Source organism: Sphaerodactylus townsendi, linkage group LG06 (genome assembly GCF_021028975.2).
Source record: "Sphaerodactylus townsendi isolate TG3544 linkage group LG06, MPM_Stown_v2.3, whole genome shotgun sequence".
Classification (NCBI taxonomy): domain Eukaryota; kingdom Metazoa; phylum Chordata; class Lepidosauria; order Squamata; family Sphaerodactylidae; genus Sphaerodactylus; species Sphaerodactylus townsendi.
In genome coordinates this window covers 124,140,707-124,280,527 of record NC_059430.1, presented here as the reverse complement: position 1 = coordinate 124,280,527, position 139,821 = coordinate 124,140,707, and the positions used below count along the sequence as shown (strand labels likewise).

At 53.0% G+C, this 139,821-nt stretch overlaps 4 protein-coding genes across 10 annotated transcripts in view; 1 reads left to right on the top strand and 3 right to left on the bottom strand.

Annotated features, from left to right (window-relative positions):
- Window positions 1-3,399, bottom strand: part of ERF (ETS2 repressor factor) — a 15,687-nt gene extending 12,288 nt beyond the window's left edge. The window contains exon 1 of the mRNA XM_048500695.1: window positions 3,311-3,399. Coding sequence (XP_048356652.1) covers window positions 3,311-3,332 — 22 coding nt within the window. The 5' untranslated portion in view covers window positions 3,333-3,399. The remainder of the gene's footprint in view (window positions 1-3,310) is intronic.
- Window positions 3,400-35,804: 32,405 nt separating this feature from the next.
- On the top strand, window positions 35,805-93,352 carry CIC (capicua transcriptional repressor). 2 transcript variants are annotated; one of them, XM_048500027.1, is made up of 21 exons: window positions 35,805-35,825; window positions 39,795-42,383; window positions 63,097-63,246; window positions 64,074-64,290; window positions 66,251-66,380; window positions 66,692-66,874; window positions 68,339-68,498; window positions 68,584-68,774; window positions 70,293-70,512; window positions 75,021-75,121; window positions 76,494-77,757; window positions 79,228-79,448; window positions 82,424-82,590; window positions 82,707-82,900; window positions 83,102-83,371; window positions 85,124-85,587; window positions 86,957-87,216; window positions 89,085-89,239; window positions 90,918-91,049; window positions 91,380-91,511; window positions 92,153-93,352. In XM_048500027.1, exons 2-21 carry the CDS (start codon window positions 39,827-39,829, stop codon window positions 92,476-92,478), a joined length of 7,494 nt encoding a protein of 2,497 aa, XP_048355984.1. In that variant the 5' UTR covers window positions 35,805-35,825; window positions 39,795-39,826; the 3' UTR covers window positions 92,479-93,352. The 2 variants fall into 2 exon arrangements, with proteins under 2 accessions (XP_048355984.1, XP_048355983.1); XM_048500026.1 differs by lacking the exon at window positions 35,805-35,825 and adding an exon at window positions 36,183-36,292 and having other exon boundaries at window positions 66,689-66,874.
- A 1,468-nt stretch (window positions 93,353-94,820) lies between these two features.
- PAFAH1B3 (platelet activating factor acetylhydrolase 1b catalytic subunit 3) lies at window positions 94,821-100,531 on the bottom strand. Of its 6 annotated transcripts, none has more exons than XM_048501990.1 (6): window positions 100,318-100,531; window positions 99,156-99,254; window positions 97,782-97,871; window positions 97,554-97,670; window positions 95,437-95,559; window positions 94,821-95,344 (listed from the first exon to the last, which is right to left on the bottom strand). In XM_048501990.1, exons 2-6 carry the CDS (start codon window positions 99,234-99,236, stop codon window positions 95,078-95,080), a joined length of 678 nt encoding a protein of 225 aa, XP_048357947.1. In that variant the 5' UTR covers window positions 99,237-99,254; window positions 100,318-100,531; the 3' UTR covers window positions 94,821-95,077. The 6 variants fall into 6 exon arrangements, with proteins under 6 accessions (XP_048357947.1, XP_048357948.1, XP_048357952.1 ...); XM_048501991.1 differs by lacking the exon at window positions 100,318-100,531 and adding an exon at window positions 100,153-100,277; XM_048501995.1 differs by lacking the exon at window positions 100,318-100,531 and adding an exon at window positions 100,070-100,091.
- A 5,063-nt stretch (window positions 100,532-105,594) lies between these two features.
- Window positions 105,595-112,707, bottom strand: LOC125434136. Its single transcript, XM_048499131.1, has 3 exons — window positions 112,657-112,707; window positions 109,214-110,210; window positions 105,595-106,018 (listed from the first exon to the last, which is right to left on the bottom strand). The coding sequence occupies exons 1-3, from the start codon at window positions 112,699-112,701 to the stop codon at window positions 105,861-105,863; spliced, it is 1,200 nt and encodes a 399-aa protein (XP_048355088.1). The 5' UTR covers window positions 112,702-112,707; the 3' UTR covers window positions 105,595-105,860.
- Window positions 112,708-139,821: the final 27,114 nt, after the last annotated feature.

Below are 139,821 nucleotides of genomic sequence, written 5' to 3'. Positions count from 1 at the left end.
CCCTGGCCAGGAGACATGGAGAACAACCAGAGGCCTAGGTTTGGAGAGCGCCAACGGCCGGCGCACAATGCACGGAGTGTTTCCTACCCGAGCTCTGGCTTCCCACTTTCTGTGGATCAGGCTGCTCCAGCCAAGCCCGGCCCTCCACGACCCCCCCCCCCCCCCCGTATTTTCCACTCTTTCCTAAGAAAGAGAGAGCAACCGCTTGTGTGTGCGCGTCTGGGGGCCTGAAACTGGCCCGACTTTGCCAACTTTTTTTTAAAAAAAAAATTCAAAGTGCAGCTGAATGGGACTCCATCTTAAAAACACTGCAGCGTCTTTTGTCTGGTTTAGCAACTGTAGGGCCGTCTCTACAGAGAGCTCCCCCCCCCACCCCCCTTCAAGGAACTATGTTCTATTTTGGAAGAGGATGTTCTATGATTATTTGCTGAGGGATTTCCTGGAAGACAGCTAAAAGAGGGAGGGGGGAGAGAGAGAAAAAGAAACTGGAAATTAAGTTGATATCTCTTTAAGTCACCCCCCCCCTTTTCTCTTTACACACTCCAAACCACATCACCCCTGTGACTAATCCCAAGAGCCAGAAGCTAAAAGGGCTGGAATTCAATCCAAAGCTTCAGAAGAGAGAAGGGGGGGAGGGAATAAAACCCTTAATATTACATCACTCCCCATTGCCAACAGCTCCTTAAAGCCACACGCACAACCATACTATTCTCTGGCTTTCAGAGCGCAAGTGGTGGTGGGGGGGATGGGGGGCGTGCATGAACACACACTGATGGAAGCCACATCAGAGAGTCTCTGCCTGCACCATGCCAGCAGAGGGTGGCAAGGAAGTCTGAACCAGACATTTCTCTCCCCCCCCCTTCCTCCCCCGCCGCCGCCACACACAGAAGCCATGGCTGGAAAAAAAAAAAACGAGTGGAAAAATTAAGCGCGGCTATGCCGGGATCTCGGTGCATGCGTGTGGCAGATCCCGAGCAGGAGAGCGAACACTGCAAAGATTTTTATTTTGTCAGTGGCTTGGGCGAGGCCCAGGAATTATTATTAGGGCGGTTATGTGTGTGCGTGTGTGTGTTTCTGAAACAGACGCCCAAAGTAAAGAACTTTCCCAGAGTTTCAGGAGGAAACCGAACAAGAAGTTTGCCCGTGCGCTGGGGCGGCTGCAGGGAAGAGGTGGCCTGTGTGGGGGGGGGGGGGGAGGACAAGTCTGAACAGAAGCAAAAGAGGCACTTGAAAAAAAAAAGACAAGATTCCAGGAGACAGACAAGGGGGGGGGGGAGAGGGTGGCGCCAGTGGGTTGGTGTGCGAGCCCTGAACAAAACCAGAGAGTGAGAGGCAGGGGGAGGGGGTGGGGAAACGGGGTGGGTGGGGGGCGGGAGGAGGAAAGAATCTGACCCTTCCCCAGAGCCCACGGGAAAAAAATAAAAAAGGCAGACCTGGTGTCTTTGCAGCACCCCCCCCCCCCAATCTTAAGACAACTTTTTTCAGGGGGAGGGGAAAGAACCATTCCCAAGCAAATGTATTTGTCCCCCTCGGCCTGCAAACTCCGCTTTGTCCCTCTCCTTTCCCGCCCCCCCTTTCTTCCCAAGTCCACCGGGACCCTTCCCACCTATTCTCAAATGGAAACACCCCCACAGCCATTTTTAAAGCCCCCCCCCTTTAAAAAGAAGGGAAAAGTTAAATACAAGAAAAGTTGGCTCTCTCCCACCCCCGCCCCCCCTTCCATTAAAGTTCTTCCCGGTTAAAAGCCCCATTACTCCCCCTCTGGCCCAGGAATGGAAGGCAAGACCTGTTTGGAGGGGGGGGGAGGGGATGAGTGGGAAGGACCCCTCCCCTTTTTCAAGGAAGGGGGTTAGAGTCCAGGGTTAAAGTCCAGAGCTTGAAGGTTGGAGATTAACCTTCCCCCACACACACACCCCCAAGACAAGATCGGAGGGGCCAGATTTAAGGTGGCTTCAAGGGGGGAAAGGGGCAGAGGGAAACTTAACGCTGAGATCTGCGTTGATGGTTTTGTTATTCGGGGTACCTGGATAAGACTTTGACGCGTTGCCAACCGCCAAAGTCCAGGGAGGGCGGGCAAAACACCTGTCCCCCCCCCCTCCCGCAAGAGGAGACCTCTCCCCGGGGCCACCTTAACACCACGTTGTTGGTCGGAAACAAAAGTTCCTTTTTCGAACGTCGAATTTCCAGTTCGGAACAGCCTCGGCAACTTTCATCTCCCCACCCCCCACCCCAGGCGCGCGCGCACGGCGATCTGGTGGGATCGATTTTGCAACCCACTCCCCCTCCCCACCCACCCAGGCCGATCACATTCTCTTCGGGGGAGGGAACAAGGACCCGAACCCTCGCTTGCCTGCTGCTTTTCAAGTTGCTTGCAAGTGGGACTGAACTCTTCCCCCCCCCCTCCCCGCAAATCCCGGTCGCATCATCCGCCACCATCAAACCGCCCCCCCCCGGACTTTTCCTCTGCCGCGTGCATCGGCAACGTGGCGCCTCAGAACCCCTGCGAGGCTCTCTCAACCAAACACAAGAATCCGGATTGAATCCCGATTCGCTTTCTGGACCGAAAGGCTTCTCCGCTTTCCAGAACTGCCCCCACGGCTCTCCCCCCGCCCCCAGTTCATTCTCAACTCGGCGGCCCCCCACGTTAGACACTGCGGGAGGCGGGAAGCCCCGCCAGAGAAATCACACATGCACACACCCGACATGCAGCCCTCCCCTTCTCCAAAAGCCGCCCCCGTCGCTCCCCACCCCCCCCCCAATACAATGCGGAGCAACAGCACTCGGAGGCCAGCCACTCGGGCAGCGGCGCGCAACAAGTCCCGCGGCTCCTTCCAAACTCCAGCGGAGCCGGGAATTGAGGGGAGGGGGCGCCTGCTCTCCTGGCCCCCTCCCGTGCAAAGGATCTCCCCCACCGAGGTCTGACGGATAGGAAACAAGAGTTCGGGAGCAGCCAAGGATGGACTCGGGGGGAAAAGGGGGCATTAAAAAAAAAACTTCCCTTTCTAAACCCCCCCCCCCCCCGCGTCTCCTCCTCTGCAAGGAGCCTCCATTGCAGCGTCTTCCTTGGAAGCACCGGGGAAAGGGGGTGCAGAGAGGCCGGCGGAGGAATCCCGCAAAAGACCTCCCCCGCCCCCCAAAAAAATTCCGGTGTAATACCTCACTCCCCCCCACCCTTCCAAGATTTCCCCCCTCCCTCGACCCCCCGGAAAAGCAACTTCCGCGCAGATTTCTAACTTTCCAGCCCACGTGTCGCCCCCCACCCCCAGCACGACCGACTCTCCCTGTAGGGTGGGCCCCGCTCGGTCCCCACCTGAGTCCGACGGGGTCTTCATGGCTCCGGGCGCGCGCAGCAGCCTCCAGCCGCCGGGTCGGTCTCGGGCTCTGGCCCCCCTCGCTCTCCCCCCCTCGGCCTCATATGGAGCCGGGACGCCCACGCCCCCCGGCTTACGTCACCGCCGCGTCGCCATGGACACGCCGGGCCCGCCCCTCCCTCCTTCCCGGCCCCGCCCACAGAGATCGGCAGCGGGGCCTCGTGGAGAGGGCGCCGAGGGAAGCAAGTTTTTATTTATACACGCGCGAACACGAGTCGGGGGGGCCGCGCACGTGGGAAGGCAGGCAGGGAGGGGGCGCACACCTACGGGCTCCGTCCCCGTCGCGCGCAGCCATTGGCTGCACCCTTTGCAAAAATAAATAAATAAGTAGGAAATAAATAACGCTTCTTCACCAAGGTAACGCGAACCAGCGCCAAGGAAAAAAAAAAAGGCGAGTTCCGCAACCTGTCTCCGTTATGTAAAAATTCACCCAAATGGGCACATGTTCGTATTGACTTCAGGAGGCACTGATGGGACTCGCTGCCACAAGATGGGGGGGGGGGGGGGGAGTCGGTGCACCAAATTAGTCGGCCTTTTCCAAAAGGGAGAGTTAGATGAATCTGCAGAAGATAAATCTATCCACAGCTAGCTTGACTGGGCAAGGTAGCGGCTGACAGAGTTCTCTTCTGAGAGTTTTGAGTCTCTGACCCCAAAGAGCTTACAATAGAAAATCAGGTTCCACCACTGACAGCCAAGGGAGGGAAGGGGAAGGGGGAAGGGAATGCAAGTCTGCTGAAGCATATAGGGAAGGGGTCTTTAGATTGTTGGTCAAGAATGGGGAAGTTAAGCCAGTGGTGTTAGGCTACATCAGAAAACACTTCTATATAGGCCACTAGTGCTGAGTCATTCAATGGGGCTGAGAGCCCTTTGGATTGAAGATGTAGTGAAGGGTGTTTGACTGGGGGTATGTCGGTGGAAAACACAGCGGCATGCAAGACGATAGTGATCAGTTGGCCAAGACTAAGAAGGTCCTGCCACAAAGGCTCGCTGGTCCTACCCCCTTAATAAACAGCACCCAGGACATAGCCTATTTTGCTGGTCTCAGAGATTGAAGGATTTAGGCCAGAAGTGGGATTCAGCCAGTTCGCACCGGTTCTACCAAACCGGTAGCGAATTGGCTGAAACCCATCATGGCACCACCCCAGGGCGGCCGCAGATTAGCCACTGGCCAAGAAGCACATGGCCCAATCGGCAGCCACCCTGGGGTGGTGCCATGCCGCACGGCTTTTGGGGGAGAGCCGGGAGGTCTGCTGGCACTCCAGCAGGCCTCCCTGCCCTCCCCCGAAGGCCACGGCATAGCTGACCCCCCCAAAGCCACCGCCCTCCCTCGCTTCCCCCCCAACATCGAAAAGGGGAGCAGAGGCACAGCAGTCAGGTAAGTGGGTGGCGGAGGGGGGGGGGCGCGAACCGGTGGTTGATCCAGTTTGATTCTACCACTGATTTAGGCTGCTTTTGCTATTCCCAAAAAGAGCTGCACGGAAGCACTTACTGCAAATACTGCCACCACAACCACAAATTTCGTTTGTTGCTCCCAAGTGTATCTTCATAGCCTTGAGGACTAGAAACCTGCTTAAAACCTGCAGCTAAGAGTTCTCAGGATACTGACAAGCGAGGCTAACTTCTAATGCCTTTTTCATACTGCGATTGAAAGATACCTCACAAAGGTCAGATAAATACCACAGCCTTCCATGGTGGGGAGGGGTACCAACCTTCAGTTGGGGCCCAGAGACCTCCCAGAATTACAACTGATCTCCAGACTACAGAGACCATTCCATAGGAGTAAATGGCTGTTTTGGGGGTGTGGGGGTGGAGTCTCTTTTTTCCAAATCCCGCCCTTCCCAGACTCCACCCCTAAACCTCCAGAAATTTCCTGATCCATAGTTAGCAACTGTAATGGTAGGTAAGAATGACAGATCAATAAACAACCAAGAAGGAAGAGACTCTGAGAATTAACAAAACTTGGCTACCAGTAATTAAAAACACCAGAATCAAAGGCCAAGGTTCATGGACAATGGACTCCACCCAGACACAGGGTTTGCATTTACTAAGACTGTTGCTGCTGCAGGGCGATGCAAATGTGAATCACTCCCTGGACTGAAAACCCCCACCCGCAATACAATATTATCAACCACACCTTTGCAAAGCAAGTTCCACCCAAACACTTACTGATTGGTTCTCCACCCTGGGACATGGACAATATATACCCCACTAAAACATTCCCTTCTCACTGGACACGGTATGGGGTAGAAAATGTTGACAGAGAGAAATTCTTCTCTCTTTCTCACAATACTAGAACCAGGGGGCATTCATTGAAAATGCTGGGGGGAAGAATTAGGACTAATAAAAGGAAACACTTCTTCACGCAACGGGTGATTGGTGTTTGGAATATGCTACCACAGGAGGTGGTGATGGCCACTAACCTGGATAGCTTTAAAAGGGGCTTGGACAGATTTATGGAGGAGAAGTCGATTTATGGCTACCAATCTTGATCCTCTTTGATCTGAGATTGCAAATGCCTTAACAGTCCAGGTGCTTGGGAGCAACAGTCGCAGAAGGCCATTGCTTTCACATCCTGCATGTGAGCTCCCAAAGGCACCTGGTGGGCCACTGCGAGTAGCAGAGAGCTGGACTAGATGGACTCTGGTCTGATCCAGCTGGCTTGTTCTTATGTAACAGACTTCCCTCTGTGATACACCTCTGAAGATGCCGGTCACAGATGCAGGTGAAACGTTAGGAACAAGATCTACCAGACCACGGCCGCACAGCCCGAAAACCCACCACCACCAAACTACCAAGTTAATTGCAGAACATCATGGCTGACCAGGATTTTAAAGCGGCTTCCATATGTTTTCTGAATTACATATGGAGGGAATGAACTACCTGGGAATCAGAAATGAAGAGGATCAAAACTTTTTCCCTGGCAAAAATGGAGCGATGTATATGAGGATAGGTGCCTGGGGAAAAGCTTGCAAGAAAAGATTTATGGCTTAGTATGAATATTTTTAAAACAACTCCCAATCCAAAACAAAGACACAAGTGACTCAGGGGAAGAGGAAAGAACCCAAAAATTCTGGGAGTAGCCTAGAGGAATAAAGAGAGGATGCAATACAGATAAGATAAAAGGCCAAACAATGGTCTGAGGCCGTGGTAGCGAACCTTTGGCACTCCAGATGTTATGGGCTACAATTCTCATCAGCCCCTGCCAGCATGGCCAATTGGCCCAATTGGTCATGCTGGCAGGGGCTGATGGGAATTGTAGTCCATAACATCTGGAGAGCCGCAGGTTGCAGACCCCTGATCTAGGTAGACTATGTCATTGCCTAGGGTGGCACAGTACAAGGGGGCCACTGTATGGTAAAAGCGGCAGCAGCTATGACTGGCTCCCAACACAACTGGGGGTGGGGTACCTCAATATTCCTCTGTCTCACAAGAAAGAGGTTCATACTTGGTTCCTACTGGAATACTCACCCCGCTTGGAGTTCTAAAATATCATGTAAGTGGGGGCTGCAAAAATCCCATGTGAGGACGGCATTATTAGTTGGGGTTTTTTTTAAGGATCCCCCCGTCCCCGTGTATGTTTCTAAGTTTTTAGAATTTTCTGCAAATATGAAGAGGAAATTCCCCCCAACTCTGAGGAACTCCGATCCATAGTCACCGTAGCCCCAATCTGTGATTTTAGTTATCCGCAGACGGTCCCACCGTTGACTATTAGAACATAAGACAGACCTGTGTGAGTCACTCGAAAACGTGGAATACAGCCGGCCAAAACAGGTTAGGTGTCGCCTGGTTAATTGTTGTCTCTGGGTAACGCAGGAATATTAATTAATTAATTAGAGTAGCGGGCAAAACTTGAGGTGTTGTTGTGCCTCAGTTGAGAGGGGGGGGAAGGGGAGAGAGTTCAGCTAGAACTGAGGAGGCACAAAGGAAAAAAATAGGGATGGGAAAAGCAGAAGTTGGTTGTTCTTAAGCCACAGGGCATGCAACAGGTACTGGCAGATCCGCAGGAATGCGAAAATGGGGAGGGATCCCTGCCCGGGCAAGTTAAGAGAACATGGAAGATTCTATCTCCTGTGCAGACAGAGAGGAGACACGACGACCAAGAGCTGCTGAAAGCAGGGAGAAGAAGGTACCAGCGGGCACGGCCTGTGGGAAGGGAAGAATCTTTCCACGTTCCCATAAATGTGGAGTTCCGTCCAGAGCTCCGATCTTCCGCTCTCTGGTGAAAAGAAGGCCAAGTTCACAGTGCTCGGGTTACAGATTTGGGGAGTCGAGGAGGGGCTCAGAAGGGGCATACAACTGCTTGTTCCTTGTATGAGTGGCGCACCACGAAGTTGACTCCTATAGGCAACAGTGGATGGACAGTGGATTGTCAAAAGCTTTCACGGCCAGAATCAACGGGTTGGTGTGGGTTTTCCAGGCCATGCGGCTGTGGTCTGGTAGTTCTTGTTCCAACTGTTTTGCCCATATCTAGAGCATCCTAGAGCCAGTCACATACACAGGCAAAATGTTAGAAACAAAAACTACTGGATCATGGCCCAGAAAACCCACAACTGGAAACTGGATGAACACGTGTGCAAAACCAGAGGGGCTCTATGAACTTCTGTCCTCAACATGTGCTTGAAAGAGACACTAGTGGACCTATTCATTCATTTATTTATTTATTATTTACTTACTTCATTTATACATCGCCTTTCTCCCCAGTGGGGACTTCAAGGTGACTTACATAATTCTCCTCCACTTTATCCTCACAACAACCCTCCGGGAAGCAAGTTAGGCTGGGAGCATGGGACTGGTCTCATGGGACTCCATGGCAGAGTGGGGATTCAAACCTAGCTCTCTCAGATCCAGGTTCCAGGGGCCTCCAACCTTTTTGAGTCGATGAGCACCTTTGAAATTCCGACACAGTGTTGGGGGAGGGGAAAAGCGCAGCCACAAAATGGGTATTGCAGGTGGTGGAGTTGCATACCTCCTATCACACAGCTAGGTGAAAAGTTGCTGCCAAAAACATCTATCTATATTAAGGGCAAGGCTTAGAGCGATTACTCACTTTTTAAAGAGCCGCGCAGGCGCACGAGAGGAGAGGGTAGGCTGCGCAGACACAAGCGCGTGCAAGGCGTATCAGCGACTCACAGTTTTCTAGAGCCCGTTGCATTTCGTCACGCAACGGGCTTTATTGCTATTTTTAATATATTTGTGCAACCAACTAGGTCCGTGGTGGCGAACCTTTGGCCCCCAGATGTTATGGACTACAATTCCCATCAGCCCCTTCCAGCATGGCCAATTGGGCTGATGGGAATTGTAGTCCATAACATCTGGAGTGCCAAAGGTTCGCCATCACTGAACTAGGTCTTCCCCATCAAAAGACTTACTGGGCAAATGCCCCATCTGGTCCACCAACTTTATATATCTACTTGGTGGGCTGAAGGAAAGGTGTATATGGTCACCTCGATGCCCTTGCGCCCCACATTGGAGACCCCAGTTCTCATCTGAGGCTCTAACCACACTGGCTCTCTTACAGGTCATAGATTTTCTCCAATCTGACTGGTTCGAACTCTATGTTCTAAAGCACAGTGATATGAAACAGCTTCTTGTCACACAAAAAGGACAACATCTAAACATTCAGGTCCATGAAACAAGGTATAGGTGCCTGAGAAAACAAGGCCATACATGTCCAAAGACATATTCCAAAGCATAAATAACGGGAATGGGTATAGATTCAGGACAAGCACCCAACAGGGATATAAACTCAGGTTAGACCTGGATAAATCTTCCCGCTGTTCCAGTGACTGTCGTCAAATCAATGACAGGCTTCGGTAAGCCACAGAATTAAGCATCTTGAAAGTTGCAGTTTTCTTCAAGGAAAAAAAGAGGAAGTTCTTGTGGTTAAAGATAGGCTTGAAATATTTATTTTTATTTTTAAAAAAATAAATCCATTTTTCAACCCAATAACGTGCACGAGGTCTGGTAAAATCTCAGCTGCCAGCGGGAAACAACGCGGCCCTAAGGCTTCAATTATACGGTTTTTTTAACTTACATTTTTTCCACTCCACCCCATGAAAGCAAATAATAATGGTACATAATAGTAGTCTTGGGAGGGGTTTACCTGGAAAACTATATCACGTAGAGCTTAAAAGGGGCCCATGGAGGCCACTGGGGGGAAGCGTCGGGGGGGGTGGGGGGCAAGGTAGACAGACAGGCTAGCTACAAAAAGGGTCAGAAAGACTCAAGAAACACACCAGTAGGTAAGAAAAGATGGGGGCTTGCAGGCTCCCTGATTCAAGATTCCTTTACTGTTCTAGCGCTGAATGTCCGGAGTGAATGGTGGGAAACTGAGCACAATATGCACACCACATGGGGTTAGAACTTCCTCAGATATTTAGATCTGGCTACAGACAGGAAATTGCACCAGATGGAAAGAAGGGGCTGTGCTTCTCTGGCCACAACTCGCACATAAAACGACCCCTCACTCGGTCTGTGCAACGGAATTAGGCCAGAAGCAGCAAGTGTTTCCCATATGTACTTGGGGCAGAGCAGATCCAGTTGGGCAGGTAGAACCCTTGTCCAGGATGCTGGCTTCCGCAGGCAAGTTTGCCACACGGCCCAGCAGACGGTCCGAAGTACTATTGCTAAGAAGTAAGCAGGTTCGGTTCTGTAAACTGAATAGAGAACTGTAGAATGATACCCAAGCGGCTGGGTTCCTCAGAGGGAGTGCACAATCTCAGTGGTGAAATAAGGAATATCTTACAGGAGCCTGGAGGCTGTATGGCGACAGCTCTAGCAGCATTCTCTCCTGACGTTTCGCCTGCATCTGTGGCTGGCATCTTCAGAGGATCTGTGGCTGGCATCTTCATCAGATCCTCTGAAGATGCCAGCCACAGATGCAGGCAAAACGTCAGGAGAGAATGCTGCTAGAACACGGCCATACAGCCCGGAAACCACACAGCACCCCAGTGATTCCGGCCGTGAAAGCCTTCGACAATACAGTATCATCCTAGTATCCAATTTTGGTAAGTTGCACCAATAGTATAGAATCCTCATTCTTAGGGAAGGCTCATGCAAATTCATTTTTGGCAGCATTTGGCCTTTATTCAAACAGCACTTTTTCGATAAAATTTTTCAGGCTAATCGGCTATCCAGTTTTAAGCAAGGAGCTACCTTGCAAAAAAATTTTCAATTTTATTCTTGGGTTATTCCTGTTGGGAGTCAGTGGTTCTGATGTTTTATGTCAAGTTGTAACTTCCCGACGCATTGTACTGGACGATGCCTCTTGGAGCAAAGGAGCAGCAGTGGTGTAGGAGGTTAAGAGCTCGTGTATCTAATCTGGAGGAACCAGGTTTGATTCCCAGCTCTACCGCCTGAGCTGTGGAGGCTGATCTGGGGAATTCAGATTAGCCTGGGCACTCCCCCACACGCCAGCTGGGTGACCTTGGGCTAGTCACAGCTTCTCGGAGCTCTCTCAGCCCTACCCACCTCACAGGGTGTTTGTTGTGAGGTGGGAAGGGCAAAGAGATTGTAAACCCCTTTGAGTCTCCTGCAGGAGAGAAAGTGGAGATATAAATCCAAACTCCTCCTCCTCCTCCTCCTCCTCCTCCTCCTCCTCTTCTTCTTCTTCTTCTTCTTCATTCACTTCACTGAAATGTACATAGGATTAACTAAACCTACAGCTAAGAAAAAATGGTATTTCAGCCTGAGAGACAATACGTCAAGATTATAAATTCTGCCTCAAACAAGCATCTAAAAAAAACCATGGTTTGTTTATCATCTGTGTTTGTGCAACAAACTCTAGTTGATCTATTAGCTGGATGGAACCAATCCTGGATGCCAAGTCTTCCTTGTGTCTTTCTCATCTACCAGAAAGGAAGATAATCACACGATCTGGGTGTCTCTGAGGCAAGGTTGCTGCAAAGGGTCTCACAGCACCGCCAGCTGCAGTTTGTGAACTCAGACAACAAAGCAAACCGCACATAACAGGTAACAACCCAGCCACAAAACCCTCATTAGAAATGCAGGTTTGGTGCTGACCCAACTCCCTCCCTCCCCAATTTTTTTGCACTTTTTGCATTCAGACATCCAACGTAACTGGAGTCAAATCAAACTGTCATTTACAAACCGTGGTTTTGTTACAATGGATGACGGTGGGCCAAGTCTAGAGAATCCTCTTTATTGTAAGTCAGATTTAATGTTCCTGTTCAGTAGTTTTCCAACTGTGCTTTACAGAATACTTGGAAGCTTTAGGACAGTGGTGGCGAACCTATGGCACGGGTGCCAGAGGTGGCACTCAGAGCCCTCTCTGTGGGCACATACGTAAACAAAGTGCGTCCCCCCCCCCCCACAGCTTTTGTGGCTGGTCTGGGTGCTGTGCCTCGGATTATTACAGTGCATTTAAAACCTAAGACCTTAGTTTTGGGGAAGCAGTGTAGGTAACCCTGTTGGCAACTGTTTAAACCCCACTGATTTTCATGCGAAGAACTAAAGCACGATCCTTTACCTGGGAGTAAGCTCGGGTGCTGGCAATGGGGCTTGCTTCTGAGTAAACCTTCCTAGGGTCGTGATTCACCCGTTGGAAGAGTTGCACGGTTGCTTCAAAGCAAAGCCACCGACTAACACCAAGTTTACTCCCAAGTAACGCACGGCTCGGAGCCAACCATTTTTTCTAAACTAAAACCTCAGTATTCAGGTTAAATTGCCGTGTTGGCACTTTGCGATAAATAAGTGGGTTTTGGGTTGCAATTTGGGCACTTGGTCTCAAAAAGGTTCGCCATCACTGCTTTGGGGGTTCCTTAGTGAGAAGGCAGGCAAGTTTTTCCGCAGTGCAGCTTGCCCCTGCTCTCCCAATACCGATCATCCCTTGATCTTAAAAGTCACAACACTGTCTTACTAGGAATGGAGAAATCCCCAGGGCATGGTCGTCTAGGTACTAGAAAGCAGCTCCTGGTGCCTGGGGATCTGAGCTTCATATGAGGCTGGCTCCCTTTTTGAAACATCTTTTCCAGCTCCTTCTGACCATCTCAGGATTGCTCCTTCAACTTTCTCCCAAGTTGTAGCATCTGCTGACTCAACGTTAAAGTTGAGATATTTAGTCCCAGATTTGCATTTTCCACTTGTGTCTGCGCAACTTTCTGGCATGGAAAACAAACGGCCGTCGCTTTCGTGAGTGGCTTGTGATCTTTTAGGGGTATTAGGCCTATCGTGGGTGGAAAGCGGGCAAGAGAAACTTCAGTTCCGTCCAGGAAAAGTTATTTTTCTAGCCTGCAGAGTTCATACGGAGAAGATCTGTGCGTCCATATATCCAACTTCTTCCTTATTAGGAATGGACACATCATGCTACATCTGCAGCTACATATCCACGAACTCTTTTCGAAGCATGGTAAATAACTCGCAGTCCTCCAGATGGCCATTATTAGCTCAGTTCACCTATCATCCCCTGCCAGCATCATGCTGGCAGGGGATGATGGGAACTGTAGTCCATAACATCTGGAGGGCCACGAGTTTGACACTTATGGTCTAGGACAGCAGTTCTCAACCTGTGGGTCACGACCCCTTTTGGGGGTCTAACGACCCTTTCACAGGGGTCGCCTAAGACCATTGGAAAACACATATTTCCAATGGTCTTAGGGAATAATTTTATAGTTGAGGGTCACCACAACATGAGGAACTGTATTAAAGGGTCGCAGCATTAGGAGAGGTTGAGAACCGCTGGTCTAGGGCTACCCGACAACAGTAAACTGTCCAGAACTGAGGCAGACTCACACGGAATAGAGGCTCAACCGGCATGTTGAAACAACTGAGCAAAAGGCTCCCTCCAGAAACCATAGAGGAACCAGGTTGGCATGAGATGGCCCATGGTCATAGATATGGGAAAGTATGCAGAGATCTGGGATTGCTTATGAAAGGCAGTGGAGAAAATAGGAAGGTTGTTTCTGCTCATTGTAGGATATTTCTCTTTAGGATCATTCACAAGTGGATCTTTCTTTGCAGACCACAGCCCAGTTGCGAACGATTGCCATTATGCCACAGTAGCAAAATATTCAGCAATGGTTAGATGCAGCTTGAGTTTTGGGATTGCTTTGTGAGACAAACTGGGACCAGGGGCCAGTGGCGTAGCGCCAAGGGGACCGAGTGTGAGAATACGTCTTATTTTCAGGGTATGTCTTACATTCGGGGAAACAGGCTAGTAAAGCAAGTGGAGTATGTATATCTGTGGAATGTCCTGGGTGGGAGAAAGAACCATTTGCCTGTTAACAAGTGTAAAGGGTGCAATTAGCAGGCTTGATTTGCACGTGTTGGGTGGGATCCACCCATTTAGCATGTGAGTAACCATGAAGATAGCATAATCAATTAGTGAGGGCATCTGCATTGTAGTAGCCTGGCCTTTTGATCCCTTTGATTGCTTACTACCTGGAGACATCCTTTGTCTGGGTGGTGTTCATTAGTCACTGTCTTGATTCTAACGTTTTTCTGTACCGGTAGCCCAATTTTGTTCATTTTCATGGTTTCTTCCTTTCTGTTGAAATTGTCCATGTGCTTGTGGATTTCAATGGCTTCTCTGTGTAGCCTGACACAGTGGCTGTCAGTGTGGTCCAGAATTGCCTGCGTTTTCAAATAGTATAAGAAAGGATGCTAATTGCACCCTTTACACTTGTTAACAGGCAAATGGTTTTTTCTCCCACCCTGGACATTCCACAGGTATATACACTCCACTTGCTTTACTACCATCAGATCCTCTGAAGATGCCAGCCACAGTTGCAGGCAAACGTCAGGAGAAAATGCTACTGGAACACGGCCATACAGCCTGGAAAACCCACAACACTCCAGTGATTCTGGCTGTGAAAGCCTTCAGCAATATATAAAAGAGAATTGTTGTTCAGCAATATATAAAAGAGAATTGTTGGTTGGGCTCAGGTGGATGGAGGCATGCTCTTCAAAGCTGAGGCATTATTTGGGGAGGACGGGGCACCCCCGCTTCCCATTCCATGATTCGTATCCTAACAGTCTTCTTTGTTTGCACAGCACCCAGCTCTGGGATGTTCTGCCGATGCCGGTCTCCGGTGAGCAAACGGGATGGAGCAGCGGACTGGAGGCAAGGTGTGGTAGGCCTGGCGGATTTTCCTCTGTCTTTGGCACCTGGCTGTTAGTAGTAGTTAGGCCCCACTACCGTGTGGCTGGATGCTTGCAACCTGACAGCGCGCATGTGCAAACTTGTGGCAGCCCCAGGTGGTGCGAATGCCATAATTAATAAAGGCAAGAGTAATTTGGGCCTGTTCCCCTGCTGCGAAGCTCTCCCTTCCCTCCACCCAGAGTTAACAGTGTTTCTAATTTTAGGCCCGGCTGCCTCAAAAGAGTCAGTCTCGGGGGTTACACAGACCTCTGTTTGACGCAGCCATTCTGGAGATGTAGGGGTTGTGGGGTACATGTTGAGATGCCCCATAAATATTTGTGGCTCAAAGGGTTTATCCCCCCCCCCCCGCCCCATTCTTGGGTCACCCCTCTGTGTAATCAATAGTGGAAGCACAATTTCTGCTTTTTATGAGTGGAGGGAGGAGTATCTTTCACTGTCTGAGTGTTGGGATATTGCATCAGCTGTGCATAAGTGTGTACGTACACACACACACATGCGCGCACACAGAGGCGAGGCGGTTTTGCGCTGGACCAAAATCGCTTGCGTCTAAATGAGGCAATCGAAAACAAACACTTTTATAATTACCCCTTTGGGCCTTGGCCTATCAGCCCAGAGACCCAGAGAAGAAAAGGAGGGAGGTCCTCACGGGAATCAGGTTGCGGGAGATGTTTGTGTTTGCACATGTACACACGCTGGCTGTAATGCATCAAAGGGAACCGGGTTCAAATTCTACCTGAGCTATGGCCACCCGTGGAATAACCTGGGGCTGACAACGATCTCTCGGTTGTAGCTCTCCAGTGAATGATCCTTGAGCGATTTGGGGAGCGCACCCAGAGAGCAAGCATTCGTACAGTTTATAATTAACGTATGGAATCCACTGCTGTAAGATGTGATCTCTGACTTTAGATGGCTTTCAAAAAGAATAACGGAGAGCAATAATTGATCTGTCAACAGCTGCTAACCGTGATAGCTCAGTAGATAACTCAGAGCTTGGAGAGTGTTCAATACACTTCCTAGTGGTGCCTAGCTTTCTACTGTCGGCAACAGGATCTTAGCCTAGATGGACCTTTGGCAGAGGCGTAGCTACAAGGGGGCTAGGGGGTGCGTGTCGCACTGGGCTCGCGTCTATGGGGGGGGGAGCAGCAAAAATTTCAGGTTTGTTTTTTGTATTTTTTAGTGTTTTTCAGATTTTTGCCTGCAGGGGGCACAGTTTGTAGGCTAGCAGCACCAAAATTTCAGGGAGTTTTTGGGGGACTCTCCTGATGATACCACCCAAGGTAGGTGAGGTTTGGTTCAGAGGGTCTAAAGTTATGGACTCCCAAAGGGGGTGCCCCCATTCCCCATTGTTTCCAATGGGAGCTAATAGGAGATGGGGGCTACACCTTTGATGGTACATAACTTTGGACCCCCTGAACCAAACTTTACCAAACCTGGCTAGTATCATTAGGAGAGTCTCCTAAAGATACCTTGAAACTTTGATGCTGCTAGCTTAAAAACTGTACCTCCTGCATGCCGAAAACTGAAAAAACACTAAAAAATACGAAAAAAAACACAAACGAACATGGGGCGGGCAGCAAAACTCAGATTTTGCAGCAGGCTCCATTTTCCCTAGCTACGCCTCTGACCTTTGGTCTGGTCTGTTAGCATGATATCCCAAATTGTATTACACCACCTTGTGAGGTTAGGTGTTTCTTTCATCTCCCCTTTTCTTACCACTGTGCGATGTTGGAGATTGATTAGTTAAATGATGTAAGTTGTAACCTATCAGGAGTTCCGTATCATCTTGTGTATACTTTAAGGACCTTTGATCTTAATCTAGCTGGGTTTTTAATTTTTTTTTAGGTTATTGCAAGGGTGAATAACCTTAGAAATGTTCGAGCAGAAAGCGCTTGAGATGGTAAAATGGCTTTAGGTAATTAGGGATAATAATATGGTGTCCTCATGCTGTCTATACAGCATGCATCGCCTGTGTGAATTGTGTGTGCCAACACAACAAAAGTGTATACTAACCTTACTTCTTGCTTTTCTGTACATAAAGTACTTCCTTGTGTTGAGATATATCTGTGTCGGTCAGTGCCAACGAATCCAACAGATAGTTCCTCTCTGAGATCGCAGATAGCTTTGCTGGTGGAGATCCTTGAACTCAGGGCCCTACTTAGTGTATTTATAGCGTGCCTCAAGTCTTCAGAAAGACCTTTGTGCTCAGTGTTTTGCTGCTGTTGGGAACAAACACCAGGAAGCTATAGCCTCATCTGACAACTTATTCAATTAGATCCCTTACAGGTACCAATGGCTCCTTTTGTTGCCTCATGAGATAAGCTTGTGACTCACCCGAAACCCTAGGAACTTTGTGACTGAGATTTGAACTCAAATCTCTCAGAGCGAACGGAGTGTTCTGTCTTCTTCCTCACCTCAAGTCCTGAAATACTGAAAGTTAACTGTCCTGTTACCATCTCTGGGGCTACCTAAACAGGACTACAAGAAATTTGGTAGAGTAAAAGGTGTGATCGTAGCCACACTGTTGGGAATGTCAATCGTCTTCAACTCAGTAGATCTTTTCAGGGCATATATACTTAATCTGTAGACCGCTTTTCAGCTAAAAAGTCCCCAAAGTGGTTTACAAAGTAAATAGGAACTAGGAAATAAAGATGCTTCCCAGTATAATATTTAGTCTGCTGAAATGTGAATAACCCGTTCTTGTCAAAACATTACGATTCTCTCTGCTTTTCCTCAAAACATTCTAGCCCTGTCTGGGGTGATCGACTTTTCCATCAGCTGCTCATTTGCACAGATTTAATTTGTTTTCTGGTATGCAGTTCTTCCTTTTTTCCTTCTCAAACTGTTTGTAACTTCAAGTTGTAGCTAAAATAAACACCTGAGGCCTCAACCTGCCATTGTTGGGCAGGTTGGGAACTTCTCATATTGCAACCTGAATCCCACCTTCCCAGCCTCTTGTTCAAACAGACCGAGTCACGCATATGCTGGATGCCTTAAAGCACAGGTGTTGGGTGGGGGGGGGGGGGGGGGGGGGGGGGGGGGGGTGGGGGGGGGGGGGGGTGGGGGGGGGGGGGGGTGGGGGGGGGGGGGGGGGGGGGGGGGGGGGGGTGGGGGGGGGGGGGGGTGGGGGGGGGGGGGGGTGGGGGGGGGGGGGGGTGGGGGGGGGGGGGGGTGGGGGGGGGGGGGGGTGGGGGGGGGGGGGGGTGGGGGGGGGGGGGGGTGGGGGGGGGGGGGGGTGGGGGGGGGGGGGGGTGGGGGGGGGGGGGGGTGGGGGGGGGGGGGGGTGGGGGGGGGGGGGGGTGGGGGGGGGGGGGGGTGGGGGGGGGGGGGGGTGGGGGGGGGGGGGGGTGGGGGGGGGGGGGGGTGGGGGGGGGGGGGGGTGGGGGGGGGGGGGGGTGGGGGGGGGGGGGGGTGGGGGGGGGGGGGGGTGGGGGGGGGGGGGGGTGGGGGGGGGGGGGGGTGGGGGGGGGGGGGGGTGGGGGGGGGGGGGGGTGGGGGGGGGGGGGGGTGGGGGGGGGGGGGGGTGGGGGGGGGGGGGGGTGGGGGGGGGGGGGGGTGGGGGGGGGGGGGGGTGGGGGGGGGGGGGGGTGGGGGGGGGGGGGGGTGGGGGGGGGGGGGGGTGGGGGGGGGGGGGGGTGGGGGGGGGGGGGGGTGGGGGGGGGGGGGGGTGGGGGGGGGGGGGGGTGGGGGGGGGGGGGGGTGGGGGGGGGGGGGGGTGGGGGGGGGGGGGGGTGGGGGGGGGGGGGGGTGGGGGGGGGGGGGGGTGGGGGGGGGGGGGGGTGGGGGGGGGGGGGGGTGGGGGGGGGGGGGGGTGGGGGGGGGGGGGGGTGGGGGGGGGGGGGGGTGGGGGGGGGGGGGGGTGGGGGGGGGGGGGGGTGGGGGGGGGGGGGGGTGGGGGGGGGGGGGGGTGGGGGGGGGGGGGGGTGGGGGGGGGGGGGGGTGGGGGGGGGGGGGGGTGGGGGGGGGGGGGGGTGGGGGGGGGGGGGGGTGGGGGGGGGGGGGGGTGGGGGGGGGGGGGGGTGGGGGGGGGGGGGGGTGGGGGGGGGGGGGGGTGGGGGGGGGGGGGGGTGGGGGGGGGGGGGGGTGGGGGGGGGGGGGGGTGGGGGGGGGGGGGGGTGGGGGGGGGGGGGGGTGGGGGGGGGGGGGGGTGGGGGGGGGGGGGGGTGGGGGGGGGGGGGGGTGGGGGGGGGGGGGGGTGGGGGGGGGGGGGGGTGGGGGGGGGGGGGGGTGGGGGGGGGGGGGGGTGGGGGGGGGGGGGGGTGGGGGGGGGGGGGGGTGGGGGGGGGGGGGGGTGGGGGGGGGGGGGGGTGGGGGGGGGGGGGGGTGGGGGGGGGGGGGGGTGGGGGGGGGGGGGGGTGGGGGGGGGGGGGGGTGGGGGGGGGGGGGGGTGGGGGGGGGGGGGGGTGGGGGGGGGGGGGGGTGGGGGGGGGGGGGGGTGGGGGGGGGGGGGGGTGGGGGGGGGGGGGGGTGGGGGGGGGGGGGGGTGGGGGGGGGGGGGGGTGGGGGGGGGGGGGGGTGGGGGGGGGGGGGGGTGGGGGGGGGGGGGGGTGGGGGGGGGGGGGGGTGGGGGGGGGGGGGGGTGGGGGGGGGGGGGGGTGGGGGGGGGGGGGGGTGGGGGGGGGGGGGGGTGGGGGGGGGGGGGGGTGGGGGGGGGGGGGGGTGGGGGGGGGGGGGGGTGGGGGGGGGGGGGGGTGGGGGGGGGGGGGGGTGGGGGGGGGGGGGGGTGGGGGGGGGGGGGGGTGGGGGGGGGGGGGGGTGGGGGGGGGGGGGGGTGGGGGGGGGGGGGGGTGGGGGGGGGGGGGGGTGGGGGGGGGGGGGGGTGGGGGGGGGGGGGGGTGGGGGGGGGGGGGGGTGGGGGGGGGGGGGGGTGGGGGGGGGGGGGGGTGGGGGGGGGGGGGGGTGGGGGGGGGGGGGGGTGGGGGGGGGGGGGGGTGGGGGGGGGGGGGGGTGGGGGGGGGGGGGGGTGGGGGGGGGGGGGGGTGGGGGGGGGGGGGGGTGGGGGGGGGGGGGGGTGGGGGGGGGGGGGGGTGGGGGGGGGGGGGGGTGGGGGGGGGGGGGGGTGGGGGGGGGGGGGGGTGGGGGGGGGGGGGGGTGGGGGGGGGGGGGGGTGGGGGGGGGGGGGGGTGGGGGGGGGGGGGGGTGGGGGGGGGGGGGGGTGGGGGGGGGGGGGGGTGGGGGGGGGGGGGGGTGGGGGGGGGGGGGGGTGGGGGGGGGGGGGGGTGGGGGGGGGGGGGGGTGGGGGGGGGGGGGGGTGGGGGGGGGGGGGGGTGGGGGGGGGGGGGGGTGGGGGGGGGGGGGGGTGGGGGGGGGGGGGGGTGGGGGGGGGGGGGGGTGGGGGGGGGGGGGGGTGGGGGGGGGGGGGGGTGGGGGGGGGGGGGGGTGGGGGGGGGGGGGGGTGGGGGGGGGGGGGGGTGGGGGGGGGGGGGGGTGGGGGGGGGGGGGGGTGGGGGGGGGGGGGGGTGGGGGGGGGGGGGGGTGGGGGGGGGGGGGGGTGGGGGGGGGGGGGGGTGGGGGGGGGGGGGGGTGGGGGGGGGGGGGGGTGGGGGGGGGGGGGGGTGGGGGGGGGGGGGGGTGGGGGGGGGGGGGGGTGGGGGGGGGGGGGGGTGGGGGGGGGGGGGGGTGGGGGGGGGGGGGGGTGGGGGGGGGGGGGGGTGGGGGGGGGGGGGGGTGGGGGGGGGGGGGGGTGGGGGGGGGGGGGGGTGGGGGGGGGGGGGGGTGGGGGGGGGGGGGGGTGGGGGGGGGGGGGGGTGGGGGGGGGGGGGGGTGGGGGGGGGGGGGGGTGGGGGGGGGGGGGGGTGGGGGGGGGGGGGGGTGGGGGGGGGGGGGGGTGGGGGGGGGGGGGGGTGGGGGGGGGGGGGGGTGGGGGGGGGGGGGGGTGGGGGGGGGGGGGGGTGGGGGGGGGGGGGGGTGGGGGGGGGGGGGGGTGGGGGGGGGGGGGGGTGGGGGGGGGGGGGGGTGGGGGGGGGGGGGGGTGGGGGGGGGGGGGGGTGGGGGGGGGGGGGGGTGGGGGGGGGGGGGGGTGGGGGGGGGGGGGGGTGGGGGGGGGGGGGGGTGGGGGGGGGGGGGGGTGGGGGGGGGGGGGGGTGGGGGGGGGGGGGGGTGGGGGGGGGGGGGGGTGGGGGGGGGGGGGGGTGGGGGGGGGGGGGGGTGGGGGGGGGGGGGGGTGGGGGGGGGGGGGGGTGGGGGGGGGGGGGGGTGGGGGGGGGGGGGGGTGGGGGGGGGGGGGGGTGGGGGGGGGGGGGGGTGGGGGGGGGGGGGGGTGGGGGGGGGGGGGGGTGGGGGGGGGGGGGGGTGGGGGGGGGGGGGGGTGGGGGGGGGGGGGGGTGGGGGGGGGGGGGGGTGGGGGGGGGGGGGGGTGGGGGGGGGGGGGGGTGGGGGGGGGGGGGGGTGGGGGGGGGGGGGGGTGGGGGGGGGGGGGGGTGGGGGGGGGGGGGGGTGGGGGGGGGGGGGGGTGGGGGGGGGGGGGGGTGGGGGGGGGGGGGGGTGGGGGGGGGGGGGGGTGGGGGGGGGGGGGGGTGGGGGGGGGGGGGGGTGGGGGGGGGGGGGGGTGGGGGGGGGGGGGGGTGGGGGGGGGGGGGGGTGGGGGGGGGGGGGGGTGGGGGGGGGGGGGGGTGGGGGGGGGGGGGGGTGGGGGGGGGGGGGGGTGGGGGGGGGGGGGGGTGGGGGGGGGGGGGGGTGGGGGGGGGGGGGGGTGGGGGGGGGGGGGGGTGGGGGGGGGGGGGGGTGGGGGGGGGGGGGGGTGGGGGGGGGGGGGGGTGGGGGGGGGGGGGGGTGGGGGGGGGGGGGGGTGGGGGGGGGGGGGGGTGGGGGGGGGGGGGGGTGGGGGGGGGGGGGGGTGGGGGGGGGGGGGGGTGGGGGGGGGGGGGGGTGGGGGGGGGGGGGGGTGGGGGGGGGGGGGGGTGGGGGGGGGGGGGGGTGGGGGGGGGGGGGGGTGGGGGGGGGGGGGGGTGGGGGGGGGGGGGGGTGGGGGGGGGGGGGGGTGGGGGGGGGGGGGGGTGGGGGGGGGGGGGGGTGGGGGGGGGGGGGGGTGGGGGGGGGGGGGGGTGGGGGGGGGGGGGGGTGGGGGGGGGGGGGGGTGGGGGGGGGGGGGGGTGGGGGGGGGGGGGGGTGGGGGGGGGGGGGGGTGGGGGGGGGGGGGGGTGGGGGGGGGGGGGGGTGGGGGGGGGGGGGGGTGGGGGGGGGGGGGGGTGGGGGGGGGGGGGGGTGGGGGGGGGGGGGGGTGGGGGGGGGGGGGGGTGGGGGGGGGGGGGGGTGGGGGGGGGGGGGGGTGGGGGGGGGGGGGGGTGGGGGGGGGGGGGGGTGGGGGGGGGGGGGGGTGGGGGGGGGGGGGGGTGGGGGGGGGGGGGGGTGGGGGGGGGGGGGGGTGGGGGGGGGGGGGGGTGGGGGGGGGGGGGGGTGGGGGGGGGGGGGGGTGGGGGGGGGGGGGGGTGGGGGGGGGGGGGGGTGGGGGGGGGGGGGGGTGGGGGGGGGGGGGGGTGGGGGGGGGGGGGGGTGGGGGGGGGGGGGGGTGGGGGGGGGGGGGGGTGGGGGGGGGGGGGGGTGGGGGGGGGGGGGGGTGGGGGGGGGGGGGGGTGGGGGGGGGGGGGGGTGGGGGGGGGGGGGGGTGGGGGGGGGGGGGGGTGGGGGGGGGGGGGGGTGGGGGGGGGGGGGGGTGGGGGGGGGGGGGGGTGGGGGGGGGGGGGGGTGGGGGGGGGGGGGGGTGGGGGGGGGGGGGGGTGGGGGGGGGGGGGGGTGGGGGGGGGGGGGGGTGGGGGGGGGGGGGGGTGGGGGGGGGGGGGGGTGGGGGGGGGGGGGGGTGGGGGGGGGGGGGGGTGGGGGGGGGGGGGGGTGGGGGGGGGGGGGGGTGGGGGGGGGGGGGGGTGGGGGGGGGGGGGGGTGGGGGGGGGGGGGGGTGGGGGGGGGGGGGGGTGGGGGGGGGGGGGGGTGGGGGGGGGGGGGGGTGGGGGGGGGGGGGGGTGGGGGGGGGGGGGGGTGGGGGGGGGGGGGGGTGGGGGGGGGGGGGGGTGGGGGGGGGGGGGGGTGGGGGGGGGGGGGGGTGGGGGGGGGGGGGGGTGGGGGGGGGGGGGGGTGGGGGGGGGGGGGGGTGGGGGGGGGGGGGGGTGGGGGGGGGGGGGGGTGGGGGGGGGGGGGGGTGGGGGGGGGGGGGGGTGGGGGGGGGGGGGGGTGGGGGGGGGGGGGGGTGGGGGGGGGGGGGGGTGGGGGGGGGGGGGGGTGGGGGGGGGGGGGGGTGGGGGGGGGGGGGGGTGGGGGGGGGGGGGGGTGGGGGGGGGGGGGGGTGGGGGGGGGGGGGGGTGGGGGGGGGGGGGGGTGGGGGGGGGGGGGGGTGGGGGGGGGGGGGGGTGGGGGGGGGGGGGGGTGGGGGGGGGGGGGGGTGGGGGGGGGGGGGGGTGGGGGGGGGGGGGGGTGGGGGGGGGGGGGGGTGGGGGGGGGGGGGGGTGGGGGGGGGGGGGGGTGGGGGGGGGGGGGGGTGGGGGGGGGGGGGGGTGGGGGGGGGGGGGGGTGGGGGGGGGGGGGGGTGGGGGGGGGGGGGGGTGGGGGGGGGGGGGGGTGGGGGGGGGGGGGGGTGGGGGGGGGGGGGGGTGGGGGGGGGGGGGGGTGGGGGGGGGGGGGGGTGGGGGGGGGGGGGGGTGGGGGGGGGGGGGGGTGGGGGGGGGGGGGGGTGGGGGGGGGGGGGGGTGGGGGGGGGGGGGGGTGGGGGGGGGGGGGGGTGGGGGGGGGGGGGGGTGGGGGGGGGGGGGGGTGGGGGGGGGGGGGGGTGGGGGGGGGGGGGGGTGGGGGGGGGGGGGGGTGGGGGGGGGGGGGGGTGGGGGGGGGGGGGGGTGGGGGGGGGGGGGGGTGGGGGGGGGGGGGGGTGGGGGGGGGGGGGGGTGGGGGGGGGGGGGGGTGGGGGGGGGGGGGGGTGGGGGGGGGGGGGGGTGGGGGGGGGGGGGGGTGGGGGGGGGGGGGGGTGGGGGGGGGGGGGGGTGGGGGGGGGGGGGGGTGGGGGGGGGGGGGGGTGGGGGGGGGGGGGGGTGGGGGGGGGGGGGGGTGGGGGGGGGGGGGGGTGGGGGGGGGGGGGGGTGGGGGGGGGGGGGGGTGGGGGGGGGGGGGGGTGGGGGGGGGGGGGGGTGGGGGGGGGGGGGGGTGGGGGGGGGGGGGGGTGGGGGGGGGGGGGGGTGGGGGGGGGGGGGGGTGGGGGGGGGGGGGGGTGGGGGGGGGGGGGGGTGGGGGGGGGGGGGGGTGGGGGGGGGGGGGGGTGGGGGGGGGGGGGGGTGGGGGGGGGGGGGGGTGGGGGGGGGGGGGGGTGGGGGGGGGGGGGGGTGGGGGGGGGGGGGGGTGGGGGGGGGGGGGGGTGGGGGGGGGGGGGGGTGGGGGGGGGGGGGGGTGGGGGGGGGGGGGGGTGGGGGGGGGGGGGGGTGGGGGGGGGGGGGGGTGGGGGGGGGGGGGGGTGGGGGGGGGGGGGGGTGGGGGGGGGGGGGGGTGGGGGGGGGGGGGGGTGGGGGGGGGGGGGGGTGGGGGGGGGGGGGGGTGGGGGGGGGGGGGGGTGGGGGGGGGGGGGGGTGGGGGGGGGGGGGGGTGGGGGGGGGGGGGGGTGGGGGGGGGGGGGGGTGGGGGGGGGGGGGGGTGGGGGGGGGGGGGGGTGGGGGGGGGGGGGGGTGGGGGGGGGGGGGGGTGGGGGGGGGGGGGGGTGGGGGGGGGGGGGGGTGGGGGGGGGGGGGGGTGGGGGGGGGGGGGGGTGGGGGGGGGGGGGGGTGGGGGGGGGGGGGGGTGGGGGGGGGGGGGGGTGGGGGGGGGGGGGGGTGGGGGGGGGGGGGGGTGGGGGGGGGGGGGGGTGGGGGGGGGGGGGGGTGGGGGGGGGGGGGGGTGGGGGGGGGGGGGGGTGGGGGGGGGGGGGGGTGGGGGGGGGGGGGGGTGGGGGGGGGGGGGGGTGGGGGGGGGGGGGGGTGGGGGGGGGGGGGGGTGGGGGGGGGGGGGGGTGGGGGGGGGGGGGGGTGGGGGGGGGGGGGGGTGGGGGGGGGGGGGGGTGGGGGGGGGGGGGGGTGGGGGGGGGGGGGGGTGGGGGGGGGGGGGGGTGGGGGGGGGGGGGGGTGGGGGGGGGGGGGGGTGGGGGGGGGGGGGGGTGGGGGGGGGGGGGGGTGGGGGGGGGGGGGGGTGGGGGGGGGGGGGGGTGGGGGGGGGGGGGGGTGGGGGGGGGGGGGGGTGGGGGGGGGGGGGGGTGGGGGGGGGGGGGGGTGGGGGGGGGGGGGGGTGGGGGGGGGGGGGGGTGGGGGGGGGGGGGGGTGGGGGGGGGGGGGGGTGGGGGGGGGGGGGGGTGGGGGGGGGGGGGGGTGGGGGGGGGGGGGGGTGGGGGGGGGGGGGGGTGGGGGGGGGGGGGGGTGGGGGGGGGGGGGGGTGGGGGGGGGGGGGGGTGGGGGGGGGGGGGGGTGGGGGGGGGGGGGGGTGGGGGGGGGGGGGGGTGGGGGGGGGGGGGGGTGGGGGGGGGGGGGGGTGGGGGGGGGGGGGGGTGGGGGGGGGGGGGGGTGGGGGGGGGGGGGGGTGGGGGGGGGGGGGGGTGGGGGGGGGGGGGGGTGGGGGGGGGGGGGGGTGGGGGGGGGGGGGGGTGGGGGGGGGGGGGGGTGGGGGGGGGGGGGGGTGGGGGGGGGGGGGGGTGGGGGGGGGGGGGGGTGGGGGGGGGGGGGGGTGGGGGGGGGGGGGGGTGGGGGGGGGGGGGGGTGGGGGGGGGGGGGGGTGGGGGGGGGGGGGGGTGGGGGGGGGGGGGGGTGGGGGGGGGGGGGGGTGGGGGGGGGGGGGGGTGGGGGGGGGGGGGGGTGGGGGGGGGGGGGGGTGGGGGGGGGGGGGGGTGGGGGGGGGGGGGGGTGGGGGGGGGGGGGGGTGGGGGGGGGGGGGGGTGGGGGGGGGGGGGGGTGGGGGGGGGGGGGGGTGGGGGGGGGGGGGGGTGGGGGGGGGGGGGGGTGGGGGGGGGGGGGGGTGGGGGGGGGGGGGGGTGGGGGGGGGGGGGGGTGGGGGGGGGGGGGGGTGGGGGGGGGGGGGGGTGGGGGGGGGGGGGGGTGGGGGGGGGGGGGGGTGGGGGGGGGGGGGGGTGGGGGGGGGGGGGGGTGGGGGGGGGGGGGGGTGGGGGGGGGGGGGGGTGGGGGGGGGGGGGGGTGGGGGGGGGGGGGGGTGGGGGGGGGGGGGGGTGGGGGGGGGGGGGGGTGGGGGGGGGGGGGGGTGGGGGGGGGGGGGGGTGGGGGGGGGGGGGGGTGGGGGGGGGGGGGGGTGGGGGGGGGGGGGGGTGGGGGGGGGGGGGGGTGGGGGGGGGGGGGGGTGGGGGGGGGGGGGGGTGGGGGGGGGGGGGGGTGGGGGGGGGGGGGGGTGGGGGGGGGGGGGGGTGGGGGGGGGGGGGGGTGGGGGGGGGGGGGGGTGGGGGGGGGGGGGGGTGGGGGGGGGGGGGGGTGGGGGGGGGGGGGGGTGGGGGGGGGGGGGGGTGGGGGGGGGGGGGGGTGGGGGGGGGGGGGGGTGGGGGGGGGGGGGGGTGGGGGGGGGGGGGGGTGGGGGGGGGGGGGGGTGGGGGGGGGGGGGGGTGGGGGGGGGGGGGGGTGGGGGGGGGGGGGGGTGGGGGGGGGGGGGGGTGGGGGGGGGGGGGGGTGGGGGGGGGGGGGGGTGGGGGGGGGGGGGGGTGGGGGGGGGGGGGGGTGGGGGGGGGGGGGGGTGGGGGGGGGGGGGGGTGGGGGGGGGGGGGGGTGGGGGGGGGGGGGGGTGGGGGGGGGGGGGGGTGGGGGGGGGGGGGGGTGGGGGGGGGGGGGGGTGGGGGGGGGGGGGGGTGGGGGGGGGGGGGGGTGGGGGGGGGGGGGGGTGGGGGGGGGGGGGGGTGGGGGGGGGGGGGGGTGGGGGGGGGGGGGGGTGGGGGGGGGGGGGGGTGGGGGGGGGGGGGGGTGGGGGGGGGGGGGGGTGGGGGGGGGGGGGGGTGGGGGGGGGGGGGGGTGGGGGGGGGGGGGGGTGGGGGGGGGGGGGGGTGGGGGGGGGGGGGGGTGGGGGGGGGGGGGGGTGGGGGGGGGGGGGGGTGGGGGGGGGGGGGGGTGGGGGGGGGGGGGGGTGGGGGGGGGGGGGGGTGGGGGGGGGGGGGGGTGGGGGGGGGGGGGGGTGGGGGGGGGGGGGGGTGGGGGGGGGGGGGGGTGGGGGGGGGGGGGGGTGGGGGGGGGGGGGGGTGGGGGGGGGGGGGGGTGGGGGGGGGGGGGGGTGGGGGGGGGGGGGGGTGGGGGGGGGGGGGGGTGGGGGGGGGGGGGGGTGGGGGGGGGGGGGGGTGGGGGGGGGGGGGGGTGGGGGGGGGGGGGGGTGGGGGGGGGGGGGGGTGGGGGGGGGGGGGGGTGGGGGGGGGGGGGGGTGGGGGGGGGGGGGGGTGGGGGGGGGGGGGGGTGGGGGGGGGGGGGGGTGGGGGGGGGGGGGGGTGGGGGGGGGGGGGGGTGGGGGGGGGGGGGGGTGGGGGGGGGGGGGGGTGGGGGGGGGGGGGGGTGGGGGGGGGGGGGGGTGGGGGGGGGGGGGGGTGGGGGGGGGGGGGGGTGGGGGGGGGGGGGGGTGGGGGGGGGGGGGGGTGGGGGGGGGGGGGGGTGGGGGGGGGGGGGGGTGGGGGGGGGGGGGGGTGGGGGGGGGGGGGGGTGGGGGGGGGGGGGGGTGGGGGGGGGGGGGGGTGGGGGGGGGGGGGGGTGGGGGGGGGGGGGGGTGGGGGGGGGGGGGGGTGGGGGGGGGGGGGGGTGGGGGGGGGGGGGGGTGGGGGGGGGGGGGGGTGGGGGGGGGGGGGGGTGGGGGGGGGGGGGGGTGGGGGGGGGGGGGGGTGGGGGGGGGGGGGGGTGGGGGGGGGGGGGGGTGGGGGGGGGGGGGGGTGGGGGGGGGGGGGGGTGGGGGGGGGGGGGGGTGGGGGGGGGGGGGGGTGGGGGGGGGGGGGGGTGGGGGGGGGGGGGGGTGGGGGGGGGGGGGGGTGGGGGGGGGGGGGGGTGGGGGGGGGGGGGGGTGGGGGGGGGGGGGGGTGGGGGGGGGGGGGGGTGGGGGGGGGGGACAATTGGCCATGCTGGAAGGGGCTGATGGGAATTGTAGTCCATAACATCTGGAGTGCCAAAGGCTTGCCACCACGGCTCTACCGCTAAGCCATGAATCCCTTTTTTTCCTGACCTTTCCTAAAGCCGACACTCCTCCTCCAATTCCAGTCCCATGTTGACTGGTGTGGAATTTTCCACAGCTGTCTGTACACACGAACAACTGGGTGGACATGACAGGTTGTTCCAATACTATTATCTATCTTGGATATCAGCATCAGTTTTTATTTCGATAAAAGATCAATAAACAAAACAGCAGAACAGTTGAACAAGACTAATTATCGTTACACAGTGGTTCATTTAAAATATAGCAGTTTAGATTTTTTTAAAAAAAAGAATAGTAAAATTATTTGGGGTGCCGTGTGGTTTCCGGGCTGTATGGCCGTGTTCTAGCAGCATTCTCTCCTCACGTTTTGCCTGCATCTGTGGCTGGCATCTTCAGAGGATCTGATGGTAGGAATGGAAAGCAAGTGGAGTATATATATATGGAAAGCAAGTGGAGTATATCTGAATAGAGTAGCCTGGTATGTGAGTCACAGAGAAGTCTGTAGCATGGGAGTAACAATGAAGATAACACAGCCATACAGCCCCGGAAACCACACAGCACCCCAGTGATTCCGGCCATGAAAGCCTTCGACAATACAGTAACATTATTTGTTGAACCTAGCCCTGTTTCACTGTCCCATCGACCAAGCAATCATTCCATGATAACAAATCCTGTTCAGCTGATCGGATACTGATATGTATCTATCCTGGGACAACCTGTTTTCCTACGTCCATTCACAGCTGTGCCTTCACTGCTGCAGAAATGGATCAGCCCAGAGTACCAAATGACATAACCTACACACTGCTTGCATTTCTTCTTTTCCTTACTGCATTGGTTCTAAGTTTAGAAGTGTGAGAACATGAGCCTCTTGCCCCACACAAAGGTTTTCCCTTCTCTGACCAAAGTTCCACAGCCTGAGAAGAGAGAGGCATCAGTACCTCTCCTCGGTTTTACAGCCAGTGGCATAACTAGGGAGGGACTGAGGGGCTGTAGCCCCAGGTGCCAGAGGAGCAGGTCATGATGCAGGTGCTAGACGCAGCAGGCCATCCCTTTTGAGTTCTGGGGGCAGATACACAGTTGAACACTGATCCAGCCAGTGTTTGTTTGGGTTTGCCCCTCCCCAAACTCCACCTGAAATTCAGGAGTGGGGCGGATCTGTTTGATTCTGGACTCACCTTGGCTGGGCCCAGCTTTAAACTACAGGCTTCAAGTCACACTGAACCTAGCATCAAACTGTGCAGTTGGGCTCACTGACTCCAGCTTATTATTATTATTATTATTATTATTATTATTATTATTATTATTATTATTATTATTATTATTATTATTATTATTATTTCAATTTGGTATACAACATGGTATACAATTTTGGTGTACAACATTAACATAAAATACAATAACAAGAGGGGCGAGTAAATAACAACCAATAAATGCCTAACATTAAGAACTCAACCCTATAAACTCTAAAATACTAATTTAATTTAAAACAGTCATTGCTACATTAAATTGGCAAAACCCTTACTTAAAAATCCTCCTAACGAGGGAAGAGGGAAGAGGGGAGCACGGTGGGTCCCAAAGATGTAAAGGGACCCTCACAGGAGAACAGAGGGGGCACAATTCAGCGACTGGTCTCTCCAAAGGCCTGGTGGAACAACTCAGTCTTACAGGCCCTGCGCAAATCGCCGTGATCCCGCAGGGCCAAGACAGCTGGAGGGAGAGTGCTGATGGCTCCGCCATTGTGCTTGACCTGAGCCCTGTTATGGGCAGCTGCATTGATGTTCATAGCAATTTCAGAGTTGTTTTTTTTTTCAGGGTACCTGCAGTTAACTGGGCTTGGTATCATGGTTCTACATAGTTGACTACCCCTGCGGAGCCCCAGGGTGGCAACTTCAGGTTGGAATTGATGGGTAAATCTCTGGTTTCCTAATAGAAATAGTCAGAGGTGGGATCCAGCAGGTTCTCACAGGTTCCGAGAGTAGGTTACTAATTATTTGTGTGTGCCGAGAGGGGGTTACTAATGGGTGATTTTGCCACGTGATTTTTGCCTTAGTTACGCCCCTCCTCTCAGCAGTAGCGCGCAGAACTTGAAGCAGTCTAGCGGGAGGAATCAAGCGCAGTGCGTGGCAGCTCAAGCGCCTGCGCAGCACTCGCTTCCCACTAAGGAATGCCACAGCCCACTTCAGGAATGCTCCTGCCTCTTGATTTCGTCGTTAATGCCCCGCCATGCCCCTACCAGTCTCTATTTGGCGCTACGCCACAGTTTGAATCCCACCACCATGGGAACCTGTTACTAAAATTTTTGGATCCCACCACTGGAAATAGTGGCAAGGGCAAGGAGTACCAAGGGCAAGGAGTACCAAAGATCACATTGTTCTGCTTACTCCAGAATGGGCATTGAGGACTCTAATGACACAAAGGTGATTTTTTTCTCGCTCCTTTTCCACCTGGTAGAGTTGCTGGAACTACAAAAACATGGAAGAAAGTCCCCTTCTGGTCCTTCCAATGCAGATGCAGCTCATCTAGGTGGACCTCAATGCTCTAGCTCAGTATAATTGCTTAACATGTTCGTATGACGAGTATCATTGGAGGGAATGTGGATTTGGTACACAGCGATGGCGCACCATAGCGGTCAGCCCATTCGTCTGCAGATATACTGTGTGCAATACACTTTGATAACAGGAAAGCGGACTCTAGCGAACAACAAGGTAATGTTTGAAGCTTTTTCTCTGTGGGGGAAAAGGGAGGAAGATTTGTCCTCACCAAACTACAGCTCCCAGAGTTATTTGCAGGAAGCCATGACCGTGGTAAAAATATTTTGAATTCATTCAGGAAAAGGGTTCTGCAAAGTAAACTCATCCCCACCAAGGGCGGTTTTGGGAGTGCTACTGGATTAGTCACCAGTATTCCGGGACCAGATTCCAACCCTCTTCCTTTAAATGTTTTTTTAAGATTAGCTAAATGGGGGCAGATTGGATTGCAACCTCCCCATAAGAGTGGAGGTCGACAACTTTTTTGAGCCTGTGGGCATCTTTGAAATTTGGGCACGATGTGTTGGGCGCCGCCGCAAAATGACGGCAACAAGAGGCGGCCCCGGCGACAAAATGGCTGCTACAAAAGGTGGACTCGGTTACAAAATGGCTGCCACTGTGCCACAGCATAAATATAGTCACCTAGGCTGATTCCGCATGGGCCAAAAACAGCAGTGTGAAAATGCACCGTTTTAAACCCTTTTACACCATTTTCACACTGTTTTCACACTGCTGTTTTTGGCCCATGTGGAATCAGCCCTAGTGAAGATCCGTGCACTATGGTGGCGGCTGCCTCCAAACCAATGTTTTTACAAATTGACACAGCCAATAAAATTCCCAACGGCAAACCAAAAGCTATGGGCAGCAAAAGCCCCACCAGGTCCCATGCACTTTCTACAAATACTTGGTGGGCGCTGAGAAATGCGTCAGTGTGCCCCACTGTGCCCCGGGACACCCCACTCATTGAGCCTGCATCATCTTGCTGTGCAGGTTGGACACATTTTTGTTTCATGCAAACACAAATGTATCAAAAGGGAGTGGGAATGTGGTGTGTGCGTGCGTGCCCAATCCACTATTATTATTATTATTATTATTATTATTATTATTATTATTATTATTATTATTATTATTATTATTATTATTATTATTATTTCAATTTAATAGACCGCCCTACCCCCAAAGGGCTCAGGGCGGTTTATAAAACAATCAATATTTAAATACATCAAATAGTTTCATAAGAACATAAGAACAAGCCAGATGGATCAGACCAGAGTCCATCTAGTCCAGCTCTCTGCTACTCGCAGTGGCCCACCAGGTGCCTTTGGGAGCTCACGTGCAGGAAGTGAAAGCAATGGCCATCTGCGGCTGTTGCTCCCGAGCACCTGGACTGTTAAGGCATTTGCAGTCTCAGATCAATTAAAACAATAAATAAATTAAACATTAAAACACTAGCAGCAGTGATCTTCCACAATTAAAATAAGTAGATGATGTCCGGCATTAACCCCCCGGGAGGGGACTGGCCAATATTCAGTCAGCAGATGACAAAGCTGTAAAGAGCAACAAAGAATGTAAAGAGCTGTAAAGAGCAGCAATGGGGGTTATCTATTGTATACACTATACCAGAGCAATCTTTTCCCACCTCTTGTGTTTATATAAGATGGTTTAGCCCAGGGCTGTCCAACTCTGGCACTTCAGATGTTCATGGACTACAATTCCCATCAGCCCCTGCTGGCACCCCTGGTTCAGCTTCTTGGGGTGGAGTTCTGCTCAGTTGGTTCTATTTGGTAATTAGAATGGCCGGAGCTCCATTTGTGTATCTCCTTGCTAATAAAGGAATGTTGTTTGGAATACATGATCCGCCTCTGCTGTGTGAATCTTAAACCGGGGACTGGAACTAGTATCCTATTCCTGATTTGCACGCTAAAGGGTACGTCACATGCACAGTGAACTCTGGAACACAAGCAGATGATCAGGATAGCGGCAAGAGAAAATTTGAAGTGGCTTCATATCTGTCTGAAGCGGGTTGTGACTCATGGAAACTCATGCTGAAATAAACATCCATCTTTATGGTACTGTCAGACTTTGGCTTTTATTTTGCTACGGCAGACTAACACGGTCACCCCCTTGGCATTCCATGCAGCAACCACGAGACGTGCCCTGTTTCTCATTTGTAGTAGAATAACTTCTCGTACCAGTTTTATTTATTGCTCTCCTTTCTTGGGAGTTTCCAGAGGGGGGGGGGGGGGGCTGGCCATACTGGAAACAGCATGCGAGTCTAGATGGATCTTGCCTCCATTTCTCCTTTGCCTGCACATGCAAGAACCTCTCAGGACGGGAAGAGAAAGGGGACATTTGAACCACTACCAACAGCTCCCTTAAAATATGGTGAAGTTTTTTCTCTCTCCAGAGCTCATTCTCTGCCGGCAAGGAAGCCAAAGAAAACTGAAAATTAAGTGGAATCTGTTTGGACATGTCCAGGTGAAGCCGCCAGTCATTAGGAACAAACAGCTCTTGCCAGATCAGCTACGTGCAATTACGCTCTTCCAAAACCGTTGAAATCAATATACTAAGAAGGGTGTGACTGTGTAGAATTGCAGTTGTACACTGCAGTGATTCAGATGCTTGTGTGTCGTGGTGGGGAAGGCTGAAAGGAGGCCACGTGACTAAAATCGGGCGAAGGGTCGTGGCTCAGTGGCAAAGCATTGGTCTGGTATGCAAAAGATGCCCAGTTTAATCCTGCTGTTTCCAGTTTCACGTATGTTTATGTAGGTACTCACAAACATGCAAAGATGTTTTTCTCTGTTTTACTGATTTCATACCTGAAATCTGCCTTGGTATAGAAAACAGGCCGATTCACTGTCCGAAGGAAGATTGCTGTTGGTCCAGGCCCACTGAATTGCATTATTGCATTTTTTTTTTCAGGTGAGTTGTGAGAACGGAAGAAAAGCTGCGGGAAAATGAAGAAAGGGAGCAAATGGAAAGGCAAGCAGAAAGTAGCCAAGCCACAAAAGAAATGCCTGGGTTCGGTTTTTAATTTTGTTATTTCTGCAAGATGCCGTCAAAAGAAAGAAAAAGAGAGAGAAGGTTCTTTGCAGATGCTCAAAGTATTTTGGTAGTGCAGTCATTTCTAGCCAGAATGGAAAGGCTTTCTGTGCATGCTCAGAATCCCTTTGCCATAAAGTCACGGAACAGCAAACAAACAAACCGGCTCTGTTCCACAGGGAAATGGCTCTATAGCAGTGATGGCTCTATAGCAGTGAACCTTTTCGAGACTGAGTGCCCAAATTGCAACCCAAAACCCACTTACCGGTATTTATCGCAAAGTGCCAACACAGTAATTTAACCGGAATACTGAGGTTTTCGTTTAGAAAAAACGGTTGGCTCCGAGGCGTGCATTACTCAGGAGTAAGCTTGGTGGTAGTTGATGGCTTTGCTTTGAAGCAACTGTGCAACTCTTCCAAGGGGTGAATCACGACCCTAAGAGGGTTTACTCAGAAGCAAGCCCCATTCCCACTGCTTTAGTTTAACTGCACTTGACAGGGTTACCTACACTGCTTCCCCAAAGCTAAGTCTTAGGTTTAATGCTAATAATCGAGCCCAGTGACCCAGGCCAGCCTAGATGTGTGTGTGTAGGGGGGCACTCTGCATGTGCCCATAGAGAGGGCTCTGAGTGTAGGTTCGCCATCACTGCTCTATAGCATAAGCTCAGAACTACTCTGCCAGAAATGTGGAAAAGTGCTAGGAGCAGTGTAGAGCACAGAAGAGACAATTGCAGTTAAAATTCCAATAGTGTTCCGAACCTAACCCCCTAGGAGTACCCACAAGCCATTTCAGGTGTCAACCACCTTTAGTACAAATCAGAATAGACCCCCACACCACCCTGAATTCAATACTGGGCACCAGTGCGCAAAGAGTGCACATTTATGGAACAATCTGGGAAGTTTATCCAGGGTTCTTCACTGGGCAGATCAGGTTGCAGGTTTCTGATGGCTGAAGACCCTTCACCCTTATTCTCGAGGCCACTCTCAGTTTGTGTGGGGTCACCGGGAGACTTAATAAGGCTAAGAGGAAGACCACCAGCCCTCCATCTGGCCCCAGTATTCTTTGCAACAAAAAAAATAGGGGGTTGCTTAGCAGATGAGTCAGTAGTAAGGAAGGGAATTTCCCAAAGGGAAAGAACTCAAGAACTATTTCCATAGTACCATGGTCAGCATCTTGTTTGGCTCTTGCTGGAAAGGAAAAGGGGGGGGGGGCAGGAGGAGACAAGGCCAAATGGGGGGAGGGCATATGCTCTTAAGAGCGTGAAGGTAGCCAGAACCCCACATGTGAGATGTGGAGTGCAATTCATATGCATGCCCCCCCCCCCCCATTGCAATTCATTTGCGTGTTTCCCTCCCATTGCACACACTGGTTGGGCTGTTAGCGGGGGTGAACCGAACCACATTCGGGATTGTGCGTTTTAGGTAAAAAAAGATTCACTTGATGACTTTCCATGACATTTGAGTTGCACTCGCTGGCTGATGGCGCCAGTCCGTGTTGCATTGAATGTGACATAAGGGGAGGACATACTGACATGCGCACTCGGAAAAGTCCCAAATCCTAGTACGCGCTGCTTCGTCCTCACGTTCTTAAAGCCCCAACTCGTAGACACCCCAGTCTTCCAGGCTTGTGCCTGTCCCGCGGAACGCGCCTTCCCATTGGCTCCGAGCACTGCAAGTCTCCTCCAATGTGGACTAGCCTGAATGACCTCATTCCTCGGCCACCCCGGGCGAGGATTGGCGGCCGCTGGCTCCGCCTTTTCGGCCCCACGTGGGGAGGAGATCCCGGTCCGGCCGCTGATTGGCCGCGGCGCTGTCGGCGGCGGCTCCGCTGTTGCTGAGAGGAAGCGAGAGGGGCCCGGCCAGGGCAAGAGAGGCCAGGAGCGGACCGCGGGTGAGTGGATGAATATGCTAATGACATGCAAATTACATTCAAATGATCCACTCCGGAGGGGACCCGAGAGGGGAACGAAGTCCACCCGCCCCCACTCACACACCTCAGGAGTTCTACTTTGCAGCTCCGAGGGGGGAGGGGAGGGGATTGAAGAGTCACCCGAAGGGCGGATGGGAGTTGTAGTCTTTCCTCAGTATAGCCTACAGGGTGGGTAGCCTCTGTGGACCACCAATCCCATAAGGCCTTGTGCGGCCCTGTTAAAAAATGCCCTGGCGCCGAAAAGCATGATGGGTGACATAGTCCTCTTACTTTTGCGCCCCCCCCCCTTGGGAAGGAAGTGCTGGTCTTTAATACTATTGTTCCCATGAGGCACCCCGGCGTCCTCACCGTCTTGAAAAAACTGGCGCGCGGTGCTTCACGGGAGTTGTAGTTTCTTGCGTGAAAATGCCCAGCGACCTCGATGACAGCCTGGACTACAAGGGCAGCGGGGTCTTCTGCGCCGACAGCTCCCAGTGGGTGACGGCTTCACCGCAAAGCAAGATGGGAATTGGCGTCTTTGCCTGGCTACGGTTTGGCCATATTGAGTAGGGAGAACAGTCTTAAGAAGTAGATGTCCCATGAGGCACCGTGTCTTCTTTTTTCCTCCGCTCCTTGTCTTGAGGCATCCTGGGAATGAAAGTTTTTTTGTCAGCATTGAACGGATTGATTAGCCTATAGGGGGTCTTGGAGAACTACATATCCCATGAGCCTGGACGGAGCCAAGTCTTCCTGTTCTCCTAGCGCCAGGTAAACAAGTTCTGTATTCTTGGCTCCACCCCATTTTTCCTATTGGATACTGTATGTGGAGCTTCGCCTACTTCTTCTCTCCTTCAATTCGCCATAGGCTACTGTAACCGCTCTTCTCAGGCGAGTGGCAGGCATATTTTAAAGAGGTAACCTCCCCATCTCGGCACTGATAGGCTACACTGGATGGCCGTCTTGAGAGGTGGGCTAATGCGCAAGCCCTGCCGACTTGCTATTGGCGGACGTGAAAATCTGTCACTTAGTTGTGGGCGCTGATTGGACGGCCGTTCCAGCTGGTCCAGATTCATTCACCATTTTGTCTGCTGGAGTAAAAGGGGCTCGGAGGGGCCGAGAGGGGCTCGGGCTGGACCATCGCAGGCAGGGGGGAGGGGAGGATTGGACTGTACCAAGGCTCCTTGGATAGGGGTGGGTTCCGGCGTTCCGAACTCCACGGAAAGGGGAACATTCAGGTAAGGGGGTTTGGGAAGTGCCAACTGTAGTGCCCCCCATGGAGGAGGCAATGGGGAGAGCCACGAAGGGCAACATCTGCAAAGAACCCTGCAAAGAGGGGGCAGGGTGCATCAACTTTGCTCCCCCAGTTAGATTCTGGGCGGCACCAACTCTAATATCAAAAAATGGGGAGGGGGTCCAGGGGTCTCTTAACCACTTTCTATGCATCATAACTTTGTTCGGCTCTCCCCTGCACAGGGAGCTTGCATGCAGCGAGATGCCTATTTCGGGGGTCCAGAAACGGTGGTAGGGACTTTGCCCCCTACCTGAAGACCCCTGGTCCCAGGAAAGCAGGCATGGAGGTAGGGGCTTTGGGTGGGTGGGGGGGAATGAATAATATGGCCTGAAGATGAGAACGGGAGGGGGCATTCAGCGATCCCAGCACAGGTTCTGACGAGATCGCTAAGAAGGCCAGGCAAGTACGTGTGCAAGGAAGAAGGGAAGGAATTGCATAAGAGGGGAGGGTCTTAGGGAAGTGCTGGAGGAAGGAGAGTATGGAGGGGGTGAGAACGCTTGGCAAGGACACCTGGCTGCAGGTGGTCCGGTATCCAGGCTTGGGAGATGGGAGCTGTTTGTACCTCCTTGACTTTAGGCAAGGGAGAGGGGTGGGCAGCACTGGATGACTCTGGAGGGGGGAGGGGTGGGAGGTGGAAAAAAATCCTTCCAAACATTTCCTGCATGGAGGGGGGAGGGATCAGGCTAAAATGAACAAGGAAGGTCTGGCCATGCAGAATTTTTACCAGGTGGTGATTTTTACACTGCAGATGTCAAGCTTCAGGCCCGAGGATCAGGAAAGCCATCAGCAAGGAAGAGTGCCCTTAAGCATGCACAGAGTACCGCTCCCCTTGGAGAAACTGGGGTCTGTGCCTGTGCACATGCAGTTAGAGAGGACTTTGGAGGCCTTTTCTTTCAGAAGGGAAAGGAAGGGGCATGTTCCAGGAATCCGGAAACTCCGTGGCTGTGGAGAATTGGGGATGACCCTCTCTTGAAGTAGCTGCCATTTGCAGAATGGCGCCCCATCTCTGTGTGTGGCGGGTTGGGGTGGGGGGTGGGGGTGGGAGGCTGGAATGATAAAACTCAATTTGTTCTGCAGCCAGACCTTGAGACTGTTCAGCTGCCCTCTGTGTTTTTCCAAGAAACCTCTTGTCCCTCCCTTTTTTCGAGGGGGGGGGGCAGGAAGAGTAGAATGGAAGATTGCTGGATTTGATCCTGCTTGACTAAGTTAGTGGAAGGGTTTGTGATCATTTAAACATTCCTGTGTGAGTAAGATTTGTGTGTGGGGGGGAATTCCTTAGGAGAGTTTCCAGCAAATGCCTGTTTCTATTTTGGAGAAGACGATAACCTTCCACATAAGGTTGCCCCCGTTTATTCCTGCAGAACTTGAGGTGCTAGATTCTGTTGCAGCAAGAACAGAACCTGCTCTAAGCCTAGTTTGTGCATGAGCTGAGCTTGAAAAATCAAACTATTTGCATGCAGTCTCTTGGGGAGATTTGATTTTTAATTTTTAATTGGCTACTTGATGTCAGGATGGGAATTAGTAGCCTGTGGTCTTCACAAAGCTGGGGAGGGGAGAAACTGGCTTGCAATCTGGCCCTATCCTAACACCCAGTTGCAAGGGATTCACCCTCCCTATTCTAGATGTGGGATTCTTTGTGTGTGAGCAAAACCACGGGCAGATGACTCTTTAACCCCTTCTCCCCTCTGGCGTTAACAGCAAGGGCAATTCAACCAGGGCTCCTTCCTTGTGCAGTGTCTCTGTCCCTTCTGCCTTGGGTGGTGCACAGGGAAGGTTCCCTCAGGACTTCTGTGGGTGTCGACCTTGTGAAGGGGAGAAACTGAATTGGCTGGCCTCAACTCTTGCTCCATTTAAAATACAACTCCTGGCTGAATTAAAATCACCAACCAAGGCCCTAACTCAGGGGTGTCCAACTCTGGCACTTCCGATGTTCATGGAGTACAATTCCCATCAGCCCCAATTGGCCATGCCAGAAGGGGCTGATGGGAATTGTAGTCCATGAACATCTGAAGCACCAGAGTTGGACACTTCTGCCCTAACTAAAAAAAATGGCTGCAAATGAGTTTCAGATACCTGTTTTGTTGGGGTTTTATTTGGTATGTAGGACTTTTGGTCTAGTCTCAATCAAGGGTCGCTCTGCACATGCTGAGCATTGGTTGATGTTTCTTAAGAGCAGGGGTCTTCAAACTATGGCCAGGTGTTCATGGACTACAATTCCCATCAGCCCCTGCCAGCATGGCCAAGTGGTAGGACTCGTGGGAATTGTAGTCTATGAACATCTGGAGGGCCATAGTTTGAAGACCCCTGCTTAAGAGGGACGTACAGACAAAAGAATCTTTCCCCTAGAATGCACAGGTTTTCCTACCTGTGTTTTCCTACCTGTGATCATACACTTGACATGAGGATGAAGGGACGGGGTGGCAAGGGAATGTAATTCAGGGCTGTTGGTCTCCTGTGTTTCTTAGCAGAGGGGTCGTGGCTCCGTGGTTGAGCACCTGCTTGCCACGCACAAGGTCCCAGGTCCAATCTTTCTCAAAAGGTCAGGCAGTGGGTGATACGAAAGAGATTTCCCAGAGATGCCAACTGGAGTGGACAATATTAACCGTGACAGCTCGTTGATCCAATTTGGTGCAACTTGGGGTTTTTGTATGCACAACTGAGAAATTGTGCGTGTACGAGGGGGATTCTCTTTCAGGGATGCATGCGGCTGCTGTACGCTAAATTAGATCATTGGCCCATCAGAGTCAGTGCGGGCTACTCAGACTGGCAGGGTCTCTCCAGGGGCTCAGGAGGAGGTCTTTCACGTCACCTACTGACTGAGCCCTTTTAACTGGAGCGGCTGGGGATTGAACCCTGGATCTTCTGCGTGACAAGCGATGATCTACGGATGAGCCACAGCCCTCCTCCCTTCATGGGGAGGGCACTGGTAGCGCCCAAGAAAAGGAGGAGAAATGGAAACAACATTGGCAGAGGTGGGAGGGCAAAAAACAAGAGGCCGACTAGGATGGAGGGCGGGGTGGTATTGTTGGTGGAGAACTGAGATTTGGGCTGCCATATGGTTGTAGTGAACACACATGAAGCGGCCTTATAGTGGACCAGAGCCAGGGGTCTGCAGCCCGCGGCTCTCCAGATGTTCATGGACTACAAATCCCATCAGCCTCTGGCCATGCTGGCAGGGGCTGATAGGATTTGTAGTCCATGAACATCTGGAGAGCCGTGGGCTGCAGACCCCTGGACCAGACCCTTGGTTCCTCAAGGTCGGTATTGTCTGCTGAAACGGGCAGCTGTTCTCCAGGGTCTCAGGTGGTGGGCTGCAGATGGTGGGGATAGAACCTGGCACCTTTGGCATGCCAAGCAGATGCTCTACCACCGAGCCACAGGCCCTCCCTATGAGCACTGAGCTCTGGCAAGTCCTTTAACCCTTCATTCTGCATTTCTCTCCTTAGCTCCCCGAGTCCAAACCCAGACTGAGGGGAAGATGAAACCGGTGAAGAAGGTGGCCTGCTCCTCCTCTTCGAGCACCAGCGCCAGCAGCAGCCGCTCTCCGCCCTCCACCCGCGCCAAAGCCCAGAAGCGCAAGACAGCCCTCGAGGAGGGGCCTAAACCCGACGAGGGGGGAGGGGAGGAGGCTCCCGATCAGCCCTCCGTGTTTGCGGGGGCCCGGTGCCTGCAAGTGAAGATGGACCCTAGCCTGCGTGAGTTGGTGGGCGCGCACAATGACCCCTACAAGCTGCCCGAAGGCGACGGAGAGCCTGGGGTGGAGGCCTGTCTGCTGGAGGCCTCGCCGAACCGCAAAACGGCTGCTTTCAAAGGGCGCGCGCCCTGCAGGAAGTATCCAGGGGGCGAGGAATCCAATGGCAGCGAGGGTTTGGCAGTTCCAGCGGAGGATGAACCCCAGCGCTGTCCCTCCTCCAGCACGGATACGGCCAGCGAGCACTCTGCCGACGAGAACGACAAAGGGATGGGAGACTTGTGGTCAGTGCCCCCGAACGAGTACGACTTGCGGCAGTTGCGCTCCCAGAGAGTGTTAGCTCAGCGGGACGGGATCTTTCAACCGGCTATAGTGAAGCAGATCCGTCGGGGGCAGGACTTGGGGGTGCAGTTTATCTCCGACCGTGCCATGGCATACTACGAAGGGGCACTGGGTTCCGGCACTGTGGATGTGGTCCTTGATGCCACGCCCCCACAGGCTGCTTTGACAGTGGGCACGGCGGTCTGCGCTTGTGTGGACTCTGAGGAGACGGCGTATCGGGAAGGCGCCGTGGTCGAAGTGAGCGCGAAACCGCCCTCGTACAAAGTACTCTTTGCACGTCCTGTGGTCCTTCCTGGCACCACTGTTGCCCGTAAAGACTCCTCATGGGTACCACGCTCCGCCCTGCGACTTCTGCGGCCGCCTTGGTGGTCCGGATCCCTCCCTGATGATAACAAACAACCCGAGAAGCCCCCTCCCTTGCCGGAAGAGGAAGAGGTGGCTTTGGCTCTTCCGTGCCCGGAGCCAAAGCAGCCGGAAGACGCGGAGGTCTCTAAGATCAGTGCTGGGGTGCGGGGGGAGGAGAAGTCCGTGGTTGTACCCCCGCAGATTCTGTCGCCTCCCAAGTCGCCCGCGTTCCCTCGCCTCCCCGAGCAGCCGTCACCTCTGCTGAGCCCGGAAGCGAGCGGGAGCCGCAGCAGCAGCGTGATGTCCGTAGACAAGTGCAGCACTCCGGGCTCCTCTCGCTCCCGCACGCCCCTCACGGCCGCCCAGCAGAAGTACAAGAAAGGGGACGTGGTGTGCACCCCGAACGGCATCCGTAAGAAGTTCAATGGCAAGCAGTGGCGGCGGCTGTGCTCGCGGGAGGGCTGCATGAAAGAGTCACAGAGGCGCGGCTACTGTTCCCGCCACCTCTCCATGCGCACCAAGGAGATGGAGAGCCTTTCCGAGGGACGGGCCAGTGGGCTGCGAGAGGGTAGCGCTGAATTCGACTGGGACGAGACCTCTCGGGACAGTGAGACCAGCAGCGCTCGAGGGGACTCGCGGCCCCGCCTGGTGGCCCCGGCTGACTTGTCACGGTTTGAGTTTGACGAGTGCGAGGCGGCTGTCATGCTGGTCTCCCTGGGGAGCTCTCGCTCCGGCACCCCCTCCTTCTCTCCCGTCTCCAACCAGTCCCCCTTCTCGCCTGCGCCGTCGCCATCTCCCTCCCCGCTCTTCGGCTTCCGTCCGGCCAGTTTCAGCCCCATCAACGCATCGCCTGTGATCCAGCGGGCAGCCGCACGCAGTCGCCACGTCAGCGCCAGCACCCCCAAGGGGGTAGGGGGTGCGGTGCTGAGCCCGGAGATGCTGCACCATGCTGCTCCCCGGGAGCGCCACCATTCCGGGATCTTGTCCACTTTCCAGACCAACCTGACTTTCACGGTCCCGATGAGCCCCAGCAAACGGAAAGCCGACTCCCACCACAGCAGTACCGGATCGGCGGCCGACTTCCATAAGACTGACAGCCTTGACTCGGGGGTGGAGTCTGTCTCGCATACGCCTACCCCCTCCACACCTGCCGGCTTCCGGGCTGTGTCACCTGCGGGCGCAGGGTCTTTCTCCTCCCGCTCCCAGCAGGCTTCTCCGCTCCTGCTGGTGCCGCCGCTGGCTGGGTTGACCTCTGACCCCAGCCCCTCTGTGCGTCGTGTCCCGGCTGTGCAGAGGGACTCCCCTGTCATTGTGCGCAACCCGGATGTTCCGTTGCCCTCCAAGTTCACCGAGAAACCTCTGGAAGGACGGGTGGGCAGCCCCCGAATGGTCAAGGCCGGCTCCAAGGAGCACCTGGCAGGCAAAGGACAACTGCAGGTGCCGGTGCCCATTAATGTGGGTCGGACTCTGCCTTCTAGCCAGCCTAGTGCAACCTCTGCCCCTGAACAGGTCCCGCCCATTTTCAGTGTCTCCTCCCCCTTCCAACCAGTTGCTTTCCATCCTTCTCCAGCCGCCCTGTTACCTGTCATCGTCCCTGGCGAGTACACCAGCCACCCCGCTCCCAAGAAGGAGATTATTATGGGAAGACCCGGCACAGGTAAGGGATCTCCTGTTACTACTAGTAGCGACTTGTATCTCTGCTTCCTTGCGTGGATCACTTTGGAATCAGTTCTGATCAAAGTGACCGTAAACATTCCAACACCTGGCGGACGTGCAGCTTCGTAAGAAGCGCTTTCTTATCTCGGATCTACCTGAAGAAGCTGGAGTCTCTGTCTTGATGAAGAAAGTATGTCTTGTGTTGTGGTCACCCAGCCGTCAAGCAGTTTGTTGTGGATTTTCAGGGCTTGATTTCAGGGTGGATTTTCAGGGCTCGAGGTTTTCATGCTTACACTGTTGCGTACATTTTATATTGCAGTGGTGGCGAACCTATGGCACGGGGGCCAGAGGTGGCACTCAGATCCCTTTTTGTGGGCACACGTGCCCAGAGTTCGTCATGTAAGGGGGGCAGAAAATCACCCCCCCCACACACACACATCTATGCTGGCCTGGGCACGATCCTTTACCTGGGAGTAAGCTCGGTTGCTGGCAATGGGGCTTGCTTCTGAGTAAACCCTCCAAGGGTAGTAATTCACCCATTCAAAGTGTTGCATGGTTGCTTCACCAAGCTTACTGCCTCGAAGCCAACTGTTTTTTCTAAACTAAAGCCTCAGTATTCGGGTTAAATTGCCGTATTGGCACTGCGATAAATAAGTGGGTTTTGGGTTGCAATTTGGGCACTCGGTCTCGAAAAGGTTCTCCATCACTGTTATATTGTATTGATATGACATGAGCAGCCCCAGGCCCGAAAGAGAGGGGTGATATAGAAAACTAATCGACCAATCGATTGGGTTGTGTGCTGTCTGGCAAGTCTTTTTCCCCCTCGATCGGCGCGGGGAGAAAGGGGCCTGCTTCGCAGGGGATGGTGGTCTGGCAGACGCATTAAAGGCTTTGCAAATCAGAAGTGCTGAGAAAACAAAGTAGGAATGGAGATTTCACGTTTCTGTTTTTCTTGAGGCAGCAACACACAACAGTGCAGTTTGGGTGGGGGGGTTTGCCTTCCGCCAGTCCTTCCCCAACAGTCTGGGCGGAAAAACAGCTGCCACAGCTAAGGAGATTTCAGAAGGGAGTGTAAAAAGTCCTTTTTTGTTTTGGTTTGTAGCCCAGCTTCCCCCTAAGGCTAAAGGCACGTGATGGTGTTTTCTTAGGCAATCCTGGGGAAGTTCTCTCTCAGCTTCACTCTCTTGCGTTTTGCTTGTAACTTCTCTGCCCATCTTATTTTCCTGCATCTCGTTCTGCCCCCGATCTCTCTTGCTGAACCTCCTTCCTTAACGGCCACTTCCTCCCTGGATCTATTCCGGTTATTTTTTGTTTTTTGTTTTAACATTGCTTCATACCCCACTTCTCTTTGGAACTCTGTGCTGCTTAGGATCTTAAACCAGGGTTCTCCAACCTACGGCCCTTCAGATGTTCATGGAGTACGATTCCCATCAGCCCCTGCTAGCATGGCCCTGGTTTGGCGGAGCTGATGGAAATCATAGTCCATGAACATCTGGAGGGCGGTAGGTTGGAGACTCCTGATCAAAACAGAGCTCAGAAGTGTATTTATTTATTACAGTATTTATACCTTGCCTTTTCTCTTGGTTCAAGGTGGCAAAAATGTAATCCTTCTCTCCTGCAGCTTCGGCCTCCAGTCTTTGCTTCTCTGTCACCTTTCTCCTTGCATTCTTCCCGTTTATCTTCATAAACGGTATCTGGTCTTAGCTTGCAAATCAGGTAGCATCATCCCATTTTTTTAGTTTATTTTTTTGTACAACTTATTTTAAAGGCACTTTTCTACATATTACTGGGAGCCAGCCCTGAAGTTTAAGCAGTTTCAGTGGGAGAGATTTAAGCATGTGGAGCAGCAGTGGCGTAGTGGTTAAGAGCAGGTGTACTGTAATCTGGAGGAACCAGGTTTGATTCCCCGCTCTGCCGCTTGAGCTGTGGAGTCTTATCTGGGGAATTCAGATTACCCTGTGCACTCCAACAAATGCCAGCTGGGTGACCTTGGGCTAGTCACAGTTCTTCGGAGCTCTCTCAGCCCCACCTACCTCACAGGGTGTTTGTTGTGGGGGGGGGGAGGGAAAGGAGTTTGTTAGCCCCTTTGAGTCTCCTTACAGGAGAGAAAGGGGGGATATGAATCCAACCTTCTTCTTCTTCATGTGCATAATCCCTCCATTGAATTCGAAGGCTGAATCTTGCCCAATCTAGTCCCAGTTAATAGGTGCCCAATCTAGTCCCAGTTAATAGGTGCCCAATGTAGTCCCAGTTAATAGGTGCCCAATCTAGTCCCAGTTAATAGGTGTAAAGTGTGTGGATAAGGCAGAGTAACATGCCCAAAGCTACCTGTGTTTGCCCAAGGTGGCTTTGGGCATGTTAGAAGAGAAGAGGAGGAGTTTGGATTTATACCCCGCCTTTCTCTCCTGGAAGGAAACTCAAGGCAGCTTACAAACACGCCTTTCTTTTCCTCTTCGCCCAACAGACAACTCGGGAGGTAGGTGTGGCTGAGACAGTTTGGAGAGAACTGTGACCAGCCCAAGAACATTCATGTGGAGGAGTGGAGAAACAAATCTGTCTCAACAGATAAGAGTCCGCCGGAGCAGAGGGGAATCAAACCCGATTCTCCAGATTAGAGTCCATCACTCTCAACCACTACCCCACACTGGCTCGGTGTAAAAATATGTCACTCCATGTTTTAACTCTGAATTCTTAGGCCCTCATTAAAAACTTCCCTATTTTATTTATTTGCTTCATTTGTGCCCCACCTTTCTCCCTAACGGGGGACCCGAAATAGCGTACGTCTCTCTCCTTTGTTTTATCTGCACAACAAACCTGTGAGATAGACAGACTGTGAGTCTGTGACTGACCCGCGGTCACTTTGCAGTTGTCCTTGGCCCAGCGGGGATTTGAACCCAGCTCTTCTGGATCCTCGTCTGACACTTTGACTGCTGCACCACGCTTGGCAGCATCAGACTGGTTCGCCCTTTGTTTTTAAAGATGCAATAGTCCAGGGATCTAGTCCAGGGATCTACAACCTGTGGTTCTCCAGATGTTCATAGGCTACAAATCCCATCAGCCCCTGCCAGCATGGCCAATTGGCAGGGGCTGGTGGGAATTGTAGTCCATAAACATCTGGAGAACCTCAGGTTGCAGATCCCTGCTCTAGTCCCAGCCCCAGCAAGAGGCAGGCGCAAGGATCTGGTATTCTGGGATTCTTGCTAATTTGGGGTATGTTACAGGTGACCTGCCATGCCGAAGGTAGCCCCATCAATCACGACCTGTCAGGGTGCCAGTTCAAGCCCTTCCTGTTTTCTGCAGATCAGGGCAGGCGACCACCAGGAGGGTAATCAAGTTCTCCGCCCGCCGCCAGCCCTGTGTGCGTACACGGCCAGTGGGTTTCTTTTGGCTCAGTCGGGTCACAAGTTGGGCATGCCCAGTCTGGAATTGCCAGCTCACTGGGGAAAAAAACAAACAATCTAGCTGTTGTTGAAAGGAGCCCTTGTTTCTGCAGAGCAACTGCTAACCGGTTTCCTGTCTGAATCTGTCAAGCGCCCGAAGCAGTCGTTCAGGTCTTGTCGCCCTTACAGCAGCTGGAGGGTTTTGAAGGTAGGGCGAGACCTGGCACCCGAGCCAGTCTGGTTACGCCACTGCTGTTCGGTCCACGCGAGCAGGCCTGCTTTTTGTTTGTTTTGCTTAGGTTGGCTGGTCGGCTCCGGGTTTTTTATTTTGCCTGTGGCCCACAGTGGTGGTAGCGGTGAGTGGCGAAGAGCCGCTTTGAGGCATGGAAAATCGCTGCTCCTTGGTGGCTGGTTGGCGAGTAACAATCGCCTCGAGTTGACCCAGGCTGCAAAGTTTTTCTGAACAGGAAGAGCATCAGTTCCTGCGGCATAACGCACAGGGAACGGGGTTGGCAAGAGCCCTGTTTACAAGTTACAGTGAACACAAGGACAGCCACATACACTTAATTTTTAAATTGCAGACATTGATTCATTCTCACATTGCCCTCAGTGCACAGACCGCTGAGCAGGGGATAAAATCCCCATGTTTAGCCAGGTTCTAGCCCCAGTTTCAGTGACAAAGCGACCCCATATCGGTTGTCCTTACAAATTGTTGTATGTGCACGCAGGCAGGCTGTGTTCACTGCAACAAATGACCTAGGCCAGGCGTGTCCATCTCTGGTGCTTCAGATGCTCGTGGACTACAATTCCCATCAGTCCTTGCTGTCTTGGCCAATTGGCCATGCCAGCAGGGGCTGATGGGAATTGTAGTCCGCAAACATCTGAAGCACCAGAGTTGGACACCCAAGAGCTAGGCCAGTGGTGGCAAACCTATGGCACTCCATAGGTTGGCCGTGCTGGCAGGGGCTGATGGGAATTGTAGTCCATGAACATCTGGAGCGCCATAGCTTCGCCACCAGGGAGCTAGGCTAAAGCATCTTTGTGGGCTAGTAGCTTGCTCTTAAGATTGCCACCTTGCACCTAATGTCGAGATAGGCCATCCCCTGGCGCACAAGCGTGCAGTGACTCACTGGATGCTTTTGGTTGGTGCCCACTGCCAGATCTTCACCCAAGCCACTGAGACACAGGTATGATGCTGGGTACAGCAACGTGGGGAGGAGGCAACAGACCTGGCTGACACCTGTCACTGCCTCATGGAGCCAGACGGCACCAGGTGAGTCCAGAGTGCATCTCTGAGTTGCCGGCACAATCCTGAGGTTTCCCCCAAGCTTGTCTGGACCAAGTCCATCATTCGTCTCCTCCCAGTTTTGTTTGCTGGCACGCTGACACTTTCACAGGTAGATGTAGATGTTCCATTTTTTTTCCTTTTGGCACCTGGGCCAGAAAGGTTGCCTTTCTCCTGGTCTGGTGGTTACACCCTGGATCGGTCCTGCTGCAAGAGTTTGTTCCAAAGAACTGGCATTTAAGAAGGTGGCGTTTGGCTTGGGCTGTTCTGGGTACAGAGTAAGCCAGGGGTGGGCAATTATTTTTTCCATGGGGCCGCATAAGAAACAGAAAATATTGTGGCGGGCCGGGCCAAAAGGCAGGGGGGCGAGGCGCTTTTGAAAGCCCTGCAGAAGCCAGCAGCCAAGGCAACCGGCTTCTGCAGGTCTTTCAAAGATGCCTCGCTCCCCAGCATGGCAGGGGGGCCAGTCAGGGTCATCCGGCAGGCCGCATGTGGCCCGCTGGCCGTATAATGCCCAGGTCTGGAGTAAACACTGACAGGGCGCCAACGTGAACTCCTTCCCCACTGGAGTTTATCTTCCTATTCTTGTCCCTCCTATTCTTGTCCCCAGCTGTATCGTTCTAAGATCTACTGCTTCTGAGCATGGAAGTTTTATTCAGTCATGGTGGCTAATTGCCATCGAGGGACCCTTCATCCCTGAATTTTGTGAGCTGCCTTTTAAAGCCATCTGCGTTTATCTATTTTGCTATTTTAAATTTTTCATTTGCTTCCTTTACGGTCCACCTGTCTCAATGAGACTACAGGTGGATTACATAGACCAAGTAGATTCAGTCAATAGGATGAGATTGCTAAGAAGCGACATATTAGGCCTAGAATTACATAGGAAACAAAGCATTCAGAAAATGGTATTAGGAAACAAGGTAGTATGGGTAATACATGCAGCTGAAAGATAATGCATATGCAGTACGCAGCTGTATTGTCTGCAGTTCCGTTCTCTTTACATAAGCACCTTTCTGAACCTTTCCCTTATGATATCACCCTACATTTTTTCTTGGTTTGTTTTGCCAAGTTGCAGGTGACTTACGGCGGTCCCATAGGGCAGCGGTGTCCAACTCTGGTGCTTCAGATGTTCGTGGACTACATTTCCCATCAGCCCCTATTGGCATGGCCAATTGGCTGGTGGGAATTGTAGGCTGTGAAGAAGAAGAAGAAGAGTTTGGATTTATATCCCCCCTTTCTCTCCTGTAGGAGACTCAAAGGGGCTTACAATCTCCTTGCCCTTCCCCCCTCACAACAAACACCCTGTGAGGTGGGTGGGGCTGAGAGAGCTCCGAGAAGCTGTGACTAGCCCAAGGTCACCCAGCTGGTGTATGTGGGAGTGCACAGGCTAATCTGAATTCCCCAGATCAGCCTCCACAGCTCAGGCGGCAGAGCGGGGAATCAAACCCGGTTCCTCCAGATTAGAATGCACCTGCTCTTCACCACTACGCCACTGCTGCTCCTCTGAACATCTGAAGCGCCAGAGTCGGACATCCCGGCTTTCAAGGCAAGGGATCTTCAGAGGTGGTTTGCCATCGCCTGCCTCTGCTTCATAATCCTGGCACTCCTTGGTGGTCTCCCATCCAAATGCTGAACTAGGGTCCAAACTGCTTAGCTTCCCAGATCAGACAGAAGTGGGGTTGGCCTGGGCAGTCCAGAGCACGCTGATACAAACTTTGCACCCTGCAGTAGCGAATTTCCTCCCCAGCATCGAGAAGGGGGTTGTTGTTTTTAAAACCGGATGTTGGTGTCACTTGTAGATTGCCAAAAGCTCTGCGAGAGATTGGCTGCGCAGGGAGATTGTGTGGGCAGGTCTGCGTTGCCAGGTGTTGCTGGAGCATGCAGTCACCAGGAGGATCCCATGGCTGGACAACGAGGAGGAGGAGGAGGAGGAGAGTTTGGATTTATATCCCCCCTTTCTCTCCTGCAGGAGACTTAACGGGGCTTACAATCTCCTTTCCCTTCCCCCCCCCACAACAAACACCCTGTGAGGTCGGTGGGGCTGAGAGAGCTCCGAAGAACGGTGACTCGCCCAAGGTCACCCAGCTGGCGTGTGTGGGAGTGCCCAGGCTAATCTGAATTCCCCAGAGAAGCCTCCACAGCTCAAGCGGCAGAGCGGGGAATCAAACCCGGTTCTTCCAGATTAGAATGCACCTGCTCTTAACCACTACGCCACTGCTGCTCCTCAGTGTCCCTGCAAGTGGCCGTCAGTGTCCCTGCGGGTATCCAGGTGGACCAAGTGATCACATCCTAGACCAGGGGTGTCAAACTAATTTGTTTACATTCATGACATAAATGTGACTTGGTTAGGCTGGCCCTGTGGGTGGCTGCCTTGGCCGGCCTCAGAACAGCACCAAGAAGTTGCCTGGATTGCCTTGTGGGCCTGGCAAACCACCTCAAGGGCCAGATCCTGCTCCCGGGCTGCATGTGACACCCTTACCCTCAGGGAAGGAGCGAGGGGGAACTGTGCCCAGGGCACGCTACACCCCGCCCATGCCCTCACTGTAGCACGCACCCGGGGCATCGTTCCCCCCGCCCCTTTGGCGCTATGCCACCGCTTGCCCTAGATTGTCTACCCACTCTGATCTCTCGTCTTTACACACCAATGTTCATGCGCCAGAGCAGCTGATCATGTTTCCATCTGGAGCACTGAACGGAGAGGGGCATCGGGGAGAACACTGTTTTCTCTCTGTTTTTGTAAGCCCCAGAGTCCCCAGAGCGAGGCAAGATGAGTAATCCCCATGGGGGTGGGGGTGTACATGCCTCTTATTCCGGGGTCACCTCGCCAAGTGGTCCGATCGATGGGTATTAGCTCACCCCTTGCGCCGCTTCCTGAAAACTGGCAGCCGTGTGGGAAAAGACGGTTGGTGAAACTGACACCAGATTCCAGCACTGACAAAAGGCCCGAGCCACGCGGCCCCAGAGACTCTAGAACAGGGGTCTGCAACCTGTGGCTCTCCAGTTGTTCATGGACTACAAATCCCACCAGCCCCTGCCAGCATGGCAATTGCTGATGGGAACTGTAGTCCATGAACATCTGGAGAGCCGCAGTCTAGAACTTGGTTCCGCTGGCTTCTGGCCCGCAGCCACCCTCTGGGCCGGCAGATTTCTCTGTAAGCCGAACGGCCAATCTGCCCGCCCATCAGCTGCAAGACCTTGAAAGCTGCTGTCGCCAAAAGTCACAAATCTGATTCATAGTGCTGGTTGTGACCTGGCCGACCGTAAATAGTTCAGATGCCGTGCAGATGGTCTGCTCCAACGTGAACTTGCCCATATGTTGAGATTCTTCCTCAAAGCAGGAGCAGCAGTGGCGTGGTGATTAAGAGCAGGTCCACTCTAATCTGGAGGAACCGGGTTTGATTCCCTGCTCTGCCACCTGAGCTGTTGAGGCTTTTCTGGGGAATTCAGATTAGCCTGTGCACCAACACACGCCAGCTGGGTGACCTTGGGCTAGTCCCAGTTCTTCAGAGCTCTCTCACCCCCACCTACTTCACAGGGTGTTTGTTGGGGGGGGGGGAGGGAAAGGAGATTGAAAGCCCTTTCAGTCTCCGACAGGAAAGGGGGGGGATTATAAATCCAAACTCCTCCTCCTCCTCCTCCTCCTTCTTCTTCTTCATCATCATTAGCCTGTGGACTCCCAGACACACGCCAGCTAGGTGACCTTGGGCTAGTCACAGTTCTTCGGAGCTCTCTCAGCCCCACCTATCCCTTCCCATGTGATCCAGCAGGTCTGACCTACAGAGGCCAGGGTCTTTTCAACAGCAGCATTGGAATTGTGGAAGGGGGTCTCTCTCGTCTCTTTCCTGCTAGCATTCAGGTGTCAGGCAGAGGTTAATCCCTTCTTGCTTTGAACTATTGATCCTTTTTTTTAAAAGGATGGGATGTTCTGGTGTTTTGCACAATATTTTCGTGTGTCTTTCAGTACTCGGCTGGTTGGTTGCCTTGAAAAAAATTTTAGTTGGTAGGTGGGGGTGTAAATGTTTTAATTCATTAAGATCAAATCAATTATTGCGGGGCCCGGATCCACTCCACTGGGCCCCCTGGCTTGCCGTGTCTCTCTCAACTGTTACGCAGGGGCTGGTAGACATGTTTTGAGTTTTGCCCCGTTTCTCCACCCATTGGGCACACTTGGGCACACTGCGATCCCTCTCTGCGATCCCTCTCTGGCACACTTGTTTGGTCATGAACGGTGGGCGTCTGCAAAACATCGTGTCCCGAGCATGTACATGCCTGGTCTTGCCCAAGTCTGGACATGCTCTGTCCCGAAAAGCTGTGATTTCTAAAGGGACGGGAATGCCCCAGATTTGGGGGGAAATGCCCACACATGCGACGTAAGGAGCGTGGCATAGTTCTCCTGTTCCCAAAGCTCTCGTTCCCTGCAGCATCACGAATGCAGCTTGCTGTCTCTTGGCAACGGGTAACCAAGACTACCATTTCCCTGCCGCTCGCTTGGAGCCCTGTCTCTATTTTTATCAGCATAGGAGGGACCAGATCCAGAGAAATGTTTTGTTTTGGAGGGGTTTTTTTTTTCTCTCTCGCAACTTCAGCGTGTGCGGCTTGGGACCATGTGCGCGTTTGGCTCCGAGGGTGTCGTTGCCGCGCCAGCTCTCCGCACCCACACGCTCGATTGTGCTGGGCTTGTTGCTTGCATAAGGGCACCATGTGAACAGAGATGTACTTCTTGCGCATTCCATATCAGGGCGCAAGTGTGGGTATCTTTTGTATGTGTGGCTAAGCTCTGCAGTGGCACTGTGTCTGCGTTCTTGTCCAGCACCTTGTTTTTGAAATGGGATTGCTGACCTTAGATGTCCTCCTGCCCCTCGTGAGCTTTGCTAGTACTGGGGTCACGCTCCACCTTGTGCTTCAGAAGTATAAATGGTCGTTTTTGGAAGGGGTACAGTTGCCTTGCTCCAGCAAGCGGGAGCTAGATAGGCGCTTCCTGCTTCGTTTGGCAGCCCAGGTCCAACAGTGTTCACCATGGTAAATATGTGAAACATGAAAGGGAGACGTGTGTCGCTCAACATGGAATAGAAGAAGAAGAAGAAGAAGAAGAAGAAGAAGAAGAAGAAGAAGAAGAGTTGGATTTATATCCCTCCTTTTTCTCCTGTGAGGAGACTCAAAGGGGCTTACAAACTCCTTTCCCTTCCCCCCCACTCACAACAAACACCCTGTGAGGCAAGTGGGGCTGAGAGACCTCAGAAGAACAGTGACTAGCCCAAGGTAGACATGCATGCACAAAGATACCATAGCTCTCTGGCACGTGTCCAACTAATTTTCTGGAGTGCAAGATGTTTGGGTTTGGGGTTTTTTTTTGGTTTTCGTTATGGAAGAAGCACCTCTTTCCTTTGCCCTCTTCGGCAGGGTAGCAGGCTCTACTTCAGCGGTGTCAAACTCTGGCCCTCCAGATGTTCGTGGACCACAATTCCCAGTGGGCCATGCCTGCAGGGGCTGATGGGAGACGTGGTCCATGAACATCTGGAGGGCCAGAGTTTGACACCCCTGCACTAGTGTATTACCAATATGTCGGGGCTGTTGCTTAAAGCGAATCAGTGGTACCTCTAGACATAGAACTGAGCAGGTGAGGACCTTTATATTCTCCAGATAGCATGGATTACATCTCCCATCAGCCCCTGCATGGTCAATTGGCCATGCTGGCAGGGGCTGATGGGAATTGTAGTCCATAACATCTGGAGTGCCAAAGGTTCACCACCACTGGCCTAGAACATATATGTGGTTCTCTCTCTGAATCTGCTCCTTGCAAGGGCATACCATGTGAACCATTTGGTAGATATCCAATTTATGAATGGGCTTCTGAGTTGCGGAGTAAAGCGCAGGGGTCCCCACTGCATTGGGGACCTCGGATTATAATCTGTTTAAAAGGAGGCCTTTTAAATCAGCACAGCCAATGAGAAACCCTGCTGGGCAAAAGTCCCTTGAGCCTCTTGCCCAGTAGGGCTTCTCATTGGCTGTGCTGATTAAAAGGCCTCCTTTTAAACAGAGCTTCCTCCTGAAAGGTTGAAGGCTTACTATGAGAGCCGCGTGTAAGTTCTCTCCCTGAATTTTGTGCTTGCCTCTGCCTCCTGCAAAAGCCATTTCGTGATGGTGCTCGTTACCCTTTGTTTGGATTCCAGAGGTGCCCATGGGCTCAAAAAGGCTGGAGATCCAACTATCATGTAGAGCAGCGATGGCGAACCTTTTCAAGACCGAGTGCCCAAATTGCAACCCAAAACCTACGTATTTATCGCAAAGTGCCAACACGGCAATTCAACCTGAACACTGAGGGTTTAGCTTAGAAAAAATGGTTGGCTCCGAGGCGCGCGTTGCTCGTGAGTAAGCTTGTGGGTAGTCAGTGGCTTTGCTTTGAAGCAACCCTGCAACTCTTCGAACGGGTGAATCATGACCCTAGGAGAGTTTACTCAGAAGCAAGCCCCATTGCCAGCAACTGAGCTTACTCTCGGGTAAAGGATCACGCTTTAGTTCTTCCCATGAAAATCAGTGGGGTTTAACAGTGCTTCCCCCTCTCCCCCACATGATGCACTCTGTGTGCACGTGCCCACAGAGAGGGCTCTGAGTGCCACCTCTGGCACCTGTGCCATAGGTTCGCCACCACTGATGTAGAGGGAATACCAGCAGGTGAATCGCACAGCCTACGCTTGTGGCTGTAGCCACAGTGTATGTGGATCCTGCCACATGCCAGTATGAAAGAGCAGGAAACTGTACTGTTGGTCTCTTTTGCATATGCACACAGGGGTTCCACTGTTTCCCTGGCAGAAACTTGCATCACGTTTGTAAAAAAAATCTGCATCCATGTAACCAGTTTTTAATGCGTTTCAACACCAACGTCATCATTATATGGGTGGTTTACCTGTGTGAGGAGTCCTATGACTAAATCAGGGGTCTGCAATCTGCGGCTCTCCAGATGTTCACGGACTACAATTCCCATCAGCCCCGGCCAGCATGGCCAGTTGGACATCTGGAGAGCTGCAGGTTGCAGACCCCCGGACTAAATGTTCTTTTCTGCTTTTTTTGAACCAAAGAAATCCCTGGACAGAGAAAACTAGCCCTCTGGTTTCCATATGTTTGGCCGTGGCTCTGAGAAGGGAATTTTCTTTTATGTGACAACTTAGCTGGGCAGAACAGACATAGAGAATAAGGCGGAGCACACACCTCAGCTCCTGAGCTTTGCGCGGCAATGGGGCTTTCTGCTTATCTTCACAAAGTATCCAAGCTTACCAAAGAGAGGCCTCCTTTGTCTCTAGAAAGCGGAAAAAGGGCAGAGCTCTTGGATATTTCCCAGCAACCCGACTGAATGCCAGGAAGCGGAGAACCTGCGCATTTGCCTTGTGTTTATTTATATCTCAGTTTTCTCCTCATTTTGGGACTCAAAGCAGCTTTTAGAGCATCGGTCTCCCCTTCCTTTTCTCACAGTGATCCTGCGAAGTAGGCCGGGCAGAGTCTGTGAATGGGTCCAAGGTTGACCGTGGTAGAAGTGGGGATTTGACTCTGGGTCGACCCCAGTTCTAGTCTGCCACTCTATCCACTGCAACACACTGGCTCTGTATAAACAGCGCAGAGATGACACGTGGGTTTCTGTAAAAACCCACCAGCTGCTTTTCTTGTGAGCCTGAGAACTGGGCTTTCTGGGCCATTCCTGAAGGAAAGGCAGAATGCAAGTTCCATGTGCAGAGGTGGGATCCAGCAGGTTCTCACAGGTTCCCGAGAGTAGGTTACTAATTATTTGTGTGTGCCGAGAGGGGGTTACTAATTGGTGATTTTGCCACGTGATTTTTGCCTTAGTTACGCCCCTCCTCTCAGCAGTAGCGCGCAGAAATTGAAGCAGTCTAGCAGGAGGTGCACCGGCGTGCGTGGCAGCCTGCGCCTGCGTGCATTCGTTTCCCGCCCAAGGACCGGTGCAGCGGCTGCGTCCTTGCCACAGCCCCGCCCAGGAATGTCCGGCCCCAGAATGCCCGGCCACGCCCCCGTCGTGCCCCGCCCAGCCCCATTGGCGCTACGCCACAGTTGGAATCCCACCACCATGGGAACCTGTTACTAAAATCTTTGGATCCCACCACTGTCCATGGAAATAATACATGAGTGGGGACATTCCTCCTGGGGCAGGGGGCCCAACGCTCAGTCTCTCAGAAATGTTTACTTGAATCCACTAATGCCTTCCAGCCAGGATCAGTCAGACCAGGTGGTTCCTAATTATTAATCCACTACCACCCACCAAGTATTCAGTGCCAGGTATTGTCGAAGGCTTTCACGGCCAGAATCACTGGAGCGCTGTGTGGTTTCCGGGCTGTATGGCCGTGTTCTAGTAGCATTTTCTCCTGACGTTTCTCCTGCATCTTTGGCTGGCAGCTTTTGATCCTCTGAAGGTGCCAGCCACAGATGCAGGCAAAACGTCAGGAGAAAATGCTACTGGAACACGGCCATACAGCCCAGAAACCACACAATGTCCAGTTCCGCTTTATCAAAAGTGGGGAAAAAAAACCAATCCAGAAAAGCAACTTTATTATACATCTATCCACACTATGCGCACACATTCAGTGAGAAGGTTGTACCTGCGGCCCGTCAGCCAGCACCTGAAGCCAGGTTCCTACCTGGTGCTTTCTTAAGCACTTGGGAGAAAGAAACTGAAGATCTGGGATTTTATCCTGGGTTGGGCTGAGCCATATAAAAAGGACTCTGCTCTCCTGGCTGCCCAAGCCATTTTGAGCCGTCTCTCCCTTTGAGAAGTGCAGACATCACAATAAAACCCTTATCTCTGTGGTTCTCAGCGGCTGAGCCGTGACGTGCGTGGCAGGGCCGTGTTGTTTATGTGAACTTCCTGCTTTTGAAAGGGAAGGGTATTGCTGTGCCTGCTGGGTTTCTCCCCCCCCTTCCCCCCCCCTCCCAAGCACTCTTTCATTCCACTATTGCTGGGCGTAAGTCTGCTTGTGGCGAGCAAGCTTGGACAGCTGGCGAGTCTGGAACCAGCGCCTGGCGTCCATGGCCGCGCACAGATTGAGCTGTCTCCCGTGGGCTCCTGCCGGGCATGTGAGCCACGGTGGGCCTACGTGCGCGCCCGTGCGTGGGCAGAAGTAGGCCCATAGGTGTCTGCCTGCAAGTAGGTGTATGCTCGCGGAGCACGGGGGCTGCGCTTTTGTGTGCAATTGTTGTCCGACCCCCCCCCCCCACGTATACACATGCCCTGGGCGTAGTGTGGGCGCATGCTAGGAGTGGTGTGTTTGTGTCCTCCTTCTCTCCCCCCTCTTCATTGTCTCAACAATGGGATCTTTGCCCAGCCTTGGCTTTCTGCCCAGAGCCCTGTGTGTATGTGTGTGTGGGGAGGGTGTTCCTGTACGTCTCCTCACTTTACCTCCTAGTTTATTGGCTGCAGCGAAGGGAAGGCGGCTGGTTGCATCCCACCCACCCCCAGCTGTGAGCAGAGGCAGCATTGAGTCAGTCTTGGGGGCGAAGGGGCCCTGGCGCCCGGGGAAGAGAAGACCATGACTCACGGGGAGCCGAGCGGAGGCAGCTCCTTGCAAGAGGTGGCAAGGGGGGTGCCCTGCAGCGGAGGACAGCCACTGTCTTTTCTCTGTCTCCCCCTCCCCTTCCCCCCCCATTCTGCCCCAGGGGGGACGGATCATCCCAGGAATGCGTCTGTGCTGAGAGCTCTTAATCCCCAGCCGCACTGGGCTGCCTGCCAGCAGCTCCGGTGACTCTGTGCTGCGTGTGCGAGTTAGAGGGCAGGAGCGACTGTAATTCACATCCACAGGCGTGCACTTATGCGAGCGCATGACAAGTACACGTCTTAACATACTTCCCTGGACTCTGCGTGCCCAGTTGATCTCCAGGTGTGAACTTGGGCGCCAGGATGTCCCCAGTGAGCTGCACGCTGGTGCACGCCTGTCAAACGCTGCACCCACCTTCACATGCGTGCGCAAGGGTTTTTTCGGCACACTTGGAGGTGGGCATCAAGCTAAGTGGGCGACATTACCAAGTGAGGAAGCTACAGTGCATGGGGAAAGTATATAAGCAGAATGTGGGCAGAGGGGGGAGCCTGGAGGGTTGCCAACCTCCTGTTGTGTCCTGGAGACCTCTTGGAATTACAGTGCATCTGTAGGCTGCAGAGATCAGTTTCCTGGGAGGAAATGGCAGGTTTGGAGGGCAGGCGCTCTATGGGGTCTGCTGTGCCCTTTTCCCAAGGCACTGCCCCAAAACTCCAGGGCTCCCCCAAACTGGAGTTGGCAACCAATAACACTTCATTCCCAGGAGTGATCCCAAACACGTGCACTGCCTCCCCCCCCCCCCAAAGCATGCCCACTGTGTTTTCCCTCCCATTTCTGCAACCTCTCCCCCTTGATTTCTCACCCCATTTTGTCCCCTCCTTTCTATGGCCTCCTTTTTGTCGATTTGCCCCTCGAATTTACTATCTCCGTTCCCCCCTTTCCCAAACTTGCACTGTAGATTAAAAGCCCCCGTGTAGCCCCCTTGGGCGTGGCCTCCCTCCCCCTCCTTTGGCCCCGAGGTGCTGGAGTAAGGAGGAGAAGGGAGCGGAGGCGGAGCCAAGCCTGGAGTAAACAGCAGCCAATCACGGGAAGCCTCCCTCTCCCTCGTGACCCCGCATTCCCCCCCCCCTTCCTCTGCCCCAGCCTCATCCCCTGGAGCGCGGCGAGCCCTCATTTGCATATGACTGACATTCCCGAGGCGGCCAATGGGAGCGCGCGGTGTAAGTTGTCCGTCCGTGTGTGTGTGAGAGAGAGAGAAGGGCGGGGAGTGGAGCGGCGCCTCTCCCGGATTTGCATGTGAATGACCCGGCGTGGCGGCAGCCAATGGCGTGGGGAGGGCTAATTGGGCATGCGTGACGGCGCTGAGGCGGGCGGGCGGGGGGGTGGCGGCGGCTCGGGCTGAGGGGGCCGCCCTTGTTCGTAGCCCCGAGCGGCTGAGGGGAGGGGAGGGAAGGGAAGGGCGGCAGTGAATGGGGGTTTGGTTACAACCGGGGAGGCGGAGGACGGCGCGACGGGGACAGCTCGCCACCCGCCTCCTTCCCTGCCTCGACCCCCCTATCAAGAGGCGCCGCGACAGCCCCCCCAGCAGCAGCGACAACCTCCCGTCCCCACCGAGGAGGAGGACCCCTTACGCCCCCCCGCGCGAACCCCCCTCCACTCCAAGCCTCCTCCCCCCTTTTGCACGCGCCCCCAGTATAATCCCGCGGAGCTCCCGACGCTGACGGGCGGGAGGGGCTCTTCCTCCCCCACCCGCTGAAACTTGAAGCCCCTTCCCTGCAGCTGGACACCCGGGGAGGGTGTGTGTGTGCTGGACAGCTCTTCCTCCCTTTCTCCCCCCCCCTTATTTCTCTTGCACACTTATCTCTCCTGTTCTCCCCCCCTCCACGGCTCGCTCACACCTCGGGGGTGCCTTTGCCGTGGGGGGGTCCTTCCAACTACACCCATGGGCCTTTCCTTTCGGCTTGCGTGCATGCCCGGCCCCCTGCTCCCCCTCTCTTTCCCCCAGCCTGTGAGGATGCTTTTCTAACTGGTCCCCTCCTTGCTGGAGTAACGCCACCCCTGTAGGAAGGACCAGAACGGAGGAGAAGCCCCCCCCCCGTCCCTCCTGTTGCACGTGGTAGCCTGTGGCTTGTTTGACATCCAGCTGGCAGCCTCCCTCCTCCCCCCCCCCATGGCATTCCCCAGCAGCGTGACCCCAGGGGAGGAGTCGTCTTGCTGACCTGCAGCCCACCTGCACCCCAAGCGGTGGGCTCCTTTGCTGGGATCCGACTCCACACCTCCCTCTGGCCCCCAACTACTGGGGGTGGGGGGGAGGAGAGCATGTTCTCCACGCCAGGCCTCTGAGAGACATCAAGAAGTGGTCCAGCGGTCGTCAAGACAACATCTCAACGCTCCTCGGGATGTTCTCCACAGAAAGACCCCCGGCGGCATTGCCGTCTCTGCCACACAGAGGACTGGGCATGTTCGGTCAGTGAACTGGGTCATGAGTGTATGTAAACTTGCCACTTGGAAAGGGTGTGTGTGTGTATGTAGGCGGGTGGGATGCAATGGTCTGCCGTTTTCGGAGGATGCGTCAGGAGTTGACTTTTCCCATGTCAAGACTTTGAAGGGGTCTCTTGTTGGATAACTAGCTTTGAGTTCTATAGGATCGAAAGGGGAGGAGGGAGTGGGGTGACATGAAGTTTTCACTCTGAACCCCATCCGCTTGGGTCCTCTTGGGTTTTTAGGAGGCAAATTGGCTGAAGGAGTGGCTTCCACGCTGCCTTCCCACTTCTCTCTGGACAGCCCTGCTTTCAGACAAAGAACAAGTACTGGGTCTAAGATTGCCTCTTTTTTATTGGTTGGGGATCTTTATGTCTTCAATAGCAGCCCGAGGCATACAGGCTGAGCCAGGGAAGTTCTTGGCACAGTGATGAGCCGTGGCTATCGGGGTGCTGCTAAAGGCATAGGAGCCAAATTAATTTTGAAAAATTGAGGTGGCCGCGCCAATCCGGTCTGGGCTTGTTCACACTATATTTTACCAAAAAACCCTTCTTTGACAATTGTTCTTTATTGGTGGATGCCTGGGGGATCTTTTGCATCTTGTGGTGTGCGTGTGGATGAAGAGATGGCTGGTGAAAGCTACCTGCCGGGGGAACTGGTGGTTTAAAATTCACACACTGCTCATAATTTGGGGCCAGCCCTGTGAAGTTGGTTTGCTACCTTCTGAAGCTGGCAAAGGTTGAGGGGTCCAAGACCATTCAGTTAGTCCTTAGCAGAGGTGTAACCTGAGCTCCCCTCACTTCTAAATTTCTCTCTTTGTCCATTTGCAGTTTGATGCCGGGCTCTAGGGCTCTAGAAGCCAGGACTGTGGGGTTCTGTTTTGGGCTCATTGTGCCAGCGTCTGGCTAGGAATCCCACCCTGGTGTTTCTGTGCTGTTATTTGCCATGGATCTTGCATAGTTTTGCTTTGTTGATGCAGGGCTTTTAACTCTGGAAAGCAAATCTCTGATTTTTGTTTGGTGTGAGCAACCTGCGGGTTCTGGCCCTTTAAGAACCTTCATTCCTCGCTAATGCAGAATATGGCATGGGGGGGGGGGTCTTAATGTTTCATGCCCTTGCTTTAGCTGTCCCCCTTTCCTTCCCATCCTCCCCCCTCTGTCCTCCCGCACAGGGATGTGGTCACCAGCCGGAGAACAGGAAGCCACTGAGCCAGCGCTTCCCGGCAGAACTCTGACCATGATGCACTCAGGGCTTTTAATAATTGAGTTAAGTTTATTGGGGGGGGGGGAGCAACTGATCATCAGAGAGTGCAAAGGGAGGGAAGAAGAATGACGGGAAAGGGACTCTGTGTCCAAAGGGCGTTCTGTGTTCCTTTTGGGACAAGTCTTTTCCTTCTTACTGGGGAGAGGCATGCATCCTCCTAAGATTTTTGGGAACTTGGTTGGTTTTGAAATATAAACCTTCCCTTCACTTTTCAGGTGTTCTATAGGTAGTGAGTGGATAGGCTTTGGGTTCGCTGCCGAGGGGTAAGTTTTGGGGCGCACAAGGAGTTTATTGAGATCACTGAGGCTGAATCGATATATTAACAGTTAAGGTGATTTCTTTATTTACATTTTGGTTTTAAAAGAAGAAACCAGCATCACGGTGCTCCAGGTTGATCAAGGTAGAAACCTGGCTGGGGCACAAACATTTAAACCAGTTATGACTTCAGAGAATAGTTAGATTTCTCTACAATGCTTTCAGGCACAAACAAAACTGTATTGACTCGCCTCTCTCTAGGTTAGGTTCTCTCTCACACACAGGATTCCACCCACACCAGCCAGCCCTTTCCCCAGAGTCAGGCTAAATGGTACAAGGTCTGCTCATCCCAGTGACAAGCCTAACAATCGAGCACTCTCATCTTGCCCTGAGATAGAGCCAAACCATTCTGCCACACTGCCACACTGAGCAACTCTTGTCTGCTGTTTTTCCTGAGCCATACCTGAGCTGTCCCTGCTTTTTCCCTGAGGCAGAACTCCACTCCTCCCCCTGTCTTCCTCCCCCTTCTCAAAGGTTATAATTGGATTCTGGAGCGGTCAGGCTCATCTGAGTAGCCGATTTTCCCTTTGGGGGCAAAACAGTCTCCTGTTTGGGGGGCTATGGCCAGTGTGGCGTAGTGGTTAAGGTGCACTCTAATCTGGAGAACCAGGTTTGCTTCTCAGCTCTGCCACTTGAGCTGTGGAAGCTGATCTGGTGAACCAGATTACCTTGTGCACTCCAACACACGCCAGCTGGGTGACCTTGGGCTAGTCCCAGTTCTTCGGAGCTCTCTCAGCCCCACCTACGTCACAGGGTGTTTGTTGTGGGGGGGGGGAAGGAGTTTTTAAGCCCCTTTGAGTCTCTTATAGGAGAGAAAGGGGGGGTTATAAATCCAAACAACTCCTCCTGTTGTTGTTGTTGTTTTTTCTTCACCCCCATTTGTATTTTATTATTACAGTGTTAATACCTTGGTTTTCAAACAAGTTTATGAACCGTTCTAGCTGATGCAGTTAACAGGAAAATATGACCTAGAAAGCTGTAAAAGAATGATAAGTGGCTGTGTTGTAGCTGTTGTTCTGAATGTCCAAGGACATGCACGCTATGGGAAGCAGTGACTTCGTGTAGGATGGAGGACATCTGAGCTAGGTCCCCCCCCCCCCACACACATTGTAAGTTGTTTTAAGCTTAACACTCTTTCAGGAACTAAGCTAGGGTCCTCTATGTCCAGAGCTGGTTAGGGTGTACTTTTTTCTTATTGTTTGTAACACTGTGTTGGGTGGTAGCTGTCACCAGAGCGGCTGGACAGGGGACACAGTGTTTGGCCTGCCGAAAGCGAAGGTTTTATTGTTGCTCTACAGTGGGAGTCCATTGCTGTTTAGCTAACAGCGCCTTGCACTTGAGTGTGTGTATGTGTAACTTGCCTCTCTGTGTCGTCACACAACTGTGATCTTTTGTGATCGGGTAGTGCTCTGGTTAGTTCCTCATTGCTCCAGCTTCTGTCGGAGCCGTGGTTTGAAAAGTTGTGCTTGCTTAAGGGGGAAATGTAACGTTTGGAATTACTGAGTCTAGTTATTGTACGTCTGATGTGGCGTTGGGAGGGTGTCGTAGAACTAGAAGATACAGGTGTTTTACGTGCTGCGTGTGTAGAGGTGGACTCTACTTAATCTTCATTGTTTCTCTGTACTGTGTTTTTCCTGGACACCTCAAGGAGGAAGTTATGCTTAGCCTGATAGGGGGGCTGCAGGAAGTAACCATTTCTTGGCCTCCTGCATGTAGGCGGTAAATGAATTTCAAAGCGTGCCTTCATGTGGGCTCCTCTCCCTATTCACAGAGGATTTTCAGAGAGACAGAACTACCATTCCCTGTTGTGGGGTTTACCATCCTGCTCTCCTTGTCCTGGGCAGCCTGAACTCCCGGGGATGCTCCCAAGCCCTCTGGCTGGGAGGAAGCCAAGGAGCTTGGCAGCCCAAGCAGGCGTGGGAGTCTTGAGAGAGCAGGGCCCCTCGCCCCCTCCCCTTCCCCTCCTGCAGCTGTAAAATTCCTTTGCCTGCCTTCCAGCTGGGAAGGGTGGAGGTGGTCCGGGTTGCTTCCTGGCAGATGGAGGAGAAGTTTTCCTGCTGCCCTCTCCCTCCCCCGCCCCTCCTGGGGGACCTGAGTGACTAGCGATAAGTCATGGCGCAGATTGCAACTGGAGAGGATTGTACAGCAGAAGGGGGTGGGGGGAAGGAACATCTCTCCCATGGAGGGGATGACATTGTTAAAGAGAAAGATGTGTGAGTGTTTGTGTGTGTGTGTGTGTGTGTGTGTGTGTGTGTGTGTGTGTGTGAGAGAGAGAGAGAGAGAGAGAGAGAGAGAGAGAGAGAGAGAGAGACATACAAACAAAGTTGGGATGATTCACCATTAATGAATTTCCAGACTGTTCGTCCCTCCACTTCTGTATTGAATCCCACTCCCCTTCTTTCACTTGTTGGTCCAAGTTAGCTGTCTCAGTTCTTTTGTGTCTTTCTCTCCTTCTAGTGTGGACAAATGTGGAGCCGCGCTCTGTGGCTGTATTCCCGTGGCACTCCCTGGTGCCCTTTCTGGCTCCCAGCCAGCCAGATTCCTCCGTACAGCCCAGCGAAGGTCAGCAACCTGTCAGTCATCCCTCCACATCCAGTCAGAACAAAGGTAAGAGGGTGTGGTGGGTGGGTGTGATTCCCGCAGGGTGTCTCATCAGGAAATGGGCCCACTCAGCAGATGGAAGAAGAGTAATTCGTGAATCTACTTTATACCAGCGGTTCTCAACCTGTGGGTCGGGACCCCTTTGGGGGTTGAACGACCTTTTCACAGGGGTCACCTAAGACTCTCTGCATCAGTGTTCTCCATCTGTAAAAGGGATAAATGTTAGGGTTGGGGGTCACCACAACATGAGGAACTGTATTAAAGGGTTGCGGCATTAGGAAGGTTGAGAACCACTGCTTTATGCTGAATCAAAAGACCCTTGGTCTATTGAGGGCAGTATTGTCTACTCCAGGGGTCTGCAACCTGCGGCTCTCCAGATGTTCATGGACTACAAATCCCATCAGCCCCTGCCACCATGGCCAATTGGCCGTGCTGGCAGGGGCTGACATCTGGACAGCCGCAGGTTGTAGACCCCTGGTCTGCTCAGACTGGAAAAAGCTGTCCAGGGTCTCAGACAGTGGCAGAGGATCTGTCAAGCATGCATAAGGTCTCCAGTTCTATCCCAGCCATCTCCAGTTAAAAGGTTCAGTTATGCATGATGAAGCATCACATATAACCTGATCCTGCAACAGGGGATGCCTGGGGCTGAACCTGGGACCTTCTGCGTGCTAGACAGATGCTCTGCCGCTGAGCCACAGCCCATCCCCAATGTGGGACTCCTCCATACGGGACTCCTTGTCCGCCAGGGCATGTGTTTGCATGTGTCCCCTTCCCTCTCTTCCCACTGGCCTGCGGCCATTTGTTCAACCTCTACCTGATGTTTGCTTTCTCAGAGCCTCCGGAATCAACCGCGGTAGCTCATGAACTTCCCGGAGCATCTTCGGGGGCCGAGATGGGACGGCCGAACACATCTCACCCCGACAGCCCAGCCCCTCTTCCCCAGCCGTTGACAGTGGCACCGGGAGGGAGCTGCGGGCCCTCACAGCAAGACGACGATGTCTCGGGGCACCCGCGTCTGGACAGTGAGACGGAGAGTGACCACGATGATGCGTAAGCGCTGCCATACCTGTTCATTCTCTCTCTCTCTCTCTCTCTCTCTCTCTCTCTCCCCATCATATTTGACGGCTTTTTGGTTTGCGCACGTGCACAAACAGGCTTCTGAGGTTGCAGCCGCTCCTGTTTTACAGATGGGAAAATTGAGGTTGAGAGAAAATGACTTGGCCAAGACCAAGCAGTGAGTCCATGGCAGAGTTGGAGCTGCCGCCTTACGCTGACTCACAGCGGAGTAGCTGGTGGTGGGACCTGAACGTGAGGACGGAATCCACCAGCGGAGTGTGGGTGTCTTGAAGGAATTTAGGGGTGGGGGAGGGACGAACTTGGCAGTGGTTTTCTTCCAGGCTCAATTCATGGTGCTGGTATGTGGTGGCTACATCCAGACTAGACCACTGCAGTCTGCTGTGCAAGGGCCTTCCTTGGGAAATGTTTGGAACTTCAGGTGATACAGAACGTGGCAGTCAGGATGCACACGGGTCTGGGTCACAGAGAGCATATGACTCCACTCGTGGCCCATCTACACTGGGTCCCAGTTTTCATCAAGTTCAGGGGTCTGCAAACCATGGCTCTCCAGATGTTCATGGACTACGATTCCCATCTACCCCTGCCAGCATGGCCAATTAGCCGTGCTGGCAGGGCTGATGGGAACTTTAGTCCATGAACATCTGGAGAGCCATAGTTTGCAGACCCCTGATCTAGTTGTTAGCATGGGCATTTAAAGCCCTCTGTGGCCTGGGACCAACATACCTTAAAAGACGATCTTTACGAACCCGCTTATTCGCTGCAGTTATCTTTGGGGCCCTGCTTTGGTTGCTCCCACCATGAGAGGCTAGACAGGTGGCAGCACTCAAGAATGGGTGTTCTCAGTCTTGGCACCAAAAATTTGCGGCTGCTTCCCCAGGAAGATGAATCTGTCTCCCTGTATCCCTCTACGTGTCTTTTGCCAGCAGGTGAAACCTTCTTTGTGTCTTTTGTCGTACCCTCCGTAATGGTAATTGGCCCTTCTTCCTGGTGCTGGTATAGCCTGTTTATGTGTTTTTATTGTTTTATAATTTTAAATGTTGTTAATTGTTGTTGCTTTTAAAATAATTTTTATTGGTATATTTGGATCATTCTTACAAACATATTTCATCATTGTATTACATCCATAATATACTTCCCCCCCCTTTTTCCCCCTCCACCCCCCAAAATTCTTTCTTTTTTCTTTAAGCATGCAGCAGCAGGTTCACCCGTTCCACTTTCTTCTCCCATCTTTCCTCTTTGATTCCGGGTTCTCTTGTCCACCCCACAAATTCATTCCAAATCTTCATCATTTCTGTTTGTTTTTCTTGCCATACTTGGTTCCTTGACATTATTTCGAAAATTTCTAATTGTACTTGTTCCCATACATATTCTAACCACTTCTGTATCGTCCATATCCTTTTATTTTTCCATCCCAACGCAATTACTGCGTGGGCTGCTCTTATCATCCTTTTATATAATATCTTTCTCCGTTGTTCTATTGGTGTATTTTCTATTGTACCCATGAACAATAAGTCTATATTTACCGGTATCTTAACTTTTACATATTTCTCTATATACAATATGACCTGATCCCACAATTGGCTTACCTCTTTACATTCCAACCACATATGTGTATAAACTGCATTTTTTTCCCACCACAATGCCAACATTTTGGACTGAATCCCCTTATCATATATGTCAACTGCTTTTGGGTTCTATACCATTTTAATATCACTTTCCTTCCCAGTTCTGAATGTTGTTAATTGTTTAAATGTTCTCATGGTCAACTTGGGGACTCAGAGCAGGAGAAGAAGCGGCACAAAACAGTTTTGAATAAATAAAGCGAATAGTTGAAGGAGCAAACGTGATGTTGGGAGCAGCTGGATGATAAGAGGACAGCGAAAGTTGGGAACTGGCTGACAGAAGGTGATCCAATCCTCAATTTACTCTGTAGGTTCCTATCTGTTGTATCTCCTGAAATCCAACTCCCGTTGCCACCTGGGAAGCGCCGAACCCAATCATTAAGTGCCCTACCCAAGGAGCGGGATTCCTCCTCCGAGAAGGACGGGCGCAGTCCTAACAAGGTAGATGCTGTTCTTTCTCTGCCCAGCCTTAATGATCTGTGTCTGGACTCACAGGGGTCTGCAACCTGCAGCTCTCCAGATGTTCAATGGGCCCTGCTGGCAGGGGCTGATGGGATTTGTAGTCCATCAACATCTGGAGAGCCGCAGGTTGCAGATCCCTGGCTGAGTGTTCTGGGGGAAATTCCCTTCCTCCTTTATGGGACACTTTGCTACGCTGCATTGTTCGCACCGACAGTCTCCCTCCTGGAGAAAGGCTACGGTCAGTTTTGGCGATGATACTGTTAGCACATGTATACCTTTTTCTCTAGCAGAGGGAGAAAGATCACATTCGGCGGCCAATGAATGCTTTCATGATCTTCAGCAAGAGGCACCGGGCTCTGGTGCATCAGCGGCATCCCAATCAGGACAACCGGACAGTCAGCAAGATTTTGGGAGAGTGGTGGTACGCGCTGAGGCCCAAGGAAAAACAGAAGTACCACGACTTAGCCTTCCAGGTACAGCCGCTTGAGAGTTACGTCACTAAGGGTCCTGATTCAGTTCGGACACACGCAGAGTGGAGTTTTCTGGGTGAACTGGCCTTGGGTTTGTTTTATTCTTTAAAATTGAATTTTCTAGTTTTGATGACTGTTCAGATACTCTTGGAAAGATAGTGAATTTTCAAAAGCCAGAGAGGGGCATTTAAGAACATAAGAACATAAGAACTAGCCTGCTGGATCAGACCAGAGTCCATCTAGTCCAGCATTCTGCTACTCGCAGTGGCCCACCAGGTGCCTTTGGGAGCTCACATGCAGGATGTGAAAGCAATGGCCTTCTGCTGCTGCTGTTCCTGAGCACCTGGTCTGCTAAGGCATTTGCAATCTGAGATCAAGGAGGATCAAGATTGGTAGCCATAGATTGACTTCTCCTCCATAAATCTGTCCAAGCCCTTTTTAAAGCTATCCAGGTTAGTGGCCATCACCACCTCCTGTGGCAGCATATTCCAAACACCAATCACACGTTGCGTGAAGAAGTGTTTCCTTTTATTAGTCCTAATTCTTCCCCCCAGCATTTTCAATGAATGTCCCCTGGTTCTAGTATTGTGAGAAAGAGAGAAAAATTTCTCTCTGTCAACATTTTCTACCCCATGCATAATTTTATAGACTTCAATCATTTCTCCCCTCCAATCATTTCTCCCCTTCAATCATTTCTCCCCTCCAAACTAAAGAGTCCCAAACGTCTCCTCTCCAAACTAAAGAGTCCCAAACGCTGCAGCCTCTCCTCATAAGGAAGGTGCTCCAATCCTTCAATCATCCTCGTTGCCCTTCTCTGCCCTTTTTCTATCTCTTCAATATCCTTTTTGAACACGGCTTCCCAGGCACTACAGCAGGACTGCATCCTTCTGCCTAATTCCTCGTGTCTGGAGCAGCAGTGGTGTAGTGGTTAAGAGCAGGTGTATTCTAATCTGGAAGAACCGGGTTTGATTCCCCGCTCTGCCGCCTGTGCTGTGGAGGCTTATCTGGGGAATTCAGATTAGCCTGTGCACTCCCACACACAGCAGCTGGGTGACCTTGAGCTAGTCACAGCTTCTCGGAGCTCTCTCAGCCCCACCTACCTGACAGGGTGTTTGTTGGGGGTGGGAAGGGAAAGGAGATTGTAAGCCCCTTTGAGTCTCCTTGTAGGAGAGAAAGGGGGGATATAAATCCAACTCTTCTTCTCCTTCCCCACGCTACTTAAACTAGAGTAAATTATACATATACGGTCACTCTCCAGCCCATGCACCCCGCTGTGGGAAAAATTTACAAATAGCTCTTCTTTACATAATGATTGCAGGGTACAATATCCATCTTTGGTCAGGAAAGAGCTATGTTCACCTTAGCACAGAATTTTCCCCCTTTACAGAGGACTTTTGCATGACACTATGGTTGGCTGTTCCTAGTTTGTCCAGGAATCTCACTCTCCTCCTCTCCTTCCCATTCCAGGTAAAGGAAGCCCATTTCAAAGCACACCCAGACTGGAAGTGGTGTAACAAAGATAGGAAGAAGTCCAGCTCAGACGTGAAGCCCGCAGGTCCGGGAGGATGCACCAAGGAGATGAGAGAGCGCAGCATGTCGGAGACAGGTACTGCTGCCGTGCCGGGAGGTGAGCACCCTCTTCGTTACTCGATCATTCCTTCGAAGGCTCTCCTCCTTTCTCCTCTTACCCATTTCTCTGTCCTTCCTCACAGGCCCTTCAGAGATGCAGGCACTGCTGGGGTCAGAGGGCAAAGCTGGGCTTGTGGGATCTGGGCACGGCCACGGCGAGCGGATCCTGCCCATGCCAGGGTCTGGTGCGCAGCGGCCGCGGGCTTTTTCCCACAGCGGGGTGCATGGGCTGGAGAGTGACCGTGACAGCCAGGTGCTGCAGGAACTCACTCAGGTAATTATTTCCCTTCATCAACTAAACCATTTCCATCCTTCCTTTCCTCATGCTTCAAGGGGGAGTAAAATAATAGCTAAAAACGTTCTCAGCTAAATCCAAAAATAAAATAGCAACCCCCTAATTTCCCCCCCAGACCTTAAAAAAAATGCCTGCCGATTCAGACTTCCCCCCCAAGCCCTGGCAAATTGGCAGGCTTCTCAGTGCCTCCTGAAAATCTCTGAGGATGGTATTCCCCCAACTGTTCAGGGAGCCCCCTCCGCAGAGTTGGAGCCACAACGGAAAAGGCCCAGTTGCAGGCGGGCCTCCCCAAGTGGTGGTGTAGTTAATAGATGTCTACCTGATCATGGTTGTTAGCTCACAGAGGCCTGTGGAAGGAGACAGTCCTTCAAATAGGTAGGGCAGTGGTGGCGAACCTATGGCACGATTGCCAGAGGTGGCACTCAGAGTCCTCTCTGTGGGCACACGCAAACAGAGTCGCCCCCTCTCCCCCACACATCTAGGATGGCCTGGGCCGCTGGGATCGATTATTAGCATTAAACCTAAGACCTCATTTTGGGGAAGCAGTGTAGGTAACCCTGTTAAGCGCTGTTAAACCCCACTGATTTTCATGCGAAGAACTAAAGCACAATCCTTTACCTGGGAGTAAGCTTGGTTGCTGTCAATGGGGCTTGCTTCTGAGTAAACCCTCCTAGGGTCATGATTCACCCATTGGAAGAGTTGCACGATTGCTTCAAAGCAAAGCCACTGACTACCACCAAGCTTACTCCCGAGTAACGCACGCCTCGGAGCCAACTGTTTTTTCTAAACTAAAACCTCAGTATTCAGGTTAAGTTGCCGTGTTGGCACTTTGCGATAAATAAGTGGGTTTTGGGTTGCAGTTTGGGCACTCGGTCTCGAAAGGGTTCGCCATCACTGAGGTAGGGGAAGTGATTTTCTGGTGGTAAAGACCGGCTCGAAGGGTTTGAGAGGGGCAGGTTCGGAACACATTTGGAATCCAAGGGAATTTGAGAAGGGGACCTCCCCATCCCAGTGACGAAGGGATTCTTGCTTGCTGCAAAGCCCGTTTCTTTCACGTTCACGTGGGGCAGGTATGAGGAAAGGCAAAGCCAGAGTTTCTTGTGTTCGCGTGGTAAAGACCCGTACCGAAGGGTTTGAGAGGGGCAGGTTCGGAACACATTTGGAATCCAAGGGAATTTGAGAAGGGGACCTCCCCATCCCAGTGACGAAGGGATTCTTGCTTGCTGCAAAGCCCGTTTCTTTCACGTTCACGTGGGGCAGGTATGAGGAAAGGCAAAGCCAGAGTTTCTTGTGTCGGTGAGCATATCTGTCCTGGAAGATTTAAAAAAGCAAGATAGCAACCCCGCGAGCTTCTGATTTTGCTGGGGTTTCCCTGCCACATCAGCCATTTTCCCTCACTTGGCCAGAGGTTGGTGATAAATCTTGGACACAGATGGGTGATGCCCACATTACGATAGATGTGGGGCAGGCCTATGAACTAACTGTCTTCTCTTCCAGATGTGCTCAGGGCAGTCTCCGTACGTCAGCGGGAAAGGGCAGTATGGGGGGCTGGGCCCCTCGGGGTCCCCTTTTGCCACTCCAGGTGAGGGACCCCGTACTCCCTTGCTCCCCCACCCGTCCCGTGCCTCACGATCTCAGAGAGCCACCAGCGAGGACATGACCAGTGATGAAGAGCGCATGGTGATTTGTGAGGAGGAGGGAGACGATGATGTAATCGGTAAGGAAACACCCCCTCCATCAAAAACGTCAGGGCAGGGATCCCCAACCTGGTGCCTGTGGCCTCCATGGGGCTCAGTGAGATCTTTTCTGGATGGGGCCAGGTAGGGCTTTTGCCTAGCAAGGCTTCTGATGGGCTGTTGAAAACTTGATCAGGTGTGCAGATTTTTAAATCCTGTTTCATTGACGGCAGCTGCTACTGCAGCATAAGGATGTACATGGTGTTACTGAAGTTAAGCCGTGGCAGCCATTTTGTGGTAGCTGAGCCTCCTGTGGCAGCCATTTTGTTGCTGAGCCCACCAGGCCGTGTCAGAATTCCAAACGTGTTTGCGTTCTCAAAAAGGTTGGGGACTTGTCCTCTAAGGAATGACATGTCCACAAAGAAGAATTGGATTTATATCCCCCCTTTCTCTCCTACAAGGATACTTAAAGGGGCTTACAAACTCCTTTCCCTCCTCCCCCAACAAACACCCTGTGAGGTAGGTGGGGCTGGGAGAGCTCCGAAGAGCTGTGACCAGCCCAAGGCCACCCAGCTGGTGTGTGTCGGAGTGCACAGGCGAATCTGAATTCCCCAGATAAGCCTCCGCAGCTCAGGCGGCAGAGCGGGGAATCAAACCCGGTTCCTCCAGATTAGAGTGCGCCTGCTCTTAACCACTATGCCACTGCTGCTGAAGGATTAGCCCTTCCTACCAGCATCACGGCCTCGTATTTTCCAGTCGTGAATCTGCTTATCCCTGCGTGCACCCGCTGGGTAGACTCTGAGAGAAGCTAAAGCAGCGTTGAGTGTTTCATTTGACTGATGTCCTTGATACAAGAACACACGGCACTGCCTCCTACTGAACAGATCCTCAGGCCGCCAAAGTCAGTATTGCCTGCTCAGGCTGACAGCCTCCCTTTAGGGTCTTCCTCATTGCCTGCACCAGATCCTTTTAACTGGAGGTGCCAGGGATTGAACCTGGGGGGTTTCAGCAGAGGCCCTATTGCTGAGCCCCAGCCTCTCCCATTCGGTGCAGAACCTGAAGTGCCTTAAACACTTCAATTTATTGTTTGCAATTGGACTGTTTTCTTGTTGAACAACCAGACCTGTTCAGGTCTTGAATACAGCTTGATTGCCTGGCTGTTCTTTCCTCATGAACAAAAGGTCATACAGTCTTGAGCTTACGTCCTCCAGGGACCAAGGAGAAAAATCCTACTTCCTACTGATTTTGAGTCTTCCCCACCCTTATCTCTCATTTTGTCTCTGCTGAATAAGTTGTGTAACAGGGATATTTTATGTGCCGTCGTAAAATGCAATCAGTCGAGGGAGGGCGGGTTTCCGTAGAGCTCTTCAGGAGCAGCGCTGAGAGGAGCAGAAGTCAATTGACTGACTTTCCAACCCATCCCATGACAGGTCGCTGGGGACAGGTTGGGTACTCTGCAAGGCTAGGTACCCTGCTGAATTAAAGATGGATTGAGATACACCTATGAAATACTGTGTGAATGTACTGCATAGGGCAGTGGTGGCGAACCTTTGGCACTCCAGATGTTTTGGACTACAATTCCCATCAGCCCCTGGCAGCATGGCCAATTGGCCATGTTGGAAGGGGCTGATGGGAATTGTAGTCCATAACATCTGGAGTGCCAAAGGTTCGCCACCACGGGCATAGGGAATGAACTGTTGGGTCCAGGATGGAAGGGATTTCTCTGTCATATCTGTTTATCTCCAGTGAGGGGCAGGGAAGGATACTTTGTAGGTGATGAATTATCCTCTAACTGAAAGCTTCCTATGAAATGTGATTTGCATGCATTTAGAATAAGATTATAGGATTCTGTTTCTGGAGAAAGTCTAGCATTATTTGGCTCATTTGCTCGAGTTCTTTATAAACAGTTGGCTGTGATAAATACATAGCTACCGGGCCATTTCTTTACTGTGGTGATAAACCTATGTACAGATTTGTCATGTGGAAGAGAATTGGACATGTTTGTGGTATTTCTCCACATTGTTTTCTGTGGTTTTGGAGTTGACTTCACCTGGCTTGCCATATATCTCCCCTGCCGAAGAAGAGGAAGAGGAAGAGGAAGAGGAAGAAGGAAGAAAGGAGGGGGAGTTGTTTATATCCCCCTTTCTCTCCTGTAAGGAGACTCAAAGGGGCTTACAAACTCCTTTCCCTTCCCCCCTCACAACAAACACCCTGTGAGGTGGGTGGGGCTGAGAGAGATCCAAAGAGCTGTGACTAGCCCAAGGTCACCCAGCTGGCATGTGTTGGGAGTGCACGAGCTAATCTGATTCACCAGATAAGCCTCCACAGCTCAAGTGGCAGAGCGGGGAATCAAACCTAGTTCCTTCAGATTAGAATACACCTGCTCTTAACCACTACACCAGCCTTATGTACTGACCAGGAAAATGCGGGCTTTGGTTTTAGCATCCTGAGAATAAAGGCGGTATCTAGAATTGCAAATTAAGAAATGTAAGCAATGCCCAGAGGACTCAGTGGAAGCCCAGAGAGTGGGCAAAATTGGCTGGATTTCAAGAAAACTGGCTTATCATTCCTTTCCTAGCTCCTTTTCTTTTTAAAATGCCTGATCGCCAGAAGCAGAATAAAAATAAGCGTGCACGTGCAAATGTATTTTTTCAATTTATGCTGCTCATGGAATTATATTAGGTTTTTTTTTAAATTGCTGCAGCTTTACCAGCAACTGGAGACTTCAATTGATAACAATTCCCCCCAAACCCGTTTTTGCTTTCAATTTCAAATTGGGCTTGTTTCTCTGAAAGCCAAACAAGTCCTTCCCAAGCTGTGCACATTTTATTACGCCTAATAAATGAATGGAATTTCCTTTTCCAGACCCAGTCTCAGTTCAGTAGCCGTGAGAAGAAGTAGCATCTTTTTCAACAGGAGATTGGGACTATTGATGTCTATTCTAAATAGTGCAGCATTAAGGGGTTGGGGGTGGGGGAAAAGAATGCTACTCACCAGATACTGCCAGACCGCAGGGCCGAGTCAAGGGGATGGACATCTGAGACTGTTGAGAGGCGAGGCAGAGAGCTAAGCAGTGGCGAGGCAGAGGAGCAGCAGTGGCGTAGGAGGTTAAGAGCTCATGTATCTAATCTGGAGGAACCGGGTTTGATTCCCAGCTCTGCCGCCTGAGCTGTGGAGGCTTATCTGGGGAATTCAGATTAGCCTGTACACTCCCACACACGCCAGCTGGGTGACCTTGGGCTAGTCACAGCTTCTCGGAGGTCTCTCAGGCCCACCTACCTCACAGGGTGTTTGTTGTGAGGGGGGAAGGGCAAGGAGATTGTAAGCCCCTTTGAGTCTCCTGCAGGAGAGAAAGGGGGGATATAAATCCAAACTCTTCTTCTTCTTTTAAAAAGAGCAGAAATGTCACTTGCTGTGCCTGGAAGAATCACCTCCCCGAGGCCTTGCATATTTTTAGAGCTTTTGAGATTTTCAGGAAAGTTGCATGAGATCCCATGTTCTGCATTCTGGTTTTACCAGTCTGAAACAAATATGTAGTGAATGTTTTCCAATATCAGGGATCTTTGACCCTTGGGTCAGAATCCCCAGGTAGGTCACGGAACGGCTGTAGAGCTGCCTTTTTTCTGTCTGTCATAAAGATCTGATGTTATATGCTTGGAAGGGGCCTGTCCTGTCACGTACTGATAGGGCCCACCAAGACAGCAAGGCGAGGTTGCTCAGCCATTGAGATTATTCATTTTAGCACAGGGAGGTTCTGAGACCTGATCTTTGCAAAAGTTCTCTCACTTTCTTACCCAGGCCGGTTCTTTGCCTCCCTTCCCCCCTCCCCCCCTTGCAATTATTCTCCCTGGGTTTCATACATACTTTGCTGCTGAAGTCACAACTCCGTGTATTGTCGAAGGCCTTCGCGGCCGGATTCAACTGGTTCTGGTGGGTTTTCCGGGCTGTGTGGCTGTGGTCTGGTGGATCTTGTTCCTAACGTTTCACCTGCATCTGTGGCTGGCATCTTCAGAGGTGTATCACAGAGGGAAGTCTGTTACACACTGTGATACACCACCTGTGGCAGCGTATGCCAAACACCAATCGCGTGTTGCGTGATTAAATGTTTCCTTTTATTAGTCCCAATTCTTCCCCCCCCACCCAGCATTTTTAATGTATGCCCCCTGGTTTTAGTATTGTGAGAAAGAGAGAAAAAAGTACATCCCTGCTGCCTGCTTTCTCTCCATCACCATGTTTCCTTATATCCTGGTTAATTCTCTAGCAGTGCTGTGTGTTTCCTCCCCCCCCCCCCCCATTGTCTTAGCTTCCTCCTTTACTCAGGACCCCCCCCCCCCCGTAGATTTTCCAGTGAGCAGCGGTTCCGAATGCGTGCATCCTGCCCTTCCCAAACCCCTGCTGTATTACGCTTACGCTTGCATTAAGTGTATTTGCAGGTTTGCAGTAATTCAATCTCTTGGATAATAGCCTCTCTCTCCTTTGCAGCATTTCAGGTGGGGGAGGGAGGGGGTGCCAATGAGTCCCGCTGACTGGGGTTGCTCTGTCCCTGCAGCTGAAGACGGTTTCAACCCAGCTGACGTTGACCTGAAATGCAAGGAGCGCGTGACGGACAGTGACAGCGAGGGGTCCTTGGGGGACGAAACGGACAATAAGGTGAGCAGACCTGGAACGTAGGCGGCAGCTTTGGGAAGACCACAGCCCTACAGTGAGGCGAAAGGGGACATTGCAACAAAGAAATAAAGATGTTCTGTGGCTCTTAAGAAGAAGAAGAGTTTGGATTTATACCCCACCTTTTTCTCCGGTAAGGAGACTCAAGGTGGCTTACAAGCTCCTTTCCCTTCCTCTCCCCACAACAGACACCTTGTGAGGTAGATGGGGCTGAGAGAGTTCAAAGAGATGTGACTGGCCCAAGCAGGAGTTTCTCCAGCAGGAGTTCACCAGATAAATCTCTTCCACTCAGGTGGAGGAGTGGGGAATCAAACCCGTTCCTCCACATTAGAATCCACCTGCTCTTAAACACTACACCAGCGGTTCTCAACCTGTGGGTCGCGACCCCTTGGGGATCGAACGACCCTTTCACAGGGGTTGCCGATGGTCTTAGGAACCGAGACACAAATAATTTTATGGTTGGGGGGGTCACCACAACATGAGGAACTGTATTAAAGGGTTGCGGCATTAGGAAGGTTGAGAACCACTACATTACACCATGCTGGCTGAGAGTGTTCAGAGTATCCAGAGCAATTTCAGTAATTGTTCATCATTTATTTAGATCATCTATTTATCACCTTTCTACCTTGTGGAACTCTAGGCATCCGAAAACAACAATTTAAAAAAATACATAAGGTACCATGATTTACCGCCTTGATCAGGACTGCCAATAAATAAAACTAAATTAGTCGAATGCAGTCCTAAATAAAATGGTCTTTGGGTGCCTCTTGAAGACTGAAATTGAGGGAGCCAGGAGCAATCCCTAGGCAGGTTGCCCTATATCAGTGGTGGTGAACCTTTGGCACTCCAGATGTTATGGACTACAATTCCCATCAGCCCCTGCCAGCAGGGCCAATTGGCTGTGCTGGCAGAGGCTGATGGGAATTGTAGTCCATAACATCTGGAGTGCCAAAGGTTTGCCACCACGCCCCTATGTTATGCTGGGACTGTCACTGAAAAGGCCATCTCTCTTGTGCTTATCAGACAAGCTTCTTTGGTTGGTGGGACAGGAGGGCCTTTCCCTGTGATCTTAATACCTGGACAATGTATCCCAACTTCATCTTGAAGCTCATTGGGTGACCTTGGGCCTGCCCCTCCCTCTCTCTTCTCCTCCCTCCCTCCTCCGCCATGGAAACTTGGTGGGTGATCTTGGGCTCGTCACGCACTCTCTGTCTAACCTACCTTGCAGGATTGTTGCATTAAAAAAGAGGAGGGCCGAATTATGTAAGCCACCGTGGGGAGAAAGATGGATTATAAATGAAGCAAGTCAGCAAAATATATATATATCTTAATTTGTGATTATATCGTCTCCTTCTAGGATTTTGGGCGGAAGCTGTTCTCCCCGGTGATCCGCTCAGCAGCCCTGCCCCCCTCCTCTGGTGCCTTTGCCCCCTGCCGTCCCCCACCCCCCTTGGATCTGGAACCCCCGTCTCCTCATGGCCCTGAACACCTGCCCTCTTCCAAGTCCTACAGCTCCTTCCAGATGGCTTCCAGCTCTTTCAAAAGCCAAGACTCCCGAGGTGGGCTCCGTCCTCACAATGCTCCGGCAAAGCGTCTGGAGCCCCGCTTCGATCCAGTGGCGGCCCCCTACAGGCGAAAGCGGGCGGACAGCGCTGGCAGTTCCCAGGTGGTTGCCGACACCGGAACGTCGCTCCCATCGGCACCCATGCACTCAGTCATCTCTCCTCCCGGCAGCGTCGTTCAGGCCGTGGTGCTGCCCGATTCCACCCGCTTGACTTCCGGCACCGTGCTGGTGACTGCCCCGTCCATGACTGCTCCCAGCGTGGGGGTGATTGGCTACAGCGGGGTGCCCAACCTGGTCCGCACAGCTTCCACCGTGGTCACCAATGTGGTCAAGCCGGTCAGCAGCACCCCTGTGCCCATCGCCAGCAAGCCCCTCCCGCGTGGGTCAGGGGAGGGGCCACCGTTGCTCAGCCCTCCCCCATCTGATAATAGTGGCAAACCTGAAGGGTTTTCCATGGGGCGCATTGGACTTGTTTATGCTGACAAGAAGCACCTGCAGCCCTCCGCGATGCCTGGCATTCAAGCCACGTCTCCTCACTTAGTCGCTGGGCCACTCATCGGGCAAAGCTTGACCACCATGGGCAAAGGCCCGCCCAGCCAGGGCAGCGTTGTGACCAATCTTCTGGTGGGGACTCAAGGTTACGGGCAGCCAGGCAGTGCCAGTGGGGCCGGCGTTCCAGTAACGGTCTTGCCACCCGGGGCTGCCATTACCCAGCAGCCCTCAGTACAGTTCATCACCCAGAATCCTCCTGGGCCGGGGCAGAACGGCCCAGTGCCCCTCAGCATCCTGCAGCCTCAAGGTATCCTCTCTGGGACAGCAGGCAAGGCAGGCGGCATCACCCAAGTGCAGTACATCCTGCCCACGTTGCCTCAGCAGCTCCAGGTGGCTGGTGGGAAAGTGCCAGCCGGGGCGGGGCCCCCCGGGGCCACCAGTATTCACTTCACTCTGCCCCCAGCCAATGGAAAAGTCCTCACTGCATCCCAGGCGATCCCCATCATCCAGCCTGCACCGGGAAGCAGCAATAACAGCGTCACTGTTGTACCTTCGGCACCCAAAGGTAGGCACAGGCTTTTTGGGGCTCGGTTAAGGTGGGACTTTTCTGTGCCTTGCTGGCTGATCCCAAGCCCTTTTGCTCAGCAGCCTGTCCTGCTTTGTTGAGAGGAGGCCGTGGCTCAGTGGACTAGCCTGTGCTTGGCATGCGTAAGGTCCAAATACCTGCTTGCAGGACTGCCTTCCTCTCCCATGTCCCAGCACAGGTCATAAAATTGGCCAGGCAGGAAGTACCCTGAGGATTCCACTTGGGCCCCAGGCGGAGTTTCTGAGGTGCCCACGCAGACGTTTGTGCATCTTCTCATGTCTGCGGGGGTCGCGGAATCCCTAAGCTGATTGAGCTTCGGAAGCACTGTGAGGCCCGTTTTGACCGGCTGCTCCTCCTAGACGTGGGAAACCGCTCTTGGAGAAAGAGCAACCTGAGGTTCTTTTCAGCAGCAGTGATTGGTTGGGCAGAGCACACACTTTGAAAATGGCAAAACTTTTTTTTGCGTTGCTCTCCATTTTGCACAAAAATGTGTAGGAGAAAGTAGTAAGCATAATGTGTGTTATCTCCCCATCAAATCATGTTCTCTGCATATCTTTTTCGTCTGTTCTGATATCCCCCCCCCCCCCAATTGGGTTGTCCTGACTCTAAACTCACAGGCTAGGACTGAACCACTAGAAGGGGCTACCATTGCATAGAGTGGGGCTTTCATTCAGTGCTGACTAGCCGGCGGCTTGATCCATCCCCCAAGGGAGTTTTCTCTGATTAGTGGCACCTCTCCCTGATCTTACCATAAGTGTGGTATAAAATCACCCTCAAGTTTTTCCACTCCCAAGGGGAAAAAAACACAAGGTTGCATTCCAGTTCTGAGAGAGACCAAAGACTATAATGCTGTATCTTCCCTCAACTTTTGCATGTGCTTTAACGGGTAAATGCTTCGACTGTTTATTTATTCTGCTGAATTTAATATCCCACTCCTCCCGACCTGATGGCCAGGCTTAGAGTGGCTAACAAACCCGACAGTGCAGTATATCAACCATCAACAAGGTTAAAATAATAATGGCAAGAAAACATTAAAAATTCCTGTTCCTATTCTGTGCCTCTGCGACGAGGACAGCAAGGGCTAAAGGCTTGCTTCTGCTTGCTGGTAAGACTGACTCTGGACCCCAGTCCACAGTTTTGGAGAAGACTGTTCCCTGAGGATATGAAGAGAGGCTTGGCTCTCTGGTAGAGCATTTGATTGGCATGTGGAATGTCACCAGTTCAATCCCTGGCATTGCTAGTTAAAGGATTAAAAAAAAACACCCTCTGCCTGAGACCTTGAAGAGATGTTGCCAGTCGTAGCAGACACCCCTGATCTTGCTAGACTGTCAGGTCGGGCTCAGTGAAGGACACGCGTTACCAGAATGAAATGTTGCCAACCGAGCCTCTCACCAGCCTGACCCTGTTGTAACGGTCTGTCTTTTCTCTCCTTTCTCCTTCCCACCGCAGTTCAGTCTGTGTCTCCAGTACAAGCCCCGTCTCCTGGGAGCTCAGCCCACCTCATGCCCGGGCAGGTGGTCCCCCCTACAGGCCTCCAGGTGCAAGGCAAGGTCCTGGTGCCCATGGCAGCCCCTCAGATGACAGTGCGCACCACCACGGCTGCCCAGCTGCCTCTGGTGACTCCATCCTTCCCTATGCCGGTGCAGAATGGGAGCCAGCCAGCGAGTAAGGTTAGTGGGAGCCGGTTGAGGGGAACGGTGCTCCGGGTGGGAGGCAGGTTAGGTCTAGAAGTGTGTGCTGCTAATCCCAGAGTTGCGACTTTTCTGTAGTTTGCGTTTGAGGGCAGTCTTATACACTAAACTTTTAAATGGAGTGTTATTTTATAAGCAAGATTATAGCAACCTGCAGTCTTTCTACAGTTGGTAATCCAAGGGAGCCGCGAAAGGCTGAAGAGGCCAGAAAACCCACAGAAGTAGTTGGTGCCTCAACTGTAAAAGCAGGCATTGGTGTTCTGGGGAGAAAGCTCTGAAGATGAGGAGCCACCACAGAAAAGGCTCTTTCCCTTCATTGTTGCTACCCTACAACCCAAAGGCCTCTGATGGCCTTGAACGGGGACCAGCAGGCCTGCTTTGGAAAGGGCTACCCTGGTGGTCTCAGATCACATTTGGATTTCTGTGTTTTATTTTAGATGCGTGGTATGATGATTGAGGCTGAGATCAAGCTTGGGAGAGCCACGCTATCTCGCCCCAATCCCAGGTCCTTTTCCCTCCAGTGACTCCAGACTAGCTGATTTCTCAAAGATTTATTGAAAAACAGAAATCAAAGAAATAAAACATAAATGCAGTTCCAGAGATTGCTCAGCTGAATACATTCTTATGGTTCTGTTGGTACCTCTTGCCTAAGAGATGCTTCTCTTAGCTTAGCCCATGATAGTGTCAGCTAGGCTTTCTTCTTTACCTTCCAAGAAAACTTCCCTCCTTGCCATGTGGTTACCCAAAGCCTTTGAAGTGCGTTATTTGGGCATCTTCCTGACCTGGGTAAATTTCCATGGCCTTTTGGTTTCCCCATCCTGCAATCAAAGACCATTTTAACATGTAGGTGTGATGCTGCTAGATTTACAGTACCATTCCATCACACATGGTATTATTAACAGTGTTTGGATGGAAGAGAGGAGGCTGTGTGTCATCCTATGATGGGGTGTCAAACTCTGGCTCTGCAGGTGTTCATGGACTACGATTCCCATCGGCCCCTGCCAGCATGCTGATGGGAATCGTAGTCCATGAACATCTACTGGGCCAGAGTTTGCCATCAGTTACACCTTTCTAAGCTCACTGACTTCAGTGGACCTCGTATCACTTGGCCTTGGATGGCCCGATAAGTATCAGAAATAGGGGTGACAGGCAAACAGCCTGATGGTTTGGATGTCCTTTTATTTTGGGAGGGAGGTTTCCTCCACCTGCAAATCAGGTTGCCCTCACTGACTTTTCTAGCATTCAGCAGAAGCTGTGTATCCTTTTCCAGATGCTCCCCTGGACTGTACAGCAGACTTAAAAATCTGAAGTCGGAGAGTTCCCTGGTCAGGTTTAAAGTATTGGTCTTAACCTTTAAAGCCATCCACGGCTTTGGACCTGCATACCTGAGGGACCGCCTCGCCCCATCAGGCCCCTCCGTTCTTCAGAGGAGGACCTGTTGGTGATCTCTGGCCCTAAAGCAATCAGGCTGGCCTCTACAAGGGCCAGGGCTTTCATAGCCCTGGCCCCCACCTGGTGGAACAGGCTCCCGAGGGAGATCAGAGCCCTGCGGGACTTGCAGAGTTTCCGCACGGCCTGTAAGACGGACCTGTTCCGCCAGGCATTTGGCCAGCTTGGTTAGGATCATTGCTGTTGTCACATCTGGCTTTCCGTGGGTGGGGTGGGGGTGGGATGATGCCATCTGTTTTTATACGGTTCCCGGTTTATTTTGTGCTGTTTTTTTTTTAATCTGATGGTTGTTCGTTTTATTATATGGATGTTGGCCTATTATATGGTTGTTCACCACCCTGAGTCCTCCGGGTGAGGGCCGTCTATAAGATCGATCGATCGATCAATCAATCAATCAATCAATCAATCAATTTCCATGACATTGGAAACTCTCAGCATAGCCCAGGGTAGATTAGATACTTGGTCTTAATTGCTGAATTTTGGAAAAATAGAGTGGGGTTGGGGGCTGGGGAGGCTGGATTATTAGTGAGCTGGGGAATTGGGGACCCGGATCTGCGATGGAAGAGCAAAATCTCTCTCTGGGCCTTGCCTTTTTAGAATTTCGTGTCCTTTTAATGGCCATGAGTTCCACTTAAAAGGGAACAACCACCCTCACCATCTTGAGGGATACGCACTTCACCTCTTAAAAGGAAAACGCCAATTAAATCTTGGTTTTGGGGTATTCTGTGATGGGCACTGCATTGCGAGGGCAGAAGCAGTTTCCACAAATGCCCTCTTTCTGCTGCAAGGCCCCCTTACGTTGTTCACTAGGGATTCCTCCCCCCCCCCCCGCCCGCCTGCCCGCCCCCCCCAACTTGGGTAGCCCAGGCTAGCCTAATCTCATCAGATCTAGGAAGCTAAGCAGGGTCACCCCTGATTAGTATTTGGATGGGAGACACCTGAGGAAGTCCAGAGTTGCTGTGCAAAGGCAAACTACCTCTGTGCAAACTACCTCTGTTGGTGTCTTGATTGGAAAACCCCATGGGGTTATCATAAGTCAGCAGTGACCTGACAGGAAAAAAAGAGGCAGATTCCCCTTCCTGCTTTCAGGTTGTCCTCCGGATCCCTTATCTGTGCCACCTCCTCCTCCCCCCCCCCTCCCCCGGATAGCACGTCATACAGAGTAGTGAACTGAGATGGAGGTGGTATGAAGGCAGGGAAGTTCCACTCTGCTGATAACAAAATTGATCCTGGTTCCAGCCAGAGGCTTTTGGCTGTACGGTGTGACCAGGAAACTGCTCTTGCTTATTTTTAGTCAGAAATGCCCTTATATTTTTTTTATAATTGGGGAGTGGCTTCCATTTTGTGGGCTTCTTGAATTTGAGCCTCACCCGAACACATTTTATGGATGGGCCTGGTCGGTGTGCGCTTGCACGGAGGCCAAGCTTTGCAGGGTGCCAGCCAGTTCGGTGTCTTCCCAGCCTGTGTCACTCGGCGCTGACGCCGCCTCTTCTTCTGTCCCCCAGATCATCCAGCTCACGCCGGTGCCAGTGGTCCAGCCCCAGCCCTCTTCGCAAAGCAATGCCACGCTGATGCCCCCGCTCAGCCCGGCTGCTCTCCAGGGCACGGTAGCCACAGCGGTTGTGGGCTCTCCCAGCCAAGCCCAGAAAGTCCTGTTGCCCTCCTCCACCAGGTATGGATCGGCTGTGCCAACTGTTGTGCCCGATCCTGGGGGCACGCCAGGGGGATTCCTTGTGCCATCTCCGCAGCCAAATCCCGTTAACCCCTGCTCCCTCTTTCTGCCCCCAGGATCACCTACGTGCAGTCAACAGCTGGGCACCCCCTATCCCTGGGCACCTCGGCCTCCCACACCCAGCCCAGCGCCACCCCAGCCGCACCTGCTACAACCTATGTCCAGTCCCCAGTGGGCCCTGCCCCCATGGCGCTGGGTTTTACGGCGATCGGGCCGAATGGGCAGGCCATAGTGCAGCCACTGCTCTCGGGTAAGGCCAGGGAGGCGGCTGGGAACTGCGGGTGGAGATGCTGGGGCTAGGGCAGGATGGGTCTCTGGGGGGCGGGAAAGTGGCGGGGGTCGAGCAGGGGCGCTGGAGATGTTCGCGGCAGAAACAACTTCGCACGGGGCTGTTTCATTCCAGTTCATCCATCTGACTACTTTTCTGTCCTCCCGTTCTGCTTCCTCCCAGGTCAGAGTCCTCTCTTGGCTCCAGGGCAAGTGGGGGTGTCCCCGCTCCAGAGCCCCCAGCTGCCGGCTTCCTGCACCGGACAGGGGCAGGTCATCACTGCCATCTATCCCAACCCCCCAGGGACCAGCCCAGCCCAGCCCGCCACGCACAGCGTGGCCTACACGGTGGCAGCCACAAGCACAGCCAGCGTCTCTTCTCCTACTGCCATCCTGCCCAAAGGGGGCAACACCCAGAGCTCCGGGAATCCCAGGCAGAGCCTTGTGTCCTCAGGTATGGGGATGGGGAAACAGTGGCAGCAGAAGTGGCTTTTGCCCCACGGAAATGAAAGGTGGAAGCCTTCAAGGCCTTGCGCAGCCTGGGACCTCCGTACCTGCTGGACCGTCTTACCCCATATGTCCCGAATCGGTCTCTGCGCTCAGCAGAGGCCAACCTACTGGTGATCCCTGGCCCCTCAATGATGCGGCTGGCCTCCACCTGGGCCAGAACCTTTACAGCTCTGGCCCCGGCCTGGTGGAACACTCTTCCGCCAGCTGTCCGGGCCCTGCGGGATCTTAATGAGTTCCGCAGGGCCTGTAAGACTGAGCTGTTCCGCCAGGCCTTTGGGGAGACTAGCCGCTGATGCCCCCCCTCCTCCTTATAACATCAAGTGGATCCTGCCGCCCCTTGCCTTTGGTTTTTAAGGGAATTGATAGTAGGTGCCATCTTTTATGTTGATCTTAACAATGCTGCATTTTAATGGGGTTGGGTTTATTTTTAGAGCCTGTATTAACTGATATTTAATTGATTTTAACCTGATATATGTGTTCTAATTTACATGTGTCCACTGCCCTGAGCCCTCCGGGGGAGGGCGGTATATAAACCTAACCCAGGGGTAGGGAACCTGCGGCTCTCCAGATGTTCAGGAACTACAATTCCCATCAGCCCCTACCAGCATGGCCAATTCCCCATGCTGACAGAGGCTGATGGGAATTGTAGTTCCTGAACATCTGGAGAGCCGCAGGTTCCCTACCCCTGACCTAACCAATAAAAATAAATAAATAAATAAATAAATAAATAAATAAATAAATAAATAAATAAGCAAGCAAGCAAGCAAGCAAGCAAGCAAGCAAGCAAGCAAGCAAGCAAGCAAGCAAGCAAGCAAGCAAGCAAGCAAGCAAGCAAGCAAGCAAGCAAGCAAGCAAGCAAGCAAGCAAGCAAGCATGGGGCCAGGCAGCATGGGGTCGGACAGCGTGAGTTCTGTGCCGGAGTTTCTGTACTCTGCAACTGGGATATCCTGCGACGCAAACTCTTTTGCCTACACACACGTATTTTACACAATTCAGTTTTTGCTGTATATGGGCCGGGGGCAGGGACGGGGACACACACATGCACACACGTAGCAGCCCCCAGTAGGAGTCTTGCTGTACCTTTTCTTGCTTCAGAGATTTCACTACAGCCCTCATACTCTTAAGCATAACCAATAAGGTGTGGTTCCTTTTATAAAAAGACAACGGCACCATTAAACTTTCCGTTCTGAGTTTTGTACTTGTTGGAGCAGTCATGGCGTAGGAGGTTAAGAGCTCATGTATCTAATCTGCAGGAACCGGGTTTGATTCTCCACTCTGTCGCCTGAGCTGCGGAGGCTTATCTGGGGAATTCAGATTAGCCTGTACACTCCCACACACGCCAGCTGGGTGACCTTGGGCTAGTCACAGCTTTCCGGAGCTCTCTCAGCCCCACCAACTTCACAGGGTGTTTGTTGTGAGGGGGGAAGGGCAAGGAGATTGTAAGCCCCTTTGAGTCTCCTACAGGAGAGAAAGGGGGGATATAAATCCAAACTCTTCTTCTTTTTCAATTGCAGAGCGTTTCTTGCCCTGGCTATGTAGGAAGGTGGGAATAAGCATCAGCGGACAGGCTCTCTTGTTGCATCTAGCTCTGGTTATGTGTGCAGAAAGTGGGAATAAACATCAGTGGGCAGATTCTTTTTTGGGGCGGGGGGGCTGTGGCTTTCTGTGACCGTTTCCCCGCCTTCGCTTCCTCCAGCCACCCAGGTCATCCCTTCCACACCTGCGCGCCCTCAACGCCCGCCCATCAAGCCTCTGCAGAAGGTGAAGGCTGCCATCGCTAGCATCCCCGTCGGTTCTTACGAGTCGGCCTCTTCGCCAGGTTCGGTCCTCTCCCCTGGGGGCCAGCAGCAGGAGCCTGGAGGAACACGCTACCACCGGGAGGCCGAAGGTGCCGGGGAGCGGGTTGCCCGGGACGCGGGGCCTCAAGAACCACCGCCTTCCCCTGCATCTCGGGGTGCCGAGCAGAGTCCGGCTGGGCCAGCCAAGCCTCAGGAGCTGAAGCAGGATTGCTGGGAGCCGGTGTCGCCCCCATCCCCCCAGCAGCCGCCTGTAACAGAGATGCCGACTGCCGAAGCCTGGACCCAGCGGGAGACTTCGGTGGGACCTAGTGAGGAGAGGGCGGTGCCTGCCCCACCACTGAGCAGCAAAGGGACTGAGACGGTAAGGAGGCTGCAGGGCCCTTCGCTGACCACATAGGGCAGCAGTGGCGTAGTGGTTAAGAGCAGGTGTACTCTAATCCAGAGGAACCGGGTTTGATTCCCCGCTCTGCCACTTGAGCTGTGGAGGCTTATTTGGGGAATTCAGGTTAGCCTGTGCACTCCCACACACACCTTCTGGGTGACCTTGGGCTAGTCACAGTTCTTCTGAGCTCTCTCATCCCCACCCAACTCACAGGGTGTTTGTTGTGAGTTTGTAAGCCCCTTTGAGTCTCCTATAGGAGAGAAAGGGGGGGGGGTAATAAATCCAACTCTTCTTCTTTCTCTTTCCACAACAAACACCTTGTGAGGCAGGAGAGGTTGAGAGAGTTCCGAGAGAACTGTGACTAGCCCAAGGTTACCCAGCAGGCTTCATGTGTAGGAGTGGGGAAACAATTCCAGTTCATCAGATAAGAGCCTGTTGCTCACGTCGAGGAGTGGGAAAATCCAATCAAGTTCTCCAGATTAGAGTCCATCCCTCTTAACCACTAAATCACACTGGCTGTCAGTGCTACTGGACTCAAATCTGGTTGTTGTGCTGCAGATCAGCATGGCTACCCTCTGAAACTTAGGTCCAATTGCCTTTCTCCGACTTCCAAACCCACGACCATCCCATATCACCCTAGGGCCGTGGTGGCAAATCTTTGGCACTCCAGATGTTATAGACTACAATTCCCATCAGCCCCTGCTGGCATGGTCAATTGGCAATGCTGGCAGGGGCTGATGGGAATTGTAGCCCATAACATCTGGAGTGCCAAAGGTTCACCACCACGGCCCTAGAATAAAAAGTTCTCCCTGAGCCAGTATGGTGCAATGGTTAAGAGCAGGTGCACTCTAATCTGGAGGAACTGAGTTTGATTCCCCGCTCTGCCACTTGAGCTGTGGCGGCTTGTTTGTGGAATTCAGATTAGCCTGTGCACTCCAACACACACCCGCTGGGTGACCTTGGGCTAGTCACAGTTCTTCTGAGCTCTCTCAGCCCCACCTACCTCACAGGGTGTTTGTTGTGAGGGGTAGGAAAGGAAAGGAGATTGTCAGCCCCTTTGAGTCTCGTTACAGGAGAGAAAGGGTGTGTGTGTGTGATATAAATCCAAACTCTTCTTGTTGTTGTGGGTTCTCCAGTGTGTGGCTGTGGTCTGCTGGTCTTGGAGCTAAAACCAGCAGACTATGACTACGACCCAGAAAACCCACAATAGCTGGTTGATTCCGGCTGTGAAAACCTTTAAGATGATATCACCCTGAGTAGTTTAATTCCCATTTCCGCCTTACCATTTGCCTCTTGTCTCGGCCCTGATGTTTCCAAACCGCGCACTATTTGCTGTGTTCTTCCGCAGGCCCTGAAATTCCCAGCTTCGCCCGACTGGAGAACAGCGGGCCCAGAGAGTCGCTCCGAGGCTTCGGCCCCACCTGCAGGCCAGTCTTCCCAAAGTCCTGGCCTGTTGAGCTCTGGGGAAAACTCCAGAGTTGGAGCCTCAGCACTCGTGGCAACGACAGCCTCCGCGTCTGAAGAGCCCGAACCAAAGGAGGGTCCCGTGGGGAAGAAAGTGAAAGTCCGACCTCCTCCGCTGAAGAAGACATTTGACTCTGTTGACAAGTGAGTGATGGAGGAGCTGTTGGGTATCGGAGATCCTGACCTCGGAGCCCGCCTTCCAGGGATAACTGTTGAGAGGAATTCAGTCTGCTGTATGTTGTGTCTGCCCAGCTTGGTCTGCCCAGCTTGGTATTTTGATTAGCAGTGGCTTTGGGGGAGTTCTGGCAAGGGAAGCGGGTTAGTAACAGCTGCTGCCAGACGCCCCTGGACTCCTGGTCCCACAGTTGAGCCTGGGACTTTCTGCACGCAAAGCACATTTTTTTCTGCCACTGAGACCTCCCGGGGGATGCTAAAGATGAGCCAGGGGTCTCTTAGGGATACCTGCGATTCCCAGTCTTCCCCTGCAGGGGGAAAATGGAGTAGAACGCAGAGCACACCACAGAGCAGACCTGATGTACCCGTGTAGTGCCCCCCCCCAGAGGTGGGATCCAGCAGGTTCTCACAGATTTCCGAGAGTAGGATACTAATTATTTGTGTGTGCCGAGAGGGGGTTACTAATTGGTGATTTTGCCACGTGATTTTTGTCTTAGTTACGCCCTCCTCTCAGCAGTAGCGCGCAGAACTTGAAGCAGTCTAGCAGGAGGTGCACCGGCGTGCGTGGCAGCCTGCACCTGAGTGCATTCGTTTCCCACTCCAAGGGATCATGCGCAGCTGGCCAAGCGCCCTTGCCACAGCCCTCACTAGGAATGCCCAGCCACTAGTCAGGCCCTCACTTCAGCCCCATTGGCGCTACGCCACAGTTTGAATCCCACCACCATGGGAACCTGTTACTAAAATTTTTGGATCCCACCACTGCCCCCCCCCCCCCCAAATGCATGAGTATGCCCACTAGGGGCTAACTAAGGTAGTGGGGAAAAGGGGTTCCCTGATGGCAGAATGGCTGCAAGACAAAAAACAGACGCAGGCTAAACTTTCCACAAATAAAAGGCACTTCCGTCAGCAGGGCAGAACTTTTCTTCCTCCCCACCTCTCCCCTCAGCCCACTGACCTCCTTCTTAGGGGCAAGGGACTCTCGAATCGCATGAAATGGCACTTCCCCCAAGAAACCCCAAAGAATGGCATGAGGGGCAAATCAGAAGGGGAGAATTGGTGCAAGTTACACTTCCCCAGAGGCTGAGTCCCACCCAAAGGAGTTGGCTTTATTGGGCACCGGCACACATGGCTAGTATAGCCTTTGTGGGTGAGTCACTGATCTGAACACAGTGGTTCAGATCAGTGGCACTGTGGTTAAGAGCAGGTGCACTCTAATCTGGAGGAACTGGGTTTGATTCCCAGCTCTGCCGCCTGAACTGTGGAGGCTTATCTGGGGAATTCAGATTAGCCTGTGCACTCCGGCACACACCAGCTGGGTGACCTTGGGCTAGTCACAGTTCTTCTGAGCTCTCTCAGCCCCACCAACTTCACAGGGTGTTTGTTGTGAGGGGGGAAGGGCAAGGAGATTGTAAACCCCTTTGTGTCTCCTACAGGAGAGAAAGGGGGGATATAAATCCAAACTACTACTACTCTTCTTCTCCGATGGCTGGTTCCTACATGATCAGCTTAATGCCTCCCAAACGTTCAGATGTGCTGGGCACTTGCATCCGGAAGCTGATCCATGTGACTATTTTCATTGGGCGTGTACTCTAGGTTAAAGAACAGGTGGCCTCTTGGCTGCCTGCACTGTCATGCCAGCTGTGCTGGGCGTTGCTCTCTTGCCCTCTCGTCTCCTCACATGTGTGACTTGAGTGATCCAGTGTTCCTTGGCGCGGGTGGAGACCAAATCTCAGATCCAGCAGGGGGCAATCCCGCTTCAAGGGGGACAAAGCATGAGTCGGGAAGCCAGCCTGGGGAAGCACCCTGTGACCCAAATCCCTCCCCATCCTCTACCCCAGCAGGGTTCTGTCAGAAGTGGATTTCGAGGAGCGTTTTGCCGAGCTGCCCGAATTCAAGCCCGAGGAGGTGCTCCCCTCGCCTACTCTGCAGTCCCTCGCCACCTCGCCCCGTGCCATCTTGGGCAGCTACCGCAAGAAACGCAAGAACTCCACAGGTGAGCTATACCACTGGGCCCAGGTGGAGAGGTGGCGGGGATGGTAGCTGACCCTGGCAGACCCTCTGGGAGGTGAAAGGGACTGTACCACGAGAAAGTGTGGGGTCAGGCAGAGTGTCTGGCTAGGATTTGGGAAATCTCCATTCAAATCCATGAAGGGGTAGGCCTGAATAAAAACATGATTGATAGACTAGGCGGAAGGTCCAGACCTGGCAAAGCTACTAGGTAAAGGTGGGCGTAGGAAAGGATAAACCACAGGAAGTCAGGTATAGCACAGAATGTACTATGTAGCCAGTCTGCAAGAGGAGAAAACTGAGAGCGTAGGATAGAAGGATATTTGTTCTTGAGGTGTGTGTGTGGGGGGGGAGGGGGTTGTCACAAGACCAGGGCTGTGGGGGACCACGCCTGTCTTATAAATCCTGGGTTCTTTTATCCAGATACTCAAACTGCTGAGTTTTCCAAAGATTTTATTGAAAAAAACAGAAAATAAGAAACGTTCTGATACAGATATTTCCCAGCTAATAGCATCGCTCCATTCAGGCTTTGTTTCAGACCTGGGCTCAGGAGGTGCTTTCTCCTGCCCCGTCTGGATTAGAACATTCCTTTGTTCCCTCCCTTGGTTCTCAGGTAAATTCTGTTTCCTCCCCTTGCTTTGTTCTACCACCATTTAGCTACTAGCTTCCTTTTTGGTAGTTTATTCAAAGCCTTTTGGTTCCCCATCCAGAGATCAAAGGCCCCTTGTCAGCCTAGTGTGAATCTGCCTGATACTGTAAGGGAATAACCTCTTCACAGGGGTGTACTAGAATTGGAATCTGTGGCTTTAACAAATTTAAATAATGAACATTTTAGATTTATTGTCAAAGGCTTTCACAGCCGGAATCACTAGGGTGTTGTGGGTTTCCCGGGTTGTAGGGCCATGTTCCAGTGGTATGTTCACCTCCATCTGTGGCACACAGATGTTTCACCTGCATCTGTGGCACACGTTTCTCCTGAAATGTCAGGAGAAAATACCACCGGAACACCGACATACATCCCAGAAAACCCACAACATCCTAACATTTTAGATTGTTATTACAGTGTTTTATCGACCACTGTGAGAGGGAAAAAAACTTCAGACAAAACACAGTAAATTTAAAAGGCTAGTTCTCTTGGTGGTCAGTGCTTCTTCACCACCATGAATTCAGAAATAGTTCAAGTGCAAAAATACACACACGCACGCACACACACAAACACACACACACACACTTCCCCAAAACTCATCCATCCAAGTTGAATGGCCTCACGTAACGGCCACCCTGACCTCCCAGAAGGAAGGGGGTTAAAAATGTGATGGAGAAGATGGAGCAGGAATTTAACTTAAGAGGACTGTTGGGAGTGTAAAGTGAAAAATTTCCAAGGCACAACGCTAATCCTGCCGCCTTCTGGATTAGAATATTCCTTTGTTCCCTCTCTTGGTTCTCAGGTAAACTCTGTTTCCTCCCCTTGCTTTGTTCTACCACCGTTTGGCAACTAGGTTCCTTTTTGGTAATTTATTCAAAGCCTTTTGGTTCCCTATCCAGAGATCAAAGGCCCCTTGTCAGCCTAGTGTGAATCTGCGCGGAGTTAGCTAGCTTTCCTTCGAGGCGGGGTTTGGGTGCCTCTCTCTAGCCTGCTGACGTGAGGGTGTGTTCCTTTTCAGACCTCGACTCCTCCACCGAGGACCCCATCTCCCCAAAGCGGAAGATGCGCCGTCGCTCCAGCTGCAGTTCGGAGCCCAACACCCCCAAAAGCGCCAAGTGCGAGGGAGACATCTTTACCTTTGACAAAACAGGTAGGCAAGGAAAGAGGGGCCGGGGGTTGAGAACAGGGGAGGGACTGAGGTTGCCTTGAAGCAAAATTTCCCCCCGCCCAGCTGCTGAGACGATACCTGGCTCACCTTTGGTATCCCAGCCCTTCTCTCAGTTTCCCACGCACCCAAAACCTTCAAAGGGCTCATCATGAGTGATCAGTTATGACCTGCCCAGCTTCAATCTGTCGTAAGGCAACTGGACTCAGAAGATCTTGGAGTGGGAAGGACGGTGGCCAATAAGTAGAGCGAACGTCATGCTAGCTCTCTCGCTTTGCAGTGGGCTCCAGCTAAGCAGCCCTTGTCTCTTTGCAGGCACCGACACAGACGACGTACTCGGAGAGCTGGAGTATGAGAAGGTGCCCTACTCCTCCCTCCGGCGAACTTTGGACCAGAGGAGAGCTTTGGTCATGCAGCTCTTTCAAGATCACGGCTTCTTCCCTTCAGGTATGAGGGACGTTTCAGTAGGGTGGCTCTGGCCTCTGCCACCAGATCCAAGGAGGGCTCTGCTCGTTCGTAATCATCCCCTCCCTTCCGCCATTCACCAGCGCTTCTGAGCCTTATGCTGAATTGAAGACACTGGTCCACTCAAGTCAGTTTGGTCTATCCAGACTAGCAGCTGTTCTCCAGGGTCTCAGGGTAGAGATCCTGTTTGAATCGCTGACAACGTGACCCTTCTAACCTGGGACCTCCTGCATGGCAAGAGTATGATTCACCACTGAGCCCTGGCCCTTCCCCATGGGCAAGGACTTCCAGCACCTAGTATAGTTCCATTAGTACTTGGGAATGTGCCCTGAGGGCACCCGTCCAGGTGGTGATCCTTGCTACAAACACAGCCTGCAGGTTCGGGCGGAGAAGTAGCAGCTTCTACATTCTGTTGGCATTTTTTGTTCTCCCTTCCCCACAAAATCTTCCAAGAGGCTGGGCTGCTGCTGTTGCAAGGAAAGAGCATCTTTCCTTTCTGCCCTTTATGTCTCTCCTCCCCACCCCCAAGAAAGAATGGGGCCTGGTGGGACAGCCAGTAGCCGCCCTTCCACATCCTCCGGCCCCTGCGCTTGCTTACCAGAACCTGTGTTCTTCTCCCGCAGCCCAAGCCACCGCAGCGTTCCAGGCTCGCTACTCCGACATCTTCCCCACCAAGGTCTGCTTGCAGCTCAAGATCCGAGAGGTGCGGCAGAAGATTATGCAGGCGGCCACCCCGACGGAGCAGGGACCGGGCGCAGCAGAGGCCGGCAGCTCCGCCGGCCAGGGCAGCTCCGCCGAAGGGCCGCCTTCGGAACTGGCTCTGGCACAGGACTCTGCCCCGGGGGCAGAAGCCGCAACCGCCCACCCCACCACGACTGCCGGCTGGGACTGTAACCAGCAGCTTTCCCCCGGGGGCGGCGGCAACAGCGGCAACACCAGCAGCAGATGAACAGCCGGGGGGCAGCAGCCGAGCAAGATACAAAACAGCCTTGCGGGGCGGGGGGGGAGGGAGGGGGGACCCTGGAGCTTTGCCCCCCCTCATCTCTCCTTCCCGCACATTCTCTTCCCTTGCTAACTTTGCCTTCCCCCGAAAGGGACTGAAAAGGGGATGTTGGTTACCCTTGTCCTGCGTGAACTCTTCCCAGCCTCCCTCCTCATTCCTCCCCTGCTGTTTTAGGGGGTGGGGGCTGTGGGCGCCCTCAGGTCCCTCCCACCGATGGGAGCAGCGGTGCGGAAGAAACAGCAGCCATTCCAGGGCGTAGGCGGAAGATGCCAGATCTCCAAGGGGCGGGGGTGCAGCAGGCCGCGGGCAACAGATACCTATAAAGTGACCGGTTCTAGTCCCCCTTCCTCTTTTAACAATGTTAAATATTTCCAGACTATACCCTCCCACGCATACTCGTTGCTTCTGTGTCAGTAACTGGGGAGGGAAAAGTCTGCTACAAGGGGTTGGCCGTGCCTCCTTAACGGGAAATTTGCTTTGGTTGTTCAAAAGGCCAGGTTAAGGAGAGGAGGCAGCGGCAAGAGTATTGGAAGGTGACTTTTCCCAGGTGGTTAAAATGGGGAGTTGAGTAGAGTGTTATCGGTGGGGGGGGGGAGAAGAGATGTAACCGACTTGCCGCTCAGCCCGACTCCAGCCAGGAACGGAGACGGTCTTTGGGTGCAGGAGACAATCCGGCTGGAGGGCTGGGCTTGCAAGTGAGGGCCCCCCCCCCCCCCCGAGCGTGAGCGCACTGGTGGCCATAGCCACATGTTGACCATGTGTAACCCCTTCTGTATCGGGGTGGCCCCACCTCACATGCTATTAAAGCTCTTTAACAATCGCTTTGGCTGCAGAGTTTTGAGTCGACAGACTGTGGGATACATTCCCTCCAGAGAGAAGCTGCCGCTTTGCCAGTCTTCTCTCACTGTGTATGCAACTCCTGGGTAATCCCACAAAAGCGCAGCGGATACTGGACTGGGCAGAAATTGGCTGCTTAAGATTCTCCAGGTCTGCAGTTTTGTTTTTTTAAAGGCAGTGCGATCGGCCCTGTGCTCTTGAAGAGACAGACAGTACATGCAGAGATCTCCAAAGCGGAATCCCACTTTGGCAGAAGGGTCTGAGCTTCAAGTGTTCTGTGCAGTTTGGAGTTTCCTCTCCCTATGACTTGGCAGGAGCAGAATAAATCAGGTATATTGGAATGTCTTATTTTTACACGTTCCAAGATTCAGACGGAACACACCAGGCTGTCAATATTCAGAACTGCCCTTTTTGGGACATCCTTTTCCCTGGCCTGTCAGTTGTAACTTCACTTCTCCCCACCCCCAGAATTTTGGTTTCTTTTTTCTTCTTCAGGGTTGTATTCAGGCCACAAAGATCCAGGGTCCCCAACATTGAGCAGCAGCGAAGGAATAGGCACGCACAGACCCAGCAGGGAGATCCGTTCTGAAGTGCCAGCTGCCCATCATCTATTTGTCTCTATATGCTTAGAAATCCATTGGCAAGCCCTTTGCTCCAACCTATTTTGGTAAAGGTGACATGGGCAGGATTCCAACCTGTGACTTGCACAGTCTTGTAGATTTCCGCACATGCTAGGAGTCACGTTTGTTTTGAGTTCAACACCTGTTTTTAGAAGAACATCTCATGCCATTCTGGGGTGGAGGGGGCTTTCTGTGATAATGATGCGTATTCCAGTCCAGCAGCCTGCTACATCGAAGCAGTTTCCCCGCTCTGCCGCTTGAGCTGTGGAGGCTTATCTGGGGAATTCATAAGCATAAGCATTTTATTGTCAATTTACAGCAGCATTCCTCGATGCATACAATTTCAGACTCATACCCCATCCTCACTCTCCCCTTCCTCCACCCATCCCTACACAGCCCCAAACACATCAACACGAAGCCACGGAGTTTAGCATACCCACAGCTCTGAAGTAGAAGCTGTCTCTAAGCCTCTTTGTCCTAGTTTTGATAGACCTGTATCGTCTTCCAGATGGTAACAGTTCAAAAAGAGAGTGTGCTGGATGATTAGCCTGTGCACTCCAACACAGGCCAGCTGGGTGACCTTGTGCTAGTCACAGTTCTTCGGAGCTCTCTCAGCCCCACCTACCTCACAGGGTGTTTGTTGTGAGGTGGGAAGGGAAAGGGGTTTGTAAGCCCCTTTGAGCCTCCTTACAAGAGAGAAAGGTGGGGATATAAATCCAACTCTTCTTCTTTGGAAGCTGCTAAAGCTTGGTGCCGTGAATCTGTCCACAGGCTAACCTTTTCCCTCATGCCAAATCTTTACTGTGATGGGGAAAGAATCAGACACCAAACTGGAAATATGCATCGTTTTATTAAGTAAACAAAAGCAAGTTTGCAGCCGTTCGCTCTCCGCTCGACTTCTTGGCATTTGTTTGGTCTTCAAACTGTTAAGGAACTGAACGCCCAGGCTGAAGTATCCCATTTGGTCAGGTGGATGAAAGAGAAGGACATCTCAGTGAGCTGCACTTGGCAGGAGCTGCTCTAGCAGGGGCCTCCATCCTGGAAAGGGGAGGAAGCCCCCTCTATCCTTGGCAAGCCGAAACCAGGGGTCAAGAGGCCTTGGCGTTACGTTCTCCCAGCAAGCTCAGCAGCAGCCGATGCAGCGCGGGGCAGAACCGCGCGTATCCGTGGCGGCTCAGGTGGAGGTAATCGTACATGTCGTGGTGGCTGATGGTCCCGTCTGAGTGCACGAAGCCCGGGTCGGCGTTGAGGAAGGAGGCATTGGGCAGTAGAGGCACCTTCGCCTCCAGCAGCTCGTTCACCCTCTGGTTCTTCTCTCGGAGCGGGTTGGGGTTCTTGCCTCGTGGCAGCAAGCCCTAGACAGAGGAGACACAGGTGGGGCTACAGCAGGGGGGGGGGCAGCCCCGGAGATCTGCACTCACAGCTCCGCCCCACCTCTGGCACTCACCAACACGACCACACGGGCCTGTGGCTGCTGTTGATTGATGAGGCGCACGATGGCTTCTATGCCGGCCACCACCTGCTCCGCTGTGTGGCCGTGGTTGTTGGTGCCCACCCAGATGACCACAATCTTACGGGGAGGCGGAGGGAAAAAAAGAAAGCAAATTACCTTTTTGCAACTCTGCCCGTCCTAGCGGTTCCCTGGATAAGATTCCCCCACATCCTAATGCCAGAACTCTGCTCTGCCCTCTGCGGGCAAATTTTACACCAGTATTTTTTCTCTCTCTCTAAAAGGTAAAGTTTTCCCTTCAGTCGTGTCCAACCCTGGGGTACCACTGCGAGCAGTGATTTCATAGGCAAGCCGTTTTTGTGGGGTAGTTTGCCACTGCTTTCCCCGGCTATTCTTTACCCGCTAGCTATGAGCTAGGTACTCATTTACCGACCAAGGAATGGATGGATGGCTGAGTTGACCACGAGCCAGCTGCCAGGATATCTGACCCACAAGGGGCTCGAACTCCCGACCGTGTGAGTGGCAGCGCAAGCACTTAACCACTACGCCACGCTGCTCCTTTTTTTCCTCTCTAGAAGCACATTATTAGTTCTCAGAGGTGAGAGCCTCTGCAGACATATATATCGATCAGGGAGCGATGATTCCTGCCACTGCAAGAATCTGACGCCCCCTGAAAAGGTGCATTCAAATTTCCCAAGTGCATAATTCAGTAGCGGGACAAATCTCATCCTTCGCCGGCTGTTCTTTCAAAGGTTCTAGTCCTCAGGGGTGTGCAGGTGTGTGTGAAAGAGCCTGGCAGTGCCTCAGATGAGGTAGATGAAACGAAACAGGATTTCAGCTCCTTATAGGTCCTTGAATGAAACCAAAACTATACAAGATAGGAAAACACAAGGGTATTTTGTTTGTTTGCATGGTCAAAGAGTTCAGGCTATTTTGCAAGTGGAAGGGGAAAATATTCATGCTATTCCTTGGCCACTGCGGCTGTTGTGCGTGTATTTTTTTAATGCTTCCATCTGAGTCGTGCAAAAAGAAACTGATTTTTTAAAGCATCGTTCCTACAGGCAGAATAAATTTGCAACAGTCCGCACAAGCAAATCTGTACGATCCATTGCGGCTTCCTTGGATGCACAACAGAAGCAAATCTTTTTCCTAAACATTGGCATTGGTTTTATTGGTTTCCCTTCTTGGTAGAAAAAATTTAAGCTGTCCGTCTGGGCTTACTATTTTGTCCGCATTGGGCAGGCAACGTTCCAGCGGTCTGGCCCTCCCGCCCTCCCTTTTGTCTTGGCCAACGGGAGAAATATGGAGGTGGAAATGACATCACACTATGCGTCAACAGCCACATCCAGGTGAAAACCAAGCGTGATATCAAAACAGCAGGGGGGAATTTCAGAGCGTTGCTAGACAGGTTATGACCAGAGGTGGGATCCAGCAGGTTCTCACAGGTTCCTGAGAGTAGGCTACTAATTATTTGTGTGTGCGGAGAGGGGGTTACTAATTGGTGATTTTGCCACGTGATTTTTGCCTTAGTTACGCCCCTCCTCTCCGCAGTAGCGCGCAGAACTTCAAGCAGTCTAGCAGGAGGTGCACCGGCGTGCGTGGCAGCCTGCGCCTGCGTGCATTCGTTTCCCGCTCAAGGACCAGCGCAGCGGCTGCGTCCTTGCCACAGCCCCGCCCAGGAATGCCCCACCCAGGAATGCCCGCCCACGCCCCCCTTGTGCCCCGCCCAGCCCCATTGGCGCTACGCCACTGTTTGAATCCCACCACCATGGGAACCTGTTACTAAAATTTTTGGATCCCACCACTGGTTATTACCATCCGTGACATCTGCCCTACCTCCAAACCTTCCAAGGGCAGCCCTCCCGATTTATGTTACATACTACTTAGAAATAACGTGCATGGGAGAAACAACTCATGGTGCAGGCTTAACGCTCATTGCCCGGGCCTTCATTCTGTATACCCAAAGTCCCAGGGCAATCCCAAATTAAAGGGTATCGGGTGGGAAGACCTGGGGAGAAACGTCTACTGGAAACCTTGGCGTATGGTTGCCCAGTGGGATGATAAGCGAAGCAGTTGCCTAAGCATAAACCGCATGCTCCCATTCATCCTCATACCTTCGGCCGGATGTGCTGCAATTCCCCATCCTGCAGGCGCCAGAGCACGTGCTGCGTAGCATCTCCTGCCATGCCAAAATTAAGCGCGTGGAGAGGAGAGAACAGCTCCCTCCAAATCTGAGAAGAAAAGAATGCTGTCAAGACACCACTTGTGCAGGCCGCGCACCCATCCGCCCCCTCGCAGCGGGCATTTGTGGGTAACTCCCCCCCCCCCACAAGCCGCCTGACCTCAAACTGATGCAACAGCTGCAGCAGAGAATCGCCGATGAACACAACCTCGGGCTCCTTGTCTTTGCTGTCGGCGATGAAGCGCTGGTGCTGTTTTGCGGGAGAGAAGTGGAGAGGCATCAAGAAAGGGAGCGTTTCCCGTGGAGGAGTTAAGGAGGAAAACAACCTAAGAGGCTGGGCGCAAGGTTACAGCCAGGGATGGCAAAGCAGCAGAGGCGTAGCTAGGCCAGAGTGTGCCCGGTGCACACTCTGGCTTTTTCGCCCCCACCCCCGCGGCGCTTCTGCCCCCCCATGGCACTTCATTCTACTTACTTTTAGGAAAGGAGCAGGCCGAAGAAGCCTGCCTGCATTGCCTGGGCCTGATGGGAACTACATTTCCCAGGAGCGTCTGGGAAATGTAGTTCCCACCAGGCCCAGGCAACACAGGCAGGCTTCTTCTCTGGGATGTTCCATTCCTAAAAGTAAGTGGGGGGTATGTCGTGGGGTGCGCCACGGAAGAGGGGTGGGGCGCGCCGTGGGGGGATTTTTCCACCCCCCCACGTGACCAGAATTGGTGTGCCCGGTGTGTTGCGCACCCCCTTCCCCCTGATGGCTTCGCCACAGCAAAGCGGTGGGTTTACAGAATCCACAAACTCTGCAGAACCGGAGCCTTTCACAAATCGGTGAATGTAACCACCCCAAAATGTTTTTAGAATATCATCCGGCCCTCCGCTTAACCGCCAAAGTTAAGATGGCTCTGGAAAGCAGAACACACCACACTAAATGGTTTAGGGGTGCCTTTGGGGAACACCAGGAGCAGATCTAAAACTGGCAGTGAGATGGGGGTCATAAAAATGTCTGCCTCTGCAGGAAGGGCATCCCTACTGCTCCCACTTCCCTGTTGAGGGGTGGGCCCCCCAATTCTGAATGCAAAAGCAATTGCATGACACTCACCAAAGCAATGTATAGACTGGGGTGCTGTGTGGTTTCCGGGCTGTATGGCCATGTTCCAGCAGCATTCTCTCCTGACGTTTCACCTGCATCTGTGGTTGGCATCTTCAGAGGATTTGATGCCAAAGATGCCAGCCACAGATGCAGGCAAAATGTCAGGAGAGAATGCTGCTGGAACACGGCCATACAGCCCGGAAACCACACAGCACCCCAGTGATTCCGGCCGTGAAAGCCTTCAACAATACATCAGTCTAATAGAGCTGGAAGATACCCTGATACAGGGGCTCTTCTCCTGAAAAGGCACAGAGACGGGGGCGAAGGAGTCAAAATACTGTGCCTATAGCCCCCACCACCACCACCACCACAGCTTGCCGCCCCCACCTTGGTTTTCTGCAGCAGTGTGCCTCTTAGTGGCCCTCTACCCATCCCAGTCCAATTTCTCACCAGAGACATCCACCGCCCATCTCCGTGAATGTCATCCAACGGGGTGGGTGTGGCGGCTGGATTCTTGTCGCCGTCACTCATGGTCCCTTTTTGTGGTTCCTGGAAAAACACCAACCACACACAGGTTAGAGATCCGTCTGTTCCCTCCCTTCCCTTGGTGCAAAAAGGGTTTCCTCGCATCAAACCCAGGGCAAGCGAATGTGCCTTTTGCACCCAGCGGACCAATCCAAAGAACTCGCCGCTGCAGGGAGTTCAGCCATCAAAAATGCCTCCACGTTGCTTCCTTCCTTCCTCCTCCCCCCTTCTCCGAGTGGTTTAATCCAGCTCTCCTTAACCTCGCAAAGAATAGGCAGTCCCATTCCTCAAAGAAAGGGGAGTTGCCGGGACTTGCGGCCAGTTGCGTCTCCTTTGCGAGCGCTTTGTTGCAAAAGTGCGCAAAATGAGAGGGTGGGATGCTATCAGTGGCGCTGTCATTGGGAGGGTCGCGCGCAGACTCAGGAGCAGCTGAGAGCCAGTCCTCCATGCCCCCCCCCCCCCCCCTCCCTTCCAGCTGCCACTGCTGAGCCCACCAAAATAAGGACAGGCCATTTGGTGCTGCCTGTATCTGTCCCACTGAAGACGCCTTCCAAGGAGACAGATAGGGGGCAGCAAGCAGGCAGCTGCCTTCCATTGTTCCCAGGCAGGCGCACAATGGTGCTCTGTTCATAAGGACCAGCTGCTTCCATTTTGCGTGTTTACCTTTTTTTAAAATAAAGAGGTACACTTTTATGGGGCATTAATAAAACCAGGTGGTCTCAAGCAGCGCAACACCTCTGCGGCTCCCCCCCCCTCCTATGGGCATAATGGTTCTATCCGGTCCTCCCTCCGGCGTCTAATAGGGATCCGAAACTACGCTGCCAGATCGAGGCCAGTACCAACGCGAACAAAAGGGGCTTGGGGGATGATGGATGGCACGAGGTCTCCTCCGAAGCTCCGCGTAAGAAGATCGAGTTCCTACGTTCTCTTATGAGATTTGCCGTCGACGAATGGGCATTAGCATTTCCCAGAGGGAGGAAATGAGTTATTCCACTGTCCCCCCCTTCGCATGCACAATGGTTTGTTCCCGCCTTGGTCTGCTCGGTGTAAAGCCAGTACCATTCCACGCAAGGGGGGGGGTGCTCACCGGGGCCGGGTAGACGGAACTCAGTGGGTGAGTTTCTTAGGAGTCGAAAAGCGGTCTGGCGATCCCCGGCCCACAACGTCCAGTCCGTCTCGGCTGCGCTTGAAGCGGTTACTGCTGCGGCTTGGGCGGAACCATATGACAGGGCGAGTGGAGGGGAATTGGCTCCGGTCCCCGTGACGACGCTAGAATGGTACAGGCCACTCTCTCTGCTGTTCCATTCATCGCTTCCCTATTACGTTTTCCCGGCTGTTCCGGCCACCCTCCCTCCCATCTCTTTGGTTTGGCTGTTCCGTGAATCTTCCCAACGTGCCCCAGGCCCCTAATTTTAGGGGCTTCAGGGCGGAAAGCGGGTTTGATTGATGTAGATCCATTTCCATAGGCATTTATATGTCGCCATTCTTTTGTTACTTAAAAAAAAAAGTCGTTTAGGACATACAACATTATGTCTGTTTAAACAGCAAATCCATTTAATACACATCTTGCAACATGCAGAATAATGCAGTTTCAATCCATTTTCACAGTTTGCAAGTGGATTTTGCTATTTCACACAGAAAAGTCCAGCTGCATGTGCAGAAGGGACCTTAATTAGATATGTTTAAACAGCACATGTCTAATGCGCATTATGCAGCATCATGTCTGTTTAAACAGCATATCTATTTAATGCTCATCGGATTGCCCGCTGCGTGGCCAACTTTACAGATAGAATCAAACCCAATAATATTGCCAGCTGAAAAGTAGCGATTGGAAAGCACAATTTGTCTGTCACATTCAACAAATAATCTCTATGAGTTTAAAAACCCAGGATTTCCCGAGGTGGTGTTGGTGGCTAGTTTCTGGTCAAACGTATGTGTAACCCCCATGCTCAGAATGGGTTGACCCAGAAAAGGGGTAGAGACCCAAAGCAGCAAGAGGCTGCAGACCTCATGTAGTTTGAAGGAGACAAGGCTACCAGACTTGGACCTTGATTTGTATAAGCCCTTAACACCTTGTTAAGGTTTTCTTTGTGGTTGTAATGGGTGAGAGTTCTTCTGGAAACCTTCATCATGTTGAATCCTGTTCATCAAGCCCTTGGAGTCTTCAGGAGCCAACCCACTTGCAAAGAAGAATTGGACTTGGCAGAATCAGTAGACTGTAAATATAAGGACTTGAAAATGCAACCTGAACAGGACCTGGAAATGTGATGTTAAATGTTGATGTTATATGTTAAGAAAGTAAACCATATTGTTTTTAAAAATTTGTTGTTGCAAACTCATTCCAAGTTCTGCCCCACAGAACCCACAGATAGAGGTTACATATGCATGTGCCAAGATTCCCGGGTTTTTCGCATCTACATAACAAGGCAGACATTCAACAGGTGTATGCCCACCAAGGATAGTGTCGCCTGCAGGCTGCAAAACACTGTTCTCCCCACCCCCAGGTTCTATTGCTCTACCTGGGCTAGGGCCTTCAGTTCCCTGGCCCCAACCTGGTGGAACACTCTCCCTCCAGCCATCCCGGCCCTGCAAGACGGAGTTGTTCCACCAGACCTTTGGGGAGGTCGGCCGTTGAAGATGCCGTCCCCTGCGCCCAATATTCCACCTTGGGGGCTTGTCCATATTATGTAGACCGGCCAATGAGTCCATTGTTTATGTCATCATCTGATTTTAAGATGGAGGTTGAGGCTGATTGTTAATTGTGTTTAACTGAAAACGTTGTTTTCGTTACCATGATTTAATGTGATGTACATCGCCCAGAGCCCTTTGGGAATAGGGCGGTATATTAAATCTGACAGGCAGGCAGGCAGGCAGGCAGGCAGTTCTTTGGAGGTGGAGAGAACCACATGCACCAGGACAAGATTTTTATATAAGCAATTTAAAATGCTTCTGGCTGGGGAGGGGAAAGCAATTGGAAGGTAGCAATGGTCAGAGTATTCCAAGCACGTCACACGCCCTTAGGGCAGAAATTGCTACGACGACCCTGTCAGCAGGTAACTACTGTTATTTACACGCCAACTGCTTATTCCAAGGACGTTCAAACGTGTGGTGAGATCTGAACCAGAGACTTCCAGCTCACAAATTGCCCCCAAATTTGATGTCCAGACTTGCATGTGGTTCTTCGCCACGTTGCATTCTTTTGAACGGCCACGCGGGGGCCCCCTTTACCTGCTTACCTTGCCAGGATGCCAAAAAGAAAGATTGGTGAAGGTGGTCGGCTTAGAGACTGGCCAACTCAGAGGGGGATCACCTTCAGCTCATGACTTTCTGAGTGGGGCGGCCTTTGGACTTCTAATTTTTACCAAGGGCCAGGATTCTCACCTCACTAGAACTTCCAGAGTTCCTTGAGGGAAAACTTTTTGGAGTTGCGTTTTCCTAGGGAAGGTGTGCTCTGAAAACAGTTAACAAGCAACATGAATTGCTTTTCTTGCGTATTTTTGCTTTTCTTGCATATTCCGGATAGTCACCCTATTCCCCTCCTCTCCCCCCTTTTCTTCTTTTCCTTTTCCTCTCCCCTTCGTTTCCCCCTTTTCCTTACTTTCCCTCCAACCCTATCTATGCCCATCCCTGCGGCTCCCCATGCTGGGAAGTCCTGGTTTCTGTGAACTTGGAGATGGCACCATCATTTCAAAGCCACGATCAGGCCACCATGATTGTTTATTGGACAAACTAGGACAAAGAGGCTTAGAGACAGCTTCTACTCTAAAGCTGTGGCTATGCTAAACTCCGTGGCTTCGTGTTGATGTGTTTGGGGCTGTGTAGGGATGGGTGGAGGAAGGGGAAAGTGAGGATGGGGTATGAGTCTGAAATTGTGTGCATCGAGGAATGCTGCTGTAAATTTCGTTGTGCGTGCACAATGACAATAAATGCTTATGCTTTATTGATAATCTAATGTTTCGATTATTGATATGGGGTTCAACATTTTAATTGTAATTCTACGCTGTTAGCCACCCTGAGCCCAGCTTTAAATATAATAATGGTATAGAATGTATGTTGGCTGCAATATTTACAGGATTCACTCCAGGACCACGCCCTGAAAAGAAACTTTAGAGTGAACCTGTGTTGTGGGGTCAGGGGGGGGGTCAGGGGGGGGGAGCCAGAATCAATTTCTGTCATTCCAGACATTGTAACCAAGTGTTTTTTATGTTCCTTAATATACCTGTTTCTTCAACAGTCTGAGCTTCAGCAGAAGCAATTTTTTAAAAATCTCCAGGACTTTCCAAACAAAAGTAAAGAGCAAACGGGCTTGTCCCCCACGTTTGCCATCGATGAGGCCGTGGCACCTTCCTCCTTGGATGCATCTGATACTTTCACACTGCAGTCGTCTCCATCTGCCTGCTGGGAAGAGGTGCCCTCAAGCCCCCTCCCGTATGCTCTTTCCCTCTGTTCTCTTATCAGGAGCCATTACAATCCCATTAGCAACCTGAGCCAAATGCTGACACACTTGCCCTCAGCTCAGGCCTGCCTCAACTTTTTAGCAGGTCTTTTAAGCAGACATTCTGCTCTGGAGGGGCTGGGAAGGTGCACGTGGCTCTCTGTTATCGCTCCTTTCCAATAGTTAAAATGCTGCCACGGAGAAGAAGAGAAAAATCCCTGTCCAGTCGCGTACCCACAAAAATCGGTACTGTAATGTAGACCAGATTCCATGTGGATATTTCCATGTACAATAGCGGAAAGCCATCTCAACAAGGAAACACACACGCAGCCTGTAGATGTCAAGCTTTACTTGGAGCTGGGAGCTCCATAACTAAACAAGGATAGGTTTGCTAAGTTACTCTTTGTCACAGCTGTGATCTCCTCCCAAACACCCTGTTTTCTTCATCGCCTCTTCTACACCAGAGAAAAGGAAAGAAGCAGAGAAAGGAGATGCTCTTTCTGTCTCTCCACCCTCCTCTGAAACATGGCTTTTGCTGTCAAACCCCCCCACCCTCACCCCATGGTCCCTGCAGACCAATGGCTCTAGAAACAAATTGAGCAAACTAACTGATCAACCGGCAGGGCACATTCTTCCCTTTCTAGACCTCCCGATAAAGACTGAAAATGTGTAGGGTTGAATAGGGAGCCTAGTTTTGAAGGGTTCAGGAGAGAGCGTCTGTGGGTTGGGTGGCTATCTCACCGGCTTCCTTTTACATATCTCAACCTTTATAGGCAGCAGTAACACATTCCCCCCCCCCCCACACACACACACATTTTAAAAATAAATTTGGCTCCTTAAGTATAAATCAGTAAAAAGAAGAAGAAGAGTTTGGATTTATATCCCCCCTTTCTCTCCTGCAGGAGACTCAAAGGGGCTTACAATCTCCTTGCCCTTCCCCCCTCACAACAAACACCCTGTGAGGTGGGTGGGGGTGAGAGAGCTCAGAAGAGCTGTGACTAGCCCAGGGGTAGGGAACCTGCGGCTCTCCAGATGTTCAGGAACTACAATTCCCACCAGCCCCTTTCAGCATGGCCAATTGGCCATGCTGGCGAAACTGATGGGAATATGTAGTTCCTGAACATCTGGAAACTCCAAGAGATAACTAGCCCAAGGTCACCCAGCTGGCATGTGTGGGAGTGTACAGGCTAATCTGAATTCCCCAGATAAGCCTCCACAGTTCAAGTGGCAGAGCTGGGAATCAAACCCGGTTCCTCCAGATTAGATACATGAGCTCTTAACCTCCTACGCCACAACTTGCATCTAACCGGAATCCTAAGCCCTGGTGTATGGATAAAGGACAGTGAGTCAGTAAGCGTGCTGAACCGAAGCAGATGTGGAATTAGTGGGTGTCTAGATTGGGGTCTTCCTGGGAATTCTAAGTGTGCTGCTGGCATCTATGATGGAAGAAAGGCAGCCCATGAGTGAAATTATATTTTAAGACTTCTGGGTCCAGAATCTAAATCTAAACAAGTACCTTCTCGAAATAGCTTGAGTATGAGAAGAAAGTGTTTCATTATTATAGGCTACAGGCAGAAATCCGTTTAGCCACCACAGTTCTTCTCAACATCTTTATTGACAGCAAACAACGGGACAGAGATTGTAATGAGCATGTCTGCTCCCAAGTCGCACAATCAATGGCAGGAACCTCCTTCCAAACGGATGCAATTCTTTGTGCACCTTAAAGCTGTCCCTGGTTCATTAATAATTCGGGTGTAATTTGTTTTAAAGCGGCAGTTCATTACAATATCACTTTCCCCCCTACAAGGAACTTTCACAGCTTTTAAACCATTTGAGAAGAAACCAACTCCCAACGAGCTGTTTTTAAAAACACAACGCTTCAAAACCTCTTTCACGAAAGAAAGAAAGAAAGAAAGAAAGAAAGAAAGAAAGAAAGAAAGAAAGAAAAAAAATCTGGCTCTCATCTGACACAGAACAAAGTCAGAAAAAAAATGTGTTCAACTGAAGACTGGTGTGGAGCGGCCACAATAAAACCATCTGTGGTGGCAAAAGGAACAAGAGGCAGAGGCCTGGCCACGGCTGGCTGCTCCAGTCTTGAAAGATCACAGGCCTGGGAGAAAGCTCTTGCCCTCTCCTCCTCATCCCAACATACGCTGGCAAAGCACTTACTGCCAGCTCTGGTTCCTGCGAGGAACCTAGCTGGGGAGGGATATGGAGCCCATCTGGCCAATGCTGAGGGAAATGGAGGGGGAGGAGTTGGCCTCGAGGCGGTGAGGAGACTGTTGGTTTGGTGAGGCTTGCTGGCTGGGAGCTTGCCTGGCTGGGAGGAACTTGGACCCCAATTCAGCGGAATCTAAACAGAATGTAGAAGCTGTATTAAATATCTGAGGCAGAACCCTCCGGACTGCCTGCTGCCCGTACACATCGCAGCAATCTCTTGAGGGCAATTCAGGCTGGTACCCTGCAGTGTGCCAGCCTGCTGTTTGTATAAACCAGGGGTCTGCAACCAGCGGCATACTCCTCAAAGCATAAGCCACAGGGTATCTAGAGGCATGGTCTATCACAGGGGTAGGGAACCTGCGGCTCTCCAGATGTTCAGGAACTACCATTCCCATCAGCCTCTGTCAGCATGGCCAGTGTATGCATGCTGGTAGAAACTGATAGAATATTAGTTCCTGAACATCTGGAAAACACAGGTTCCCTGGTCTATCAAGATCAGGATAAATCGTTTCCCTGTGCTTGCGCGATTGAGAGGGCCCAATATATCCATAGCAACAGTGTGAAAAGGTTGTGTGATTACTGGAAATGGGTTCAAAGGCATTTGAGTGGTGTCCTGTGGGAATCCTACCCTTTGGCACCCATCACAACTTGTACAATACTGCTGCACATCTTTATTAATGCCTGGCCAGTAAAATTTCCTCTGTATTTTAGCCGGTGTTTTCTTAATCCCCAAATGCCCTGAGAGAGGTATTTCATGCGCTGTTTTTAAGGCTCTCCAGATGTTCATGAACTTCAATTCCCATCAGCCCCGGTCAGCATGGCCAATTGGCCATGCTGGCCGGGGCTGATGGGAATTGTAGTTCATGAACATCTGGAGAGCCGCAGGTTGCAGACCCCTGGACTATAAACCATGTGGCTGACCTGAGTTTAATCCCAGGTCAGCCAGAAGAGATAAAGATAGTTGGAAACGATTTCATCTCCTGCTTGACCCAAAACAAAGCCAGCATCACGCTCTGAGACTCCCTTGCGAACGGCCCCCTGAGTCATGGCAGTGATAGGACCAGCGTGGACCCAATAGCGATTTGGAAGCAGCTTTAAGGGTGAGAGTCTAGCCCGTTCCTTCACTCGCTGCGGTTCTTTCTTTGCGGATTCTTTCTTCCAGACATCCAAGTTCTCTATTGTGCTCTGCACATCGTGATGAGCCCCTGGCCCTCAAATCCCCTGAGCCTCAAACTGACTTCAATGGGACAAATCTGGAAGAAGGGATTGGAAGAATGCAGTCTGTCCCTTGCGGGGAGCCCAGCTGCGTGACCTCCTAACAAAGGCGAAGGGTTTTTTTTAGATGAGCGCGTTTGAAAGGAGATCAGCTGCCCCACTTGTGATGTGGATGCGGCTCCTTGGTTCTGATATGTCGGGAGATCTGTTTTCTTGCAACAAATTCACAGTTTAGGGGATAGAAAGCCAGAGTTTTTCTTCTTGGCCATTGAAATGGGAACGCCTAGCAAGAAAGACTCTACCTAAGCTGGCTTGCGTGTAGTCTTAACATTATCCGCTGCATTGTCTGCTGAGCTGCCAGCAGTACAGACTTGTTTCCTCTGGTAAATGATCCCAGCTCTTTAAGAAAGAAATCAGCATTGATATCTACATGAGAATGACAGCTTTCATTCTTCCAAAGCTCCAACATACGCTCATATGGTTAAAATTTTGGGTAAATCCCTCTAAGTATAGACAGATTGTTAACGCTAGCATGCAGTTTCGTAAAAGAACATTTCCCAATTTTTAAATACTTGTATAAGGCTTTTCACCAACAGTTCAAAGTGCTTGTTGAACATGACTCCACTAATCCTAACGCCCCTAAAAGGTATGCAAGAATTATTATCCGCATGGGTAGACTCCATAAATTTGTCTAATTGGTTTTTAAAGTCATCTATGGCCAAGCCAATCAAAATGCTAGGAATTCTGTGACTAGATCTCCAAGAGCTGAGCGGTAATTTTAGGAGCTCTCCAAGCCTCGCCCGGAGGTTGTCAATCATAAGATTGTCACCAGAAACAGAAGCATTTTTATCATACTTATAGACTGCCTGGCATCCCAGTGAGAAAGGCAGACTAGATATGAAAATTATAATACCTGGAATTCCCAGGGCCCACAATGCTAGTTCTTGCGTGTAGTTTCAGAGGTCATGTTGGTCTGCAGTAGAACAGCTAGATTCAAGTCAAGTAGCACCTTAGAGACCAACAAGATTTTGGGGGACCAACAAGCTTTTGAGAGTCAAAAGTCCTGAGGTTCCTCTGATGAAGAGAGCTTTGAATCTCAAAAGCTTGTACCCCGAAAATCTAATTGGTCTTGCAGAAAATGAAAAATGTGTTTTCTACCAGGAGTGAGGAGATGAGTCATGAGGATGTTTGTGAGGCTGAAACCAGTTAGTGTCGTGTACATAGGCCAAAGGGCAAAAGTTATGCAAGCAGTGTTAACTGAGCATGCTTAATGAGCTAATGCATATTAACTTCTCCTCCTGCTCAGACAACAACCTTCATTTTAATGAACATATGAGAGAGGTGAGGGTGGGGAGCACATATCAAGGAGCAACGTGTAAATAGGTGGACCAGAAAGTTGTAACTCCAAGTATCCTTAGCCAATGGGAGAATGGAGAGGGTGTGGCAGATTCGGGGAAAGGGAATTAAAATGCTGTCTATGTAACGAGCCAGTGGAGTCTGCCCATGTAAGGACAGCTCCCCTTTCTTTGCAAATAAAGCTACTTAGAACTCTCTCCTGTTAGCTTGATATTTGATAAGAACATATTGGTCACCACAGTCTGTAAGGACACCACAAAGCAGCGCCCGGGGCAAGCCCCGGGGGCTGCACCCAGCCCGCGCTGAACTCCCCCCGCCGCCCCCTACTACTGCCTCCACAAAAACCCCACAAACCCTTTCCCCTGCTCCATCCAGATGGCACAAGCCAGCGACACACTGGGGGCATGGTCTTCTCACCCCCAGTGTGTTGCCAGCTGGTACTGCTTGGAGGAAGAAAAAGTTTGGGGGTTTTGTGGGGTTTTTGCAGTTGCGGGGTGGCGGGGGGCAATGGGGGAGTTTGGTGGGGGTGCGGACTTCATCTGGGGGCTGGACAGAGGGAAAGGGGAAGAGGGTGGTGGGCAAAATGCACCCCACACGTGATCCCATCCCTCCCATAGATACTCCATTGCTTCTGGATGCTCTTGGACATAGAAGCCTTTCCCCCTCATTTCCTTTCTCCATTGAGGACATTTTTTTTGTTAACGGTTCTCAATCATTCCCTCGCTAATCGCAGTTGCACGTGGCCTCTGACCCTTACCTGTTGGATCGCTGCTTCCAGGCACTTTGTGGCTGCTGCCGCTCTCCTCTCCGGCTGGCCCTTGACTGGAACACCTTTGTCCTGGGCTCTGCTGTTGTTGGCCTTGTGGGGATTTCTGCCTCAGAGGAAATACTGTCTCTGGGAAAGGTTGCTGGGCTAGGAGGTATGGGGCAGGATTCAGCAGGGACAGCCTGGGGGTCCTGTGCACTTCCATCGCAAGTGGGGTACAGGAAATGCCACTTGGTAGGGGCACTGGGGTGAGAGAGATGTCCATGGGGGGGACACAGAAGGGCAACAGCTGAGGGCCGCCATGTGCGGAACTGGCTGGAGTCGCAACCTCGATGTTTGCCTCTGAAATCCAGCTCTTCTCCATTGCTTGTGGCATGTAGACAGTATTTGGTGGGGAACCAGGGGCGGTGTGGTAGGTAGTCACGCTAGGGGGGAAATGGTGGTGGCTAATATTAGAGGCCTCTCCAAAGCTGGGTTTGACTGCTTGGATGCCAGAGACCATTACAGAAGTAGCTAGCTGAGGACCCCGGGGTGGTGCAATGGAGAACAGATGGACATTTTTATACTGCTGGGGAAGAGGACCGCTGTGGAGCAAAGGAAGGAAGAGGGGCCCTGGGACCTGTTCCTTGTGGGCACTCAGTTGATCTGGAGGCATCTGGGTCCCTTTCAGGGCTATGTCCTTGGAGGGCTTCACAGCATGAATGCCATAGGATGGCATAAAGTATTGAGGGTGCTGTTGGAAGGGATTGGGCATCCCAAAGTTGTGAGCCGTCTCTGATGGGTGGGGGAAAGCTGGCGAAGCCATCAGAGCAGGCCCAGAGCTGACCAGGGGCAGGAGACTGGATGTGGCAAGAAGGGGGGCTGTCTGGGGGGAGTTTCTCAGCACTATCAGGGCTTCAGCGGCCTCTTTCTGAAGCTGCTGTTCGGAGAGGGGTGAGAATGTAAAACCCCTGGCAGGCCAGACTGAAACGTGAGCGGAAGAGGTGGGCTAAAAGAGAGAGGAGAGACATTCACCAGGTGATTAATGAACATACATTGGCAGGGTTGATGAATGCCTTGAGAACAGTTCCTTTGGTAAGGCTGAGAGACAGAGGCCTGTTCCACACACAGCGGCACATTGGCATATACCCTGTTTCCCCCGAAAATAGGACATCCCCTGAAAATAAGACGTAGTAGAGGTTTTGCTGAAGTGCTAAATATAAAGCATCCCCCGAAAGGAAGATGTAGCAAAGTTTTTGTTTGGAAGCGTGCCCGTCAACCAGAGCATGACCGTGGAGCGGAAAAATAAGACATCCCCTGAAAATAAGACATAGCGCATCTTTGGGAGCAAAAATTAATATAAGACACTGTCTTATTTTCGGGGAAAGAGGGTATGATGCTGGTGGAGCCCCGGGACCGTTCGCACGCTCCTGTGCAGGCAGTCCCAGAGCCGCCGCAGCCTGCGGAGGCACCTTCGCACAGAGGCACCTCCATTGTGTTTGTAAACTTACCTTCTCTTCTCTGCGCAGCTCCACAGGGACGAGGGGACACGCCTCCGTGGCCATGGCAACGCCTCGGAGGGCAAAGGGCAGGAGGCGTGTCCCCTTGTTCCTCTTGAACGAAAGCGCGAAATGTGAATACCAAACAAAATGGAGAAATGACAGCTGCGCCTCAACCCAATGATACTACCTCGGCACCGGGTTACAAACACTGTTTTTGAAAAGACTTGCTCATTAGTGAGTTTCAGAAACAGTGTTTCCCTTCTGGATGGGGGGAAAAAGCACGGTGCTGCCTTGTTGCAGAGGTGGCAGCTGTGCGAACTGCACCCCTGGAACTGTGTTTTTACTGTTCCAGGGGTGCTGTTTTTGGTCCGTGCGAAGTGGGCCAGAGAAGGACAGCCTTTGTGTACCACACCCCTTCACCCAGATACTCCCATACTGAAGACTTTGGAAATATGTAACGGGCCTGAGTTTCAGTTTAATTCCAGGTTGACTTATGCACTGGACAATTGAGGCATAGGTCTATTAACAAAGGTTTCTGATTTCTGGGATGGAGGTGTGGAATGCTGGCTGCTTGAGAGGGATACGTTGCAAAACACAGACTAGCCTTGCAATCGGTCAATTAACCAGTTGCCTGCCTCGCACGACAAGTCTTTGCTCAAAAGGAGAGCATGCATGCTGCAATACTGCAGATACTTCCCTTGGGAGCAAACCCCTCACTGAATTCCTAACTTCAGACGAAACATGCATAGGACCTGGCTGCTAGCCTTGCCTAGTCATTGCCTGTGTCCTCCTGAATTCCAGGTTCTTCTGTTCTGCTCACCCCAAAAATCTGATGGACCTGAAAGGAAGAGCGGGGTGCCTCGGTCACGTCTAGCAGGATAGAGTGTGGCTTCCACCTGATGTCAGTTTCTCCCTTCTGGAACTTCAAACAATAGCATGAGACGAAAGCAAACAATCAACTGGCTGGTCTGCTCTCATCATCTGCTCCCTGCCAAACCATTGCAGTGGTCCAAGGAAACCCCTGACAAATATAAGGCTTTGGCAAACCAGGAGGCTTCCATTGGCAGGGAAGAAGCCATCCACAAAATGGGTCAGGGGTCTGTTAACAGGGGAAGTACTGGCTCAAATGCTGTGGCGTAGGAGGTTAAGAGCTCGTGTATCTAATCTGGAGGAACCGGGTTTGATTCCCAGCTCTGCCGCTTGAGCTGTGGAGGCTTATCTGGGGAATTCAGATTAGCCTGTACACTCCCACACATGCCAGCTGGGTGACCTTGGGCTAGTCACAGTTCTTCTGAGCTCTCTCAGCCCCACCTACCTCACAGGGTGTTTGTTGTGAGGGGGGAAGGGCAAGGAGATTGTAAACCCCTTTGAGTCTCCTGCAGGAGAGAAAGGGGGGATATAAATCCAAACTCTTCTTCTTCTTCTTCTAAAAGGGAACTCTCCATTGCTAAAATAGAGACCTGAAGCTATGGTCCTCCTGTGTGAGAAGCTTACAGTTTGGCTGGACTGAGACTAGAAATGGAACCAAAGATTGTGTGTGGGTGTGCACTCAAACATGCACAAGGAAGGGCAAACTGAATAATCCCTGTGTACCTTCTTGCAATAAGAAGAAGAAGAAGAGTTTGGATTTATATCCCCCCTTTCTCTCCAGAAGGAAAATAAAAAGACTTCTCCTTGCCCCCACAAACACCAATGATAGTGGGCTGAAATCGAGAAGCTGTGACTAGCTAAGTCCTGTAATAAATGAGTGTCCGAACTAATCTAATTCTCCTGGCGGAAATGTGAAAACTGGGAATCCATTCCCTCAAACACGAGCTCTTAACCTCCTATGCCACTGCTGCTCCTGAAACTGAAACACTTCCAAAAAAAAGTATGCTCCCTGGTTTGTATCGTAAAAAAAGGGACTTCCGGTTCATGGGATGTGGTTCTGCAATGCACGAAGGGTCCAAATACCTGACCTCCCAACGGTGCGGTCTTCGGACGTCTGCTTAAATCCATGTTGCCGCTCAGGGGGTTCAGTGCCAGGCGGCTGAAGAGGGAAAAGGAGAGAGCGAGCGTATCAGTCCTGTTTATAACGTGCCTCGGTGGCAGCTTGCTTCCCACTCACCTTCTGTCCTAGCGAAACCACAAACTGTTGAGGGGGAAGTGGGGGGGCTTCAGCAGCTGCCACGCTCCCAAGTTCCCTTCGCATTCCCACCCACAACTTCTTTGTTTGCAATAAATGTTTGTTTGTGTAGACAGCTGTCGCTGTGCAGGTGCCAGAAAAATAAATGATACAGCAGCAGTGTTGTCTATGGGACAATTTCTGTTGTAGTACAGGTGTATACAAGGCCCAGATTATACACTACTGTTGTTTCAAGAATTTCAGCCAAACCATTGTTCTAGCAGGAAAGATATTCGCAGCCTTTCCTTTCTTTAATTGGTTTGTCTAGATTATTCTACTCTCTGCTCTCCCTGCTTCTTGTCTGCGAATTTGTGCCATGGTCTAGAGAAAGAGTTTTATGTTACTGACAGCTTGAATGCTTCCTTTATAAACAAAAGCTATTTTTAATTTAAAAAAATGGTTCTTCTATTTTGAGTCATAAAGATTTCTACTGAAGACTGTATCCTGCCTTGTATATTTACTTGGGTATTTTTACTTTGATGACAGATACAAGTCTATTGGAGTACCGGAGAAGTACCTCACTTTATAAGTAACCCCTTTTAAATCATGGACATGTCCTTTGGAACAGAAGTTGCAGGATTGGACCTACCGGTATTTGGGACTTGTGGAATAACATTAATCCTCATAGTGTGTCAAGGGGGTTGTATCTATGTGATTGAGATGCATTCCTCCCTCAATGTAGCTGCTTAAAGCTACACATCAATGCTGCTAAAAGCAGAGGCGGCGCTATCAGGGGACAGGGATGCACATTGCACTGGGCGCACGCCTGAGGGGGAAGGCAGGAAATCCCCCCCCCCCTCGTGGCACCCCCCGCCTCCCCTACTTACCTTAGTTCAGCCTGAAAGGACAGGCTGGAAAAGCGGGCTGTTCACTTGAGGCTGAAAAAGGCCTGGCAGGAACTATACTTCCCAGGAGACCTTGTGAGGCCTGGTGGGAACTATACTTCCCAAGAGACCTTGCGAGGCCCAAGATCTCCTGGGAAGTGTAGTTCCCATCAGGTCATTTTCAGCCTGAAGTGAACAGGCTGCTTCAGCCTGCACTGAACTGTGAACTAAGATGAGAGAGCAGAAATGCAGAGATCTTTCAGGGTGCAGTATGGCCCAGCTACGTCTCTGGCTAAAAGATATATGTACCTAGCCTGCTATATATTACCCCTACCATCTGGGGCATTATTTCCTTGATCTTTAATTTATGGCTTCACATGCATTGTAGATAACTTGGCTTCCCCTGACACCCTGGTCCCATGAGAAACAGAGTTGCATTGTTATCTCATGAGGGCAGGAAGCCAGGTGGCTTTCTCTTACTATCTGCTGCCGACCTTGGGGCGCCTCAGCTCCAGGGACTGTTTTTCACAACTTCTTGGGAAAGTGGGAGGGGGGACTTGCAATGGGATAAGGGGGATGGCAAAGGCCAGGTTTCCCAGGACTGGCTTTGCCAAGCTTTGGTGCTTCAGTGCCTCATCAATAAACACTACTGATCAACTCTACAGAGTCTGTTTATTAACTCAAGGTTTGAGACCAAAACTCTGCAGGGAACATAAGCCTCATTGATTACCAAGGGTGCTTAGGAACAAAACTATAAAGAGTCTGTATAGGACTGCACTGTTATTCCCACATGCTGGAGTTCATGTTCCATTAGGTTACTAGTGTAATTAATTCCTATAGATACTTATTTCCAGTTGGTACTATCATTCACTTCCTGCCTTGCCTAGATTGCTGTTTTTGATCACAGAGCAAGGAGAACTTTTACAGAAGCCAGAGTTTCTTCCAAGTATTTACAAAACCCACCATTTATGCAAACATCTCTGAAACACAGATTGGTCTAGCTTTTGGAACTGTGGGGATCAAGGATTGCAAATCTCTCAGTCATAGGTTAGCTCCTGTAGGTGCACATTCATGTTTAGGAAGCTCCCAGTTATTTCCCGGTTCAGTTGTTAAATGCCGGCTGTGCTTGAGTGCCAGAGATGTACAATGTTTGCATAAATGGTGGGTTTTGTAAATACTTGGAAGAATACTTGGTTTTAGACAAAGTGTTTTGCAGAATTGAAGATATCTTACGATGTAGATTGAGCAAATGTTTGTGGTAGGTACACCAATTTTAGCATTTCAAAGTTAAAGGATGCCGAGGAATTACTGTTTTGTTTAACTAGACTTCCAGCACCTTCTGTGGAGAAGCAATGGGTGAGAATACTGTGGAGAAGAAAGGGGTGAGAACTAGGGGTAATCTTAGCCTAGTAAATGCCCACAAGGCTTCAAAAGTCTACAAGGATTTCTTATCCAAGTATGATAGCATCCCATTTCTTTCAATGCCACATTTTCCTGTAAAACATGTACTTATTCTGCCTATGAGACTAATCGTGAGACACAGATTTGTCTAGCTTTTGGAACTGTGGGGATCAAGGATTGCAAATCTCTCAGTCATAGGTTAGCTCCTGTAGGTGCACATTCATGTTTAGGAAGCTCCCAGTTATTTCCCTGTTCAGTTGTTAAATGCCTGCTGTGCTTGAGTGCCAGAGATGTACAATATACCTGGTCAGATCAGCAGAGGTGGGTATGCACCAGGAGGTAGCAGGGGCCTGGTGAAACATCTGTCCTGTCATATAACTGTCAGGCATGTGCAAGCCTTCACTGCTATTACAACCTGTAGGAAAAGAAATAAGCTGCTGCTGGGAGACTTTGAATGTAAAGGTCAGTAGTAAGTTTACAGCATGAAAAATTGGATAGGGAGGGTAGCTTCAGTAAATGTCATGCCTTCCCCCACGCCTGTGCAATCCACAGGCTTGTGAGTTTCCTTCTGGGAACTCATTTCCCAGGTGTGTGGGGTCCGATTCAGATTGGGGCTGTAGCACGTGAGGAAAAGGAGGACCCCCTATACATCATTTTCCCAACCTGAATCACTGAGGGGGGGGCAGCCGTTTGCCCCTTGAAGCTTTCCCATGTACTGTAGGGATTTTCAAAGGTTTTCCCAATATGGTAAAGTGCCCCCAGGCCATTTTGGGTTGAGAAAACTGGGATGGGGGGGAAGGGTCCTCTCTGTATCCTGCAGTCCCAACTCTAATTGAGTCCTGCACACCTGAGAATGGATTGCCGAGCTGAGAACTCACACACTCACATATAGCTAACAGTCCTTGATAGAACCCCAGCTTGTAAGGATCTAAAACAGGGGTTTGCAGCCTGGTGCCCATCAGCACTGTCACGGCCACTAACATTTTCCCTGGCACATGCCAAGTGGTTTTAGATAGTAGGCGGGGCCATGTGGGGCTTTTGTGCAGCAAGACCTCTGATTGGCAGTTGAGGATGTAACTGGATGAGCAGATTTTTTAAAAATGGCTTTGGAGGCAGCTGCTACCACCACAGCACAAGGAGCTTCATTGTGTGACGGTGGGAGCCATTTTGTAGCTGCACCTGCCAGATAAGCGGTGGGATCCATTTTGTAGCCGCACCTGCCACACTGTCAGAATTCCAAAGGTGCCTGCAGGTTCAAAAAGTTTGACCCCTAAAATTTAAGAATATATTAGCTGTGGCTATCTAGCCAAGGCAATTAACAATACACATTCTTTCTCAAAAGTTTCATTTTCCCAGTCAGGCTCCTTGTAGTAGAATGAAACTATTTGTTGGCATGCTATGCTTGAATTACATTATCATTTTTAATTGTCCTGTAAAGATGCAAAGAGTTTCACAATCATTATCAGAGTTGACCTAACAACAATAGTGTGAGATAAGACCTATGTTATGCTCATCATGCTCATAATTCTAGAGGGGTAGTCATGTTTGTCTGATAGCCCCTTAAAAGACTAACAAAATGTCTCTAAAGTGCTACTGGACTCCTGAGTAATTTTGTTACGCTATGTTACTACTAAGAGATTGGGAAACGGTGTCTCGCCCCAAACCTCCCAACACAATTGTTTGTTTTCTCAGATTCCAAATTCTACTTTTAGTCATTCAACAGCAACACCTCTGTTATCAGAGAAATCGACTACCCACCTCCCATAGTTTGAACATGAAAGGCATGTTCTTGAGGAAAGAACTGGCAGAAAGGTGCTGGGGGCATAGGAAGTGGTGGTGGAAACCAAGCCGTATGAGGTGACGGATGTCCTCCAAGCGCCCAGGGCAGTTCTGTCACTTTAGAACAACAAGGTACTGGTAGCCAGGAACCTTCCTAGAGAATAATGGACAATATATGTATATTTACATATTAGCAAAATGTAGAAATGATCCTTTCAAGCAATAGCAGGGACCATCTGTGATACCCTCCCCTTTTCTCACCTTCCTCATGGATCTCTCCTTCTGTCGCCTGAGATATCCTGTGGCCCCTCTGAGAACATCTTCCGAGTCATTAGACGGCTCTGCGTTCTCCTTCTTCCCTATGAAGGGAAGAAAGGATAGGTCTGTGGTTTACCTGGCCCCTATGATGGGCTGCGAACCTGAGCGATGTTAGAACAAAAACCCTAGTTCATTTGGTCTTCATGATGGTAAACACTAGAACTGAAAGAGTAAACCAGCTCATTGTTTACTAATGAAAGATATGATAACCAAGGCGCACCCAGAAGTGGAATCCAACCAGTTCTCACCACTTCTCTGGAAGTGGTTACTAATTTTTTCTGCGTGCCGAGAAGGGGTTACTAAAGCAACCTCCCTGCCCAATAGGGACTGGAGGTGCGTGTGTGTGGCACCGCCACTGTTTGAATCCCACCACCCTCGGAACCTGTTATTAAAATTTTTGGATCCCACCACTGGGCGCACCACACCTCAAGATTCAGCAGGCCAAAGCATGGGTTGGAGACTCTGATCCTAACTACACGTGTAGTAAAAGAACAGTGTATAGTTGCAAAAATGGGAAGTGGCTTCTTTGAAGATTTGTTTTAAGAGCTGTGCAGCCAAATTCCAGACATGCTTAACTGGAAATAAATATTTCTGATTTCACTGAGTCTTGGAATGCTTATTGTGGCCTAACAGCCTAATAATATACACGTTTACTCAGAAGCAAACCATTCAGTGAGGCTTAGTTCCAAGGATCATGGCCTTCAATCACCATTTTAAAATGTCAAGTGAAATGTAGTAAAATACACGATATGAGAAGGCGTTTCCTGAAAAAAAACTCTTGAAGTAAAACATGCTAACTTGTGTCCATTCCTACCCTGCTTCCATATTTCCAAATAGTGACATGGCTATCTTACCTGCCCCTCTTTTGCATGACTTGGTCCCTTTCAGCGACTTGGCCAAATTGTACGTCTCCGACGGGCAGCTATCTTGAAGTTGTCGCAAGCCGCTGGTTAATTGCTTCCTCAGCTCTATCTCCTGCTGCCTGCGTAAGGCCACCTGGGCAGCCATGATGCGACGCCGCTGCCTGAGAGAAGAATTTGCTTGTCAGCATCAAAGTAGCAGTGAAAACAAATAAAAATACAGCACAAATATTGCATATAATAATTGAAGACAGTGAAACTTAAGGGACTGCTCCCTTCTCTCTCAACCCTTGGGGATTAGCATCACAGGTTTGAGTGACGTGTTTGCCACTTAAATAGACTCAGTGGACTTAGAAGGATGTAACTCGATTTAGGATTGCTCTGTAAGTTACTGACTCCTTTTCTCATGCTGAGCCAGCAAACCGAAGCAAGGCAGAAATGGGGGATGGCATTTTTAGTCCCATATGATCAAACCCTTATTCGTAGACAAACAGTGCCATCTACTGAGTCCCACACTATAGTATCTGTGGCACGTTTCCAAACAGCACAAAGTAGTCATCACTCATCACCCATTGGCAGCTCACTCTTTCTTATTATTTATTGCATCCTAACCTCCAAGATATTCAGTGTTAACCCCCTCCCCCCATTTTATCCTCACAACAACTTTGTGAAGTAGGTTAGGCTGAGAGAAAGAGAGTGACTGGCTCAGGGCCAGCCAGTAGAAAACAGTTGAATAGGGATTTAGACCTTGTTCTCCTTGCCAGTGTGGTGTAGTGGTTAAGAGCAGGTGGATTCTAATCTGGAGAACCGGGTTTGATTCCCCACTCTTTCACCTGAGGGGCAGAGGCTTATCTGGTGAACCAGATGTGTTTCCGCACTCCTACATTCCTGCTGGGTGACCTTGGGCTAGTCACAGTTCTTCAGAACTCTCTCAGCCACACCTACCACACAAGGTGTCTATTGTGAAGGGAAAGGAGCATGTAAGTCACCTTGAGTTTCCTTACAGGAGAGAAAGGTGGGGTATATAAATCCACCCCCCTCCTCCTTCTTCTCAGCCCTCACCTGGAAGGCTAGACTAGCACAATCTCATCAGATCTTGGAAGCTAAGCAAGGTTAGCCCTGGTTAGTACTTGGATAGCAGACCACTGAGGATGTCCAAGGTCTTTACACAGAGGCAGGGAATGGCAAACCATCTCATAGGCTCATTCCGCACATGCAGAATAATGCACTTTCAAACTGCTTTCAGTGCTCTTTGAAGCTGTGCGGAATAGCAAAATCCACTTGCAAACAGTTGTGAAGGTGGTTTGAAAACGCGTTATTTTGCGTGTGCGGAAGGGCCATGGTTTGAAAACCCCATGGGGTCACCATGAGTCTGCTGCGGCTTGACAGCACTTTCCACAACCACCTCCTCATTCCTAGTCCCTCTCGCGCTAATCGTTTCATCATCAGTGCTCTTGTGCCAAACGTACAGAACAAGGATGCATTTGTCACACTGGCAGCTCTGGAACTGACAACAATTCTTGTGGCCTTTCAGCGGAACCCTGACACCATGATTGCGGCAGCGGGCACAGGTGGGAGAGCGTATGATGGAAGGGAGTGCGGAGTCTTCTTGGGTACTGCTGTCATCTGTGGTAGAGTCTGAGGGGCAGCACTGAACATGGGGTGCTGCAGTAGAGTCAAGGACTTCCTTGTCACCCATGACACATGAACCTGAAAGGGAAGGAAACGTGTGTTTAAGAGAATGCGAGACCTCTTTCCTTAACCCAGTCTCACCATTTTCATTTGTAATAACAGCTGGATTCAGGACTGTGGATACCAACAAGATGTTCACAGTATAAGATTTCAAGAGTCAAAGCTCCCTTCATTAGATACAAGTAGGAATGGCGATCCATTGGTCCTTATATCCTGTTTGGGATTTTTCATTCCTGGGATCCCCTGAGATCTCCTGTGAAATCCCCCCACCCCCATTCTTCCAGGATTAGTTCAGTTATTCATAGGGTTCGGGTTGGTGGATGGGGCAACATTCCAATAGGGGCATCCGCAGCAGATCTACACACTTCTAAATCTGTTGAAGTCACTGGGCTTAGGAAAGTGTCATTCTGCTTAGAAGAGCACTGCACATTTTCTACTCTTGAATAATTTCGGGGGCTTCCCCTTTGCTGGCGTGGCTGCCAATATAGCACAGTGGCAAAGGGGCTTCCATGTGGCAGGTTTCCTTGTTGTTTCCCTGACCCCATGTAAGGTTGCCTGTCAGTAGATGTTAACCAGACTCAGTGATGCTGATATTAGTAGTCTTTATTGAAAGTCTATGCAAGGCACGGTACCATGCTTTTCATAGCCAGATCTGAGAAACATGGGAAAGGCAAAGGGAGATATAGGTTCAGTCCCACCCCACCCGCCTCGGCCAGCCAGTGGGAAAAGCAGGGAGGTTAAAGGGTTTACTAGTGACGTGAGAGCCATTATCTGGTTGCCCGGCACTATGGAGAGAAGGAATGCGGAGGTGGCCAAGTGAAGCTAAGACATTCTACAAAGTGAGGCCAGCAGAGAATAGGGCAGGATCACATGTCTGCAGCTGTGTGAGGTCACAGCTGATGTAAACGAGCTATTGGTTGCCAGCCTTCCACCAGGAGACAACAATAGATTGACACCAAGTTAACTGCATGGGGCTGAATCTGTGAAAGGGATTAAAAGGTTGATACGGTAGCAGCAACTATAAAGCACTTAGGCGGCTATAAAGGACTTGGGTGAGAAGTGATTAATCAGGATTCTGACATTCTTCCCCCCTTATTTGTATCTGACAAAGGAACCTTTGACTCTTGAAAGCTCATATCCCCAAAATCTTGTTGGTCTCTAAGGTGCTACTGGACTCAGAACTAGCTGTTCTACTGCAGACCAACCTAACTACCCTCTGGAATGATCTTTATTTGGTGTAGAATGTATGTTAAGCACCATCCAGTTACTTCTGACCCATGAAGACTCTAGGAATTAGTGTTCTCCAAAACGTCCTAAAGCAGGGGTCCCCAAACTTTTTAAACAGGGGGCCAGTTCACTGTCCCTCAGACTGTTGGAGGGCCGGACTAAAAAAAACTATGAACAAATTCCTATGCACAAATGATTGTAAAATGTTTGATTTCACCTTTCAGCCTTTCTGTCATGGTCTATTTTTAGAACAGTGACCAAAGTATGTCAAGTACAGGGTGGGCTCCAAATATTGTTGGGGAGCTTGTGGAATACCTTCCCCTGTAAAAAAAAAAGCAGAACTTTCCCAATGAAGCATTCCATCTAACCCAGGATCAGGTATCTTCCTGGGTTCTTTCCTCCCTAGCAGCCAGCAAGCGATTTGCCAGCCTGGCTGATGCCAATGGGAGTGAGGCGGAACAGAAAGCCTGAGAGCAAAACATGGAGTAGCCGAGAGGGAAGGGTGGAGCAGGCGTTGCCACATGTAAGGTTTCCAACTCTGGGTCAGAAAATGCATGGAGATTTGGGGGTGCCATCATGTAACTGCAATCAACGGCCGTTGGGGCCAGTTCCTCCTCTCCCTCGAGCCCCCACTGCACATGAATGGAGCCATTGCTGCCATGCCTGGCGGGCCGGATAAATGCCTTCAGGGGGCCACATTTGGCCCCCGGGCCGTAGTTTGGGGACCCCTGTCCTAAAGCATGGGGTGTTTTAAATGTCACAGCCTTTGTACACCCTAGACACATCAAGTGTATACACCAGGGACCTTGGATCCTACATGCTGCTGGTCACATGTACACCTGAAAAATCTGTATCTGCAGTTCAGATCACTGCTGGAGCAGACGCACAGAAGCACCCGTACCAGATATGGGGATGAAGTCAGAGGTGTGGGCTCCCCAGCATTCACCTGTGGACATTTTTGTCCCCAGAATGAAAAATCAAGATAAGACTCTCAGTCTCTGGGCTCATTTTTAAAAAGTGTCCATACATTCCAGCCATCCTTGCAAACGAGCCCTTACCAGTTTTCCCGGGAATGCACTTGCAATTAAAACTGCAGCCACAGAAGTGGAGATCAGAGGCAAGAAAATGGTTCGTGCGCACGCACGCACGCACGCACGCATGTACGCACACACACACATTGCCTGTGACTGCTTTGTCCTACCGGTACACCCTGATAACGTCTGGTGTAGCAATTGTCACCTGGCATGTGAAAGTTACCGATTCTGTTTTGGACGTTTTGAAAGTTTCAATAAATAGACCTCTGCAAAGGACTATGTGCCATATCCTGCTGATATGACTAAGAAGAAGAAGAGTTTGGATTTATATCCCCCCCTTTCTCTCCTGCAGGAGACTCAAAAGGAGCTGACAATCTCCTCGCCCTTCCCCCCTCACAACAAACACCCTGTGAGGTAGGTGGGGCCGAGAGAGCTCCGAGAAGCTGTGACTAGCCCAAGGTCACCCAGCTGGCGTGTGTGGGAGTGCACAGGCTAATCTGCATTCCCCAGATAAGCCTCCACAGCTCAGGCGGCAGAGCGGAGAATCAAACTCGGTTCCTCCAGGAACTAAGCAAAACTAATAGGATGCAACTGCTGTAGAAACATTTTGTAAGGGTGCAGGATCTCCGGGGCCATATTGCTACGGAGAACAGGTTAGAAAGCCGCCTCACGCATGAGGGTGCCCATGTGGACTATCAAGTGCACCATATTTGGAAATAGCATTAGCACCTGTGTGGAAATCAAGACATCATGGGCTACTTTCAGGAAAAGTGAACCCTCCAGTGAAACTGCAAGGCACTGTGAGGCTAATTTTGTCAGGTGATGCCATATATATATATATATTTAAGATATGACACTTTGTGGTAATTACAGGGCAGGTGGCAATAAGCTCATGGACTGTTGTGAGGATGCGCAGCCTTTGATCAAATGATAACTGTTGAGGGACTATAAAACCACCTTCAGCTTCTATGAAGTAACATTTTGATGGTATCATTACCAGGTCACCTTGAAATTAAACAGTAATGAGGTGGGCAATCTGCGTTGACGACTATGACAGAAACCAGGGCTATTGCTGATTTTTTTATAAAATTTAGCAATCTTAACAAAACGATCCTCTGAAGCGCTCGCCTCAAGGAACCAATCAGAGCGTTCCTAACATCCTCCGTTTCGAGGTCCGTCAACCAGCGGCCGCCTTTTATCAGTCCCTGCCCTCGCGACCAGTCAGAACCAAGCGACTTTGATCGCTGTCCGCTAAACTGTAGCTTTTCGCTCCGTCTTTAGAAAGCAGCCAATGGGCGACGAGAGCGCCTGGCGCGCGAGGAGGGGAGGAGGGTTGACGGCGTCAAGTGTACTGGGGGGGAGGAGCGTCCGTTGGGCTGAACCATTGTGAAAAAATGGGTAGAATTGAAGAGGGGACATAACGGAAGCAATGGGAGGGGTGGGGGCAGGAGGCTTTAAAATGCAGAACTTTTGCGCATAGAGTAATAGGAAAGGAATTTGTTAAAAATGGAAGAAGTATATACTGAATAGGGCAGGATTTACAGAAATCCTATAATAATTAATTAATTAATTTTAATGCTATATATAGAGCCTATATTTATACTATACTTGGATTTGCTATTATGAGAGTTTCTATTTGTTCACTTATGTACGTTGTCTCTGATGTACACCGTTCAGAGCCCTTTGGGAGTGAGCGGTATAAAAGTTTAATTAATTAATTAAGGGGCAAAGTTACTAGAAGCAATGCTGGCATGTCATGGAGGAATACCCAGAATGCTTTGCTCCACAATGGTCAACCTTGTCGTATGCAATGGTTTTGTGGTCAGTCTAAAAGGGAGAAACTAAACCCCCTCTTTTCCAAAGAGAAAGACTGATATAAGACTGATAAATAAATAAAATAAATAAAATAAAGGACTCCTACATGGCACCTGCAGTTTTAATGCGGAACTGGGGTTTTAACACATCTGCCCTGCAAAATGAGTCATATAGACCGTCCAAAATCTCACTTCCATTAAGCTGCATGCACCTGTTGCTGTCTGTTTGCGAAAAGCACCTATTTGACATTGCTTGTTGAAAAAGAAATTGAATGGCCAGCATTGTCTCTTCCTTCAGAAAATACTGTTATCATTTCCTTTTGCTTAATCAGGAGATCAGTTTCAAGGCTTCATTTGGGGTACTTGGAGAGGTCTCAAGTAAATCTCCCGTCCAGTACCAGATAGACACAGATTTGCATTTAGGGTTAGATTGGATCTGGAGTTCTCCCAGAAGTATAACTGACAGAGGCATATCTAGGCAAACTGGAGCCCAGGGACAAAACCTGAGCTGGCGCCTCCCCCCCCCATTGGTGGCCACCCTCCCCCACCACGACCAAACAATGATTTTTTGCACCAGCTCACAAAACACCTCCCACCCCCCAGCAAAACATACATAGCTCTCTCCCCACCAACTCTTTCCTAATTTTGTCCTTACACCGACCCTATGAGGTAGGTTGTTAGCCTGAGAAACAACTCCAAGCCAGTGCAAGCGGATATTAAGCATGTACATCTCTCACAAATCACCCCCACCCCCAGCAAAACATACGTGGTTCTCCCCCACCAACTCTCTGTACATGCGTAAATGATCTCTTTCTGGCTCCGTCCTATTCCTAGTTCTTCCATCTTATCCTGTAGGCTATTTAGTCCAGAGCACCAGGAAACAAGACCCAAATTCTGGTTTTCCGCTTAGGATTGGTGTGGGGAGAGAACTGGGTAGCATCAGTGTACTGGTGGCACTGCACCCAACAACAGTTTTATGTGACATCCTGCAAAGCAAAGGTCACAGAGGGGAAGCAGGAAAATCTCTGTGAGTCTTGCAGTTTCCCCAACACTGCCTTAAAAATGACAATTTCCGTGTACACTCTCGATTCTTTTTTTAGCACAGCTGTTGGAGGAAGCAGCCCCTTTTGTGAACCCTTTGTGAAGGAAGAGAAAGTATAGAAGATATTAAAATAATTTCAAAATCTGTTGAATTCTTTCTTGGACAATCACAAGAGACAGCAAAAACAGAATCTTGGGCGGGCTTACCTTTCCCGAATACATTTAGAGTCCCCGCTTATTTTTATAGTCACAGCACATCTCACCTAGCCTGCATGGCTTCACCATTCTAATATGTCTGCACTCTGGTTAATTTTTACTTCCACAGTCCCCCTATTGCGAATTCTTATTCACGCTCTAATTTTGTCAAATCCCCGTATCTCAGTGGTGGCCATGCTGATGGGAATTGTAGTCCATAACATCTGGAGAGTCAAATGTTCGCCACCACGGCCGTATCTGGACCCAATAAACACTCAATTGGTACAAGGATTTTATTGGCAGACTTCAGAGAACAACGAGAAAGACGAATCTGGCGAAAAGGCGCCAAGCAAGTGATAACATGTTTCACACATCCTCACCCCCACATGAGAACAGTACAGTCAAAAGAAACCCAAACTTGAGTCCGATCCCAGCAGCAGACACTCAAGGCCAGTCCGACAGATAGCCGAAAGATAGCCCAGCACCTGCAATAGCGAAAGCAACACAGAACCCCCAACCAAAGCTAGGCTTGACAAATTTATACATTCTGTTTCACTCTTGCTTCCAACATGCACAAAACCATCATGCCTGCTTCTTTGATTATTCCCTGGAAATTCTTATCCATGGTACATTTACAGCCACACAAAAACAAGTTAACCAGCAAGTGGACAACAACAACAAAATACAGGAATATAAAATCATGTTTCAATAGAGTCTTAAGCAAATTTCCAACCTGTCCTCCTATATCAGGAAGTCATCCCTACCAGTCAATGAACTCTTCTTCCACAACTGTATGCTAAAATGTTCACTGCATTTTCAACAGATAGTATTTACTAACATGTAAACTCTTCCTAGGGCAGCTAACAAGTAACCTAAGGCTAAATGGTACAATAGTGTGACTTTGAGATAAACTTTTATTGTTATTTTATTGTTATTTGATTTGATTTGTGCCCCACCCCTTTCCAAAAAGGGCTGAGGACAAGTAACAACATGTAGTAAACACACATATATAGAATTAAGGACGCAATTAAAACCCCAAAACCTAATTCAAAAGTATCAAATATATATCACTGGCATCATATATATCAGAGTCAGCTAATATAATGGCATTGTTGCCCTCAACCGTTGGCCTGGTGGAACATTTCTTTCTTACAGGCCCTGCGAAACTGGATCAAGTCCTGCAGTTAATGGGTCTCCCCCTTCCTCCCCTTCCCTTGCATGCCAGCCCACACCCCCTCCTCTCCCTCCCTCCCCTTCCCTTGCATGCCACCCTCCTTCCCCTCCCTTCGCTAGTGTGGGTGGGCCATGTCCAGATGCCAGGCCCTCTCCCTCCCCTCCCTTGCATGCCACCCCTCCCTCCCTCCCCTTCCCTTGTATGCCACCCCTCCCTCCCCCTCCCTCTGCTAGGGTGGGTGGGTTAAGTCCAGATGCTGGGCTCCCTCCCTCCCTTCCTTTGCATGCCATCCCTCACCCCCTCCTCTCCCTCCCTCCCCTTCCCTTGCATGCCACCCCTCCCTCCCCCTCCCTCTGCTAGGGTGGGTGGGTTAAGTCCAGATGCTGGGCTCCCTCCCTCCCCTCCCTTGCATGACATCCCTCACCCCCTCCTCTCCCTCTCTCCTCTTCCCTTGCATGCCAGCCCTCCCTCTGCTAGGGTGGGTGCAGCCATGTAAAACCCAAAGAGCCAATACACAGAGAGTTCCATCAGGGCCTAACCCTGGTTGAGGACAGCCAGACAATCTTAGGGGCAGGGATTACCAAGAGGCTATTTCCTGAAGAGCGTAATTCTCTCTGAGGGGCATGTTGGGAGAGGCGGTCCTGAGGGTACAACTGTCCCAGACTGTTTAAGGCTTCGAAGGTCAGTACCAAAACCTTGAACCTGATCCGGTACTCAGTCTGGAACCAGAGCACCAATTGTGTATTTGCTCTGCGGAGTCCCTGTAAAGACCCATTCCACTGCATTTTTGAAGCAGTTGGTATTTCTGGAGCTGCTTCAAAGGAAGCCCTGCTTACAGAAAGTGACAACAGCCCAATCTAGAGATGACCGTTGCATGAATCACTGCAGTTAGATCAGCATGGGCAGATAGGGGGTCAGTTGCTGGGCTTGGCACAGGTGAAAAAAACATTGTCCTGGCAGTATTTGTGTAGTAACAGGGATAGAAATAGCCCAAAAGCCTTTGCCCTAGAAAAGCCCAGTAAATCTTGCATAAGATAGACATTTAGCTCATTAGAAGACCCAGGAACCAGCGCTGAGTAATATCCCCTTTGCTTTTGTCAAATAAATAATTGCTTTAAGAGAAGGCTAGAATGAACAGGTGCAAGTTATTAGTTTTAACAAGGTCTAATATAGTGGGGGAAAGAGAGCCTTATGAATTGATTAGGAGCTGAAGGATTGCCCCATAGGTAGAGAATTAAACTCAGGAAAGTTTAGAGAATACTAATGTATGTATTTTACATATCAACACATAAATGAATGAATACTGTAATAACATTGATTATGAGCACACAGAAGAATTGCATTATTCACACCATTGATCATTAATAAGTTTCTGCAGCATTGAAGATTTAGCTAGTGAGGCAATTTGGGAATCTGCCCAGAAACTTTGCATGAGCTTTCAAACTTTAAAGAATTAATTGGAACCTAGTTGCGCTTTCAAGGTGATATACTGTAGAAGGATGGGAGGAGGAAGAGAGAAGAGGTTAGGTAGCTAATTGGAAGGGATACTTGGAAGTGTGTGGTTTCATCCCGAAAATGTAAGATGTGTTGTTTTATTGCCACCAGAGGGAGAGATAGCTTGCAGTATGAACCAAACAAAGCAAAAGTTACATAAGACAAACACTGTGCTATAAAAATCGGCCATTGCCATAAATTTATTGGCTTGACAGAATAGCGAGCGTAAGGCGCAGCATGTGGTCTGATCCTTGTGTGGGGAGCCCAGAAGGCTGTCCCCCAAACCCAGGGATTCTTCAAACCCGTGTGCTTGAGGAAATGAAACACGAACCGTTAACTGGCAGCAATGAGGGGAATAAGAACATAAGAACATAAGAACTAGCCTGCTGGATCAGACCAGAGTCCATCTAGTCCAGCATTCTGCTACTCGCAGTGGCCCACCAGGTGTCTTTGGGAGCTCACATGCAGGATGTGAAAGCAATGGCCTCCTGCTGCTGCTGCTCCTGAGCACCTGGTCTGCTAAGGCATTTGCAATCTCAGATCAAGGAGGATCAAGATTGGTAGCCATAGATCGACTTCTCCTCCATAAATCTGTCCAAGCCCTTTTTAAAACTATCCAGGTTAGTGGCCATCACCACCTCCTGCATATTCCAAACACCAATCACACGTTGTGTGAAGAAGTGTTTCCTTTTATTAGTCCTAATTCTTCCCCCCAGCATTTTCAATGAATGCCCCCTGGTTCTAGTATTGTGAGAAAGAGAGAAAAATTTCTCTCAGACAACATTTTCTACCCCATGCATAATTTTATAGACTTCAATCATATCCCCCCTCAGACGTCTCCTCTCCAAACTAAAGAGTCCCAAACGCTGCAGCCTCTCCTCATAAGGAAGGTGCTCCAATCCTTCAATCATCCTCGTTGCCCTTCTCTGCACTTTTTCTATCTCTTCGATATCCTTTTTGAGATGTGGTGACCAGAACTGAACACAGTACTCCAAGTGCGGTCGCACCACTGCTTTATATAAGGGCATGACAATCCTTGCAGTTTTATTATCAACTCCTGTTTTATTATCAACTCCTGGAATGTCAGATGGGTGGTAGACCGCTGCCTGAAAATTTCCCCCCATTCGCTGTGGAGTGCAAGCCGGCTCAGCCCACGCCTGGGCATTAAGAGCCCTGGCTTGCTCCACCCCAAACTTCATAGGGAGGTTCCGAAATGGTTAGCAGGCAGCTAACCTGGCCAAGGATCAGTCCCACATGCGCAAACTGCAAAGAACACAATTTAACAATTAGCAAAACCAACAGAGAAAAAACAGGGAGGGCGGGTGGGTTGCCCAGGCGGCAGCAGGCAAAAAGGGGCCGACACGTGGCCCGCCCCGGCTTATGAAGGCGGCGGGCGGCGACGGGGCCTGACGTCAGGACCCTGCGTCCTGACTAGCCCCCCACAGCCAATGGGCTGTGCCGCCCATGTGCCTGCACGGAGCGGCCCGGTGACGCGGCGGCCCATCAGGAGAAGGGAAGGGGGGGCAATGCGCTGCCCTTCCCCTGGTGGCAATGGCGGCCCGGGTACGTCCGGTCCGCTTTTTTATGCACAGAAATGTAGGCTGGAGCCTTCCTCCTGCTTGAATGTTATAAAAAGGTTCGTTTTCTTTGTCTTGCCAGTTCTCCCCTTTTGCTGATTGAATCCTCGTCGGTTTGAATAAAGATGATTAACTTAACCTCCTGCCCAGTGGTGGGATTCAAATAATTTAACAACCGGTTGTACATAAGCACCATTTTAACAACCGGTTCTGCCAAAGTGGTGCGAACCGGCTGAATCCCACCACTGCTCCTGTCTCCTGGTGCTTTTCCTGTCCAATTTCCCTCAGGGTAGCTTGCCGAAGATCCTCCTCGGAGCATCATTTGTGACCTGGGCCTTGAAGGAAAGGCAGACATTCAGAATCTTTTCCAAACTCCTTGTGGAGGAAACTAGCACCAGCCGATCCCTGTCAAGAGCGGGAGGCTGAATTCCCCAGCCTGGATCTCCGTAGGCCAGCCACAATTTGAAAGCTTTCAGGATCTCTTCTTTTGAATATTTTTTCAGCCATTTTCTGGGTCATCACTCCCACGAAGTCATCGTAGCTAATCTTCCCAGTCCCTTCCTTATCAATATCTAAGATCATTTTCTTGATCTCATCTTTCCTGGGTTCAAACCCAAGTGCTCTCATGGCAACCTTCAGTTCTTTCATATTTATATTCCCAGCCCCATCAATATCAAACAGATCAAAGGCAGAGGTGGGATCCAACCAGTTCTCACCACTTCTCTAGAAGTGGTTACTAATTTTTTCTGAGTGCCGAGAAGGGGTTACTAAGCAACCTCCCTGCCCGATAGGGACTGGAGGTGCGTGTGTGCGGCGGTGCCACTGTTTGAATCCCACCACCATCGGAACCTGTTATTAAAATTTTTGGATCCCACCACTGAAAAGGCCTCCCAGATCTCTTGCTTCTGCTCTTCAGTGAGTTCAGTTTTGGGCGCACTTTAAATTGCCATGTTGGCACTTTGCGATAAATAAGTGGGTTTTGGGTTGCAATTTGGGCACTCGGTCTCGAAAAGGTTCGCTATCACTGTTCTAGATGACCCCCACTTGAGCATTCTTGGCAAGTAAGCCCTATTTGTCTGGTTTAGAATGCGGCCTTGTAAAAGCCCATTCCTTTATCTAAAGAAGAGCACCACTCAAACTAAACACAAACACAGTTTACAACTTTAGTGAGGTCAAATGGTTGCATTGTTAACGACCTAGCAAAACCAAATAGTTGCTTCATAAAAGACCCAATATACAAGATAAATGATCTCTAAGTAACTTTAAAGGAATATATACACTTTCTTCACAGGATCTCAGATTGTGGGTCAGGGTGTAGAGCAGTGATGGCGAACCTTTTCGAGACCAAGTGCCCAAACTGAAACCCAAAATCCACTTATTTATCGCAAAGTGCCAACATGGCAATTTAACCTGAATGCCGAGGTTTTAGTATAGAAAAAACGGTTGGCTTCAAGGTGCATGTTACTCGTGAGTAAGCTTGGTGATAGTCGGTGGCTTTGCTTTGAAGCAACTGTGCAACACTTCGAATGGGTGAATCACGACCCTAGGGGGGTTTCCTCAGAAGCAAGCCCCATTGCCAGCAACTGAGCTTACTCCCAGGTAAAGGATCACACTTCAGTTCTTCCCATGAAAATCAGTAGGGCTTAAGAGGGTTACCTACTCTGCTTCCCCAAAACTAGGTCTTAGGTTTAATGCTAATAATCTCCCTGAAATAATTACACTATTATCACATGATGAACTCTGTGCATGCGTGCCCACAGAGAGAGCTCTGAGGGCCATCTCTGGCACCCGTGCCATAGGTTCGCCATCACTGGTGTAGTGTCATCTTTGAGGATGAAATGACAACTGAAAACACACTGTTTTATTCTTTTATGAATACAAATCTCACCTTTTTTTAAAAAAAAGAATAAACAGTTTAGCTTTTGTTCAGTAAATATCTCAGGTTTTGCTATGAATGTAAATTTAAACCCTTTTGATTTGCTTGCTGAAATGCTTATGAGAAAATATTAACTTCACTGCTTTATTTAAAGTTAGCAATGTGCTAGCCATTCATAAACTGTAGGTTTAAAGAATGTAAACGATAGCTTTGTTTGGTATCTTGGAACAATTCCCAGAAAGTGCAACCTTGGATAAGTATAGGGCATCTCCTCTCATACAGAAAAAAAGAAAAAGATTTCCTCTCCGCTATTTTCTACTTCAATTAGGAAATAAATATAATACAGACTTTAGATGAGACGCCTTAAAAATAATGGCTAGTTTTAAAGTGTTTCCTTGTCAAACAGGTGCTCTGGTTTTCATTTACCGGTAGCTACCAGTTCACTGGGTCACTGTATAAAAAAGTTCAAACAAAGCCCTATTAAGAAAATAAGAACATAAGAACAAGCCAGCTGGATCAGACCAGAGTCCATCTAGTCCAGCTCTCTGCTACTCGCAGTCGCCCACCCAGGTGCCTTTGGGAGTTCACATGCAGGATGTGAAAGCAATGGCCTTCTGCGGCTGTTGCTCCTGAGCACCTGGACTGTTAAGGCATTTGCAATCTCAGATCAAAGAGGATCAAGATTGGTAGCCATAAATCGACTTCTCCTCCATAAATCAGTCCAAAATGTGGCGACCAGAACTGAACACAGTACTCCAAGTGCGGTCGCACCACTGCTTTATATAAGGGCATGACAATCTTTGCAGTTTTATTATCAATTCCTTTCCTAATTATCCCCAGCATAAAGTTTGTCTTTTTCACAGCTGCCATGCATTGAGTTGACATTCCCATGGAACTATCAACTAAGAAGCCCAAATCCCTTTCCTGGTCTGTGACTGATAGCACTGATTACCATAACAAACACTGATACAAAGCTGATGCCAGAGATATGAGGAAAACGGGTGCAAAGATTCACCCTCAAGGCTATCTTGAGTAGCTGAGAGACATCCTGTTACCCAACGCATTCCTGCAAAGTTATAATAATGCCAGTATGCTTTGATCTGCAATTGAAGGATGAGAATCAGATATTGTTATGCCAAAACATCTCCCAGACTCTGGAATAAACAGGTCAGCATTTGGGGATGGGGCGCCATCTTGGCCTGACCTGGCCCTCATTTTAATGTAAAATGAGAGCAGCAGTGGCGTAGGCGGTTAAGAGCTCATGTATCTAATCTGGAGGAACCGGGTTTGATTCCCAGCTCTGCCGCCTGAGCTGTGGAGGCTTATCTGGGGAATTCAGATTAGCCTGTACACTCCCACACACGCCAGCTGGGTGACCTTGGGCTAGTCACAGCTTCTCGGAGCTCTCTCAGCCCCACCCACCTCACAGGGTGTTTGTTGTTCGGGGGGAAGGGCAAGGAGATTGTAAGCCCCTTTGAGTCTCCTTTCAGGAGAGAAAGTGGGGATATAAATCCAAACTCTTCTTCTTCTTCTTCTTCTTCTTCTTCTTCTTCTTCTTCTTCTTCTTCTTCTTCTTCTTCTTCTTCTTCTTCTTCTTCTAAAATATCCTCCCAGGTGCGTCTTTTGGATCATGGATCGTATGAAGGGGGCTTCACATGTGTTAATATGTACAAGGAGTGTCTTCTCTGACCTCACTGATGTCGTTATGCTGATGACTTTGTCAACAGTATAAAGCTTGAAGTTCTGTTGCATATTTTGCTTCTGCCTCAATGAAAATTGGTGCTCCAGCCAAAATAAACAGTCCTCTTATATCACCTGACTTCTTGCCTCTTAAGTCTGTTCTTGTTTCAGGGTTTTGGAGAACATAACTGGTGTAAACCCTATACACGTCAAGCACCCCAAAATGGGTTATAATTATCTTGGGTCATGTAGCTGATTTTTTTCAGGTACATTATAAAGCATGGTGGAGCTTTCAATGTCATTAAAATATTATAGTGAGCCCAGATCCATTATCAATAAATGCACTTTCCCAAATCAACAACATGGAGTTGCCTTTGTTGGGCAACTTTTTGTTTTCTGTACAATTCAGCCAAAGAGAAGAGGGATGCCTAAAAAAGCCCCTGTTGGCTAAGCTGTCCCTTTATCACTTTGTTTGTAGTCAGTGGTGCCATTCTGGCTTTTCATATTCTGCCGTTCTACAGGCCAATTATGCAGAGGTGGGATCCAGCAGGTTCTCACCAGTTCCCGAGAGTGGGTTACTAATTATTTGTGCGTGCCGAGAGGGGGTAACTAATTGGGTCCGCTTTTCCTAATTCCATTCGGTCCCCAAATCATAAAGTCCTGTTGTTTCCTATGTGGCTGGTTAGCGAAGGTAGAAAACGGGATAATTCTCCCTGTTGGGCTGTTTTAAAAACATGTTTTAGGAATATGGTAAAGTTCCTTGTTTAAGAAAAGTATCCTTCTTTTGATTTCTAGAAACAAAATTAAGTATTTGAAAGTATTAAGTATTTGACAGGCAGTCAATTAGAGGAGAAGTAGTTGTTTCTGTTGGCAGGAGACGATAGGACTTGCTATCATGAGTTTAAATTATGGACAGAAAGAGACCAGCTGGAAATTAGGAACTTTTTTTACAGTAAGTTTTTTACAGTAACAGAGAAATTATTAATGCCCCGCCCCGGAATGCCCGGCCACGCCCCCGTCGTGCCCCACCCGTCCCCATTGGCGCTACACCACTGTTTGAATCCCACCACCATGGGAACCTGTTACTAACATTTTTGGATCCCACCAATGCCATTATGCATGAAGCACTTTCCGCGGGATTCCTAGCTGCAGTCCCTCCACAGTGGGGTCTCCCCTCATTGCTCTGTTTAAACGTGAAGAGCTGCCCTACTGTGTGCCACGCGACTTCTATCGCCTGCTCCCCATGTTGCTCAAAGGGAAAGATCAAGGAAAGATCAATATCAATCACAAGCCTTTATTGGCATAAAATAAACATACAAAATCAGCATACAAAATTTGCCCATTATTGCTCACAATTATAGACACTGGTACTAAAATACTAAATACTAAAATATATACATGGTCCTTCTGTAACTATAGGACATTCCTTCAGCTAAGTTAACTCACTTAAACGTCATCGGATACTGACAGAAGCTAGAAAAATTACTGCTGGCTATATGTGGTCATAATACATAGACTTTGGTTGGTATTCATCTAGACTTACGTCTATTATTGTTAGCAGAAATTTTGCTACATTCTCACACACTGTGGGATCCATGTTGTTCAAAAGCATAGGTATCTTAAGAGCATCAGTTAGATTGTTATACAGAAATGGGATAAGTGCAGATTGTGACATTCTGATTTTTGCAAACCTTACACAATGAAAGAGGGTATGATCGAGTGTCTCCACCTGACCCATATTGCATGGACATAGCCTCCTCTGTTTATCAATTTGTTGATATCTGCCACTTAGAGCAGCATAGAGAGGCATTAGATTGGATCTGGCCAGTGTTAAAGCTCTTCTTAATTTAGGGTGATCCCTGTAAATAATTATTACATGTGTCCTTGTTCAATTGGAATAGAAACTTGGGGTCGGGGGGGAACGATTTTCCTAGCAGCTGACTATCATATCCCGATACTCTTGTTCTAATAGCTTAGTTTTCAAGCAGCTATATGCTTCTGCTGGGAAAAGAGGGACTACTTGACTCTAATGAAAAGCCAAAGGTGTTGATTTTTCCCTCAACTAGTTTCAACCACCTAGAATTTAACATGGTCGGAAAGCATGAGGATGTAACAAGCTGGGAGTGATCCTGCAAATAGTGGATACATAGCCAGTATCAGTAGTTCTCAAGCCAGACCATGTGGCATATGATATTTACCCGAGTTCTAAACATAGGAGCTGCATATGAAGCCTGAATTTAATTATAACACAATTTGGTAAGCCCATAATTTTGTGGAAGAAACGGGACTGGGCTGTGTTTATATTTTTGTTTATAGCTCCGATCCAAATAGGTGCTCCATAGAGGAGTTCTTTCTTTGAAAGATCAATATCATGCTTTAAGGGTAAAGGGGTAGGGGAGAAAAGGTCTCCCCCCCCCCCACTGGTCTCAGGGATCGACGGCAGGTTTTCCCCTTAAAAGCCACAAAAGCAACCTCCACAATATCGATACAAGCAATATCAATATTACCTTTAAAGGGCTTTGAAAAAGCAACTAACCTTTGCTCTTGCCTCCCAGAGCCACCCGGAAAGAGGGAAACCCTGCAGCAAAAGGGAAATCTAGCAGTTTTCCTGCTCTGGCAAACAGCAGGGCGTCAGGGATCTCCAGTGACGCAACTTTAATCGCATCAGTACAAGAATCTCTGCCCCACTGCAGGGCAAAGCAGCAATGGATAATCGGCCATAATTTGGCTTGCAGGGGGAGTGTGCTGAGTATTGGGGACGTTACTGACGGTGTAAGGATGTCGGCGCCATCATGAAGATTCTTTCCCCATTCAAGAGAAATGAAGTGGCACCAAAGGAACAGGGAGTGGGGAAGTCACCAAGAATTTGGTCACCCTTTTAGAGTTGCTCCTTGGGGGAGGGATAGACTTGATTAATTAATTAATTAGACTTTTATACCGCCCTATCCCTGAGGGGCTCCGGGCGGTGTACAACATGTAGATATAATACAACATAGAATAGCTAAAACCTTAAAAGCAGCGATAAAAACAATGAAAACTAACTCTAATAAATATGTAAAATACTAGTAAAAATATGAGTGGCTTCCAGCATTCTATTTTCAAAGTCCTCTCCCCAAAAGGGAGGGATGGCGAGTCCCATTGGATGACAGACGGCCCAGATGTCAGGGGCCAAAGGAAGGGGGGGGGCACCATCAGCCTCCCCTGGCAATTGGGCTAGTTCTGACTAAGGGTGATTTTGCACTGGCCAAGTAAAATGGGTTGAGGCCCCTTTTAAAAGCGTTTTCAGGGGGGTGGTCCAACAGAACTCACCCCTCCAAATGCCTCTAACCTGTTTTGTTAGCCAAAACCCAGGTTAAATGAAAATTGCTAAATTAGCAACTTCCCCCCCCCCCCTTTAACCTGGGTTGCAAATGCATCCTGCCTGCCTGTGCAACCTACGGCAAACAGGAAGTATTCAATCCCCACCCCCTTCCGTCCACCATTATGGTGGATTCCCCAGGTGGCTGCCAATAGAGTGGTTACTCTAATAGGCGGCTGCCATGCTGGGCAGGTAAGTGGGGGGGTGGGTTCTTGGGGGGGGATTCTCAGCTGCGTGGTTCATACAGAGACACAGTATTTCCATGCAAGCCATGTTGCCTCCTGCCTCCAGGATCCAACATTTTGCAGTAGTATTATTTATTTAATTGCCATTCCACCTTTTGAAGCATTCCCATGAATGAAGAGCGCACCTTCTACATGTAGGTTCAGCAGCACATGTTTCAGGAGCAGCAGTGGCGTAGGAGGTTAAGAGCTCGTGTATCTAATCTGGAGGAACCGGGTTTGATTCCCAGCTCTGCCGCCTGAGCTGTGGAGGCTTATCTGGGGAATTCAGATTAGCCTGTACACTCCCACACACGCCAGCTGGGTGACCTTGGGCTAGTCACAGCTTCTCGGAGCTCTCTCAGCCCCACCTACCTCACCGGGTGTTTGTTGCGAGGGGGAAGGGCAAGGAGATTGTAAGCCCCTTTGAGTCTCCTGCAGGAGAGAAAGGGGGGATATAAATCCAAACTCTTCTTCTTCTTCAAGGGAGAAGAGAGATCCTGTTTTGTGTGAACCATCATCCAGTAGAAGGGAACATGTTTGTTAAATAGACGCCATCTCTCAGTCACCCCTGGTTGTCTGAAAAGGCACACAATTAGAAGAAGAAGAAGAGTTTGGATTTGTACCCCACCTTTCTCAAGGTGGCTTACAAGCTCCTTTCCCTTCCTCTCCCCACAACAGACACCTTGTGAGGTAGGTGGGGCTGAGAAAGTTCTGAAGAACTGTGACTAGCCCAAGGTCACCCAGCAGGAATGTAGGAGTGCAGAAACACATCTGGTTCAAGCCTCTGCCGCTCAGGTGGAGGAGTGGGGAATCGAACCGAGTTCTCCAGATCAGAATCCACCTGCTCTTAACCACTACACCACACTGGGAGGGTGGCTTGGGAATGCTTTTTTCTTATTTACATTCCTTCCCTCCTAATATTGGCTGTGTTGTGTTATAACCTAGTCCTTCATTTTGTTTGCCAAATTCCTGGTGTCCTAATTGCCAAGTGAAGGATATCAGGCAGGCAAGAGGAAAGGTTAAAAAAAGAATATTTATTGCAGCAAAGGAGCTCCGGGTAGCAGAATTAGCAGATGCTTATCAAATCTCTGGCGGCCAAACCTTTTGAACCAAGCAGCAAACAATAGTAGTACATGTACAGTAATTTCTTCCAGAACCCTCATATATCCCATAATATTGTTCACTCCTCTAAATTCCTGTCTTATCTAATATTACTGTGCTGCAGAGCAGTCTCTCTGTAGAGATGGTCTACCAGCATTCGGGGAAAAACACTCCCATATCACGATTTGGAGACAGGCAAGAAGTGTGTTTCCCTTTTTGTCAGCTTTAATCATCTGATTTGCCTTCAGCTACCGTGTTTCCCCGAAAATAAGACAGTGTCTTATATTAATTTTTGCTCCCAAAGATGCTCTATGTCTTATTTTCAGGGGATGTCTCATTTTTCTGTGTTCTGTTCGTTGGGCATGCTTCCAAACAAAAACTTTGCTACGTCTTACTTTCGGGGGATGCCTTATATTTCGCACTTCAGCAAAACCTCTACTATGTCTTATTTTCAGGGGATGTCTTATATTCGGGGAAACAGGGTAGGACCATTTGAAATGGAAGCTTTTTTGGTTCAAATGTCAATATTTTCGTGTGATCCTGGGGCCTTCTGCAGGGCAAAAAAGTTCATTCAGTTCGTTAAGTTCATTAAAGTTCCCATGAGTTGGATGATGAGAAGTGGGAATTGTATTTTTTGTACGTTGCTGAATCATTCAATTGAAAATCATAATAACGTTAGCCAGAAAACTGGTCCTGCATCTCTCTGTAATATGAAGATGTAAGAGACAGGTTTAGTTTAAAAAAACCCCACACTTTTATTTTGCCAGCAAAAGGAAGAACACAGAACGACACGTCTCTTTAATGCATTCATCAACGCAGTGAAGATTCAGCTTTAATTCATACTGTTTTCCCAAAAATAAGACAGGGCCTTATATTAGTTTTTGCTCCAAAAGATGTGTTAGGGTTTATTTTCAGGGGATGTCATATTTTTTTCCATAATTTTGCACCCCCCACGTGACCAGATCAGCTGCTCCAGGAAATTTGTAACTGGGGCTTATTTTTGGAGTAGTGCTTATATTTCAAGCATCCTCCAAAAATCCCAAAAAATCATGCTAGGGCTTATTTTCACGGTAGGTCTCATTTTCAGGGAAACAGGGTAGTTCTCTTTATTCCATATATGGTAAAGGGAGCAGCAGTGGCGTAGTAGGTCAAGAGCAGGTGCATTGTAATCTGGAGGAACCAGGTTTGATTCCCCGCTCTGCCGCCTGAGCTGTGAAGGCTTATCTGGGGAATTCAGATTAGCCTGTTCACTCCCACACACGCCAGCTGGGTGACCTTGGGCTAGTCACAGCTTTTCGGAGCTCTCTCAGCCCCACCTACCTCACCGGGTGTTTGTTGTGAGGGGGGAAGGGCAAGGAGATTGTAAGCCCCTTTGAGTCTCCTACAGGAGAGAAAGTGGGGATATAAATCCAAACTCTTCTTCTTCTTCATGCTAGGTGTGTAGCTATTTCACTGGTTAAAAGTGATCGCGTACCTTTTAATCCAAGGGTGCATGTCTGTGACTAACATCTAAAACTATGCTTATCAGAAAACCCTTTTTAAAAGCCCCACTTTCTCTTACACTAATTGGAATTATTTCTAACTGCTGATCTCGACTCCCTGTGTGGGTCTCCCTTGAAGTGTGCACTATGCCTGATTATACTGCGTAGTTTTCTTTCTCTCTCTCTTTGGGCTCCCTATCCATAACACCAAAGGGGATAACCATGAGATGCAGAAGAATGAATTGAATAACACAATAAGTAAAGATACTAGCAATTAGGGTGTTGTGTGGATTCTGGGCTGTATGGCCGTGTTCCAGTAGCATTTTCTCCTAATGTTTCACCTGCATCTGTGGCTGCCATCCTTAGAGGATCCCCAGCCAAAGATGCAGCCAAAGATGCAGGCAAAATGGCAGGAGAAAATGCTACTGGAACATGGCCATACAGCCTGGAAGCAATTGGTTGTGGTGGGTTTTCTGGGCTGTGTGGCCGTGGTCTGGTAGATCTTGTTCCTAACATTTCTGCATCTGTGGCTGGCCTCTTCAGAGGTGTATCACAGAGAGATGTCTGTTACACATTGTGTCTAGTCTTCGACAATATTAGCAATTGTTTATTTGATATACATCAGTGGATGCTCCCTGAACAACAGAAGGTCAGATGAAATAAGGTATATCTCAAATTATGGCATATATGACATAAAATGGATCTTAATATTCAATCAAAATTTGAGAGTCTTCCATTTACCTTATTTATTGTGTGTGGTTATGTTTTCGAGCATAGTTGAGGAAACAATCACTGAATAATAAT

Coding starts and splice junctions, on each gene's coding strand:
- CIC (XM_048500026.1), top strand. CDS start 39,827: ATGAAACCGGTGAAGAAGGTGGCCTGCTCCTCCTCTTCGAGCACCAGC. Junction 66,875..68,338: donor ACCACGACTTAGCCTTCCAG/GTACAGCCGCTT, acceptor TTCCCATTCCAG/GTAAAGGAAGCCCATTTCAA. Junction 70,513..75,020: donor GGGAGACGATGATGTAATCG/GTAAGGAAACAC, acceptor CTGTCCCTGCAG/CTGAAGACGGTTTCAACCCA.
- PAFAH1B3 (XM_048501988.1), bottom strand. CDS start 99,880: ATGGAAGCAGCTGGTCCTTATGAACAGAGCACCATTGTGCGCCTGCCT. Junction 97,872..99,155: donor ATGGGCGGTGGATGTCTCTG/GTGAGAAATTGG, acceptor CCCGCAAAACAG/CACCAGCGCTTCATCGCCGA. Junction 95,345..95,436: donor AGGCCCGTGTGGTCGTGTTG/GTGAGTGCCAGA, acceptor TCCTCTGTCTAG/GGCTTGCTGCCACGAGGCAA.
- LOC125434136 (XM_048499131.1), bottom strand. CDS start 112,701: ATGGATTTAAGCAGACGTCCGAAGACCGCACCGTTGGGAGGTCAG. Junction 110,211..112,656: donor CCGCACCGTTGGGAGGTCAG/GTATTTGGACCC, acceptor TCTCTCTTTTAG/CCCACCTCTTCCGCTCACGT. Junction 106,019..109,213: donor TGGAAGCAGCGATCCAACAG/GTAAGGGTCAGA, acceptor CATTCTGTTTAG/ATTCCGCTGAATTGGGGTCC.